Below are 108,525 nucleotides of genomic sequence, written 5' to 3' on the forward strand. Positions count from 1 at the left end.
AATCAGCATCTGGAGCCATGGCCTGGGTCACCTTCAGACCTTAACCCAATAGAAAACTGCTGGACAGTGGTAAAGAAGACAGTCGCAATCAACAGACCATCTTCTGTACATGATCAAGCAGGCAGATTGAGGAAATGACACCAGAGCACTGCAGACATCTTTTTGACTCTAAGCCCAGCCGGATCCAAGAGCTTTTGAAGAATAAAGGTCTTTATACTTTTAATAAAAATGATTGAAGATAATAAGATTGATTGTTGTATATAAATTTTATTACATAAAATGACAAATTATTCTTATTATCCTGATTGTCATTAGTTTAAAAAAATTAGAATGTTATTAAACTATTGAATTTTACTTTTGCCTCAGTAAAGTTTGCCACCACTGCACAGACTAGAAAGTCATAGGGTTGACCAGTTCATGAGCTTTTATTTTGCAGTATCAATTTTATAGATTTTCACATACGGCCTTATGTCCAAAATGTACTGTGAATGCATAAATTATGAATAATGGACATCAATAACGTCCAAGTTTATGGAACTTTGCTTTTTCCATAGCTCTGGTTTTTCAGCTTGTGACGTACTACTGCAAGTGTAGTGAAGAAGTTGCCTGTAAATAAAACCATGAAGCAAATCCCACACATAGAAACCTAGCAAAAAAGAGAGAAGAAACATTTATGGAATATTTACAAAAACTGAATTATAACAACTGTACATTAAACATGTAAAAATAATTTCTTTAATTCCTTTAAATAACTTTTTTGTACATTTTCTTTCCAACACAAGCTTACTAATTAACTCTAGAACAAAAAAAAACTGGCAACTCTAAGAGCTCGGATCTAAGTCTAACTTTATGTCATATCGAAACACAATATTTGAGTTTATCTTCATAAAGATTAATGGAATAATAGAGAAATATAATTAGAAAACATTGAAAGTGGATTACTGATATTTTATATTATGCTTTTTTTTATTGTCTTTTCGGGGGCGGGGGGACAGAATCAACCTCATGTTACAAGCTTTGTAGCTCATCCTACACATAAATAAAACAAGAAAGAGGCAATTAGGAGGACAAAGTGTAGTTTAAGATGACATTATGTTATCAGATGTATTTTCTTGCAGCAAGTGCTTCTCTAACTAAACATGTTTTATAAAGAAATATGTTTTTAGTAAGTTATACTGGCAGCAAATTTTAACTAATAAAAGAGTTAAGGTTTCATACTCACGATATGGTTTTAATTACGACGAATGTTAAGAATTATAAGAAACATTATATATAATGCTGGGAAAACTGCAGTTTTGCATTAGCTCACCTGCCACTCCTTACACTCAGGAAGTCGAGCCATTCTGAACAGAGAGATGCTATTGAAAAGCTGCCAGAACTAAAAAGCAGACCAAAGTAGAGATATTCTACATTTATTACTCTCTTAATGTAACAAATAGGCTATAAAAAAATCTTAGGAGAATTAGATTTTTTTATTTATTTAGATTTTTATATTTTTCTTTTAATGACATGTTCCTCAACACATTTATTTTTCTTTTGGCATTAGGTATACAGAGAAATGCACTTACATGACCAAAGAACAGAAAGGGTAGCAGAAAGGTCAGTCCTCGCCACATCCATGACTGAAATCCTTCTATAAAGTAGAACAATTTTTCACTCAGAGTAATCTCACTAAGCTAACAGTCATGTTCAAGAATATTTAATGATATCTATAAATTGAACACGGAATTAAAAAGAGAATTGATACTGTACTGTACATTTCTGGCTTAAATATTACCAACATCTCTTCTCACCCACTGTCAAATCCATGTTGTGTCTTTCCCCTAAAGCCTTCAGTCTATAAAGGCATCCACTTTGATAGTAGTACTGAAGGAATTGCAGAAAGCCTTTAAAGACAGCAAAGTAAATAACAGTAATCACAGTGAAGAGTGATAAAACACAAGTTAGTACAAATGTCATACTTTGATACATGCAGTAGGCGAGAAACTGGTTCCTGAACATCTGGTACAGCTCACCATCAGGCCTGAGAAAGAACACGACAGGATAATAAGCAGAATTACATTTCATTTGTCCTGTAGTTCTTGATCTTTAAAAAAAAATGTCATTAGTGTAGAAAATAAAAAAAGAAAGGTCTGATGTTCTAAGGTCCCCAAGGATCTGAGATCTCTTAGCATTTAGTTCATGATCAGTGGATAATCATAAATCAAATTAAACACTGCCCTGTGCTCGCCTTAGGACTTTGTACTACTTTAACTATAGCATAGAGGTAAAGTTAGTATAAGAATAATAATTTATAGTTCTCTATTGCATCTGGTTCCACTTCCTGTCAATAAACTAAATTTGGCAAAGCAACACTGTCCACTCTTCTGTGTGAATTACTCACCAAGTCAGCATGACCCCAGAGAGAAAGGTTGAGATGTAGTGATGGAACACCCACCAGCCCTTAATCCTAATGTGGAAAGCATGATCATTAGACTGGTCCTTTTTTGCTCAAATATGGGACACATTACAGTTTATACAATTTAAATATATTATATATTGCTCCCTGCCCCTAGCTAATGCATTTTTAAAAGAGATTTAAAACCCCTCTGATGTGAGCCCCTTACTAACCTGGATCCGTTGCTGATGAGGATGCTCTCACGAATAGTTAAAGTGCAGTAGTACCAAACCAAGACAAAGTTCACTAGTGCATCCACAAATCTACATAACATAAGTCAACAACACAGTGAAGCAGAAATTATTCCAAAATGATATATTAATCTCATTAGAAATTTGGAAATGCATTCATCTCTGATCCACTGTACACACAGTACATCATATATTATGATTAAAGCATCATATTCCTTAGCATTAGAATCATTATTGCCATCCTAAATCATTATGATGACAACAACAACAACAAAAAAAAATAATAATAATAATATAGAACCCTATCACTATAATGAAAAATATAACTAAGTGTGAATACTGCTAAATAATCACTTTCATCAGTGTTTTATAAACTGAGATTAGTTATAATGTAATTACAGATTGCAGTGTTATTAGGATAGTTTTTTATGTGAGGGTGTGTTTGGATCCATTCGTTCTGGTTTCCTATCCAGTGTCTCTAGGAAACATTTGAAAAGATTTTTGTGTTTTCTCAGCTCGAATTCGGCCAACATAGTTTTGTAGAGTAAAACTATTTGGTCAAACTAAACAAAAAGTTTTTCAACAGGGTTATTCACCTACATTGTGCTGCACCCACAATCGGCTAGTGTTTCTGTAATTAACATGAGAGTGCAACCGAATGTTACCGAATCCTCCCGAATGTACTGACACTCTATCAGCTGTGCTCAGAGCGGCTGGACTTTTGGGGGAGATTAGGTGACATGGTTGCACTCTCATGTTAATCATAGCAGCACTAGCCAATCATGGGTGCAACTGTACTGTATGTGTGTAAATACGCTGTTGACAAAACAATTATTTAAAATTCTTGTTCTGTTGGACCAAATTGTTTTTAATTACCAATGAAAAAGTAACTAATGCGAACAAACCCACAGGTTGGCCGGATCTAAGAATTAGATTTTTCTGACTTAAAACAGTAAGTTATATCAGTGACAATGATCTTAAGGCAATTATGTTGCCTTAATACAAGGATGAGTCAAAAATTAACCACTGTAGAATTTATTTTAATTAACTTGACAAATACAAAACTTTTAAACATAATCTCCTTGCCTATTAATACACTTTGTACTTCTGTCAACAACCTTTCATATTTCACTCACTCACACACCGTCTATACCGCTTTATCCTGTTTTCAGGGTCGCAGGGGGCCTGGAGCCTATCCAAGGAGGCTTAAGGCACGAGGCAGGGTACACCCTGGACAGGGTGCCAATCCATCAGGGTACAGACTCACACAATCATTCACACACTACTGGCAATTTGGGAGCGCCAATTACCCTAATCTGCAGGTCTTTGGACTGTGGGAGGAAACCGGAGTACCCGGAGGAACCCAACCAAGCACGAGGAGAACATGCAAACTCCATGCACACAGCAACGGGAAGCGAGCCTGGCCAGGAATCGAACCCAGACCCTGGAGGTGCAAGGCAACAGTGCTTACCACTACACCACTGTGCCTGGGCTTTCATATTTCATCATTGAAAAAGGTTTAATGCTGAGCTGCAAGCCACGGACGTACCGCTGTCTTCACTTCTTCATTAGAAGTGAATCTTGGTTCTTAAAGGGCTGCTTTCAGGGAATCAAACAGGTGAAAGTCCGATGGAGCAAAGGCAAGGCTACAGGGAAGATGCTTCAACACCTCAAAGTTTTTGCACGGTATTCAGTGTGGGCAGAAGTGTACCATGTACTGTATTGTCATGCAAGATCATAATGCACTTGGATAACAGTCCTCTGCATTTAATCTGCATTTCAGCTCTTTAATAAACATGTCAATGTAACAAGCACTGTTGATTGTTGACCCTGAAAATGTTCCAATGTTCTGGCTCTTGAGAATCCCAGAATGCACCAATTTTCCAGCTGAGGGTTTTCTTGCTAGGTTGACTTGATGGTTCACCTTCTTCATAGTATCGGTCCAAATTTTGTTTGCAGATATCCAAACATTTCTGTTTATGCCTATTTGTGAGTTGTTTCGGCACCAGGTACACCATCAGGCGACAGAAGAAAATATATATACAGTATATATATCAGTCCACACTGCTTTTCTTTTTCGTGCAAATTAGTGGGGCATCCATTTTTGCTCGCACCACAGATCCAAATAAACTGATGTAACACACCTGCACAGCAGTGACTGGGGAGACAGTAGCCTTGAAACTAAAGCGCTGATAAGTGCAGCCAACAGAAGTTTGAATATAATCCAAGTGTGGATAATTTTGACTGAACCTCAAATTTTATGTTTTCTTAAATTTTCTTCTTATTGTTCCTTTGTTCTGCTCCTAAAAGTGCTCACTTTTAGTTCTGGTTCTTTAAAGGCCCACTTCCATCTAAGAGTCCTGGTTATACAGTTTCATTATTCCTCTGCCAGGGCAGTTTCTTTTTCATTATTTTAGAAACCTACTCGGTGTCATTAAATCCTTACTCATACCCTTAACCTTAGAAAATAAACAGCACTCTTAAATCACTACTAAACTTTGATTTTATTGGCTCACTTACACGAAATCAGAAAACTCTAATCAAATTAATCATGATGAATAACACCTCTAATAGATACACTTTTAAATTGTAAGCAATTATGTTAAGTTTCTTTAAGAATGAATATGTTCAAAAAAGAAGATGTTTCTACCTGTAGGTGGCTAAAAACTGACAGATGAATCCTAGCAGGAACAGGATTACAGTCACATATAGCTTAAATTTCTCATATTCATCTTTGTAGGCACTCCTACAGTCAAATTACAAAGAATAAAAATCATTAAATAAATAGCAAAATGCAGTTGTTTTGTTTTTATACCAAATACAGTATGTATTTAGTGTTTATGACTGTAGATGACTATGTTAAAATGTAAAAAGTAAACAGAAATTCTACGATTGAATTTTAAATGTAAATCCTTTCATCTAAAGGCAAGATATATACAGTATGTATAAATAATTCACAAATTCTACTTGAAGGTACTGTACCACTAAGGACTGAGAAATCATGCTAAGAAACAGAATTTAGAAATAAAACGGCATCAAAACCTCAGACAATATTCCCCGCAAACACACACTGGGATATTTTGAAAGCAAATATGATTTGCCTATCAACGTATATATATTGTTGAATTGTTCTCATTACACTGTGTGCACTTGGAAAGCTGAGCTCATTTTCGATACAGCCAAGTAAGCTAACAGTGATGCTCTTTTTTTGGAATTAATTGATAATTGGTCAGGAATTGGGAAAATTGGGAAAAACATCAATTCTGTAGAACATTAATGGTTACTGTGGTTATAAAGCAAGTGTGCACGTTTGTAGTAATTAGTAATCTAGTAAACCACAGCCTTAACTGTTTAGCCACCACTGCTCTACATTTTTATGATTACAGAGTTGTACAAGGCTGAGGATGTTTGTATAAATGTATATAATCACTCTACTTACTTCAACTGCTTGCTTAGAAGATTGACGTTCACATTCCCAAGCACAAGACTGAGATATATCCTTAGGAAACACACACACAAAAAAGAAAAACACTAAATTCTGAGAAAAGATCATTAGCAAAATCTACAGAATATGGTCATAGCATTAGCCTGGAGTTCTGTGTTACCCATTTTTCTTAGGAAGGAAGGCCTCCATCTGAAGGAAAACAGCAGGCCATTCCCGAAGGTGTCTGTTAATTTCTTCCACACAGTTGGTTTCCTCTTCTGTTAATCCTTTACTGTATCTGTAATAGGATTTTAAATATACCTTGCAGTGTATATTAAGCAAAATTAGGAAAAATAGGTGAAAGAGCAGAAAACAGACAACAATGAGATGTTTAGCAATGACAGGTGATTATATGAAAAAGAAATTATAATATTCTGCTAAATTATAACAGAATTAGAAACACAGAACATAATAAATTCACTTCTCACGTCTTCAGAGACTGAGATATGTCCTTTAAGCGCTTCCTCTGGTGAGTTATAGAGGCAGCGAAGCTGTTCTGGAGCTTGGAGACTTCCTCCAGCTTCTGCAGATAAAGACGATGGGTCTCCTGAGAGCAAGAGAATGAAATGTTTTAATTAATAAAATAAGTATCTGAATGTTTTAAATCTAGATTCTCATTAAAAAGTTAAGGCAATTATTAAGTTCTTTAGATGAAACATGCATCATCAATTATTATTACAATGATTTAAACTGACACGTGCTCTGTGTGAAAAAACTTAAAATAGTATTGATTTATAAAGGGTTTCAGTTTCGGTTACATGCAGAAAAAAATAAGACTTTCATACTTCTTTTTTACTTTCAGACTGATTTTCACATTCATATATTGCTCAGTTTACCCATTTCTTATTTCTAAAACTTTGTTAACAGAAGAGCAAAGCATGCAGCCACCCTGATGGTTCATCGTGGCCTTTACCCCACTGGGTGGAGTTGTGTCAAAATCCAGGGCAGGATGTGCCAGGATGTGTAGATGTCACCATTACAGTAGACGTAACGGGTGGTTTCATGTTCATGGCTAATTTCTTGCTATAAGCAGTCTAAACACTCACATAGGGCTCAGAGACCACCAGGTCACCCCATGATTTTAAAAATAGACATGCAAAAAAAAAAAAACACACACCCCACAAACGTATAATTAAGTGAAGATGTTTATGTATTATGCAGTGACAGGCGTGGTGTAAAAATAATAGGTAACTAAGTCAAAAGGTGAGGAGGAATTGCAATCATAAAATGTTCATATCTGTCTGTTCATGTTTCTACTGCAGCTGGCTTGACCTGAATGTCACCTGTGTGCTTCACATGTTTAAAGTCCCACCCACATTTAAAAATAATCTCAGAAAAAAAACTCAAAAAAACTTTTTGTGCCAAAATTTCATCTTGGTTTCAATCTAAGCTGGATACAATCGACAAGTACAGTACAAACACTGTTTTTGTAGTACTACACCAATTCCAGTGACCACCTTAGGGCTATAATTTACCATAAGCTCCCAGGGAACATATTTTCAACACAAGTAGTAAGGTTTGCATTTACTTTTCTATACCTGTTTTAATAAGTTACACCAAAAGGAAACTGGTTCTCATAAAGACCATCCTAGGAAAGCAAGACTAAAACGCACTGCAGAGGAGATGCTGTTATGCTGCAGAGGAGAAGTACTGTATATTTAGAGTTACTAGCCTCAGAAATCATCAATTAACAGCACATCATTAGAGGCATTATAAAGGCTTTACAGAGCATGTGTAGCAGACACATCTCAATATCAACTTTTATATTGACAACTGAGATTATTGCATATTTTGGATACCTTTGCCATTGTTTTACAATGTAGAAATAAATATAAATGTAGTAAAATCATGTAATTGGAAGTTATGTTCAAACTTGATCAAAAGATTCTAAACACTAAAGTTAGTCATATTTATAAAATCTTACCTGGAGTTGTTGGAAATCCGTTTCCAGACTATTCCATTCTTTAAGGGTTTCTTTTAATTTGGAAGACATTTGAGGCTTCTTTCAAATGGCACAAAAATAAAGGAAAAGAACAACCAGGGTGGTATTTATGATTATTTTGGAAGAAGTGTTAATTTAAAATCATTTCTAAAAACTGAATTTCTCCACAGTCATTCTGGATAAACCAGCTTTAGTGAATGAAACAGATGTGTGTCTGGACTTTGTTTATGACTGGAAATGAACTTTGACTGTGACAAATCTGCTGACCTTTGGGACACTAATGTCTGGAATACACTAGATGTAATAGGTTTATTATGTTTCTGCTTTTAATTTATCATCAAAAGAACAGGGTTTGTGCTTAATTACAATCTCTGTCACCATCAATTACATATGATGTTTAGATAATAATTAATCATTCTCTTGGTTTAAACTCTCTGTGAACAGGCAAATAGTCTCAGTTGCACATTATGATCATCTATTATGCTGTAACTTGTGTAAACGAACAGCTATAAAATAAGTCACAAAGGTGAAGCCATCAGAACACCAGTTTCATAATGTCATATAGGTAGCATTCGCCAATTAGCCAGACTCCGCAGGCAAAACTCTACCTGGGAAGATTGAAGGTAGCCTTGGGCTCTTTGCCTACTGTGCCCTATGTGTGGTGGGCTGGGTTGCACTGGGTATACCAGTGCTTTTTGATCGTGGTCAGCATTTACTTTTTTCTGCGAGTTGTGTTGCATTGTTTTTTTGTGAGATAGGACAGGAAAAGCTACCCTTTGCTCCCAAAAGGCATTAATGACCCTTGGGTGTCCTTGATCCTGTCAGTTGTTTAATGGTACTGTACATAATTGACAATCAATGTTAATGTTCTGTGGTGTTAATTTTGTGGATGATATGATAAATTCATAATAACAGGATATTTCAAAATGTTGTTGCTTTTTGTTTTTTCATAACACAAATTGATAGAAATTGAGAATTCAAAAGGACTCCAAGCCCTGAACTGTTGAGAATTTTGAGTGTGGCTGTACATACAGCTACCTACAGCTTTCATGCTGAAAGTAAAAGAGTCATAAAAAGCAAGAGACCCTATTGTAGTAACATCCTACATTAAAAGCACTAAATCTAATTATATTTAATATAAATCAGCTTAACAAACCTATTATCAGTCAAATTAGAGTATGATAGCAAGCCTCCTTGTCGCTCTTGACTCAACAGATCCTTACACATCCTTACATTAGGACTGAATAATTAATGATTATGGGTTTAGTTCTGTTGGGGGGATTTCTCATGTTTTATTAGCTTTTTCTTGGGGTCAGAGCATAGGGTCAGCCAGATCGTGTAGGATCGTACAGCCATTATATGACACCCCCTGAAGCATACAGGGTTAAGGGCCCAACAGAGGCAAACTGATGATTGTTATTATACAGTAGGTAAAAATATATTTGTATCCTGCTTTTAAATTTTTTGCTTGTTTGCCTGTATTTCAAATGGCATTTCCCAGTGCATCATTCCTTCCTACAAGCCATGTAGGAAATGAGTTCATTCAATTGCTTTCTTTTTTTTTTTTGGTGAATTATCTGATTTAAATTTTTTTGTTATGTTTTTTGTTCATTATTACATTTTTCCCATTAAAGTTTTAAAAATTTAGGTAAAATATTATACACATCATCTGCAGAGTCATATTTATTCAAGAGGACACCTGACTTAACTGGAAGCCGTAAACCATACTGTAGAGTGCAACAAAATGTGCAACAGAAGAAATTAAATTGTGTAAATTAAAGCATTTTTATGGTTTAAATTGATGATAGTGATCCTGAGGAGCTCTTTTCTCACATACTTACGAATCCAGTGAAACATTTTTGCTTCTCATGGGTTTTCTGAACACAGGCTTCAGAGCAATCAAAATTACTATAAGCTATGCTAAGTACACATGCTGTATAAAAGCTTTAAGAGATTAATTTCTAGTACAAGTCAGAGAAGGAACTGTATGAACAGCTGGACATGGGGTAAGTACTATGAACATACAGTAATGCAGTCAGTAATCACTTGATCCTGGTCAGGGTCACCGTGGATTCAGAGCCTACGGCAGGAATATTAGGCGTGTGGCAAATGATCTTCATTACCAATTTTAATGAGGAACAAGCATTAGTGCTGAATAGTTTTTTAACCTTGTCTCATTTTAGATATTAAATAATATATTAAACCATTTTCTGAGTCTCATCCAGCATTATAAATCCCCATAACCTTGAGATTAACAAGAAAAGGCCATACAGAGTAAGAGCTACAAGAATCTTGGATACCCATAGTAGCCATTATAAAATTCAACACTCGGCCCATGTTAAGTAATTCTAAAAACTATTGCTTTGATGTATGTATAATAGCAAGTATGTATTTTTTAAATAGTTTCTACACAAAAAAACTACAAAAAGCAGTAAACAGTAATTAAAGAAACAAAGTCAATAACTGGTGTGATAATCTTTTGCTTAAAATATAGTCTCAGGTACAATTAGTGCAGTTTTATAAGAAAATTAGCTGCTTAATTTTACTAAACACCCTGCAAAATAGACCACGGTCCTTCTGAGGACTTTGTCAAACCTGTTTATTTTTCATAGATACAAAACCCAGAAGCTTTCTTTTTTCTTTTTATCTGTCTAAAAATGTATCTTTTATATAATATGTTGCTTTTTTCTGCCTCAAGTATATTTTCCTGTAAGTGATTTTGTGTGACAATGTTTGAGGCAATTATTTTGAAAGGTAAACTAGAGAGTGGCACGTTTCCTCCCACAGTCCAAAGATATGCAGGTTAGGCTAATTGACATTCACAAATTGCCTGTAGTGTGTGAGTGTGTGAGTGTGTGTATGCGTGTGTGACCTGTGATGGATTGGCACCCTGTCCAATGTGTACCCTGACTCCAGGTCCAGATGAGTGAGTGAGTGAACTAGAGTGTGTTGAAATAATATGCATTCAATTGCCTATTTTCATAAAAACTAATTATCAGGGAAACTGTGACCTCGCACCTCCAGGGTCGAGGGTTCGATTCCTGCCCCAGGTCTGTGTGTGTAGTTTTCATGTTCTTTCCATCCTTATAGGTTTCCCTCTATTTACTGTCCAGAGTGTATCACGCCTCGTGCCCTAAGTCTTCTGGGAAGGTTCCAGGCCCCTGTCCAAACCCTGTATAGAATAAAGCGGTTATAGGCCCCAGCCCTCTCTTGGGGTTCTGTATCTTAATGATGCTGGGCTCCACAGTAATTTTCTACAAAAACACGCAATAAAGGCTTCTTCTTCATAACATGTCAATGCAATGCTAAATTAACAGCTGGTTGATTATGGACAGACCACAAAGTACCATTAAAATTCTTAGTTGGGACTGAGTTTACAAGTAGACAAGCTGTGTCAGAAATAGAGCATTTTGCTGTATAAAACCCAAAATGGCCATGTTTTGAAACAATATTTTAAACACAGCCTAAGAGGAGTTTGTTCATGTTCACACTATAAGTGCCATGAATGTACTATGTCTAACTAAAGGTTACCCGTGGCTCTCCTAGGATGCAGATCCTGACGCCCACTTGCTACCATTACTTTTCGGTAGATATATTATCACCTTAGAATATGACATAAAGGTGATGATGACACTGCCTTCTGTCACCCCAGTGTTCCACCAAGGTTTCAGGAACTATGAGCCTACCCTGACATACCCGTTTTACATCCATACAAACAAACAGAATTTCGTTTTTATCTATACAAATAAAAGAACGGTTTTATCTGTATATTGGTCAGAACATGCTTATTCAGTTATATCTTTAAATATTTCACACATTGGAGAACACAAACCCAGTCTCAGAAAAACCTCTGTATGTCTGTATGTCTGTCCAGCCAGAATTTGTCACAGCCTCACGCAAACATGCCTAAACAGAATTGAATTAAACTTTGCCAGTCCTCCGATATTTACCTGAGGTTAAATCTGCACCACAAATAAAATCACAATGTTGAGTAGAAGGGAAATTATGAGCAGATTTGTGCCAGATCATAACAGTGTTCTGAGTATGCATTAAACTGTCTGTGGGTCTTAATTTGACCTCTGGACAAAATTAAATGAATACTTTGCAGTACTTAAATATCTGCCTGAAGTTTAACTTGCACTATAAGTGAAATCAACTATAAGTGAAAGCGATGTTATGAACAGTTATATGCCGGATTTAACAATCTACTTTAAAATAAGCTACTAATAAATTACGTTCTCAAAGTAAATAAACATCTGCACCAATAGATCTTAATTGAAAAAGATAAACTGAACAAAATTTAATACTTATCTGTTTTACTTTTTCGATTTCTTATCTGTGACTTATTCTCCGATAACTAAACAGGGAGTGCTTTGTAAGAAATTGAGCAGTAATTATTTAGTCAGGCAGACATGTATGTGGGATCAACCCTAAATAATATAACTGATTACATTAATGCTGATCGGCTCATTTTTTGTTTTAACCTCAACTACAGGTACTTCAGCGAGTTAGTACAGTATATAGATACTGGAGAGAGAGAGAGAGAGAGAGAGAGAGAGAGAGAGAGAATAAGAGGCTTAAAATCTGCGCTGCTGATTGGTTGATGCGTCGTAAAATGTTTCGACCAATCAGTGACACCCGTTTCGGTTCACGCACAACCAATCCGAATGCGCGTAGAATAAAACAACAGCGAAAGAGTGGCGGACCTGCGACACCCGGGCATTTATCGGAACATGACAGGTTTCTGCTGTGTATAGATCAGGAAAGTGTGAATGAATTAATGACAGAATAAAGTTAAAACAAAATAAAGTTTTTTTTGTTTCTTTGCTGAACAATTAGGTGCTATTTATATCGGCTGTGTTGTGTTCGGTGACAGCTCGAAGTGAGGCAGGGTACCGGCCGGTGTGTAGCCGAGGAGCTAGCGAGAAACCTGGAAGAAGTTTTTAGCTAAGCGAATCCCTTGTTTCGCTTCTGTCTGTTATATTATTTTGTTTCTGGTCATAGGTCATTGTAGGTATGAGTGCCGCGGTGTATGTTTTATCCACGGTCACGGGCTATGTGCTCACATCCGCCTTGCTGCTGAAATGTCCTTCACTGCTGCATCGCAGGAAGCGCGAGACATTCCGCAGCCGCCACATCTCACACCGCGGCGGTGAGTCTGTCATCATCATCATCATCATTATTATTATTATTATTGTACACTTCATTCGGCCTCTAATTAAGTTCGTATAAGACTATACAGTACACATACCCTGGTACTTTTAAGCACGACGACAAATGATCCATCATATCCGGATAAAACCGCCCTATTGTGTCGTAATACCATATGACGTGCACTAGTGACCCTAAGACCTGTGGTTCATTTCTCTGTCAGTAGAAAATCCCTCGCACTTTAAAAACTAACGTGTTATCACCTCGCAAGTTTCATCAGACCTTTAACCTGTTTGCATGCAGTTCCTATCTGATACTGTCTGCTCGCTTCACTTGAGTAATGACTGTATTGTTGTTGTTTTTGTCCCCGCCCACAGGTGCAGGTGAGAACCTGGAGAACACCATGGCAGCCTTCAGACAGTGCGTTTCCTCGCCGGTTACAATTCCCTGTTGCATGCATATTTAAGAAGACTTTTTAGTTATCTACAAATCTCCTGTTTTCTATCATAACTCCCTTTCCTGAGTAGCTGAGCCATGTGTCTCCATTTTTCCATTCCTCATGTATCCCTCCTCTTCCTCCTCCACAGTGCTGTAGAGCTTGGCACTGACATGCTGGAGCTAGACTGTCATTTGACCAAGGACGAGCAGGTGGTGGTGTTGCATGACTTCAACCTAAAGAGGTTGACCGGAGTTAGCTGTGACATTTCGGATGTTGCGTATGCTGTGAGTGGAAGAGATCAGTCTTGTATTTACACCTGGCTTAATGTCAATAGATTTCTGCTCATGGTTAAGACTGCAATATGATGTAAGTTTGTGTATGTGCTAATTTTTCTTTAGGATCTTCCACCTTACTTGTGCAAGCTTGGTGTGACTTTCAAGCGAGGTGAGTGATTGCTCTGGTCATCAGCAGCTGTTTTAATCCTCCTGTGGGCTCAGCTGAGTAAGATATGTAACAAGCCCACTTATTCTTTCAGACATGTGTGTTAGTGTAACCACCTTAGCGTGTGTTATTGTAAACATGCCTTTGTATTGTAGGTAGCACTGAACCATTGACCTCATAAGGATTTTTTTGTTGTACAAAATAAGTTGTTGTACAGCAGCCAGGATGATTACCAATTTTCATAAATAAATAAATAATGCAAATTATTACTGCAAAGCCCTTGTTGTAAATGCATCTCTACCCTTAGGATCAGTATTTTTTTGACCCCCAGGTCTTCTGATAATGTCTAAAGAGGTTAGAGAGATTTGTAGAATGCATAATATTTTAAGCTTCTTTGTGTTCTTAGCTTTTTGCATGTGGACTTCCTGCTTCAGTTTAGACCCAGAGATGCAGGAAGTAAAAAGTCCCCATATAGTTTTATGATACTGTAAAAATGTGTGCACCAAAATTTGTTAAAATTTTAAGCAAGCAAGATTTAGCTTTTAAGACATTATTAATACTATGTTAAGTCTTCGTCAGCAGCTTTAAGAGAAATGACTTTCCTTTGCATGGAATGAGAGGATTATTCTCATTGGCACTAATGCATCTTTAAGTCATGTTGATGTTTTGGAAAAATGGGTATTTAAAAAATCCTAGCTATTTCTCTCTGGGGAAAATTCTCCAAACAATCCGGCCTCTTTGGAAATCAGATTATTATTTATTTAATTTTTTTTACTTCTAGACACAGCAACACATTTGGTGCATACCCCAATCAACCATAACACCACTGCCAGGTGACCTGAACAGCTTTTATCACCAATTATATACCAGCAAACTAGTGACAGGATCATGAGCACCCAAAGCTCACCCATACCTGTGGAGACCAAATTCCAGCCCATTCCATCCGATCCCACAGAAAATGTGGCATTCTTGCCCAAACACCACATACATGGACTTGTCCACCACATACATGGACTTGTCCACCACATACATGGACTTGTCCACCACATACATGGACTTGTCCACCACATACATGGACTTGTCCACCACATACATGGACTTGTCCACCACATACATGGACTTGTCCACCACATACATGGACTTGTCCACCACACACATGGACTTGTCCACCACACACATGGACCGTCAAGCAAAAACCCAAGTCCACCGACCTGACCTCCAAACTTCTCATACTCCAATACGATTGAGCACCCCTAGAATGCACCAGACAAATTCAGATACAGTACATTGAGGCCACACACCAAAATCCACAGAATTTGCTGCAAATATACTGGTGCCAGACACTATACAGGAAACTCCCTTATAAACTTATCTATTTATCTATTTGCAGAACCATGACCCGAGGGCCAGAGCTCAAGGGAAACCCAAAACCTAGGTTTTAATGCTAATGGTTTTAATGTTATGGCTGATCGGTGTACATTTTGTCAGAAAACCTTGAGTGTCTATTTACAGGTTGTATGTTTTATGTATACTCATTTAAGTATTTTTTTTTATATTTACAGATGTATTGTTTTTTTTAGCTGTTGACCAGAGTAAATAGGAGTTTAAAAGAAATAATGAATTTGATGTCCTGCTATAATTTAAAGGGTATTTACATAAAAATCAGGGAAATAGTGTGGGAATTTTTAGGAACAATTTTTTAGGCCCCTTTAAAGGCCCAAATATAATTGAACACAACTGAAGAAACGTTATCACAAATATATTTATTTACATTTTAAATACTCCGTTGCAAATCCTTTTCAGTCAAAATAAAGAACTTGCAAATACTTTTGTCTAGCAATATCTGTGGAACTCAACTGGGTTTTTGGCTCTTATATTATATAGTCAAAATATCACCAACTCAGACATGTTCTGGTGCTTTATAGAATATATGATACAATGATCTTTACAAACCTGAACCGCATTCTAAGAAACAACCCCAAAGCATCAGTGATCTCCTTGGTAACCACAAGAATCAGCTAAACTGTGCAAACCTAAAACTGTGATCTTGGGTCTGTGTTTCTTCTTCATCCAGATGTGAGTTTTTTCTTTTTGTTTTCTTTTTTAGCTGCAAATGTAATAAAAGGTCATTTTAACTCCTCATTTATTTTTTCCATTACCGGTTTGTGCAGGTCAACAATCATTTGTCTCTTGTCTGCTTTTTTAAAAATATAACACAGTTTGGGCAGCCCCTTACTGAAACAGCATTCATGGGCAAATGTTTATCGTTTCCAGTATGAGTGTTTGTTTGCAGTTGATTTAAGTATTAATCAGAGTTGTCAATATTTCACAGACACATTTTTGATAAAAAGTACTATTTAAACAATAGAACTAATATATGGATTGTTTTTCCCCATGAGATAAACAGTTTACCATATTGTTTAAATATAACCCAAATTATTGTGTATGATCTGTGATCTCTCATTTTTTAAAAAGGGTGGGCCCAAAAATAATATCTTGTTTGTCAAATTCTTGTGCCATGTGTCTGTACAGAGTGCTTTATCGAAGGAGGTGACGATAAAGACATCCCTCTGCTGAGAGATGTATTTGAGGCTTTCCCAAAGACCCCTATTAACATTGACATCAAAGCCAATAATGACACCCTCATTAGGAAGGTCTGTACTTCCACAACCCACTCATACACTGATGAACAGCTATTTATAACAGGTACTGACTGGATGATTCTGTATTGTTCCTGAAGGTCTCTGAGCTGGTTGTTAAATATGATAGGGAGCAGCTGACTGTATGGGGTAACTCCAGTGACAAGATAATTCAGAAATGCTACAAAGAGGTAAGAGACATGACCAAAAGGATGACGTTTATTTTAAGCAGTTATATAAATAGAAAGTACATCCTGTTTTAATTGTGGTTTTATTTATTTATTCATTTATTTTCCAGCTTCTAAAAAAAAAAAAGCAAATTCTTAAAACAAACATAAAGTGTTTTTTCTTTTTTTTATCCTAAAAGCAAATCAGTTTCAGTAATATATAAAACCACAGCTATTTTAAGGTCCCAATGAAGTTGAGGACTGACCTTTGACTTGGCCATTCCAGCATCTTGTTGGTTAGTTTGGGTGCTTGGGATCGTTGCTGGACAGATTTTTCATTTGTTGCAAAAATATTTATAAAGCAGGGATCATCATTACCTCAATGACAGCAAGCTTCCCTGGTCCTTTTTCAGCAAAACAAAAACATTCACCCAAATTATCACCTCTCTACTATGGTGACCATGCTTAACATGTAAAATGGGTTTTTGTCAAACCGAGAACTGCACATGATGTCAAACATCTTTTTTAGAGGTTACCCCTAACTCCGTCCACGTGCAGATCCTGATGCTTTCATGCTACCATTACCTGCAAATATGGTGTGTGCTGCTGCTTCTCACACTGCTCCAGTGTTTCGTCAGCCCTTAATTCTGCCTGTCACACGCACTGTATTGAATTATGTGAGGACTGTTTGTTTTTTGCTTTTTTAAGCTTTAACCAAAAAACTATTTAAGTAACAATTTTAAAGGTCATATACTTCTATAAGCTTACCCTAATTTAAGTACAGTGAAACCTCGGATTGCGAGTAGCGTGGTTTTTGGGTGTTCCGCAAGACGAGCAAAGATTTTTTTTATCAATTTTGAATTTGGAAAACGAACAAGTCTTGGTTTCACGAGTACCAAGTATTATGTATCACGCATGCACTTCTTGTTTTGAAGACGAGCGCCACGTGATAATCGTCTCCCCTGCTGGGTCTTAGTGCACGTCTCTTATTAGTATAATCAACATCCATGCACGCGTGTATTGTTTACTATAACCCTGTGACCACGTGTGTGCGCGTAAAAAAAAAAAAAGAAAAAAAAAAATATATATATATATATATATTTTGTGTCTGTATGCGTGTATGTACATTGTGCGTAAAGCAAAAGTCTCATTAGAGTGGTTAAAGATCCATTTTCTCTCTCTGCTTAAGACTTAGCCTATATGTGTCTGCATGCGCTCTATTGGACAATGTGCCACACAGACACACAGACCCCTCCTTCTTTCGCCTTCATAGACACACAGACAAACACACACTCTTTCTCTCTGCTCTACACAGAAACACGGCCCTGTCACAATTCTTTTCGAAGGTAAAGTGCAGGTTAATTTGTTTTATTTTTACTTTACAGCAGTGATTCCGTTAGTGTGTCACTTAATCGAGTGTCATTAGAGAGATTTCTTGTTTATTTTTTCGATAAAACAGTGTTTCTTTTGTGTGTCTGAGAAAAGAGTGGGGGAAGAGTAACTGTGTAAGAGGAGTACAGAGAGAGGGGAGCTTACTTTGGATTCACACACACACACATCTGTCGGGATTTATTTTTACTTTTTCAAGGTAAAGTGTAAGTTTTGGAAGTAGAACGTCTGTTTTATGAAGCTTGATTTACTGTTCTTTTTGTCGTCACATGAGTTATTGGTTTGTTTATAGGTGGTAAGAACCAAGTAACTGTCCTATAGACCCTAAATAATACAGTGGTACTTCTGCATACAAATTTAATTTGTTTCGAAATTTTTAAGGCAAAATTTTGTATTGCGAAACACATTTTTAAAAAGAAAATAATGTAAATGTAGTTAATCGGTTCCAGGCACACAAACAATATTACCTATTTTCAACATTTTTCTTAATTCTTTATTAAAACAATTAAAACACCTATAAAAGACATATAAAATGAAGTAAAATATGAACTAAATAGACATTAAACCTTACTTAACTTTAATTTATGATTCTTTTTGTTGCCGGTTACTTTAAAAACGTAACTCATAAAGCCGGTGAGGCCGATACAGTACTTCCACATGCACACCCTTACACAGTACAGAACTTTGTGAAAGTCTCTGTGTTGTATAATACACATTTAGGTTTAGTATATTGAGTGTTGTTTGTCTTTCGTGTTAACACTAGCAGACGAGATAAAAGTTCTGTGTTTGTGTTATCTTGGTTAATTACTTAATACGAGCATTATAAACATACTTGGGACCATGGTGCCATGTTTTCACTAAATCTTGCACAAAAAACATATAAACTCACTTTGCTTGGCTTTCCAAAACAAGTTGTGATCAGCTACCGGAAGTGCGCGAAACCAGAAGTATGCACGCCCGCCTTGATTGCTTGTAAGCCGAAACTGCTTTGCGTACAAATTTCAGCCAAATTTTCGACGTAGAAAATTTTGATTTGTAAGTCGGAAATTTGCAAGCCAGCGTGGGGCGTTAATATGCTGAGGGTTCACTGAAAAATGAAAACATAAAATTGAAGGAGGTTGTACTTTCTATTTATTAGCACTGTACATTATGTTACAGTTAATATTTCATAATGTAGTAATATAGTTTAACAGCTTTAGATGATTAGTTTTTGTGTAATTAGAACCCTCAGATTCCACTGCTGTTCAGTTTACCCAGAGTGTTGATCCTCATGGGGCTTTTCTACACTGGCCTTCTGCCCTTTGTACCCCTAAAGGAGCAGTTCTTGGAGATTCCCATGCCTTCTATTCTTTTCAAGTAAGCAACATGTCAAGCATTTACACTATGTATTTTTAGTTATGTAATTTGTGTTGTGGAAAATGAATAGCTGTCCCGAAAAGGGGTGTCTCCTTTTACCTTTAGGAAAGCATGGGGTATAATGGACACATTAAGTTTAAGAAGATTTTTTTTACTCTGGAAATACCTTATAAACATATTGATGTAAAGAAGTAAACATACTTCATACAAGCATTTTTAACAACAATGTTTTTATTGGGGCTGCTTTATCTATTGGGATGCACAGCTTGGATTACTGTGTGCATAGTGATGGTTGTCGGCAACCATTCTGTAATCGATCATCAGTTTGATCAAAGCAATCAGTGATCAATTAATATTTATTTTTGCACACTTTTGCTTTTGCAGTGCTTTTGCATTGTACTTTGACTTTTTTACACAGCCAAGTTGTGAGCATTTGAGCACAGTTACTGTATCTGCATGATACACATACAGCTTCCTCTGACTTTTATGCATATGTCCGCTACACAGCAATGGGTTTTACCATTTTTACCCTGAAATTTGCCTGTGCCCTTAGAGGAAAAAAAAATTGATGAAATATCTTGGTCAGTCAGTCAGCTGTTTTTTTTTTTTGTTATTGCCACATGTTTTTGCTGAGTATAGACCTGACCAACCAAAGCAACCCCCAATCTTAACACAACCTCCAGAGGCTTGTACAGTGGGCACTACGCATGATGGGTGCATCTTCTAACGGTAATGTGCCCATCGCTCTGGAAAATCTGGACTCATCAGACCACATGACATTTTTTTCCCTATGCTCCAAAGTCTTGTCTTTATGCAAACTATGGTTCTGCATGCACTGTGTGTGTGGAAATGCTCTTACTTTCACTATTTAAACATAGTTATTAGTTCTATGCTGGGTTTTATAAGACAACTTATTTTTTTTTCCAACTGCATTTCTTTCATAAGGCTGACAGTTCAGCACTATCCTTCCAGGCTTTGATAAGGCATAATTTTTAACCCAATCCCAGTAATTTCAGTATTGTCCTTTTTTTTTTTCTTCGCTAGATAAAGATCAATCATTTGACCTTTCTGAAAACCTTAACTTGAGCACAGTATTTCCCTGAGGAGCAACTCACTGCATCAGCACTTAATAATTTTTTTATTTAAATCCAGAGTGTCACTTTTGGCCTGGGAGTGGTTGAAGGACACTGTTTTTTGTTACAACCGAAAAGTAATGAACTGCTTGTTATTTTTAATTTTTTTTGTCATGGACTATGGATCATGAAGATTAGGACTGCTGTTTATAGCCATGTTTCTCTTTAGACTTAGAGATGATAGGAAGATGACCCGGAGTGAACGCTGCATCACCTGGCTGGCAGACACGTATGTTTAAGTTTATCAAAATATTTACAGAGCCTGTCTGTTATGGGTTAATGACCTGAAATTTTTTTTAAGCTGATTTTATTTTTAGGTCTTTTTCTCTGTCTCAAACTATCTCTCTCTCTCTCTCTCTCTCTCTCTCTCTCTCTCTCTCTCTCTCTCTCTCTCTCTCTCTCCCACACACACACACACACACACACACACACAATTCATTGTTCTTATGCTTGGTTGTATTTCCTCAGCCTCCTCATGAGAAAAGCTCTGTTTGACCATCTAACAGCTCGTGGAATACAGGTGAGAATTCTGTGATGAAGAAGAAATTATAAACAACTACTTTATTTAAAGAGTTGCTATGCAGGTATGAACTTAATTGATATCATGTATTTATTGTGCATTTAAACTCAGGTCTATCTGTGGGTTCTGAATGATGAGGAAGATTTTAAACGTGCATTTGACCTCGGGGCCACTGGCGTGATGACAGACTTTCCCACTAAGCTCAAAGAGTTCATGGAGAATAACATCCCTTCTATATCCAAATGACTTGTAAAGGGAAAGTAACTGACTTTATTACAGTTTCGCTGTATTTCTTTCCATGTTTTTGTGCAGCTTGGACAGAATATCCTCCAGCATTGCATATGTGGAGTAACAGAAGAGGCTGATAGGAGTTTGCTAACCACATTTTAATAATAATACTCATGTTATAAGGCTGTAATAGATTCCTTTTTGAAAACAGTAGCACACATGTTATGAGTAGCACATCAAGATAACTATTCTAGTTTGTGAACACTTGCAAAGACAGTTTTAAATCTGCTATTACATGAATCTTTAGATATGGACATTTTTTTTTTGTTAAAGCTTAGAGAGAAATACTGTATATCACAAGTAGCATAACACATGATGATGCTCATCAAAGGCTTTGTTGTACTACTGATTTGAGTACAGCCTCATTGTCTGGCAGTAACAGAACATACCCAGTAGGCATCGATTTTATGAGGATACAATTTCCATTTAAATATGAAATTTGAATAGAGTGCTTATAAACATAAGCACTACACTGTATATTACATGTAGATAAACAAGCTTATATGAAGGTATGTAAGTTGCTTATACATGTGAATCTGAAACAAGAAAATAGTTTATAGTGTACAATTAAAAAAAAAAAGGTGCACAATTCTGGAGGCACAAAACTTTTAGCTATGCTTTACTTCTTTTGTGCTGCAAGTGGCCTAAGTGATAGGGATACACACTTCTAAACACGAGGCATATAGTTGACACAAGAGGGTACCAGCAGTGGGCCTCACATGCAGTTTATTACCCGGATGCAGTAAGGAAATGAATACAAACCACAAATGACCACTGAATAAATAGTCTGTCTAGTGTTTACACATTATGCTTTAGTCTATATGCATATTATCATATGCATACCTCTTATCATAATCATATGACTGAAGATATCTATCTCAAGCAATAACTTTATATAATAAATGTTTATCATCGCTGGCGTATAAAAGTATTTAATTAACTGAGTGATATAATTTAAGGACTTGCTGTAGATTAATCAGAGGAAAGACCCAAATACTGTAGCTTATAAAAATGCAGCCGAGTGGCCATACATTGCTGCCTGTTTTGCACAAAAACCACCTGTTTTACACAAATAATATGTACAGTAACACTACAACTTATACAAATAACTCACAATAATGATCATCTTAGGATGTGGCATTAGGCGCTATAATAAGTTATTCCAATCGACAGAGAATAAGGCATGTATATGTTTACAGTGGCAAACAAATATCACTCAGAGCTGTCTATAAAATGTAATCTATTAAATATATTCTGTACCAAGCTCACTACTTGTTTTTGTTTGTCCCCACAACTGCTCTTTTGACTGCCTTATTTTTGAAGAGGATATAGAGGATTCCTGTTTTTTTCTAAGTGCAAGGAAACAAGTCAAACTTTCTGTCTAGAGTAATCACGTGTGTAGTGCAGATAAAGGTAGAGGGACATTAAAAAATGATGGAACATTCCTTTAACTTATCAACAGGTAGTCATAATAATGCTGTCTGCCATTTTGGTTGTTCCCTCATAGCGTTGGTTAATTGCAATCATTTCTTTAGCTATGAAAAAGCCATACAAATTCATAAAATTAATGTGCATTCGTGGAATGAGTGCTGTCTCCGTTTAAAGTTTGTTCTTTATGTCTCTGCCTTGTGTGTAGTTTCTTAAAAGCATACCAAGCTCCAAAGCTGTCACACTTTAAGCGTGCAGCTTCTTGAGCATCATTAGGCTAAAATAGCTTGACTTGGATTGGTGTAAAGGCAAACAAAGCTAGAAGTTTACAGTGTGGTCATTCAACACAAGTCTCACTGCAGTCTTCTGTGATGCAGTTATAATTTGCTTGTAAACGATTATCAACAGCTCAACATTCCAAGTCAAATCATGTATTTAATGCTTATGCTTATTGATGAATGCTGTTTGGCCTAATGATTGTGAACAGGTTATGGGGCTGGGATTCTCTGGTTTATTTGTTCTTCAATTTTGTGTGTTGTTTAAATGTATTATTTAATAGCCATAGGTTTTATATAGATTTCGGTGCAATCTTATCCCATCAATCAGTTCATAGTAATGAATGTGATGAGATGACAGTGAAAATTACTTTATAAAAAGCTGTGTTGGAAGCAATAGCACAATCTTATGGATAATGGCCAGGTTAGTGTGTAACAGTTGAAGATTACTTATGAGCATTTAATTTCTATATATGTAAATTAGATATAGAAGCAAAAATGAACTCAATGCGGAATATATTTTAAACAGTTTATTTTTAAATGGTAGTTTTCTTCTTTTGTGGGCCTGCTGTTTATTCTTTTTTATTCTGTATTTGTGTGTGTATACTGTGATAATTTTCCAGTGACTATATTCATGTTTTTCTCCACAATACTGCCTTTATTATGTGTGTGTGTGTGTGTGTGTGTGTGTGTGTGTTTTAAGTCAGTATAAATTAGTTAATTGCAAATATTTTTGTTTTGTGTTGAAATAGGGCAGTTAATCTGCAACTTTGAGATTTTGTGCTGGAAGGCGCCATCTGCAGAATGAAGCAAGATCTGCTGCCTTTATCCTAAACACCACAAACCAGTGCTCGTTTTCTCTCTCTCTCTCTCTCTCTCTCTTCTTTTCTGGGGGATCATTTTACTACTGTAGATATCGAGTGCTGAGAAGAGTGTAATAGAATAACAATTGACTGCAGGGTAAATTATGTTATGAATATAGCATTAGAGTAGGTCATGCCTATTTATACCCCACTTTGTCTTTGTATTTTTGTATATTTGTAGACACTTATAAAACAAAAGCACCAAATAAAAAGAGCATTCAGTCTTACCCTTGGATCTGTATGAAATATTATTTGTATTAACAACAGTAACAAAACATCCCTTTTAATATTATATAATATAATACATAATATAATATAATATAGGATTCATATTATATGAGGGTAAGTCAAACATGATCCGCACTTGGTTATATTAAAACTTTTATTCAAATGAACAAATATGTACACATACAAATTTTCTTCGTCTACAGTTTCTCCATCGACAGTTGCCACTGGTCCACCTTTTAGAGAAGTTTGGTGTCCAGTCCAGTGTTGTGCTGCCTAAAGTTGGTGAAGCATCGGATGCAAAGTGTTGGAACACATCAGCAAGGTTTTGCTGACCATAGTTGGGAATTTTCCACCAAAAATACAATTAATCCATACAGCTCTCTGTTCAAGTCCTCTGTGCCAAGTAGCTGATGTAATGCTTTGTGCTGGTTTGTGCAGCCAACAATTGTGCAGTTCCCGTGCCTACCTCCAGCCAGTTCAGCTAGTCCATACTTAGGTAGAGGATGGGTTATTTAGTTGAGACCCAGGTGTTACATAGAAGCAGACCTGAAATCTGAATGGCCCGATTTCACACATGATTTCTGATGAAGGCCTACTAAAAACTCATTAAGTTGCTTAATTTCACAGTTTGTGGTCTGGTAATTTGTGGTACAGATGCCCATATATACAGATAACATTGTCACCACATATTAACACATCAAAACAAAATCATAGCATTCATTATCATTTATATACAGAGTAAACTGGTGAAAGGATCATGACCCACTCATGCCTGCAGGCACACATCCCAATGCTGTTGACCCTCAAACTCCTCAAATAGCAATCCAATTGATCACCCATGGATCCCAAAACAACGTAATGATCCACTAATAATATTTTGGTGCCAGCCACCCAGCACGCTGCCAGAGGTCTTGCTGAGCTACACCCAGAGGGGCCAGAGCTGCACATTTTTCAGTGCCTGTGCAGGTACAGTGATCAGCTATAACATTACAACACTATACATTATGCAATGTTATAGCTGATCACTGTACCTGCACAGGCACTGAAAAAGTGTCCAATTCTTAACATGTCCTGTTTTAGAGATTTAGAGTGACCCAAAAGTTTTTGTGATCATTTTGACCCCACAGAGTGAGATCTTGCATGGAGTCCCAAATCGAGGGAGATTATCAATGGTCTTGTATGTCTTTGTAATAATTGCTCCCACAGTTGATTTCTTCACATCAAGCTGCTTACCTATTGCAGATTCAGTCTTCCCAGCCTGGTGCAGATCTACAATTGTGTTTCTGGTGTCCTTTGACAGATAGTGGAGTTTGGAGTGTGACTGTTTGAGGTTGTGGACAGGTGTCTTTTATACTGTTAACAGATGCTATTAATACAGGTAACGAGTGGAGGACAGGGAAGCCTCTTAAAGAAGAAATTACAGGTCTATGAGATCCAGAAATCTTGCTCGTATGTAGGTGACCAAACACTTATTTTACAGTGGAATTTACCAATTAATTCATTAAAAATACTATAATGTGACTTTCTGGATTTTTTTTTTCTTTCTTATTTTGTCACTAATAGTTGAGGTATAATTATGATGAAAATTACAGGCCTCTCATCTTTTTAAGTAGGAGAACTTAGGTGGCACTGGTGGCTGACTAAATACTTTTTGCCCCACTGTATGTTAGTGATGTTGATTACTGTTATAATTATTTCAAATATCAAAACATCCAAGTATTGGGTATATGTTATGTGTCCTAATAAACTTGACATATATGTATCCTGCTGGCTAGTGTGTTCATTTAGGTCCTTGTTGTAAGTATTTTAGTCATGTGGAGGCTTTTTTTCCAGTAATTTGTCTCTTCTGAGGGAAAGGTTGACAGTCTCCATGGTTCTGTCTTACCTGTTAAATGAACTTAACTGCTAAGTAGGGATTAAAGTTGGGTGGAGCATACTCAGATATAATTTATGTAAAAAGTTTGTGTGTGTTGAAATTAAGCTTTCCTTCATTAGGATAAGATGTACTATATTTTGTTTATATTAGTTAGATGACAAAAGATTGCTGCCCAAAATCACAGTAACCTTCGATAGCTCCTTGCTACAGTAATTTGTCTGCTAACATGACTAAAAGTAAGCAGGTTAAATTGGGCTGCATGGAAACATTTGCATCACTCCACTGGTTTATTCATCAGATGATGTCCTATTGGATGTATGCTGTAGTTTGTCCTGTATCTTGACCTCATGCTGATGCCAAAACAACATGTTTCACCCTGACACATCAGGTCACACTGGACCGACAACTGTAACATTGACTCTGCCAGCACAGTTTAGCAATCAAATCACAGAGTCCTGCTTGCAGCCTTGGTTTCTTCTGCTGATCTCTAATAAATCTAATACACGGTAATCTTTCTTCTCTGCAAAATTGGATGATTTGGTACCCTGGGCTAGGAAAAGTACTGTACACCTATGGGTATAACCTCTTAGAAGAACACTAGAAGAAATACTATTGATTGATCAGGTTCCCAGTATTTGACGTACACACTCAAGTAAAAACTGTCTTGCAAATGATGTGCATATCCCATTGACCCAGTAGTGCACTGTCTTAAGACTAAATGACTGTTCTGCAGGAACTGCTATGTGGAAGTCTTCGTAAAAGTATGTATAGCAGACACTGCTGTGCACAGCAGCACTATGGATGGTGTAGCACCCACTTACATCAAAGCACTTATCACACACTGCACCATGTTTCCTCCAATCCTCCAGCACTGCACGAATGGTTCTACCATCTTTTGGGGATGAAGGAAGAAATGCATCTCTGCCCTGTCCTAATGTCTGTACAGGCAAGTCACTGTTTCTTGGGTATGTGGGTCTTCCAATGAAAAAAACAGCGTTTGCTTGATGAAACTTTTAGTTAGTGACCTAGTAAATCAGTGTAAGGATATAGCTAATGATGAAAGCGGAAAAGCACTTACGTAAGTAGCTCTAGGTAAGAGTGTCTGCAAAATCCCTAAATGTAAATGCAGATGTAATGGTGTCTCACTAGGTGCCTAATTTTTTCACAGCATTGGACTTTACTGTTGTGTTTGAGTCCCTGACATCCTTTCCTTATGTGCCCATACAGCGCTAGTACACAACCATTATCCAGGAGGACCCCATGTCTTGCACATTTTAGTGTTTTCCCAATTCCAAACCCACCTTTTATTAGTATCCTTTTCACTAAAATGTGGATGTCAGGGGTTCTCCAGGACCAGGAATGGAAATTCCACCCCACAACCATCACCCCACTCTACCCACCCAACTCTAGGAATTCCCTGATCAGGAGCAAATGGCTGAGCAGGAGCCAGCGCGCTATAACTTTCTCAGCTCAATTGCATTATGCCTCATCCGGCTCGGCTCACAAGTGTACCTCACCTGACCGCAGCTACTGGTGGTAACCCCATCTTCTGCACTGGACATCAATTGAGCACAGCGAGCACAGAGGCTGGATTCTTTCCGGGACGAGCCGATGCTGACAGAGCTGAAACCCACTTGTATTGTAGACTATGCAATGCAATATCCTGTAGTAGTTCTGCTCAATAAAGAAATATCTAAAAACATCACCAGAGAGCTTGTATTATTTTTCAGCCACAAGGGTTTACCTAAGGAGCTCCTCTTTTTATGGGTAAATTTTTTGTCAGATGTGTGTTGGCTGTTACAGATCAAGCAGATTCACACCTGTATATCATACACAAACTGAAATTCTGGTGGAGCACTTTAACCAAACGTTGAAGAGGATGCTGCGGCAAGTGGATGGAGGCAGCCTAGCACCAGCTGCTACCATACATCTTCTTTGGTGCCCAAAAAACACCACAAGCCTTAATTAATTATCAATTGGCCAGCAAAATATCTTCTTATTATTATTGCTAGATGTGGCTGCAACTTTGTTCGCGTGGAATTTGATTACACACTCATAAGCGTTGTCATCCTCGCTGGCGATTTCAACGCTCAAATCGGCCCTGAGAGGCAAACATTTGAGCACGTAATCGGCCCACACGGTTCGGCGGCGGCAACTAAGGACAACGGTATGCGCCTTATGACCGTCTGTGCAGCACACGGAATGGCGATCGGCAACACCTACTTTGCACATAAAAAGATCCACAAGGCAGCGCGCAAAACAAGACCGGGACCAGGCGCGTGATGATGCAACTCGCCAAGAAACAGAGGCGAGATACAGCGGCCTGGACTATCGAGTCAAACGAAGTTGACGAAGAGACAAACGCGAGTGGATAGACCGCAAGGGCGGCAGGCGCAGGAAGCAGCAAACCGAAACGACTCGCAGGCGCTATACCGCATAGTTCGAGAGCTCGCCGGCTCCGTTACGGGACGAGGGGTGCCGATTAAAGACCAAGACGGCAAGCCACTTCTTACGCAAGAAGCGCAGGACCGACGTTGGGTGGAGCACAACCACAGTCTTTGACCCTAGCATTCTTACCTCTGTGTCTGATCTACCTGTCAGCCTCGACCCCATTACTACAGCAGAAGCGGAACTGGCAATCCGTACCCTCAAGAATGGTAAAGCGGCCGGCATTGATGGGATTCCACCCGAACTCCTCAAGAACGGCGAACACACCATTGTCAATGCTCTGACGAACCTTTTTAACACATGCTGGTCGGCGGCAGCAGTACCCGAAGACTAGAAACGGGGCGTTATCGTCACCTTACCAAAGAAAGGCGATCTTTCCAAATGCGACAACTGGCGAGGTATCACCCTGCTGTCAGTGCCTGGCAAGGTACTTTCCATCATCCTTTTAAATTGCCTGCGACGAGCAGTGGATGAGCGCCTCTGCGAGCAGTAGCCGTTCCTGCATTGAGCAAATCTTTGTCCTCCGGCAGGTGATTGAACAGACGCTAGAATACCAGCAACGTCTTTCGCTAAATTTTGTGGACTGGAGCTCCCAGTGCTGTGTGCGGACAGAAGAGGAGACTTCTTCAACATAAAAACAGGGGTACGACAGGGTTGTGTTCTATCGCCAATGTTCTTTCTCCTGGTTATCGATTTCGTGTGCCGTCATTCAATCGACCAAGCAATGCTGGGTGTTGCCTGAGCCGATGCACAGCTTCTGGCCGATCGTTCTTATTGGTCCGACCAAAAACGCACTCAATAACCTTACTGCGATCCTGGAACAACAGTCGGCCAACGCCGGGCTTAGAATAAGCGACCAGAAGACCAAGGTTATGTGAGTTGGCTACGCACATGTGCGGGTCCCAGTCATCGTCAATGGCCATTGCGTGGAAGAAGTGATGGAATTCACATACCTCGGTAGTGTAATAAGCTCGAACGGGGACACGGTGCGCGATGTCACGTGTCGCATCGGCAAAGCGTCTGCCGCGTTTCAGCGTCTTCGCCCCATCTGGAACTCCCCATAGCTTTCTATGCAAGTTAAACTCCGTCTCCTTGACTCCATTGTAATGCCCACGGCGACGTACGCGAGTGAGACATGGAAGATGACGCCGGCTGTCGCCCAAAAGCTAGACGTTTTCCATCAGAGGGGCCTGCGATGCATACTGAGGATCAGTTATCTGGACCATATTACGAACGAAGAGGTTTATCGCCGAGCCAACACTCGACCCCTCTCGGCCAAGGACTAACTGTCGGCGAACCTTTGCGAACGACCTGAGAGTTGTCGACCTGACATGGGACGAAGTCGAAGCTGCGGCTGCCGATCGAACACAATGGAGAACACTTGTTGCCCTATGCACTGATCGGTGCGGGAGGCCTTAAGGTTTAGGTTAAGGGGGCATGCACAAACAGACAAAAATTCCAAACACCATCTTGATGTGTTTTATTACTCATCTTCTGTTCCCCAAAAATACTCACTCACTCACTCAATGTCTATACAGCTTAATCCTGCATATAGGGTCACGGGCATGGAGCCTATGCTGGGAGATTTAGGGCATGAGGCGGTGTACACCTTGGACAGGGTATTAATCCATCACAGAACACACACATATACAGTACACACTTACACGCCCATTCACACACGTCAGGCAATTTGGGAACGCCAATTAGCCTAATCTACATGTCTCTGGAAAGTGGATTTTTAAAAAATTAAAACAATTTTAATACTAAATTTAAGAGAACATGGTTGAGGGAACATCATGGCAGTAAGCTCTATGCTGTCAAAAACAGTTTACAATAACTGAGGGAATTCAAAATTGTATGAAGAGTTTTTTTTTTTTTTTTACCAGAAACCGTCAGTGTAACAATCTATTAACTGAACCGTAATGAAAGTTAGGTGATGCAAGAAGACAATGACCCAAAACTCAAGTTTTAAGTTCAAGTAGGCTTTATTATCATTACAACCATATACAGTTAGTACACAGTAAAACTAAACAACGTTCCTCCAGGACCAAGGTGCTACATGCAACATAAATTTACAAAATAAATTAACAGAAACACTAAACTAGCTAACCAAGAGGCCTAGTTAGCTGGCTAGCAGAGACAGGACAGAAAGACCTAACATAAATTACAACATACGGTGGTGTGAAAAACTATTTGCCCCCTTCCTGATTTCTTATTCTTTTGCATGTTTGTCACACTTAAACGTTTCTGCTCATCAAAAACCGTTAACTATTAGTCAAAGATAACATAATTGAACACAAAATGCAGTTTTTAAATAAAGGTTTACGTTATTAAGGGAGAAAAAAAAACTCCAAATCTACATGGCCCTGTGTGAAAAAGTGATTGCCCCCCTTGTTAAAAAATAACTTAACTGTGGTTATGACCCAGTAGCATAAGTCCCGTTACATCTGGCGTAAAAGTAACACAGCATTTCAGAAAAAGAACATCATACCAACAGTAAAATATAGTGGTGGTAGTGTGATGGTCTGGGGTTGTTTTGCTGCTTCAGGACCTGGAAGGCTTGCTGTGATAGATGGAACCATGAATTCTACTGTCTACCAAAAAATCCTGAAGGAGAATGTCCGGCCATCTGTTTGTCAACTCAAGCTGAAGCGATCTTGGGTGCTGCAGCAGGACAATGACCCAAAACACACCAGCAAATTCACCTCTGAATGGCTGAAGAAAAACAAAATGAAGACTTTGGAGTGGCCTAGTCAAAGTCCTGACCTGAATCCTATTGTTGTGGCATGACCTTAAAAAGGCGGTTCATGCTAGAAAACCCTCAAATAAAGCTAGCTGAATGACAACAATTCTGCAAAGATGAGTGGGCCAAAATTCCTCCAGAGCGCTGTAAAAGACTCGTTGCAAGTTATCGCAAACGCTTGATTGCAGTTATTGCTGCTAAGGGTGGCCCAAACAGTTATTAGGTTTAGGGGGCAATTACTTTTTCACACAGGGCCATGTAGGTTTGGATTTTTTTTCTCCCTAAATAATAAAAACCATCATTTAAAAACTATTTTGTGTTTACTTGTGTTACCTTTGACTAATAGTTAAATGTGTTTGATGATCAGAAACATTTTGTGTGACAAACATGCAAAAGAATAAGAAATCAGGAAGGGGGCAAATAGTTTTTCACACCACTGTAAATTAACAACAACAAAAAGAAAACTAACTAGCTAAGTATAACTACAGGTTTTATAGACAACATAAAGTGCATGTGCAAATGTGCAAACAAGAGCAACTTTAGGAAATAAACAAGACCTGCTCTGCTAAGATGATCTTTATTATGTTTAACACATAAAATTAAAAAGGGGCACTACCTGTAACTCATGACTATACAGTTATAGTAAATTGGCAAGAAAAATGGTGTTTACCTAAAAATATGTTGCAAAGACGTCAACATTTAAGTCAAAACTTTCCCCAGACATTGTTTGGATATTTAATCAAATCTGTAGAGGCTGTCCTCTTTGTTAGTAATAAAGAAATACTTGTTTACTATAAAATCAATCTGTCTGCATTTTAAAATAAATTCACCATTGTTTGGTGACTAGACAGCACAGTGGCATAGAACCACTACCGCTAACTAGAGGATTGGCTGTGTAATTGCAGTGTAACAGACACATGGACAAACGCTCGAAACGAGGTAGGCTCTGTGCGGACTTGACCCAGTAGCATAAGTCAGCCTGTCCAGCAGATACTGTATGTACTGGGCCGATCCAGTGTCCACTTATGTCTGCCGATGTGCATCAGACGCGTCACTGTGAGGCCGATATCGACTATACGTGTGTGCTGTCTGGTTTATTTGCTAAACTTTAACTCAGAGAAATAAACCCAGTGTTTTAACTGTAAATTCAGCTTTCAGGCTAATACACCAACACATTTGTGAAGAGCTGAATGCATGTTTTCTTAGATTCAAAGTTTAAAATGAATTACTGCCATTAGCTAAATAGCTATCAAAACGCAATTAGTAATGACGTCACAATTTGCTTTATTTATATAGGCGATTGTCTGGCAGTGCCGAGGAACTGATTGTTAACTGGACTGCAAGAGACAGAGTAAATCATGCACTGTTATAAAAAAGAAACGCGCTCAATTATTGGTGCATTATGACCTGATTGGGCTGCCATAAAAAAAAAAAGACAACGGCGATCCACGCGCTCGACTTCTTTTTTTTTGTTGTTTTGTTTTTTGCCTTTGGGTTAAAGTGTTTCTCCGCGCGCGTGGGTGGTTTTGCTTGAGGATGGTCACGTGTTCCCGCGTCATATTTTGACATACTTGACGCAATAAAAACGTCACACTTTTGCCCATGCATGCACGCGCAGGAAGGAGAGCATTCGTGGCCAAGCTGCGAAAAGTTATACGATGTGCATGAAAAGACTTAGGAGGAGTCAGGAACAAATTATGCGTGCATAGGTTGCCAGGACGACAGTGATCCGTCGTCTTGAAATAGAAAATGCAGAACATGATTAAACTTCCTCCAGATAACGCTTCATGAGCCAGGCCAGTGATGCGCGTTAGTTTTTATTTTTGCCTCTCGTTGACCAATCAGCGCAGTGTTGCTAGGCTGTCCCTGTTTCTGATAGGTGGATACAGTTGTCAGTCTGTGTAGGAGACGCGCAGGATGATTTCTGCTCAATTACATGAAACACCCCAAAACACGTCCGCACCAGGACGGAGGCAACACTGCAGAGCACGCGCTAATACACTGACACACGCTCAAACACACGGCTACTCCAAGACCCAGCCTGGCTTTCCTGTACAGTAAAGGACACGGTGCCTTTTAGGGTTCATTTCTACTTTTCAAAGGTAACATTTTACGCGTCGTGTATCCGTATGATTTGGGTGTGAAACTTTATGCAGGAATATTATACAAATCACGCAGGCTCTATCCACAGAACTGCAGACTTGCTCGCTTGTTGATCAGTTTGTGTTATGGAGCTACCTGAATGCAGGTGTGTCCGCGTTTTGACTAATCATTTCGCAGCGGTGATTATTTTAGGGGACACAATGTAATACGCGTGTTATACGGACTGTTCGCCTTTCAGTAACGCTTATATACCGTGTCATTTGTTCTTAAGTGAAAATAAAGTCGTTATTCTACTGCGTCATTTCAGTATACACCCCCCCCCCCCCCCACACACACACACACACACACACACACAGGGTCAGTCTCATCCCTCTGTTGTTTCTGCACTGATGATTTAGGAAGACACACACACATACACAGAGCAGTCAAACACTGTAAGTTTATAGAGCAGGGTGCAACACTGCAACATACACCCAGGGATGGAGTGCTGCATGTGTGTGTGTGTGTGAGAGAGAGAGAGAGACTATATTTTGTCTGGACTGGAGATTTCTACCATACAGAATGTTTCAACCCTATTGTATTCGTTCCTCGTTTCTGATTAAACCACAGGTAGACTGTCGCTCCAATAACGTCTTGTCTGATTTGTCTAAACAGCAATATTACTATTTGTATTAAGTATCAAGAACTACTGAAAGTATGTAAGAAACATTGAAATGCTGTGTGTCTTGTTTTTTTTTTTTATTGTTTTTAATGTTTTTATTTTAACACAGTGCAGAACTATTGCTGTTCTTCTGTTCTTCCAGTCTAGGATGTGGCGATAATTTCAAGCGACTCTAAACTCAAAAGTACTGTACTGTTAATGTTGCAAAAGTTGTAAAGCGGTTTGTATTTTCTGCAAAAGCTATCAGTTTAGATTAGTTATAACATTTGTAACTTTACTTAAATAATTAAAAAGTGTGAATCGATTCTAAATTGAAAACTGCCTCACTGATTAAATTAATTGACTAACAAAATATACTGTTTGGTTTATTTGGCATAGCTCTAGTTAAATCCAAACATCAATATCTTAAAGACAAGTAGGCCTTTAATTGAAGATATGAAAAAAGATCAGTATTAATTAGTGTGCTGCTATATCAAACACCTATATATTTAAGCAGTGTTACTCAAGAGGAAGTGCTGTTGTGCTGATTATTAGTGCGGCTGTGATGCAGTCATAGGCATGACCGAAGCAAAAAATGCCAAAAGCAAACAACGTTTTCATTCATTTCCACAAGATTGTTTATTATGAAAAGATTATGATATATTTATTTAACCAGTAAGAAATTATCCACACATTTGCAGTAGAATTAGTTTTAATTAACTTTTAGAAAAAAGAGAATTTTTTTTTTTTTTCGGCATAATCTTGCTTTTCAATGCACTTCAATGTCCGTCTGTCAACAAGCTTTTGTATTCCCATTAAAAAAAGCATAAATATTCTATCTAGCTTATGGTTGCCTTTTTTTTCTTGATGATTGAACTTGTTTCTTTTCCATACTCTGCCCTTGACTCCCAGGCTCATAGTGATAAATCCATGTCTTGTCACCAGTAATGATTTTTTTTTAAAGAAACTTTCACTTTTCACTCAATCCAGATATCCACTCAATTTGCAGATATCCAAACACTTCTGTTTGTGCTTTTCCGTTTGTTGTTTTGGCGCCAAGTACACACAGAGAACATAAAAACGATTATTGTAATTAACAGGGATGAAAGTAGTTTTTAATTCTTACTGGTACTATGTACTGTAGCTAAAAGGTAAGCGAAAGTAAACCATGGAGTGGTGTTCAGTCCTGTAAATCTCATACGTTTCTCTTTGTTTCCACCTGTTTCCACCTACGGGTTTTAGGGTTAAATTCCAAATAGTGTTAAATAAAATCTACTGTGCTATGTAGTGAGAACAACCCCTCATTCCACACACCAAGTAGTGCTCTTTTCTAAGAGTCAGACAGGGATTTCTAATTCAGCCTTGTGATAGAAGCTAGTTAGCTTTGTAGACCTAAGGCATAAATAAAACAATACAGATGCAATTAAGAATGACTTTCAAGTACTGCAGACAGTAAAGACATACTTTCATCCATGCTGCAACCGACAGGGGAATACAATGCTCTTACCTTCTATTATCACCACTCATGTAAGGCCTTTTGTCCAATCAGATTAGTCAGTGGGAACTAACTGTTGTATAAAGTGATTAATATACCCTCACCGGCCAATTTATTAGGTCCGCCTGTGTAACTGATCATTAACCAAAATATCTAATCAGCCAGTCACTTGGCAGCAACTCAGTACATTTAGGCATGTAGACATGGTTAAGATGATCTGCTGAAGTTTAAACCAAGTATCAGAATGAAGAAGAAAGGTGAATTAAGTGACTTTGCATGTCAAGCTGATAGAAAGGCAACAGTAACTCAAAATCTTATTACTGAGGTATGCCAAAGATCATCTCTGAACACGCATGTAGAACCTTGTTGCAGATGGGCTATGGCAGCAGAATACTACACTGGGTGCCACTCCTGTCAGCTGCGAGCAGGAAATTGAGGTTATGGGCTCACCATACAGTAATTGGATAATAGAAGATTGGATAAACATGGCTGTTCCAATAAGTCTCAATTTCTGTTGCTACATTCTGATGGTAGGGTCAGAATTTGGCATACACATGAAGGCATGGATCCCACCCTGCCTCATATCAACTGTTCAGGGTGGTGATGATGATGTAATACGGTTTTAGTTGTTTCTTAATGTGAACACCAAAAAATAAAAAATAAACAAACACAACATGGCTTACCTTGCAAATTTAAAGTTGAGGTTTTACCGAAATTTTATTAATGAAGTTAAAGGTTTAAGAAGATCTGAACTATAACAACATACTCTTGTGTTGTTTTGAAACATCACATAAATTAACAGCAACAAAAGCACAATGTTAGCACTCAACTTAATACAAGCATAACTGACCAGGAGAAAAATCGGGTCACAGCTGCATTCCTGCTATAAATAATGTTAACTTCAACCTAAGGTTTTCCGACAGTGGAAAGTTCCAGAAATATCAATGCTCTATGGCTTTAAGAAATCGTCAAAATATTAAAGTACACATTTAAATAATATCAGTAATATTTCCATATTTGGATTTATTTTAAAGTTCGAGCAGTGCTTAGTTACAAACAGTATGAGAAACTCTTCTGTAACCACTTCTTACAATTCAGTTTATAGTCATATTTATTTCTCAGTTGTTCCAACTAATTTTAAAGCTGGACATTGTTTAAAGTTAGGAATCACTAATATTAGAGCGTTAGAGTAAGTGTCATTAGAGTAAGCAAGCATATTGTATTGAGTGCATTGATAATGTCCTGACTGTTAAATTATTTTAATTTAATATAGCACTGCATAGAGTTGTTTCATTGCATCAGTTACAGCTTTGAATATATTTTTTCTTCTTCTCTTTAAACCTATTTGAGGAGAAAGTTATGCAATTCCTTGTGCATTTTTTTTAGCTAACAGTGAAACTCAGTAGGGTTTAGATCCTGAGGTGCCAGCCAATGCATTTTTACAGACCGTAATCTGTTTTTCTGTTTCTACACCAAATTGTTTTTGCATACCCAAGACTTACAGCCATGGCCAAAGGTTTGGAACATGACAAACAGTAATTTTAAAGTTTTTGGTAGATTTAAGCCTAATTTAAGACTGCTGTTTCAATGTTTTTAGATCTTTTTGTCAGATGTTACTATGGCATACTGAAATATAACTATTTCACAAGTGTCAAAGGCTTTTATTGACAATTACAAGTTTAGTATTGTATGGTATAGTATATATTACTATTGTATAGTATAGTATAGTATAGTATAGTATAGTATAGTGTAAGTATATATCCAATGATGTAAACATTAAAGCACTTTTTGTAAGTCGCTCTGGATAAGAGCGTCTGCCAAATGCCTAAATGTTTATGCAAAGAGTCAATATTTGTTATATGGACCCTAATAAGTTATAAGGTCTAATAATCTTCTGGACCTCATCCTGACTGATGGCAGCTCATTTCTGCATGATCAGTGCTTGGTGTTTTTTGGTTACTTTTTGTTGGGTTTTTGTTTGTCCACCCACCTCTTGAGGATTGACTTAGATTAAGTTCTTAATGGGATTAAGGTCTGGGGAGTTGCCAGGCCATGGACCCACAATAGGGCGGGCACAATAGGCAATTCTTAATTTGTTTTTTCTGGATGCCCCAAACAACCGGAAAGGGGATTCATTTAAGAAAATGACTTTACCCCAGTCCCCAGCAGTCCAATCTCTGTATCTTTTGCAGAATATTAGTCTGTCCCTAAAATTTCCTGGAGAGAGGTGGATTCTTTGCTTCCAGACTTAAAATGTTAGAACTCATGCTACAGTGCTATCATCAATCCTGTTTCATGCCAACAAAAAAAGCCTTAGACACTATAAAATGCTTGTAATTATACTTCTGTATACCATAGTAACATTTCACAAAAAGATCTAAAAACACCGAAGCAACAGACCTCGTTAACATTAATATTTGTGTCATTCTCAAAATATTTGGCCACCGCTGCATGCTTCAGCTTTTTCTTATGCTGCGTGAGGAAATTCGCACCAGTCAAGCACTGACAACATCATAGAGTGGGAAACCTTCCAGTTAATTGTTCCTTGTACTTCAGTCTCAACAGCACAGCCCTGTACCACTGACTCTGATGCTTGAAAAAAAGTCATTAAATACTCCTCCAGGACTCCAGAATAATGTTTTCCTTTAATTTTCAGTTTAAGCCTTTTTTTATTTGCTAATGACAAATATGGCTTTTTTTTTAAAGGTCAGCATCACACAGTTGTCTTTATAAGTGTTGGAGATGACACTAGTATTTGACCTAATTGGCAAAAAAAAAATATTGGACACCTTGGTATGGAATTGCTTGGCAATTTCATACATGGAGTAGAATTGTTTTAAAAAAAACTTACACTAGTGTTTTTTAAGGATGCCTTTTTGATTGGGTCAGTCTTAAATTACACACTTCACAATCCAAGGGAAGACAGTTTACTTCCCTTGTTATAAAGAATAAAATGCTATTGCTACACATGTTACATAATTACAGGTTTCTTTGACAGTTAGCATAAAAATCATGAAAGGGGGCCTCAGAGTGGCGCAGTGGTAAAGTGCTCGGTGGTCCCGTATTATCCGGAGAGTTCGTTTCCTAGGTAATGCTGTAACCTCTCACAGCTGGTGGTCTAGGCAGAGCTGATTGGCAGAGCTCTCTCAGACCGGAGGGATGAGAGGTACTTCGTGCTCCCACATTAATCACGGCTCCACAGCCAATCAGGGCGTCTGAGTTGGATGGCGTTGTGCTCCGAGTGTGTTACGCCGCCCCCAATGGTGCGTGAGCGAGCAGTTCGAAAAGAGGCGGTCAGCTGGCATCACATGGTTTGGAGTAAACTTCTAATAGTCTTCGGCCCTCCCGACTGAGTGGTAGTAGCAGCCTAATGTGGGAGCCCCCTAGTGACGGGGAGGAATTGGACACGACTAAATCAGGAAGAAAATCGGGGGGGGGGGATCATAAAAGATTAATTAAGGATGGGTTATAAGAATTTTGTCAATTTTTGTCATAATTTTGTCACACTGGCATAATGCCTTTTGTAGTCAAATGTGATCTGTCAGGTATCAAGTTCCACAGGTTAGGTTTGCATTATGGATAGTAGAGTGCACTAGGTGAAATGTATCTTATCTTCCTGCTCCTTAAAATAAAATTTTGAAAACTTAAAACCACTTTAATGAACACTATACAAGTTGTTTACTCTAGTTATGTTAGCATGCATGCACTTTTTGCTATAAACCGAGCTGCTGATAAATTTATTTTTACGGTAGCAGGGAAATCCTTGTGTCAGAATTAGGCTGATGGATCCCTCTTTTTTACTACTTTACACAAACAAACTCCCACTGGCCAAATCTCATCAACCCGACATTACAGTAATGAACTGAATACCAAAATGGAACTTATTGATTCAGAAATCTGAATATATCCATAACCTCATCTAGGTCAGGGTTAGCTCAGTGGTTAAGGCATTAGACTACTTATTGGAAGGTCCCAGGTTCGCATCACCAAATTGCCACTTTTGGGCCCTTAAGTAAGGCACTTAACTCTCAACTGCTCAGTTGTAAAAACAGGTAAAATATAAGTCGTTCTGGGTAAGGGCATCTGCCAAATGACATATAACTTAAATATAACCCAAATCACCCAAAGTGCCACTAAATAACTGATTAGATGTGACAGGTCAATTCATTTAATCGTGAACAATTTATTGGACAATTCATTTAAATCACTAATGACGCAGGATGAGAGTAACTACTTGTTCTAGGCAAATGAGAAATTAAATAGGCTTTATGTTAAAAAAAGAAAAGATTTATTAATCAAAAATTCAACAACATATTTAAACAGATATAGATTTTATAAGCGGTTTCAGAAAACTTCACAAATGTTGAATATGGGCCTCCGAGTGGCACATGGTAAAAAGCTCGCCCTATCAACCAGAGATCGCAAATTCTATTCCCGGGTGATGGCTTGACCTCTCGCAACCGGAGGTCTAGAGGGAGCTGATTGGCCGAGCTCTCTCAGAAGGGAGGGATGAGAGGTACTCCCACATTATTCACAGCTCTACAGCCAATCAGGGGCGTCTGTAAGCTCACGCAAGCGGAAGGAGCAGGTAGTGCTGTCCTCCAAGTGTGTTACGCCGCCCACAACAGTGCGTGAGCGAGCAGTTAAAAAAGATGTGGTTGGCTGGCGTCACAAGGTCCGGAAGAAACACGTGATAGTCTTTGGCCCTCTTGACTGAATGGTAGTAGTAGCTTGATGTGGGAGCCCCCTAGTGACGAGGAGGAATTGGATACAACTAAATTAGAGAGAAAATCTTGCGTTACGTTTTCCAGCAATTCAATAATTTTCTGCTGAAATTACTCTAGGCTTGTAGGAAGAGGGGGGATAAAGACGAGTCCTTTCACATCACACAGAAAAAAAATCACAAGGTGTCAAGTCAGGTGAATGTGGTGGCCAATTTAACCAGAAGAAAGGCAGTACAGATGGGTAGGCTTGTCTCAGTCTCCCTTACCCTCAGGACTTGAGCCCCCAAGGGTTGTGTTCGGAGTGAGGGGCGTTTCTAGGATTTTCTAAGTGGATGGGGACACAGGTCCATACACAGATGGATCAATAGCACACAGATGGATCAATAGCATACACAGATCAATAACCAGTCAGTGGAGACCATGGCAAATCAGATTTAATTAGCAATATATAAATGCTTAAAAAACAACAAACATGATTTTCAAAATCTTGAGCAATGCCCTGTGCCCTAATACGGGTGGTATTAAGTTAAATATGGCACTGCCACAAGAGCCTAAAAATAATTTAGTATTTTTGGGAAAAGATTTTTGTACATTTGTTCATAAAAACGTAAAGTAACCCTTATTCTTTTACTATTTATGTGGTGGTGAGCACTGCTGTTAAATCATCTCTATTCAGCAATCTGTCTTGGTCAGTCAAGCGAATATATTTCAGACAAACATTTTAAATTTTAAAAAACTTATATATACACACCAGGATGTGTTGTGGTTGAGTCGTGGTGTGCATCTCTCTCCTTCTCAAATCAAGCAGTGAGTGGCAGCACTCTCATCCAATGGTGTTTGGCATTGTCAAGTTGACAGTACATTTGTCAAATGATGTTGGGTGGCACCGGCGGACGACTACTGCTACCTACATTACCACCATCATCAAGTTTGCTGACAACACCATTGTGGTGGGCCTGATCCCTGATAACAATGAGAAGGCCTACCTGAACGAGATCAAAAATCTGGAGAACTGGTGCCAGAGGAACCTCCTACTGAACTTCAGCAAGACAAATGAGTTGATAGTAGACTTCTGTACAAAGCAGGTGAGGAACTACCGGACATCATCATCAATGAAAGCCCAGTGGAGAGAGTAGACAGCTTTAGATACCTCGGTGTTCACATCATGCTGGAACTATCATTCTGTCCTCAACACTGTGATGAAAAAGGTGTGCCAGCATCTTTGCCACCTCAGGCGCTCGAGAGACTTTAGACTTCTTAGGAACTTTTACTCCTGCACCATAGAGAGCATTCTGACAGGGGAACATCTTAACCTGGTTTGGGAACAGCACCATGACCAGCTCTAAATAGGGTGGTGTGATCAGCTAAGCGCATCATCTGTACCAGGCTTGCTGACCTGCACTCAATCTACAGAAAGTGGTGCTGGACCAAGGCTAGGAAGTTTGTGAAAGACCTCAGCCACCCCAACAATGGACCCTTCTCTCTGTTGCGGCCAGGAGAGCGCTACTGCTCCCTGAAGGTCAACACAGAGAGAACAAGGAGAACCTTTTTCCTGCAGGCTATACAGGTTCTCAAATCAGAACACACACACAATCTAAAGTACTTTTTTTTTGTAAAACTACTCATTAGGTTGCACATGGCTTACAAGTTGCACACCTCTGGGACTTTACACATTGTTCTGCTTGTGATTGAACATTGCTTATTATTTACACGAAATATAAAAAAAAATCCTACGGCTAAATGTTTTATGTTTGTATATTTTTTCTCTTATTTCAAATTTTACGCCCTTATTTGATTTCTTTTTTTTTTTTTTTCTTTTTTTTATGAATTTTTTTTATTTTTTTATGGCAAACGTTTGGTTGGGAATTCGACACCACACAAACATAATTAACATTCCACTATATAATCAACTGCTAAATAGAAATAGATTCTATTGTATTATCTTCCAAATAGTACAAAATAGTAGTTCAAGTAACCTAGTGGCCTGCAACTAAAACCATATTCAATTCAGTTTTATTTGTATGGTGCTTTTATTTTTTAATGCTTTGTCGCAAAGCAGCTGTACATAATCAAAAGAAATTATGGAAGCATATATGATGCTAATCAAAATGATTTAATAGTCCCTAATGAGCAAGTCGAGGGCATTGGCAAAGAGAAACTCCCTGAGATCTCAATAGGAAGAAACCTCGAAAGGAACTGAACTCAACAGGGAACCCATCTTCATTTGGATGATAAGAGATAGCAGGGATTGACCTGCAGTCCTACTTTATATGTGGGGCAACTGGAAGTTCAATATTAAAGTTGCTGTCTTTAAGTTAATATGGTGGACAGTTTTTGGAGGCTTAGGTAGACTGTAGAAAATTTCAGTCCTGAACTATAGTGCGACTGCATTTAGAAATCCTTCGAGAACAGTTGTCAGCCAAAGCCAGGACCATCTTCGTGGCAAAGAGGAACCATCCCCAGTCACCACACGCATCCCAAACAGACCACATGGGGTGCTCCTGCGACGAGCCCTACAACCAGAAGCTGGGCACCAGGACAAGTCAGACAAGTCCAGTGGTCAAAGGGAGTCTGGATCATTGGCAGCTCAGGACGAGTATGTGTAGCTCTACAGAGAGAGAGGGAGAGGGAAAGAAAGAAAAGAAGGGAGAGCAGAAGCGAAGGAGAGATAACAGTTAGGTCTGGTCACTGTCATGTATAAGGTGAATGTATATATAGCGTAGAGCGCAAGCAGGAACTCCGGCAGGATTAACTATGACAGCTTAAGTAAAAGGGAGAGTCAGAAGGAAACACAGACATGAGGGCTCCCTGAGACCATCAACAAACCTGAGTAATCAATGAGAGTGGGGAAGACAGCATCTAAACATACCAGTTACCATAATACTCTAGTCAGATCTGCTCTTTACCTAAGGCAAATCATTTTACAAAAATGCTTGGCTAAATAAATAGATTTTGGGGGTTTTGTAAGAATAGGCTTTGCCCCCAGCAGTAGTTTTCTTTGGATCGAAGTAGTTGTGGCTGATTGTAAGACACTAGCAGTTTACTAGCTTAGGTCAGAAACTGCGGCGCGAGGCCATTTAATGCTTTATACGTAAGGCCTTTTAAATGCTTTTTATATGTATATGCTTTAAAAGTAGTATCTTAAAATGTATTTAGATAGGGGAGATGTTCTTCTATCTTCTGGTTCTAGTAAGGACTCCTGCTGCTGCGTTCTGGATTAACTGAAGCTTGTTTATGCACATAGTTTAGCAACCAGACAGTAAGGCGTTACAATAGTCCAACATAGAGGTGATAAAAGCATGAACTAAATTTTCTGCATCGTTAGGTGACAATGACTAAATGACTAAAAATTCTGTCCTGCCAGGATTAAGCAGAAGGAAGTTAATTAACGTCCTTATGTCCTTTATACATTGCTAAACTTTATTAAGCTGTTTTTTTCTCATCTGGTTTTGCTGAGATGTAACTGTATGTCATTAACATAACAATAAAAACTAATACTGTGCTTATGAACCACATGTCTGACATCACCACAACCAAAGAACAACTAAGGAGATACTGAAACTACTAAAACTGGGTTTTAAGGAGTGTAAAATGCATTATTATTACTTGGAAGGATAGTGGTAATTCATCTTTGAGGAAGAAGTGTGTTCAGAAAACATCCTGAATGTGCATTATGGGAGATAATTTAAATGCTTAGTGAAATTAAATGGTAAAAATACAACAGTAGAAATCACTTATCAGTGAAGCTAATTTAAAAAAAGGCTTCAGTTTGGTAGGGAGCATGAAGAATAGACAATGGAGCATCGGAAAAAGGCCATGTCATCCAGATTTACCCGGTTCCAGAGTGATGGGTGCATAAGGGTTTGAAGAGAGGTGAATAAAGTCATGCACACTTTACACCTAGTGGCTACTAGGTATAAGAATTGAGAATTTTGGGATATGCTATAGAAGGTTTTTGCAACAGTCCAACTCGCGCAACATCAATATAAGAAATTGGAGAGAAATTCTGGAAGGAAATAAATCATTGCAGGTGCCGCCCTCTTGTTGGGTGCACCTTTCCAGATTGTCCCCCATCAGCTGAACTGAATTCAGAGCGTGCAGAAAGCTGAATAAAACTGTATTTATATGCATTTAATGAGAAGACTTTGTGCAGGATTTAGAAAGGATACTGAGGAAGTTTCACTTGCTTATCCATTTTCAAAAAGTATATTAAAGATTCATTCTACAATCCAAAGAGCATGAACAAAAAGCACTTAACTTCCAGATTCAAAAGGTAATCAATAATGTGGTCAACAGGACAGGCCGGGGTCAGGGCACAGGAAAAATATAGGAGTACCAGAACCACCGAACAAATCAACTGATTGGGACAACATGTAGCAAGGATCATACAGAAAATAGCAATGCTATTTACATAACAACAGCTCAACCGTTATACAAATTACCAGGCAATCAACAAATGATCACAGCCTACTGTCCATGGGCTTTATATCATTTACAGGCAGAAGTTCCTGTAGCAACTAAAGAAGCGAGCTAGAATTTTGAGAAGATTGGCATCTGGTGATTGGTTACATTACAGCGTTACTTTTTGATTAAAAGTAACTAGTAGGAGCACTTTTCCATTGCAGAAAATCTAAACTTTTGTGATTCCTTATGCATGTTGTTTTAGTCAAGACCTTTACAGTGCATCCGGAAAGTATTCACAGCGCATCACTTTTTCCACATTTTGTTACAGTATGTCACAGCCTTATTCTAGAATTGATTAATTGATTCATTTATTTTAGAATAAGGCTGTGATATAAGAAAATGCGAAAAAAGTGATGCGCTGTAAATACTTTCCAGATGCACTGTATACAGTAATTATTCTACCATCATCACTCAGTGAAGTTGGCCCATTATCTGGTAACTATTAATACCCCTATCTCACCTACACGGTTTTGCGCGGTGGCCATAAGTACGGTTCATCATGAATCACCGAGAGTTTTGGGCTGTGATTAGTTTTTAAAAAGAACTAAATAACTGGTACTTAAATGGCGGATCTAACGCGTTACATTTCTCGTTACATCAAAAAAGTAATCCAAGTTACTTTGTAGAAACCGCTGGGAACCCTGGGATCTAACGTGTTACTTTGTAACACGTTACACCCAATGCTGGTCTTAATATACAAGACACATCAAACAAGAACTTGTGATGAAATGGCTTATGAATAAATGTGTAAAACATATTGACATTTACAGAAGACCTTCAAGCACAGTACGGTGATAAGACTCTTGGCACACAGTAAAACATTTGACTAATGCAAACGTTTTAAAGACCGTAAATGACGATTCTGGCCAAGGAGGTTAGGACCCCACTGCAGTCGTTCTCGTGAACATCTGTTAACTGGAACCTCTGATTCTTGAAAATCACTAGACATCTTGTTGCTAACCTGCGGAAGACACGCATCTGTCTGTGGGAACTGCACATGCAATCATTATACAACACATTACAGAAACTTGGCTGGTAAACTTGGCTGGGAGTTATTGCCACATCCCCTGTATAGTCCAGCCATTTCCACATGTTTGGGTCATTTAAAGGAGTTCCTGGGAGGCCAGTGTTTTAGACTTAAAGCAGGCAGTCCAATCATGGCTGATACTGAGAACACTTTCTATTTTGATTGTGTCCAGACACTGGGATTGGTGTGCATTAATGTAGCAGGGGATTATATAGAGAAGCAGAAGCAGACCGTATACAGGACGATGTCACAACCTCTACTGTATGTCCTGTTCTCCTGGTCAGGTCAGAACTCTGTTAAAAATGTAAAGGACCACTAATGTATACTGTATGCTGTCAGAGTTGCTCGAATGGACATAACACAGAATAAACACTAATAGTAAATGTTAAGATTCTGCTGTTTTAATGTTGCAATAGCAACATTGTGTGAGCGTCAGTCATTTAGCCTTATTTCAAAATAAATTTGTCAAAGTAATTTTAGCTTTTAAAAACATTATCTGTATGTTGCTTAGATGATGTTGCAGCATAATTACAATAATATGACAGTATCATAAAACATTAAGCTTTCTGCTGGGAGATTTAACATTTTTGGACTTCATTATACAATATATACAGTATATACTGCTGTGTAAAATGAAATATTCTCCAAATGGTTATTACAGGTTGAATATATTATGTAGCATTTATACTTTGTGATGCATCTCATCTTGTTTTTGTAAATTCCTGTGATATTCCTGTGTAATACCTTTTAGAATCTGGATCTAATTTATTATTATTATTATTATTATTATTAATAATAATAATAATAATAATAATAATAATATTGTAATGGTTATTTGTACAAGTGAAACATTTTCACAAGACAGGCAGGTAAGTTTATTATTATTTGGTCATCACAACACAACCCAAAACAGCATTTAAACGGTGCCAAACTTATTAAGGTTAAACTTGCAGAACCTGTCATATGCAGAATTATACAACAATTAGTCCTGTCTGAGTAATCTGATATTTAAACTATATGTATTTCACCACATCACAAGTACTAATTGTCGGTCGCAGCATATGCAAAAGTAGGTCAGTATGGCCCGTAGCATTGAAAGGAGACCTCAAAAACAGTCATGGAAGTACTTTCAGCAAGAAAACACATCTGAAAACGTACCCTTAAACAACACTTGGTCTAAGTATAAGAGGTTCTGGATTGATTTTGAACCATCCATGTTGTTTTGTTCATGTAACACAAATCCCTCTCTAAGCCCTGGCCAAGGGCACTACTCAGTGTGCAGAACAAGGGATTGTACCCCCCTCCATTTAAGGGTGTTTGGGATTTGACCCTGGAACCCTGGAAGTTAGCTGATACTCTAAAGTGGAATAAGTGAAAATATAAAGTAAGTCTTCCCAGGACTGTCCACCACCTCCAGGGTTTATTTTTCCTCACCTTTTGGCTACATAGTAGGAGTAAGAATTTAACTTTCACCCTTGTTAATTATATCTAACTTATAACTTAATTATATGTAACTGTAGTGGATATTTAGTTCCACCAGTCAGAGGAATACTGTATATGCTGACAGGGCAAAATAATGGTTAAATAAATAACCAAATCATTATCTGTTGATAATAAATGATGATGGTGAACTGTTGTACTGAATATCAGCATGGCGGTGTTGCCGTCGGCATGAGGGCACAATGCCTGTACCAGCAAATTGTGTTAACAGTTAATACACATTAGACTTGTGAGCAATATGTCATCCTCCGAATAAGCTCTGTATGAGAGGCTCTTTTCACTGTCATTCCAGTGAAAAAAATATATAATCCAGAAGCTAGGTATGAATCAGCTGAAGCTGCTCTTTGCTAGCATTTAATCTGTTTTTACTTAGTCTTTTTTTTTTAAGAGAAATTCCCATCTGTTTATTTGTTTTGTTAATATGTTTTGTTGCTCTGCTCTGAAGCCAGACAATAGCTATTAAATATATGGCATCTTGTGTCCTCTAGTCCCCGAGTTTAATGATTATTAGACGAAGGGCTTTTCGAGGCTTTAGGGCTTGCCTCACTTGCTTTGCAATGATGGGTGGAACTTGCCGTTGTTCTTTCTAGCAGCTCTGGTTACATAAGGAAGGTTGTTGTGCTCAGGAGGAGTGTATACAAGGCAGACTGCACCACCCAGCACCACCGCATCAGCCACTTACACTGAGGTGTATTTCAGGGAAGACTGTCACTTGTGAATAAAACTAAATTTTGTTTTGTGTGTGTGTGTGTCTGGGGGAGATTGGAGTAAAGGGGCACATTATCAGCAGTTGTTCTGAGATGCTACAACAACATTGAAGTTCCTGTAAAGGGCCAGTTGTCTCTGCTTTATGAGGTTTAAATGTATTAAAATGAATTATATACTGATGAACCTTTACTAAACTACAAAGATAATATTAAGATTATTAAATTGCAAATGAATTGTCTTCAGATTTAAAGATTCATTAAGAAGCACTCTTGAAGAATTTATTAAAATGTTTTACAAATAGCTGAGTGTTTCGCACTCCGCCATGTTTGCATGCTCTTCCCGTGCTTTTTTTGTCATATTTATGATTATCAGGTCTGCTGAGGATTAGTGCAGCAGAAATAATCATCCATGGTATTTTCATTTTTTTGTTATATTCTTCCGTAATTTGGTGGGTCAGCATCAGCGGTACTACATTACCTACTGGCCTCCATACTCAGTTTAAATCTGCATCAAAACTAGCCACTGAAAAACCCCTAATTGTGACCACAATTTGAGAATATAGAAATTCTTTTTGTACAAATTTTACAACAAGCCAACAAGCTTCAACAATATTTAATTATAGGATGAAGTAAAAAATGTTGAATTAATTTGCACTGACTTTTTTTTTTTTGACCCAAACCCTTTCAACAGCAGAGTCTATTTATAACTAGGAATTGAAACTGGAAATTGAGATCACAAGTGAGAGAAGGAACTGAGGAGGCACATGCCGGATGGTTCAGTGACAGATTTTGGCCATATTCTAATGTCACTGCAGATTCAGGATCTTCGAGAGTCACTGAGCACATGGAACCCAAAATAAGATCCAGACTCGTTTCTCTTTCCGTGGTAATTGACACTGTAGTGTTGTCCACTAGTATTTTATAAATATGCATATTACTATGACCACTGATGGGTGAAATGAAAAACACCTACAATAATACCTGAAAGTGATTTTGAAGTGTTGCTGTGTTGGAAGCATAAAAATAGCCAACTGTCAGGATTCAAGCGACTTTAACACGACTAAATTATGATGGGTAGATGACTGGGTCAGAGCAACTCCAGATCTTGTGGGATGTTCCCAATCTGCAGTGGTCAGGACATACCAAAGGTGTGTGTTTATGCAAAAGTCTTGAGCCAACCCTCATTTCTTCATATCTTGCTTTTAAAGTGACAGACTTTCTTGTGTTTTTAATGTAGTCTTGAGGAGTAGTTCTCCAGGCTTTCTGAAGGACCTTTTTGGCTCACATTTTTGGCAAGTTTTTGGCATTCATTTTTAGTCCAGTCGCTGTACCAGGCAGGGTTCAGAGAAATGTTGTTGTTTTTTAAGGCACACAGTGACCTATGAATCATTCAAGCATACAAACCATCTAACTTAAGGCGTGTACCAGTGAGAAACGGGTGCAGATGATGATCAGGCTGGTGATTATACTGGTCACACAGAACCCTGGGTGGTTGGAACAGACAAGATAAGAAATGAGGTTGTTACAAAAACAAGCATAATAATAAATAATTTTTAAATTATTTTTAGGCACTTTGCAACCTGTTGCAGAAATGGGGGGTAGCTGTATGACGGAAATGAAGGGTGGTATTGTATATGCCCCCTTTTTTTCTCTCTTCATGTGCATTAGTGTTGTGAAATCACTTGCTGAAGGTTTTTTTTAATAAAAAACAAAAACAAAGCTCTGTATCTGAAATAAGATATGAAACTGTCTAATCGTCCAAAAGTGAAATCATGACATGTCATTGCTTCATACTGCTGTGATCACTAAAAGCCAGATCAGAGTCAGATTGTAGCAGTTGTACTTTTTCACCTCGTTCGAGTTGAGAGTGAATTTGAGTAGATTGATTGCAGAGGATTTAATAATCTGCCCCTCGTCATTAACCACACCACATTTCCCGTTTAATCTCATTCCTCGGTTCCACACTAGCGGATGTTTGTGTTGGCTAGGGACCTCTGGGGACAGTATTTAATTTTCCTTGGCCCCAGAAACATTATGAAATCAGTATGAATTTTCTCCCATTTAAAATTAATTTGTACTAAAAGGCTTGTCATTTTCTCTGTAACCACACGATGCTATTACTGTACCTTTCTCCTAGCAATTATGTGGTGTGCTTATTATACCAACAACAGCAACAACAAAACGGATTTTTCCGTCTGTCTGCCTGAGAGCATATCGAGAGCTAATATTTAAGTGATAATTAAGCAATATCAGCACAGCCATGATGATATCAAGCATAACACCACAACCGCGAGTGTGATATTGATTTTATACAACAGATCCACCATCACCATTTATCATCAACAGATTATGATTAATTAGTTTACGTATCCTTTTTCCACCTGGTGGAACTAACCAACCATGACTGGTGGAGCTGGAGACTGACAGTTAGTGTAATCAATAGGATTTAAAATAGTTTTTCTTGGGTACTACTGTATGTGGCCAGAAGGTGAGGAAAATAAACCTTGGAGGTGGTGGACAGTTCTGTAAATCTCTTAAGTTTTTTTTTCATATTTCCATTTATTTAGTTTTAGAATATCAGCTCTGTTAAATTCCAAGTTCTGGGGTTGAATATCAAGCATTAAAAGGAGAGCTAGCGCGCTACATTATGTAAGGTGTGCAGTCCACTTGTCCCACATGCCAAGTATTGCCTTTAAATCAAGAGTTAAAGAGGAATTTGGGATTTAGACCTGTCTTAGAAGTTACTTATCTTTGTAGCTCGCCTTACACATTGCTTTTTTTTCCAATCAGATCACTTTGTTGGAACTGACTGTTGTATAACCTGTAATAAAACACTGCCTCTCCTGAGCAAAGTGTACGTACGGCTCTAGACCAGCTAAGTCCACAGATAATGTAATATACAGTAGGGGATAATGCAGCTCGCACATGTGCCAGTAGGTTTGTTTGTGAATGCATCATTTTGTGCAGTTGCATGTGGGAGACTACTGTGTGTGTGCAAGTGCATGTACGCAAGCTCTCAGTGGACTCTCTATGCCCACGCCTTTCCTTCTTAACAATAGAGAGAACACAAGAGTTGCTTTTCCACTCAGAGCCCAAAGAAGCATTGATCCTAGCACCAATGTGCTCCCCTACTACAAAGAGCTCAGTTTTACATTTATATTTACAGTAACATATACTGTTGGGTACATATGTATTTGGACAGTGACACAAGTTTTTTATAGTTGTGCTTCTTTACACCACAGAAACGGTACACTTTCAGGTTTAATTTAAAGGGTTTAACAAAGGTATTGCATTAACTTTTTAGGAATTACAGACATTTTATAACAGAGTCTGCCCCTTTTCATCGTCTCAAAATTAAAGGGACAAACTAAAATAATCATAAAAAAAGAAATATATTTACACAAATGCAAAGGATTGCACAAATCCTTTGCAGTCAATGACGTCTGAAGTCTGAAACCCATAGACATTAGTAAATTCTAAGTTTCCAGCCTTGCCAGCTCTTTACATCTGGATTCAGGTGCTGCTCGTTTCTGGGCCTTCCTGCTTCCAGTTTTGTCTTCAGTAAGTGAAAAGCTCAAAGGATTGAGGTCATGTGGTTTACTTGGCCCTTTAACTTCCTAGCATTTTCCCTGCTCTTAGGTTGCTTGTGCAGTATGTTTTTGGGTCATTAACCATCATTTCTACTCCTAGTCGCATCATCAAAAACCCAAACACCATTGATCCACTTCCACCAGGTTTGACAGATGATGTGGTATGCTTTGGTTCATAAGTGCTTCCTTTCCTTCTCCATCCTCTTATCCTCCTGTTATACTAACACAAGATAATATTGGTTTCATCTGTCCAATATATTGGTTCATCTGTTTTCAAACCTGGGCAGGTGTTTTATCTTTATTGGTATGTTTTTTATTGTTGCCAGTGGTTAAAACATCTGTATACATTCTTGAGGGTTTCTCTTGATTTTAGACTTTAGACTAGCAATGTTGTTAGTCTTTTAGCTGATCCCGTCGAGGGGTTGCCACAGTGGACCGCACATCAACTTGGTAGAGGTTTTACGCCTGATGCCCTTCCTGATGCAGTATTCCCATTTTATCCGGGCTTGGCACCGGCACTGGATCCAGTGGCTGGGGATTGGCCAATAGGTGAGAATCCAACCCGGGCCTTCCACATATGGCAAGCAGGAAACCTACCACTAAGCCAACTGGCTAGATGTTGTAAAGGTTTTTCTTTTGCTGAGCCCAGCAGTGCATTCCTTCTTTTTTTAAATGTGCCAAATTGTTGATTTCAAGTTTTTGCTGTCTCTCCTAAATATCTGTTGTTGTTTATTCATTTTTTAGCCTAATGATGCATTTGAACTTCTTTGGATTGCATGTTGTGTTCCCTTGAACAGCTACGTACAGTAATAGAAATTCAACACATGGAATCAGCTGCAGGCTATTTATCTCCTTAAATTGTCACAAATTAATGCTTGTCTAATTACTCATGCATGTGCTGCAAAATGAAGGACCATCACGAAGGCTTTAATTCCTAAACTGTTAATACAATATTATTGTTAAACCTTTTATTAAATTCAATCTGAAAGTCTACAATTCAGTCACATTGTGATTGCTTGTTTTAAAACCATTATGGTGATTTACAGAGTCAGTATTTAAAAAATTGTCAGTGTCCAAATACTTCTAGTCCTGACTCTATTTACATGTATTTACTGCTCAGATGCTTTTATCTCTGCTGCACGTTTCCATTAGCTGATCAGAAAGCTCTCTCTGTTTCCACAGGATGACATAGTTGTTAACCACAGCTCATTGTAGCTGCTTCTCAAAACATATTGTTACAGTCTTATTACTGTACACTCGGACACTTTACCTTTATGGACAGGACCTCCTTTGCTACAGAACATTTTTGATACTGTATGTACAGTGGAACCTTGGATTACGAGCATAATTCATTCCGGAAGCGGGCTCGTATTCCAAAACACTTGTAAACCAAATCGAATTTTTTCCGAAAAGACAAAATGGAAACTTATATTATTCGTTCCATAGCCCAAAAAATAAATACATAAAAATAAATCCGACAGCTAAGTGTTTCCATTTGTGCATGCTGGCGCTGTGTATGTGTGCGTGCGTGTGTGTGTGCGTGTGTGTGAAGCTAAAGTAAGGAGCCCCTCTCCCCCTCTCCCCCTTCTCATCTTACACAGTTACCCTTCCTCTACTTTTTACACACCCCAAACACCAGCCACTGGATGCAGTGCTGGTCCCAAGCCCGGATAAAATGGGAGGGTTGCATCAGGAAGGGCATCTGGTGTAAAACCTGGGGCAAATTGTAGTGCGGACTGGGTATTCCGCTGTGGCGACCCTTTGCAGGGAGCAGCCGTAAAGACCAACAACAACTTTTTACACACACACGTTGCGCACACAACGGAAAAATAACCAAGAAATCTTTCTAATGACACTCGATCTCAAACACAAAATAAAATATGTTTTACACACACACACACGTGGTCACAGTGTTATAGTAAACAGTACACGTGTGCACGGATGTTGATTATACCAGTAAGAGACGAGCACTAAGACCCAGCAGGGGAGACGATTACCCACAATTCCGCAGCGCAAGAGAGAGAAAAAACTTTGACTTAGTTGTGACCACGTGACACTCGGCGCCAAAACAAGAAACGCATATGTGATACATGATACTCGTATACCAAGACTTGGTTGTTTTCTAAGTCAAAATTTATTAAAAATCATCTTGCGGAACAATTGAAAGCATTCCTTTGAGATTCTGGTCCATGTTAACATGATTGCATCACAAATCTGCTCTCTGATTCAGAGCTGGTGACTTTTTGAGACTATTTTTTTCTTGCCACGTGGCATATGCTGAGTATATGAGTTAGCGCATATAAGAAGGGTAAATCGTGACTATGAAGGGGAGGAAAAAGTCAGCCACGATAGTCAGATACGCTGTGGCATTAAAATAAATAGAGAATAAAATTATTGCTTTATTTAGAAGATTTAAGGAACCCCAGTATGTGCAAAGAAAACATTACCCACTCTGTTATACCATCAGACATCATTAACTGGTCCCGCAAGTCAGGTTGGGTCTGATGATTCATAGTAGAAACCCTGTCATCTGCACGTAGCTGCAGTAATTTAGATTCACTTGGTGTGCATGCTTTGTAAGAAGAGTGGTTTGTTTAAAACAAAGCATATGCTCTCCTCCACAGGTGTGTGTGCCCCACCCCACGCACCACCACGGCCCTCACGTGTGTGTTGCGCTGTTTTCCGTGTGAGCCGTCTTGGGCCGGCAGCCCCTTCGTGCACCGCGCACCAAGCCCGCCTATGCTCACCATGACGCGCTCCAAAACCTTCCAGGCTTACCTCCCTACATGCCACCGGACCTACAGCTGCATCCACTGCCGTGCACACCTCGCCAACCATGACGAGCTCATCTCCAAGGTGATCATAACTTCCTGTATGGAGTTCTCGGTTAGGAAAAAGAGGAAAGAATGCATGGCAAACTGTGATAGCAGGCAAGACTACGTTGTTTAGAGCAGAAGATGGAACAGCTTGTGGTCAGATGTGCAGTTGTTGCAGAGCTTGATGTTCACATTTTAACACTAACCAGTGACAGAATATGGTATGATAGAACAATTTGTTGTGAGACTCTTATAGGCTGTTTTATTGTTTTTCTTTAAGTCCTTTCAAGGAAGTCAAGGCAGAGCTTATCTTTTCAACTCTGTGTAAGTATATATGATAATATATGATTGAAGGGTTTATCCTTGGTCATACGCTCTTATATGCTTATTGTTCAGTGCATATATTTATTTGTCTCTCAATAGGGTGAATGTAGGTTGTGGTCCAGCAGAAGAGCGAGTGCTCCTCACCGGCTTACACGCAGTAGCAGACATCTACTGTGAGAACTGCAAAACCACGCTGGGATGGAAATATGTGAGTGTAATGACATATACAGCCTTGTTTACACCACTAAATACTCTCCAGGCAACACACTTACAGTATCTGTGGTCATAAATATCTGACCCATTCCTGTATTTGTATTCTGGTCTGTTCATAAGTCTCATAAGGCACAGGAGCGTATTTACTGCAGTCATGGACATGCATCAGCTGATCAGGGATCCCAAAATAGCTTATGACCTACTGCTATGCTATGCAAAGATTGGAAGTCTACACTTAAAGTTGATCCCTAAGGGGCTCGCACTCTTCACTTGGTGTCCATTTTCGCTTAGCAGCTGCACCACTTGCTGATATTTTTACATCCGTTGGTGGATCTGAGTTTCTGTTTAGGCTTGTCAAATAGGTTATTATCTGTCTTCAGAGTATGCACACACACACACACATTTAGGGAAATACAGGGAATAAATGATCAATTAAATAGTCAGCAATGTTGTTGCAGATATTATGACCAAAAATCGTCTACCTCAATATAACACCAAAGTGTGGTTTGTGAAAATCCCTTTCCAGATCCATTCCTGCCCTTTGCTCCTATGAGAACGTTTACTTCTATAGGAAGTTTTAAACTAGATTTTTGACTGTGACTGTAGGGATTTGTGTGCCCTTTCAGCCACAAGTGCATTATTGAGGTCAAGTCAGGTGCTGATGCTGGAATAAGGAGGCCTGGGGTGCAATCAATGTCCCAGTTTATTCCAAAGCCCTTGAGTGGGATTAAGGTCAGGGATGTTTTCAGGCCACTCGTGTTCTTCCAATTCAAATTTGATAAACCATGTCTTCATGGAGCTCAATTTCTGTAATGCTGAGACATGTTCGGGCCTCTTATGCAGTAAAGTGAAACTGTAATACCAAAGCATGCAAAGACTTTGCATACCACACACACCCTTGCCACAAAGTGGTAGACAGACAATTGTATAAAATATACAATTGTCTGTCTACCACTTTGTGGCAAGGGTGTGTGTGTGTGTATAAACACACAAAAAAACATTTACACATACCCAGATGTCTAGGAGGTTTTGTACTCCAGTCTTTACTCTGTTCTCTTTCTGTCCACTTCTGTACAGGAGCACGCCTTTGAGAGCAGCCAGAAGTACAAGGAGGGTAAGTTTATCATCGAGCTGGCCCACATGATAAAGGACAATGGCTGGGACTAAGGGCTGAGAGAGCCTTAATGGAGTATGGATGAAGCCAGTTCAGATGCTGGCTGTGCGGGTAAACAAGTGACGCTGGTTTCATGTCGCCTTCTCTCTTGTATTCGATTTAACATTTCTCCCACACACTCACACACACACACAAACACTCCAGGGTTGCCGGTGAAGAGTCAGCAGTTCTGAATAAGGCACAGAGGAGAGGCAAGCCTAGGAAGAGTGTACGTGTGTGTATGTGTGTGCATGTGTGTGGACATCCCAGCTGAATGAATGAACATGTGAATACATCCAACAACAGGTGTGTAGACATGTACACTCACCAAGATATATACACTGAGCTAGTTAATTGCATGTCCCACCTATCCGAGCCCAAGACAACCCAATGTGTTTGCATGCATCTGGGTTCTGCACCAAACTCGGCAGGGCCGTGGTATCACAGAGGTGAAGAGTTTATATAGGAGAGTGCTACGGTGATTATCCCAAATCCAGCTGAGTTTGGGTGCTGCCAGCTTTGGCCAACAATGACGAGTCCCTGAATGGGCCTCTGATGGAGACAGCCAATGAAAGAGGCCCATATGAGGGGTAAAACTAATCATATAGGGAAGCAGCGCTTTCTATTGAGCCCTCCCCGTCTCACTGTTTATAAGATACTAACATCTTATCTGGCTCAGGCCCTTCTTCTTCTTTGCCCTGACATACAAAGCTGAATGTTAACCAGTGTACATAACTGGACACATGGTGTTGTATTTGGATGGAAAAAAATCTGTATTCAGCGTTATCCATTAGCCGCCTGTGCTAGTCCTGCTTATGTGTGTGATTATATTTTAATAAGTACTGCTGGGCATGAGGACGAGGTTTTCAGAGCTTTCTCACATGATGTGAGAGTACAATACTGCCTCCTTCTAACAAGCATTTTATAACTGCATAATAACTCCACAGATTAAAGTCAGTTAATTGTGACACCTTGGCGGTGCCTCCACATCAACCAAAGAAGCTGTCCATCTATAAGTAGTTAATTAAACAGTAAGTGGGCTGTAGTGACACGAAGAGCTCTGGAAATTGCAATGACCAGCATTAACTCTCGCAGCGTGGCATAGGCATTCCCAAAAATGACTAACCATTTTCATTGGTCTCATGGTACCAATATGCAGTGAATGCAAATGCATTTAGTAAAATAAAATAAATTAGGGATGCACCGGTTGTGATATTTAAAATAACTATTCGGCTGATACTTGTATGTTGTTGTAACTTATTACCTATTTTGTGCCAGGGGAAACAAAGAACACCTTCTTTATTATATATATATACACCTGGTTTTAAAGTTTGAGCCTTTCATCACACTATATTTTAGTGAGCACAAATTTTATCATTTAAATTCATGAAACAGCCTGTAATATAACCTTCTTTCACAAGACAGATTGTCAAAAATGACTGAAAGCCTCTTTAGCCTCTTACTGACCTACTCAATGAGAAGAACTGTCAGTACTTCACAGAGGTGGGCAAAATACACTAATCATGTACTTGAGTGAAAGTAAAGATACTCTATGAAAAATAGGATGCCCTCCAATTCTAATTATACTTGAGTAAAATTTCAAAAGTATTTACCATCAAATTTACTTAAGTATTGAAAGTAATGAGCTTGTATTAGTGTACAATAGCCTCTCTCGCTCTGCTTTCTGAGTATGGATGTGCTGTTTTCATCGTCGTCTGCAACTGTCTCCACTTCGGCATTCAAACACCTGCTACATGATTGAGCATTTCACAGAGGGAAGGCAAATCATGCAATTTTGCATAATAACCAGCAGGTGGCGATATTACTTCTTCAAGTAATACACACCACTGTGGTTGTTTAACACGATGCCATGCAGAAATGTAGTGAAGTAGAAAGTTTATATATTTATCGTAGGAATTAGTGGAGTAAAAAAAAAAGTATCCGCTAATAAAGATACGCAAGTAAAGCACAGATACCATAAACATGTACTTAAGTACAGTAAAAAGTAAAACGAAGTAAAAGTACTTACTTCCACCTCTGGTACAGTACTTACATAGCCAAACAAAAACCTTTTTGTAAATCATAAAATACGTAAATGTAATCAAATGTGAATGTAAAAGCCATTAGACAAAAAATACAATTCTTGCCTGTAGAACCTTCTCTAGCTACGTCACAGAAAAATGTCTTACGAATGGCATATTGCGCAGTCGTGCCCTCGCTGACACTGTTATGGAAGATACCGGAGCTCCACCTGTGAGACCTTTCATGATGCTGCAGTTGGTTTTACATACTGTTGTTTGCGCCAGACTGCAGGTAACCAACCCAACATTTAGCCAGCGCAAAACTGATGCGACGAAACAGATAAATATTCATCACTAGATTCAGGTTTTGTTGTTGTTAGGGCAGTGCCAGGTGAATATCAGGCAGTACCCGTTTACAGCTGATAAATCGGTGCATCGCTAATTAAAATCTAAGGATGTGGAAATTAAATGCAAATTATTTTATTTCCTCTTCCAACAAAGGCAGATCACAAAATGACATGAGTCTGTATCTTAGTTATTTTATGCAGCTCTCGGGTGACAGCTTGAAGCATTTTGAGAAGTATCTAAGCACTCACTCACTCACTCACTCCTTATATACATTGGGTGAACATTTGGGTGGAGCTGGCCAAGATGTAACCACTAGTTAAATATGTTGTTGAACTATATCATAAAATTCCATACAGTATCACATATATTCCTGTCATTGTTGTGTATTTCCAGCATGCATTCTGTTCAACTCTATTAATCATGAACTCTCCAATGATTACCATAAAGCTCCAACATTTGCAGCTTTGTGACACCAGATGACCAAAATTTGTTGCTAGATCATGAAAGTCATGACCAATAATGCTGTAATGCTGCATGTGACAGTCTTTGTGTGCACAGATAAAGATCAGGGTTGAGGTTAAAAGTAGCTAAAGTGCCAGCTTTTGTCTCTGCATTATTTCTTTTTTTGTAAATGACAGATATTAATATATTTAACATGTACATTGACATGTATGTTAATGAAAGGCACCACTATTTAGGTTGGTCGGCGTGTTTTCAGACTGTAAATAAACATGTACGGTTTGTTATTTATGACTTTGAATTTCATAGTGTGCTTTCTGTCTGGAGCCCTAATATGGGTGTGCAATATTTGGCACTTTTTTTTTTAACTCCTTGAAAATGTTTCAAGCTTAGTTTCTTTTATAAAAATGGTTGAGACTGAACTAAATTAAAATAAAAGACATGGTCGATTGCCTTGTTCGTTGTGTTTGTGTGTTTTTATACTCCTTTTAACACATTGAGTGTGATCTATTTCTATCAGTGTATGGCATTCAATAAGGAAATATTACCAAATTTGTAATTATAGACTTATTTCAGCTTTTTTTTCGAATATAATAATACTACTGTCTGTGCTCCACTCCAGTGTGCTCTACTTTTGCGAGGTTCTTCAGGCTCTGGGCTGCGTTTTCCTGTTTACAGCTGCGCATGACTTGGGCTCTGAGCTGCACTGCAGATCCAGTCTCCTAGCAACTGGGTTTCTATCTTCTCAAGTTGCGGAGGTGGAGAGTGTGTGTGTGTGTGTGTGGAAAGAATTGGCGTTATTCATTGTCTGGGTTCAGTATTTATCCGGCACACACACACACACACACACACACACACACACAGAGCTCAGGAAGTGAGTCTGTCTGACGTCTGTGGGAAGGTGCGTGGGTGATGGATTTGCTCTTCATTTCATCGTGCCATTTGTACAGGGTGAGAGATGAATGCAGAGGGCTCTCAGTGTTCGATGAGGGATGGGAAGTCTTTATTTCTAGCCAGTCAGACACTGGGATGATTGTATCCGAATTTGTAATCTGTTATGAAAACAGTTTATCCTAGCAGTCATTACAGCTCTAAGTCTTCTAGCGTCTGATGCTACAAGCTTGGAACAGCTGTACTTGGCGACCGGCGAAGAACTTTTTCAAGGTTTGTCAGGGTATACCGCTTTAGTGTACGACTATTTTCAGCTCCCTCCAGAGGTTTTCAGTCAGACTGGGACACTCAAGGACAAGGACAGAAGCTAAACCACAGTCCTGTCTGTGTGTCACAAATCACTGTCCTGTTAGAAGGTGAACTTTCAAACTACTGTAACCCTAGCTCTAGATCCTGATCCTGAATGAGCAAACCAGAGGTAACAGTTATAACTAACCACTTAATCTTGAGATGAACCTTTTAGGTTTTGAGATGGATATAAATCATTATAATGTGAACGAGTATAATAAAACAGTAGTAAGTGTGTTCAGAGGATGTTTAGTATAAGCGTTATAGTGAATAGTAATCTTGGAATGAACATTAAAGGTTATAGTTTAAATCAGTTGGAGGAAGAGAGTTGAGCATAAAGAGTGTCCATGAAATTCATCCCCACATCAGGACAGTGCCACCATTGTGTTTCAGTGTAGGGATGGAACTGGTCACATGATAAGCCTGGTTTCTTTCAGATGCGGTGCTTAGCTTACAGGCTGAAGTGTTCCTTCCTTCCTGGTTTTATCTGATCATAGAATCTTGTTTTTCATGGCCTTTGAGAAGTGTTATTTGGCAAGTGAGCCATTGTGTTTCGTCCTTCTGTTGAAGAGTCATATCTATCTGCCCATTCGACTACAAAGGAGGTTTTTGGTCATGGGACACCTCTCTGACTGAAATGCTTCTCCCTATTTACTCAGTTTGGCTGGCTCCGGCTCCAAGAAAGCGTCTCGCTGGATCTGAATTTCTTCTATTTAAAAATGATAAGAGTTGTCCAGATTAATGTAATAAATAGCAATGAGCACAGTAATTATTCAGTTATAAAAGTTTTTAAAACTTTATAGTTACTATAAAAGTAACCTTTGGCATCAATATGAGTACATGACCCTGTGATTCAAACATATTATGTTTAAACATATTCAGGCGTTTCTAAATCAGTTTAGTGTGACACAGTGGCTAAGTGGTTGGCGTTGTTGCCTTGCACCTGCAGGGTTGGGGTTCGATTCCTGCCTCTGGTCTGTGTACATGGAGATTGAATGATGTTCTGTGCTTTGTGGGTATCCTCTGGAAACTCCGGTTTCATCCCATAATCCAAAGACATGTGGATTAGGCTAATTGGCGTTCCAAAATTGCCGTGTGTGCGCGTGATGGTTTGGTACTCCATCCAGGATATTCCCTGGGATCCTGTACACTGGATAAAGCGGTATAGACAATGAATGAATAAATCAGTTTCCATTGTGCTTTGGCGTACAGAAAGAAAAAGCACTGTAGAATGGATAGTCAAAGCGAGCTACCGGTGCATTGTTACACTGCAGGATAAATTAGCTGGAAAAGAGGCTAGTCTGCTGAAAAACAAAACCATTAGCACAAAGAGTGTTTCACGAGACTGCAGTCGATGCATATTAGGTTTTATGATGGGTAACAGCATCATACAGAAGAACTTTATAAATAAACTTGCTAAAGGTGATAAAACATGGCAGTAGGGATACAAGAAATATGGATAAGGGGCAGTGGAAGCTCAATGGTTTAAGCTCTGGGTTGCTTATCATAACAGTGGACATTCAGGCCCCAGCACTAGCAAGCTGTCACCTTGACCAAGGCTCTTAACCTTCTTTGCTCAAGTAGTTGTATCATGATTGACTGTGTGCTGTGATCCCAACAAGCTGAAAAAAAAAAAAAATAAATAAAAAATTTCATTATGTTGTAATATACACTGATTAGCCATAACAATACACCAACAAACTGGGGCCAGGAACATGGGTCCCCAAGGCTCACTCATGCCTGCGGGAATCCAAGGCCAGCCCATCCAGTACAAATCCCAGAAAATAGCCAATGCTGGCCATAATAGAAATATATCAGAACACCCAGTACATCACAGCCTGTCGCATATGGGGTTTAGCAGGCAAAGAGAGCAAGGTTGTTGTTCTGACCTCCAGATTCTCAAAATCTGACTCCAACCAAGCGTTCATGGGAATCACTGGACAAACAAGTCTGATCCATGGAGACCCAAATCAATTATGAGATTATTAGGCTTATTTCTAATCAAATCTTGAAATGCAAGTAAGAATAATTAGAAATAAGCATAACATTGATATATGTGGTTTGTTTTAAACCTAAAGAAATTATAGATAAATTTAACTATATTCAAGATTTATTCCAAAACATAGGTGGAAAAGAGAGGCTGCCTCTTCTGTAGTCACTTGTGTACTGTTCTACAATCAAGTCTAAGACCTTTTACCAAAAGGTGTTCTTTTTTTAACCATGTTTTTTATTCTTTTTGCTTAACAATTGCAGACATGATGTCTGAGTCTCACTGCGACCCAGGAGACCACCTATAACTAGACATGTCCGTCAAGTCAAATTCACACTGTATTTCTAAATCCTTTCCTTGGATGTTACGTTCCCTTTCCCAGAGTCCTCACCTCGCAGAGTCAATATTCCCATCATCTTTTACAAAACAAAAATGCAAAAAGTAGAAAAAGCATGCATTGTTCTCTTATCTGCCCGTGTAAACAGTGCAACTGATAGCCGTGCGCTCGGTAACATCAATTTGTTTTAAATATCTTCTTTAAGAGGATAGAAATGAATTTGTAGTAGCCCTTACACACCAAGTCTGTACCTTAAAACATTGCAAGTCCTGGTTTTCCTGTGGATGATGTTAGATGTTGTGTGATGCTTTAAAGAGGCAGCACAGCTCACACAGCCCTGCTTACAATTTTAAACCAGATGCTGAAAAGTAAAGAAGTGCAGCATAGTGAACAATACAGAGGTCTTTGAGTGACCCAAAGATTTATATAAAGAAAAAGAGAAGAAAAGTCGGATGTGGGTGAAATATTAAACATAACAGACGTGTATCTGCTGAAAACTGAAGTACTCATGTTGTCTACTGAGGATTAGACTTATGGAGCAAAAAAGCAACGCGAGTCATATCTAAGTAGGACTTAAATCCTTTGTTATGCTGACTGTCAATACAGTGTGGTCTGAGTGCTCGGGATATATGCCAAGTCAATACTGAATCAGGTTACATTAGGAATTTTGCTAAACCCAGCTTTTGTCTTAGCTTTTAGAGATTAGACTTTCCCCAGGACTCCTCTTCACTGCTTTGAACAAACTCAATACTGGTAGTCTTCACATCTCTCCAGTCAAATGATTTATAATCCAGAAGAGCACGGTTTTCCTTGTTTCTGGTTTCTCTCAAGGCTTTTTCGTGTCATCTCGGGAGTTTTTCCATCCCTGTCCTGCTGTCACAGGCTCACTCGTTATGGATCTAAATCTACAGGCAGAATTCTGGAAAGCTGCTTTCTGTCCATGTGCATTGTTAAAAATGCTATACAAATAAAAGTGCTCCACTTAAGGGAACCCACCAAGCACAGAGAGACGATGCAAACTCCACACACCTGAGACAGGAATTGAACCATCGACCCTGGAGGTGCAAGGTCACATAGCTAACCACTACGCCACAACAAGACTGCGGACATTTATTAAAGAAGTAAAATCATTACTTGCTAATCATACCAGGTGGACATGATTTTTTTTTTTTGTTACATTATTGTATATCTGTTATAAACTAGCAAATTGTACCGTAGGTACTATAGTATGGAATTGTGCCATTTTGTACACACTTATGAAATCCAACAATGCACTAGAGGAGGTTAAGTTGCAGATGAAATACACTACAGGGTGCAGTATTTTTGGGTAGAAGGCAAGATTATTATTATTATTTTTTTTTTTTATTATTATTATCCAGCGTGAAGTAGCTGTTGGTGCCCCCTGGTGGTGACTTAAAACACTTCAGAAGAAAAAAACTAAGAGAAAGCTGCAGCTTATGAACATTTTTTATAAACAGAAACATATGCTTCCAGTATGTGTGGTTGAGTTGATATTGTCATTGCTTTCTAAGAGGAGTCTGTGTTTGAATCTTGATCAATGATCCAAACATCAGGACCAAGCTGCCACTGCAAGGCCCTTTTTACCCCTCTCTGCTTGCTATCACAGCTAATACTGCACTAGGACCACAACTACCTAACAAGCTGCAACTGTACTGCAACACCTTTCTCAACACCACCAAGGATTGCCTAGTAATTATTTAATACCTGAACAATTCATTACATCATCTTTATCTCCAATATCTTCGAGGGTTGGAAGTGTTGTCCACATATAGGGATCCAGGGTCTATTCTGGGAATACTGGTGCACGGGCATAATCTCTGATTGTGATGAGTACCACTGCATCGTAAAACAACATTCACACACTCCTTCACACCTAGGAGCAATTTATATTTAAAATGTTTCTTTGGGAGACGAGAGGAAACGGGCATTGACATGCACAGAGACTGAACACAGACAGCAAAATGATAGTCACTCGGATATAATTAATTTACAGGAATACCAGACTTCAAAAACGCAAGGACAGATCAGGGGAATAAAACAAGAAGAACTTAAAAAATAGGCAAAGAGGATGAAGGCCAAACGACTGATCACTTTAACACATTACTATATTTATTGAAAGAAAAAAAAAAAAGAAAAGAAAAACACACTCAAGTTTTAGTACATCATACAAAGATACTGTCCAAAAAATTGTTACTAAGGATTCCTATACTGTCTGACTGGCTAAAGTGAGAGGCAGTTGGAAGGCTGGTAAGACTAGAGGGTGAGACGTGAAGACAATAGCGGCGGTGACAATAAACTCGTTCAATTAAATACCCAGTGTTCCAACTTTCCAAAAACAGCAAAAGCAGTGCAACAAGACATGGTGAAGGTGTTAAAGACATACGATAGAAACACATTTTGGGGCTTTCTGAAGCAAACACATTCTTACACGCATATACACACAGTCAGTCAGTCAGACGATGGTGTATTAGCACAATAGCTTTCTGTTACATGCACACATCTCAGCACCTGCGTCACTCCATGAGGGAGATGAGGTAATCACAGACAAACACATGAAACTTAAATATTGAAGCCAGGTTCGTTTTGGGCCTAATTGTAGGCTGTGCTCATAAAACAGTGGTGGTCTACAAGGCTATCTGGTCTAGATTGCTTTAGCGAGAGGGGGCTAGCACATCTTTATATTTTACCATTAGCCTCCTTTTTCAACGTTCACCGTGTCCTTTTTCTTTATGAGCGTCCTCCATGTGGAGGAAACTGTGCTGGAAGCTCCGACAAGAAGTTGTCCGACATCGTCACGCCGTAGAGTATTTCCGTAAGACATCACCAAAACCAGGCTACCGTTTGTCAAAGGCTACAGCCGTTAAAGGTTTATTGAGGGAATGTGAGCTTTGACCTTTTGGAAGGCACAGAGGTCTCTCCCCGCATGTGCTAATGCTCCTGTGTGTGGAGGCGGAAAAGGAAGTGGAAGTCAACATACAGACCGGTGGTATGTTGACACGTAAGTAAAAAAAAAAAAAAAAGAGGCTACCAGCGGCGCTACTAATGTTGTCTAAGGGCACCCGAGGAAAACAGTCACTTGAGGAGACTGAAGTTATGGATAAGAGTCCTAGGTAGCCCTGTCAAACAGCCTCGTTTTGCAGCAGAACGTCATGAAAACAGTCAATTCGTTTGCAGCCATGGACATGAAATTTGTGTGGCTGATGTCACAGCTCTCAGATCACTTATACACAGTTGGACAAAGGAGTTCATCTCATCCCCCATAAGCAAAATGTGATCTGTGGACTAAACATTTTAAAAGCCCAATCAGGCTACTTCTGAGAAAAAACTACTGTTCAGGAGGAATAAAAAAAAACTCATAATAATAAAAAAAAATATTAAAAACACATACATTTCGAGGAAGCAAGACAAGGAGAAGCTGAGTTTAGTTCGGTTTTCAGACAGTCGTTAGTGTTAGTGCGGAGGGAAGCCTCACTTGTGGGCCGGACACTCACTCTATCAGAGCTCAGAGCCCAGAGCAAGGCCACTCTAGGAAAGGGTTGGCAAGGGAAAATTCAGAGATGGCTCAGCAGCTTGTTGTGTGTGTGTGTGTGTGTGTGTGTGTGTGTGTGTGAGTATGTGTGTCCGTCCTCACAGCATGAGGAATGAGTTTCTGGAAGAGGTGGTGGAAGTCACACACTACTGCTGCTGCCTGGGAAGCGGCCGATCCGGAAGCTCGCGGCACAGTGTCAATAATTCCTGCTCGTCCTGCGTGACGCACGTCATCTTGGAATTGTGACTGAAAAAATTAAATTAAAAGGAGGTAGTGGACAGGGAATGAATCTTAAAAAAAAAAAAAAAAAAAAAGCTGACCGGCCAGTAATGGTGCAATATTTCCCTCTGCCCACTGGGTGGTGCTCCAAATACATTCCTGCTGCTGCTAAGGCTTCATCCTCCTCTTAAGGTGACATTGTTTCCTCGTTTGCACCTACTGTAAGTGTCCTTACTCCATGGGGAGGAGGAGGAGACGGAGGAGCAGGAGGGGGGTAAAGTCAAAGCACCTTTTTTATTTGGCTTTTCATTCAGTATTAAAAGATAAAAGGTCTGAATAGAGTGAAGAAGAGCGAAGGGGGAGGGACGCTGAGGAACAAGCGAGTGCCAGAGAGCAGGCACAAGCCCAGTCGGGGCTACTGCATTGGGGGGCACGCCTCATCCTGTTCCTGTGAAGAAAAAGGAAAGAATATAGACATTAACATGCGCCTACATGCTCGGTTACACAAGCTATTAATTAGGCACGCTTCACTATTCGCTGGTTGTAGTCATAACATTCACATGAGCTTGATTATTTCAGCTGATCGCCATCAGTCCTCCTTGTTTAACTGAGCAGTGGTTACCATAGCAACAAATAAGGAAGACATTTTCATTAACTGGGTTTAGGCAAATAAACTATCTGAGCAGTTCATCTGATATGCAAACATTACATTAATATTTATTTGATAAACATATTTAAATTAAATACAGGGAAAAACATCCATGCACCAAATATGTGAAAACTTTTTTGCTATTAGAATAGCTATTTTAAGAAGTCTACATCAATTATTTTACAATTAGCAGATAAAAACATGATCTACTTGCTCGTACTGTTAATTCCCAGCACTTCATGAAAAAGTTTCATCACTGCTCAATCCTACAACTTTTTTTTCTTTGTTACTCAAATGTTGAGAATTTCTTGAGGCCTTACCCTCCTGTTCCTCGCCCCACCCTTCCGCCACACCAGCCAACTCATAGTGCTTCTTCCTCAGCTCACCGAGACGCTCGCGCTCTTTCTGAAGCTGTGTTTCCAACTCCAACACACGCACCTGCAGGATAGTAAAGCTTAGACATGGTGTTCACTCACGCACACACACACAGGTTAAGATTTACAAAGAGATACCTGGGAGTCCATCTCTTTCCTCTTGATCTGTGTAAGTGTCATACTGCTGAAATCCATCGTGTCTGAAATGACAGAGAGAAGTCACAGACGTATCAGTACACAGAAGTACAAGTCTCAGATTTCAAACTTGAACAATACAAATAAACACGTTACCAAAGACAACAGATAGTGTGGTTAGATGCACAACCTGAAATGATGTTTTGTACACTAACTTGGATTTGAATCAGCAAGAATGCTCAGAAATAATAAGGAGTATACTGTAGCTTTAAATGTCCCACACTTATGACCGCTCTGTAAAGCTGAAGGAAAATTGGTAAGTGCAGCAAGTCTTGAATAAATTCATTGATTGTTAGTTTTAAAAGAAATGTGATTAATAGATCTAGATATGCTGCATTTCGTGACCTCGGGTTTATTATAAAAAAAGCTGATTCATAGGTAGACGATTCAATGATTCGATTCAAGAGCACTAATGCTTATTCGCCTCAAGCAGCTATATATCTTACAGACTCCTGTGTAACAAGTGTCATATCCTGTAAAAAGCGATTCTTTTTGCTCCACATTCCAGTCCAGCAAGTGGCAGTATTGTACCAACAGCCCATAAACTCAAAGGAAGAAGTCTTATTTATTAAAATAGTAATTCTTATCCTAGTCATTATATTAAGTATTACATAACTGCTTAATCCAATTTAAAAAAAATGTTTTATTAAAAAAACTAATAATAATAATTTATTTTTTCCCCATTTATTTACTTTTAGGACAAAATTAATCTTAGATTAAATGCTTATTTCTTTCATGGTTTGTATAAGACGCTTTATACCTCTGCAGCTATTTGTTTTAAGTATACTAATGTGTCTCCAGACTCCACCCCTGGCCTGAGCCTGCAATTGTTGGCCTCTTGTGCACCTCTTTCGCTTAATAAGCAAATTAGGAAATAATGTAATCTAGCGACATCCATTAGTCGTTTAAACAGACTTGAACTTCTTTCAATTGAAAACTGTTAGCAACACCGCGTGAGTATATGCACAAGATGCAGGGGGTTTATATCTTGTGCAAAAGCTGTAGTATGTTTTAAGTACGTGGACAATTTTAGACCATTTCCATTTGTTAGTTTTGGCATTTTTAGATCGATCAACAAAAAATGTATTAAAGTTCATAATTAAATCGCACAGCTTTATTATCAAATGTCTCGTTTGCTTCGGTGACTCTGTATAATTAAATGTGGAAAGGAAGCAAAGGGATTTGTGAGACCAAAAACACCTTACTCCACCTGTGTCAACAAGTGCCACACACACTCACCAGTTTCCTCAATCTGGGATTTCCCAGACTTGGTTGAAGCCACAACGCGTGCAGTTGCCTGAGTGACTCCTTTAGATGCCTGCTGCAAACGAGCGAGGTTGGGACTATCCTTGTCTGCCTTCACCTGTGAGAGTGGGTCAGTGATTGAGAAAGAGATCAATACCCTTGCTTTAAATCTATATTTCAGTCATATAATAATGTACAGAATTAGGTTGTACCTTAGAAGCAGCTACAAGCTGAGCTGTACTAGCTGCTATCTCATGTGAGCACACCATCAGCTCTTCAAACTTCCCTTTGCCTTGCACCACCAGATCAGCTGCATCACTGCGCACAAACACACACACACACACTTTTAGAAACCTGACAGTTATGAAATAAAATGCTTGTTGGGCAACTTCATACACACATTGCAGCAAACTTACACCATCACAGTGGCTCCCCAGCCCACAGCCTTGGACGCTGAGATCAGGCCTTCGGTCCAGCGCGAGTTCTTAGCATAGAACTCCTTTATTGTTGCTGCACCCTGAAGAGAGTAGTAAATTTAATTTAAAGTGCACAAAGACCCTAATATACTGTAGTTATAGTATTACATCAAGCAAAAAGCCACACTCACTCTGCCTCCTTCCACAATATCGCGCTGCAGGTCTTTAGAGGCCAGCACCAGCACTTTAATAGCCTGCATGAGGTCTGTGCAGGAGGCCAGAATCCTACAGGAAGTCACCATACATGTTTCAGTTCTCTGCTAAAGTGATTCAGTTTGTGTCAACTGTTTTTCAAATCAACCAAGATTGGCAAGTAAAAGCAACTTCACCCAAAAAAAAAAAAAAAAAAAAAAAAAAAGGATTTTCCCCAGAGAGGCGAAGACACAGGAATAAACACTAGAATATTAGTTAGATTATTGATTTATGTCACCGGGTGGTGTTTTACCTTTCATTCACTTCCATTTTGACACCGGAGTCGACTGCTCGGGACTTGTTCAGCATTTCCTGTTAAAGTGTGAATTCAGATAAAGAAAGTTTATTATTTTTTTATTTACTTAGCATTTCATTAAGCTGAAATATTTCACTGATATAAAGCTCACCTCTATCCTGGAGACAGCTGACTCCACGGCTGCCGAGGTGGCCGCCATCTCCTGCTCCACCAGATCTCCCAGCTCTCCCTGCTGCAGCTCCAAACCCCGCGGCCGCAACTTCTACTCTCACACACAGGGAGAAACGAGATAATCAAGAGAAAGCAGGAGGAGAGAGGCTATGACTAGCTTGGTCTCGGCATGGTTTTGTTAAAGTTCCGACCATGATAAAAAAAAGAAAAAAAAGAAAATGCCTCTTAACTTGAAATTCCTACTCTGTCTCAAAACCAAGCTTCTCTAAGTTAACCAAGTCGCCTTAAATCGACACAGCTATACATGGGATCAGTAGTGTACCCAGAAATGTGCAGAGGGCGAATAAATAAATAAATCACACTTTTATAACCTGTGACTTTCCACTGTAAGAATGTAAGGTGAATTTTAAGAACACCACACTGAATTAAGCAGAACTCTACCATATGACAGGCAAAGTTTCCAGAATAGAAAAACATTAATAAACGATCCTGAAATGATCAACTACATGACACATCTTGGATTCTCTGATCATTGGAGATGGCACTTTTGTACATCTTGAAAACGTAGCATGTCCTCTGGTTTGGCTCAGTTGGTGAGGGGTTTGGCAGGGAGATCGGGCATTACCTGTGCCGTGTCCAGCACACTGCCCAGAGCTGCTCTGAGTCCACTGCTGCCTGCTGTAGCCAGCGTGTCCTGCTCCTTCAGCTGAGCGATCAGAGTCAGAGCTTCGGTTCCACATGTCTTCACGCAGGATGTTAAAGCTGTTCATACACATGCACAAATACATAGAGGAAAGATTAAAGAATAGAAAAAGATAGAGAAATCAGAGTGCAAACAGACAGCAGTACAGACATGTTTGTATTTAGTACACACCCTATGCCCCAGATTACATCAGGGACGACTCATAATGGTGTTGGGGAAAGCTAGGTTTGGCACTGGACACCTCTAATTAATAATGATAAATCTTTCTAAAATGAGTCACATTACAATACAATACAGTGGGCAGGCTCCATTTTAAGTGTTTTAATGTTTACTGTGTAATACATGCACTGTTATGAGTGTGGGAAGCTTTTGTTTTTCTGCTAGTTTTTCCATAACACATGTCATTACTTCAAGTAATTTAAGGGCATGCTGGTGCCCTGTGGCATCCACTCACCGTCTGCTTGTTCCACTGACACCATGTGGGCAGTGGCACTGCCTTGTGCAATGGTATCACCGACCAGGTGAGCCAGCTGAGCCACGGCCCGCACAAGCTCGGACACATCTATCACACAAGACAAGAATATTATGATCAAATGATGTCACTGTCCAGAATTAGATGAGCAATTAATAAAAATAATACATTCATCAGTCATCTAGCTGTGTGTCAAAAACAGAAATGTATAATTTGTACACTTGAACATTAATCTTTATTTAATTCTAAACATTGTAAAAAAAATAAAAATAAAAATAAACTTTTGTTCAGGCTTTAAAACTTGACCTTCCAACCACATGAAACAGCAGGTCAAACATTTTCCCTGGAGACTGTTTACAACCCACCTGTGCGGTCAGATGCAAAGCTGTCTTTGGCGGACTGTAGTCTGTCCACACACTCTAAGGCAGTCTGGCACCTCAACACAAGATAATCTACATATAGCAAGAAGGAGATGGATTAAAAAAAAGAAAGTCAGCCATTGATGTAACTAAATGTGTTAACACTTTTCCTCTTCTCGATGATTCATTCCCAATATTGCAACTGCATACTGCCATGCCAATAAACACAAGAGAGAAAAAAGCGCCCGTCTGTCAACTCTCAGTCACGCACACACACACACACACACACACACACACACACACAATCACTCTCTCTGCTAGACAAGAGTTTTTTAGATTGTATATTTCTGAGCATAACTGTAAGCACTTGAGGAAGTGCCAGCAGTAAGGATAATATGAATGTTAATGCAAGGTTCAAATATTTTGATTTTGTGTCAAGGTCTGTGTGCTAACCAGCGGAGCTGCTGCAGCTCAAGTGTGCGGGGTCATCCAGCAGGGCCAGACTGTCCTGGACAACCCTCTCTGCCTCCTCCACTGCTGCCCTCAGAGCCGCCCAACGTACAGAAACAATCTCACTCTCCAGTGCTTGTTCACGACTCTCCTACACAGACGGTCAGAAAAGGACAAACTCAAACGTCTTGCCAATCTATGCTTCCTGTAAAACTAAAATGGTAAATGGACTCTGTGCAAAAGACTTGAGCCACCCTACATTTCTTTATATTACAATACATTAAATGATGATGTGGATTAAATTAATGGGAATAAATGTTTTACTGTGACAGGCTGCATTGTGCCTAAAGCACAAAAGTTAAAAAATTGGTTGTTTAAATAACCTAAGCAGCAATCTCATTTCCCCTCTCGTCTGTTCCAAACACTCAGCATTCAGCATCACCAGTATACTAATGACCGGCCTGATCATCTGTCATCATCTGCACCAGTTTCTCAATGCTTTTTAATGCTTTAACGATGCCACAGGTCACTGTGTGACAAAGAACAGCTGAAACTTGCCAGGTACAGGGACTGGACTTAAAATGAGAGGTAAAAAAAATAGTCACAAAAACATTGCTCAGAAAACCTGGAGAACTATTCCCCACTTCATTACATTAAACATACAAGAAAGTCTGACTCTTAAAGCAAAAAAAGAAGAAATGAGGGGTGTATCAAGACTTTTGCACAGGATTGTAAAGCTCAACACATAGCCAGTTTTTCACCTTCTCATTGAGCTGATTCTGTAGAGCTTCAGCAGCCTTTACGCCACTCTCCCTTTCGCTCGTCAGACTGCTCTGCACTCGCTCCAATTCTGCCCCCAGGCCTGCCAACTCCGTGTCCTTCTGTGACACAGTCTCCACAAGCCCTGCCTTCTCAGTCTCCAGAGCAGCCAGCTGCAGCGTGAGCTCCTCACTTGACTGAAGACGAGAGAAAAAAACAAAAAACATTTTAAACCTAGATTATGTTTTACCTCAATGGATACTATTAATAATAACCTATAACTTACTATTAAGTTAACTTAAAAGTTAAAGTCAAAGTTAAAGTTTAAACTTAAATTAAGGTCCTAAATGAAACATTACCTTCTGTATTTCCGAAACACTGGTAAATCCTATAAAATAAATGTGGGAACACTTGATCCCGGACTTGTTTGTTATGATACACACATACACCTGAGCTATAACTTGATCCTTGGGAATTTATTTGTCCCTTACAGACCAGACTACTGAAAAGCACTAAGGTAAGGAAAATCTTGTTCCACACACAATATCAAATTATCCAGAGGTTTGCTACAGGTTAGCTAAAAGGTGACAAAAAATGGATTGGCGAGTGTTACATCTGAACCTGGAGCTCATTTTGAGGAGCATTCAGCTGCCGTGCATTTCTCAGATTATTCAGTGGCAGCTGTCTCACTTGTCACTGCTTCACTCTTCTAGAGTGACAGCCACAACAAGGATGCTGTGATGACTAAGCTAAACTGCTCCCAAAAGCTTGCAGCAGAAATTTCAGCAGGCGTAATGACATGTTTAAGAAAACGTAAATGAGTGATGGAGAGGATGTGAAAAGAAGAGCAGGATCCCACCTTCTGGGAGGACGCCATGCTGGCTTTGAGGGTTTCTAGCTCTGTTCTGCTGGTAACTAGGTCAGCCTGGAGCACTTGGAGCTGCTCTGCTTGGGTTTTCTCCTACACACAGACAAACAGAGCCATGAGACATGAATGCAAGGATACTAGCAGACATGCAGGGATTCTGGGTTCCTGTGAGTGTATTCAGACATGCATCTATGTCCAACCTTTTGGACGACTGCCTCCTGAGCTGCCTTCAGTCGCTCCTCCATTTCCCTCCTCACAGTCTCCACCTCACCCTGGGCTGCCCGAACGACCGTCATTTGCCGAGTCACTTCTGCATTCTAAAACACAAACACAAGCAGCCAGTATAACTAGAACATTAAAATACTGAATGTTCTGATTTGTCCATTTTTTTTAATAAAACATGACTTCCTACCTTCCTCAGGAGGTCAGCATGGTTCTGAACCAGCTCAGTGTACTTCTCCTTTAACTTTGTGTAGCGCTGCTCATTCGCCTGGGCTTTTCCTGCAAGAATGCACACACACACACACAAAAAAATTAGAGACAGAGAGAGACTAACACACACAGGTCCAGTTAGTCCAGTCTTTACTAAAAGTGAAAGTCTGATCAGATCGCTCCAATTTCACCCATACTATATTCCATTTTGTTTTAATACATTCTAAAATAATACGTTGGGTGTTCAAGTCAAACCAGGACTTTTAATGACGCAAAATACACAGTAGTTATAAGACTAAAAACTCCTTTTATATCTCTATAGAATCCCTTGATACACAAATGCACTTATCCCATTGTGCTTGGATGTCATCAAAGCAGAAAGTTTACTTGGAGCCATGGTCAGACTGCCTGATTCCCATATGAAACCATATTGGCCTCACAGAAACTCCTTTAATAGCCCAAATATGTGGAAATGGCTTAGAGCAAGCAATAAGTCCCAGCCAAGTGACTTCCATGTGCAAGTGGCGTTTGCAAATGACTGTGTAAATTGACGGTGCCCACAGACAGACACGTCTATTCCACAAGTTGGCGACAAGTTATCAGTCAATTTTCAAGGATCAGGCAATCCACTTGCTGAATGTTGAACATCTAACTGCAGTGGAACATGACCATCTTTGAAACATTTGCACCATTTAGATGGTTTACTGCGGCTAAGAGTCTCATCACTGTACTTGAAGTCTTCTGTAAATGTCAATCACTTTTATGGCCTCGTTGATAAGAAATTTAATCACAAGGGCAGGTCTGAATTAAACGCCACTTAAACACCACATAAATTTTGTGTTATTACTGTCTGCTTCAATACAAAGTTCAATTAGGTTATTAAAGGTTACAGCGCGACAGTAAAGCCCCCCCAGCTGTAAAATGGATCTTCTTTTAGGTAAAAGTGCAGCTTTGTGTGTTTATGGCCAAAAAGAGTTTTGGGAAACTGTCGCTGGTGTAAAAGTGGTTGCTCTTCCCTCGGCCATGTGACCCAGGTTTTCTGCTGGTGGAATGGCAGGATGGTTTGTCTGCCTGTCCTTTTTAGTTATGCTTTAATTGCTGGACATGCTGGAGTCCCCGCTTACACTCTGACCACAATGTACACCCTTTTAAACCACTTTATGAAAAGAAGCCATCATGGCCAATAGTCAACTCTCTCTCTGTCTTCTGAGAGAGTACATACACTCCCTTGCCCTTACACCTTTTACAATATGATAATCCCGTAAAACACACTTACATCTGCTCAATTTTATTCTTTTACAGCTGTTTAATGTACAATTTACAATTGTACCTCTCATTGTTAGTCAGGGTGATGGTTTAATGGGTTCTCTTCTCAGGTCTGGTTCCTCTCAAGGTCAGCAAGGTTTTCACTGCGCCTTAGAAACCTAAATCTATATCCCGATTACTGTGAAGCCTGATTCTAATATATATGGAAACAGGTTGTGTGTCTTTTACATTTCAAATACAACGCGTTAGCTAAATCATGAATACTACTTAGCTAATTCCACAAGCTTATGTTTTACTGGAGAAAGCCTGACTAACTGAACACTTTCAGTTGTGTTCAATTCCTGTCACTAACATGATAACAATAGTTAATTCAACTCAGGCTTTCGGTAGATGGCTTTGCTTTCAATTTACAGGGCAATAACAATGGGCTCTGCTGTGCATTGTTAGGCACAAGCTTCAAACAAGCTCACACAGAGCCTTAAACCATGCTGTTAATAGGCTAAGAATAAAAACAAAACGTTACATTGCTTGATGTAGAAAAATGACTGTCACCAGACAGACACACACATTGTCCGTTTAAGAGCGCATTTTTTTCTTGTTTGCTTTAAGTGATACCACAATATATACTGTACTAATCAGAGTCAGTCGTAGAAAGTTTATGTAACTTGGAAAACAAAAAATCTCATGTTGTGGTGCCAAGACACTACATGAAAATATTAGAGTGAATTATAAAATGGTGGAAAAGCCAAGTGCTAGAAGATAAAACGTTTTAGTACTTGTCAGTCATTTCTTCTGGTCACGTAGGTTCTAGGGCTTACGGTTTTATGAAAGATACCTTTACAATTTCCTAGCAATTGATCAATGGGCTGCAACAATCAGGGTCACAGGGTTATTTTTTCCGGGGAATCACATGGAGAGGTCAGTGACCATTAACTTTTTGACGTTCTCAGACAGTGAGTGCATCACGAGTGTCACTTTGCAAAATGAAGCAGCAGAGTCTTACTTTCGAACTCAGTCAAGCTCCGCTGCTCCTTCTCCGTGTCCTCTTTGACCCTGCGTAGGTCGTCCAGCTCTGCCCTGAGGAACTCGCTCTCGCTCAGCGCCTGCTGCCTGAGGTGGCTCTGCTCGGCTAACTCCGCCTCTAGTTCATTCACACGCCCCCGCAGGGCCTGGCACAGACAGCCACTCTAAGGTAGTCAGAACAGAGCAATAATGAGCATAAACGCATTCCAAAGACACACAAAAAAACTCTCTTCCTTCTTGCTTTTTGGTCCTTTGACTTTTCTGTGATTAAACATGTTCCACACTCTTTTTCCACACATTACTTTTCTACCTTTCTGCATTTCGCTAACCTCAAGTCTGAATGACTCCAACTCTTCTTTCAGGGCTTGGAGCTCTGCAGTCAACTGCTCGATGATTCTGTCTCTGAGGAAATAGAAAAATATACTAGAACTCAGAGATGCAGCTTGTAATGAAGCCATGATTCGACCCACGCTCAGAATATTTGAAGAGAAACAATGATACAGTCTGTACACACGGAGGCGGTTTTCCCAGAGACAGACATAACCTGGCTCTAGCCCAAATATGGGATTCCCAAACTATGAGCCCACAATAACAGAAATGCCATGGCAAAATTACACATGCATTCTTAGCATTTTAACTTTTATTGTAAGGCACCATTTGAAAGCAGATTTATGAAATTATTTTTCTAAAATACTTTAGGTTATAACAATCAAACTTTTAGTTTGTGTGTCTGGCAATTACTAGACCAAATATTTTACACAGATTCTAAATAGCTGTTCCACATTTTACACACAGCACTGAAACTTGACTAGCTGTATTTGTTTAAGAAAAGCTGTCATCACTGCAGATTTGTCCTCTGAACTGTAGCTTATTTGTGTTTTTAATAAAATCTTTGGAAAATAGTAAGTAACATTATCTTATTTACCAGGATAAAGCAATTAATAAAGAGGCTATCATTGCATATATCAACTGGAGAAAGAAAAACAGTTTAAGTGATGCTTTTTAAGAATATAATAATAATAATAATAATAATAATAATAATAAAAGACTTCAATATCAAAAAATGTTACATGAAGTAAGGGGGCACATTCATTAAATTATATTACATCCATTTATTCTGGAATAAAAAAGGCAAACAGCCTTAAAATGTGGTGCTATGTTTTAATTGTTTGACGTAACCACCCCCTTAAAACAATAAAACTATGAAATATTGTCTTACTTATCGTCCTTGCGCATGCCATTCTGACTGTTAAAGTTGAAGGGATCGGTGGTAGCTGAGGTGCCAAAGAGGTCATCAAACCTGCTCTCCACTTCACTCTACATCAACAGATACAAACAGATATACACACAGCTCCATTAAGTCCATAATAACTGTCGGTTGTTCTTGACTTTGTGTAAAAATGGGGACCAAAATGGGACATGCACAATTGCCACTAGAAGACTTAAGGGTGGGCAAATCACTAGCAAATTAAAAAGCTTAAAAACTACTCTCTAATATATATATATAAAGAAAAAAATAAATAAATCGCTTATGTCAAACAGTGCACTTAGAAATGTTCCTACATTCACTATTAAACACTGCTATAATTTTTACAGTCCATGTTTTATGATGCAACTTCACCAAGCATTTAAGTAATCCCTGCTCACAGTCATTCATGTTTTGCCTGACCACATTTCTTTCCCTGAAGCTGATGGTTCAGCACTATCCTCCTATAGTTTTAATAATGCATTGGACAATTCTTAATCCAATTCCAGTAATTTTAGCAATATCCTTAGTTGTTTTCTTTGCTTGTTGCAGGTCAATAATTTGACCCTTTTAAAACACATTAACATCTTTTCCACAACCACAGGACATGCCTTCTGAAATGGGCGTTTAAAACACGAGATTTACTCACTGCCTCAGTTAGTTTAAAGTATTGTTTTTTTTTCTGAAATGTATTAATTACTGCAGTAAAGATCCAACTAAAGGCTCCTGATTTGACCTTTTTTTGTGCCTAACAAGACAGCAAGGTGCAGTACGTGTAATGCCCTGTCACAGCTCCAAGGCCCTGGGATTTATCCTGAGCTCAGATTTCTGTATGTTCTCTCCATTTTTGTACGGGTGTCTTCCTCTCTGGTCTTCTTCCGCTTTCTAAATATATGTAGGTAAGGAAAGTGCCATGATAAACTGCCCACAGGTGGAAATAAGCATGTTAATGTGTGTGCACTTGGTGAGCTGCAACGGGCTGCAATCCCAACCTTGTGCATTTCTCCTGTCTTGTGTCTAATGTTAATGGGATTCAGTTTCATTCCATGAGGAATCTAGTTCCTGAAAAACTATCCAAAATGGCCTTAATTTAGGCCTGATAATTTAGTTTCCCCATGAGTGTGTGCGAGTGTAAAGTACCGGCAGGGATGGAATATCCGTGTCCACGAGTTCATCTGTCTCCACCATGTGCTCGCTCTCAGGGGACGAGGCCTCAGCTGGGATCACCACCACCGGACTGATGTGCTCAGACAGAGCTGAAGCACGCAGGAAGTTTGGTGGATTCTGCAGAGAGTCGCAGACAAAAAAAGAGAAGTCGTCACCGGTTGGTTCTCACAGAGGGGGCAAAAACAGCTTCTGTGTCTGAGGATTATGAAATACCTTGCTACTAGATTTTAAAGATGGCCTTACCTCAGGAAGCTGTGGAATCTGAATCAGTCTTTTAAAATACTGCAGGTTACTGGAACGGTAGAACAGACTCTTCAGCCTGAAGAGGCGTGAGAGAGAGTAGGAGAGTTCATTTAAATGAAAGTGTTAGCCAAAGAAGTGTAGCTTTGTTCTGAATGAGAGGGACTCACTTTTTAAACTGCTCATGGAAGCGATCTCTGTGCCCCTGCAGTGTCTCTGCTGGAAGACCTGAACAGGAAGAGGAATCAGAATGCAACAGACAGAGACGGATGGTTTGCATGTAAAGCCTATTTATAAGAACGTAACCCTAAAGCAGGTAAATAAATATTAAACTGAATTCCACAGGAATAAGAAAAAAGGGGGCTTAATGAAACCGTGGTTAAGGTTAGTTTTATCTAGGAATTATCTAGTGATTAATTAGCATTAGATTAATTAACAATCAGAAGTTCTCACTTACAAGAATGGAGCTTGAAGAGTAGCTTGACTGTGTAGTCGTACAGATGACTGCTATCCAGAATGACTTGGATCAGAGGAGCGAGGCGACACTGACCCGCCGCCGTCACCGACACTGACCGCGACATATCCAACGAGCTGAACACTGATACAGACGCACAACACACACACACAGACATAATGCAATGTTTGCAAGGGAAATAAGTCTCATTTAAGCATACTTAAAACAGCAATGTTTATAGAAATGTGAATAAATAAAAGTATATACATGGTTATTTATTTCAGATATCTTTGGAGACATTTCATGTCCATAACTGCTCCAGTTCTTCAACCATATTACACTATTTATATTCATCACCATGTCTCTCTCGCTCTCCCTCTCTCGCTCTCCCCTGTATCTTTCCCTTTCATCTTTCCCTTTTCCTTACTGACTCCCTCCCTCTGATTCAGGTCCTACGAGACGCCATTTGCTTGCTGAACAGGAGGTGTGGCTTCCTGTCCCTGGAATTAGACACACACGCGCATGCACACACCACTGCATCAGGGCCAAAGCAGGCATACCTCAACCCTCTCGTCAAACAGTACACACAATCAGCAGCCCCAAATCCAGATACTACCCAACATACACACACAAGCTCTATACGTTTGACCTCTTTGCATCAATTAGACGGAGTCTGAACTGTGTAACTCACCAGCAAGGAACAGATTCAGCTCACACTCCAGGTAGTCAAACATCTCCACCGTCAACTGGAAGCTATAATTCAAAAAGAAGAAAGGACATGTTGAAAGGAATGTCATAATCTGACTCCCTCTCTGAGTGAGAAAAGCAGCTTTACAAAAGGCTGAGCTTTTCAGTTTCCATATCCTGAAGCTAAGAAGCGAGAACTCGACAGGTCAAAAACTAATAAATAAACTAAAATAAACAAATAAATAGCACCATTGTTACATTCAGTATACGCAACAAAACTCACAAGTTATTGACGTCGTTTTCGCCTGCCTCTTCGAGCTGCCTGTTTGACATCTGAAGGTTGCCAGGGAAACGAGGATTCTAGAGTAGTGGATGGGAATAGTGCGTGTAGGTATTCGGTTATACAGCACAAAACATTACTTCATTATAGATCACCCAGCAGGCCATCGCGTTTTGAAACACTACTACATCTTTTTTATCTTGAACAAATGTGGAAAACAATTAGACCTGTGTCACTCACTTTGATGTGAAACTCCATTTTGGTGATGAGTAGTTTGAGGTAGATGCTACAAAGCTTCCCATAACCTTCACTCAGGTGGCTCTGTGACATGCAAAGACCAGAGAGAAGAAGAAAAATAATTAAGTGGATTTGAGAAGAACAACAGCTCAACAGATAGCAACTTCCTCTGGATGGAATATAATAAAGGATGCAGTTCACAGGAAACATTATTCCTGACTCGAAACATTAATCACACCATCAGCAAATAGCCGGCAAAAACTAGGAAGGCGACTATAAGTGTCCCCATTTAAAAATGAGTGTTAAGCATGTTCCTTCCTCCCTATCCTTCCTGCAGGCTAGCTAAGCAAATTTGCCACTAATACTTCCTAACTGTAATAAGACACAGCAGAGCTACAGAGAAAAAAAAATGAAACACAACAGGCTGGGCAAAGCTAGGATCAGTATTAGGGTTGATGATCATGGCTGTCAGTAAGAAGAAGGTAGTGGAACATTGTGCTGAAGTGAAATGGATGATGTCGTCATTTGCTAATTAAAACTTTTGTTTGGTGCCGAGGAGGGGAAAGCTGACACATTCACACAGCTTAGTCACCGAGACGTCAGTCATCAGCTGCTAAACGACCCACAAACAACACTGACAGGGAATGCCATGTCTCACTCACACACTCACACACTCACACACACACACACACACACACACACACACACAAACTCTACCCAGCTCTGCTGAAGCCAAATCCAACACACACAAATCTAACTTCTGTGACTAGTAAGTGCCAAAATAATAAAACAAAAAATTAATAAAATCTAGAAATGATCAGCGTAATGCAAATTCCAGACATTTGTACAAGTCTGCTTGCATTTAATATGATTCAAAATGACAAAGAAAAATTCAAAGTCAAGTCATACTGTGATTAGGCACTTACCCACATCCGGCTCATGTCATTTAGGTCTCCCTTGTTCCGCACCGAGTCTTTAATGACCTAATAAATAAACAAACACACAAACAAATATAGGGTTAGACCAAACCTCTTTCACACAATCACTTTACGATACACCTTATGTGCCTACAGCTACGTTTACCTTACGATCCACATTACTCAACTTGCTAGTTTTTTTTTCCCCATAATAAGAGATTTGCATGTCAATGACGGTTTGCATGTATAATTAAAAGTGACTTTTATCTGACTCTAATGTGGTCTTCTGAAATGGCATGCACACGCATATTAATAAGTCTTTGCTTCGGTCATCTGGGTTAAAACATATAATATGCAAGAATATGCTTGGGATTTTGCCCTGAAAGACAGCAAGCAGTTAATCATCTGTTGAGGTCTAGAAAAATGAAAAAGACGGACACCTCGCTTTAGCTGTTTAGTAGAAATTGCTAGGACTGCTATGAAATACCTACGGCCAGTGCTGAATGATGACATCAACGTACGTCAGCATGTGCAGAGGCAAAAAGCTGCATGAATTCAGCACCGACCATACTCACTAAAGTCACATGACCATGCATCGGACATACTGTACATCTTATCTAGGGCCATGCATGAAAGTAACTTAGATCTGATATGGGAAAATAAATAAGTGTCACTTCAGGCTGATAATGTGAATGTAGCCTGTGAGATCCACTGGGTAGTTGAGTTCCCAATTTAAACCCTTACTGGGCCCTTTGGAAAATCTTTTGTGAACTTGCCAGTGGAACAGACCCTTTGTATAACAAATTACACAGAAGATGATTTTTTTTTTTTTTTTGAAGGCACAGAGAAACCAACAAGCAACCAACTCTTAGGATAGATAAAAGAATCTTGAACAAATCTTGATCAATAAGAAGAAAAAAATTAAACTGGTAAACCACTTAATTTGATATTTTAGACAGAACAAAAAAAAATATTTTTTTGTACACAAGACGTGCAAGCATTGGTAAATACTAGATTGGGAAGTTCCATCTTCCATTGCAATTTCTATTTGAATTATATTTTATCACATTTGTGCTCTGTTTTTATAGATTATTTGCAACTGATGTCACTGCTTGGCCTTAATCCACTTTACAGCAACATTCTGATTTCAGTCTGACCGCCGCCTTTTTTCCCCAATTCAGTCTTTTCCCTACCTTGGTCTCCATGAAAAAAAAAACCCCATTTAAATCAATAAATGCTGGCAAATTGTTTCATGTCCCAATGTTCCCATCAGAGACAAAAAAAAACTATTTGTACAAACTCCATGCTAAGTCTGATCCAGCTGGCAGATCCAGGTGGAAATGGTTATATTCGTCTGTTCAATAAATCTAACCTGAGGTACAGTGCTTAATATTGCTTTATCTGCTATGTGCTTTTAATAGGTTTCAAATGTTATATTAGAACGCACCAAAAATGTCAATGCAGTAGAAAGATGCCAGACCTATTCTTACATAGTAAAATGCAAAACAAAAGTAAATGCAAAACCCAAAGGTGGAAAATCACTCTACCTCTGGGGTGTAATTTATTGGTTCTTATGTTCCGCATCCACACTTGGTTTATGTAAAGTGACATTTTTTGATAAGGACATTGTGTTTTTATTATTAAGATCAATATTAAAATTACGGTAATCATTACTTAAATACCGCAAGTTTCAAAATTAAAAGCTAGACACAGCTAGATCATCAGCATGGCGGGATGGCAACATCCAATCACGTGAATGTAATCACATTGCACTCAGAGTGTACACTCTAAGACTGAAAATCAAAAGGTTTTGTGGAGCTTGGCGAGGTCATAATATACCGTGGCAGAGTGCTGCAGAGTTTAGAGTTTGGGCAGGCATTGGGAATGAGGATAGAGCTAGATGACCCAGTATTATGCAACCACAGCAGGTCCCCGACTTCAGTTCCGAGGGCATGTTTGTAAGTTGGATTAATTTTTAAGTCAGACGAAGTGAGTCTTGTACACCCTTGAAACAAATATACAAATATACTGCAGCTTCCTCTGTGCATGCATGGATTTTGTGTTTTTCAAAACAGTGACATTCTCATATTCTGTGCAAAACTCATACACTATGATCTGAGCATGACCAGGGATGGGTAAATACTCGCACAGGTACATTACAACACTACTCACATTTGGGTGGCCATCTCTTAGAAGTTTGTGGAAGACGTGGCAGAATTTCCAGCAGAGCACTGCGTTGCTGGAGATGGGAAGGCGGTTGATGGCAGCCCAGAAAGTTTGAGCACCCTTCTCGTGATGGGTGCCCAGGATGCAGGGTGGAAAACAGTTAAGAACAGCAACAAAAGTAGGACATCAAGACCTCACCCTCACCTTAGTGTGTTCTCGTGAGCCCTGGCAGGACCATGCCTAAATCTGACTCAAATAAACAAAGCTCTAAAGAGGTGAAATTGGGTTAGTTGGTATTCTAGGGAACGCATGTGCTAAGTGACTGACACTAGGCAATAAGATTACTTAACTATAATAAGTAGAACTATAAAATATTCTAACTAATATTTTAAAGTTAGACTTTAGTTCGTCATCATGGCGAATAATCATCATCATCATCATTTGTGAACACTAACCAGCAAGTTAACCTTTAAGGAAGGGACTAGTTGTGTCCCTGGCTTGGATTCACTTCTGGTTAACTAGCTGGTAGGAATACTAATTAAAAGGATATTTCTGGCATGCTTTTCTTTGACGGCGACCTCCTGTGTGTTAATCGCCTTGTTGATGCTCACAGCCTGTAGAAAAAGACAGAAACAGAACGTTAATTTCACACTAATGAATGAGAAAACACTAAGAAGATAACAAATAACATTGCTGTTTGTGCACTGGAGATATAACTAATTAAACTAACAAGGTAAACAGTGCACTGGTAGCAGTGTCTCAAATACAAATTAGGCAGAGTGTCTGAACAATGCATGACTGGTAGCAATGTCTCAAATACTTGCGCTTCCTAAAAACAGTTGTACAGCTTAGTAATACAATATGTTTCATCTTGGTCTAAGGAAGAAGAGGACACTGAGGTTGCAGGTCAACAAGCTACAGAGGGGCAACTACAGAGCCATCAGCCATCTGTTACCCCTTACACATTCTCATTCCTCCTTCTGCTGCTAAACGTCGTAGGTTTAATCTTTAGGACATACACCCTTTACTTTAATCCTATCAAAACGATTGTTTCATATTAACCATCATAGACCTTTAAAAAAACTTTCGCTTCTGTTTTATGGTGTTACTTTTGGATACGAAACTATGACCACACTGTGAGTGTGGGAGTCACCTCGCTCTTTACCACATCCAGTGCCTCACTAAGGAGAAATGAACGAGCAAAGCTGTACGCGAAACAAAGTTAACCACTCAGAGGCAAGCAAATTCTATTGAAGGAAGACGCTGATACATAATGAGCATGTGGACGCGTGTAATGCATTTAAATCAAGAAGTGCTGGAGATTTGTTTTTAGAACTAAAGTATTAATAACAGAACTGTAATAGTTTTGCTTTTAATTTTATTAATGTTTATTTCCTTCCTTACTTAGCTATGTTGACAGAGGCAGGATGCTAAGGATTTTCACTAAACTAAGAGACTCTGCTCTGTTTTCCGATCCTCTCCCTCAGCTCACGCTGCCAGACTCCTCTGGTAAAGGTGACAAGGCCAGGCTTTGTCTGGGCAAGATGGATTTGAGGGATAAGTGTCTCATTAAGTCACAGCTGGGCTCTGGGAATCAGGGCGGACGAGAGAGGATGGGAGGGATGATGAAAATGGCGTGTTGGCTCACACTCCAGAACAAACAGATCCTGCATATTCAAGCTGGTGTGCTCGCAGCTCCAGTGCTCTGCCATGGACTCACCTGGTCTCTACAGCTTCTTTGATTTATACTGGCTCTAAAAACAGACCCTAGTTATGTTCTAGTCAGACCAAAACAAATTTATACACTCTTCAAAAATGCAAGTCATCTGTAAAGGGTGGAGGAGGATGAATGCCCTATGAAGGATGATTAAGTCATTAAATTACCAGAAAAGCCTAAAAAAAAAAAAGCCGGAACAGCTTAAAAATCTTGTTAGTATCCAGGACCCATTATCTGCATCTGCCTCATACGCCCAGGCGCTTAAAATAGTATCTGAGGCAAAGGCAATATATATTTCCAGATAAGGCAAATTTATCTGGAAGGGAACAGGGACTGCCATGGGTGGAGGGATAATGAGTGGAACGGATTTGGATTCTTCTGCATCTCCAACAATGTTGTCCCATCTAATTTTTCACAAACACCTTACGGTTCATCCCTCCAGTGCCAATTACTGTGCAAATGATTCTAACTGCTACCAATGATTACAGCATGGTATGCTACGGCTAGCTTTGTGGAGCATTTCCCCTCCTGTCGTAGCAGCCAATTAAATCCTTAATGGCTACGACGCTGGAAGGAGCAAAAGGAAAGCATCTGTGAGTGATCTACAAACATCTGTGTTTAGAAACAAAGCCTCTTATATGAAAAAGCCAAAGCACACTATGAATCAAATCAGTGGCAATGAACGCAGACACTAAGCACTCGTGGATATCCGTCCTTGGATGACCCACATGTCTGAAAAGGAGACCGATATTAAAAGCTGTACAAGTTAAAATAGCTATTCTGCACATCTGCACCATTTTGATATAAAATGTAATCCTAACTGACATGGTTGATAATTATACATGTCAAGGACAAAGAATAGTAGCATTAAGCAACTTAATTTTAATGTGTGCACCACAATTTATATTGAGGAAACGACACTCGAAAAAAAATACATTACTTATACTGTATTAAGGAATTAACAAAGAGAAAATAAAGAAATTTCATTTCCGACCGGATTTAAAAATAAACCAAGGGAAGAATGTCAGCTTCAACTCCCAGCACTTTTAGACGAGTCCACTCTCGCATACCTCACATTTTTACTACATTTCCTACTATCCTTAACTTTTGTACTCTATGCTTAATGATGGTAAATTGAATAACAAAATAGAACTTGTACTGGTTACTCTAAGCATATGATTATTTATTTTATGTGAATCTTATTTATGAATTCATGTTCAAAAAAGTCCATGTCCAGACCTTATGAAATGTGAAATAACAGATGCCACTGCAAACAAAAAAGAAGTGAATTATCAGCTGTAGAGCTGTGACTATAATATAGACTATCGATAAAATCTTTTGGCATTGCGATTTTCAAATAAGTTTTGATTCAATGAAACCAATGTTTACTGTCTGATTTGTATCAAGTCAATTCATTGATTAGACCAACAAAAGCTACATTAAATTGTGTAACTGATTAAGTCCTACAACTCTACTGATAACCAGGTCAGAAATCCGGAAACTCACATACATCACTGCTGTGCATCACCAGATGCTTCTAATATCTCCTGTCAGTGTTCTGCCATGTTTAGTTTCCAGATCAGGTCCAAATGCTATTCAGTGAAATTTGGATAAGGTGACTGATTTACCCAGCCAAGAACACTAAACATCTTCCCCCTGAATTTGAAAACTGATCGAGTGCAACATAATAAGCTTCATAGCATGAATAAGTAAAGCTCCAAAGTCGGCTAATCTGGCCGGTTTCCAAGGCCTTTAAATGTTGTTTGCATGCTACTGAAAATACATCTTTACAGGTTTTTTACCATGGACCATATAAAACATAAGGCATGGTGCTCATAACAATCTTGAGCTATCAGGCTTCACAACTGCAGATCTCTCCGAAAGATCTCTCTCTGTATGAAGGAATGTAATCAGGTGACCAGCATAATATCCATACATCATTTTAGCTTTATAGAATGCACAGATTAGAACCGTCAAACAGTGTAACCGCATGACATGCATCCTGTTATCACACATTTCCACATTGCTTATCATCACGCTACGATAGGTCATGTCATGATGCATCATTACACCCCTACTAAGAGCCGTACACACATCTAGCAGTTGAGCTATGTGTTGTTTATATAGTATTTTTAGCTAACTATATGCTATCGGTTCTCAAGGGTACATCTGTGGTTTTCCTCTTGTGGTTATCCCACTAAGGTCATGATGGTATCTCGTTTCTTTTCTGGGTGTCCTACGCTAACAGTTTTTATTTCCTGTTGCACATTTACTTTGACAACAGGTACTACGTCTTTCATTTTTAAATCCAATTGCTGCCAAAAAGAGAAAAATTTTATCTACTGTAGGAGATTTTGAACTATCTAGTGCCTTCATCATATTTGTACTGCGAAGTAACTGAACAAAAAAAAACGGTTCAGGAAACCGTAAGCAGTCCTGAAATGAGGAAGTAATCAGGAAGTCTGAAAGATGTGACTTCATCTTTAGGAGCGGTACACAACTGCTGCACACACATGATAATGCAATAGCTCTTCCTAGCAATGGTTCGTTTTTTTAATGTATCATCATTAAATGTAATATGTTGGGTGGTTTTTTTTTTTTTTAAGTATCATAAATTTTTTATTAATGTGGGCATCTAGCTAAACGTGTCTCCTGAGATAATACATTAAATTGTTTAGTGTCAGAAAATGTAATGGATCAATTTGAGCTTTATATCTCAGCACTCCCACTCCTGCCCATTTCCTGTTGGCTAAAAAACACCTCTGTTTTCTGAGCCAAACCAAACAATTTCCTCTTCAGCTCCCGCATTCATTCCTGAACAAACACAGACATGGTGCAGATAATGAGTAATGAGTGAGGTGGCTGTCTGAGACTTCAAGTTTTGTGTATGACGTAAAAAAAATAAAAATAAAAAATAAACTAAAAATAGCCCTGCACTTCCTGAAGCTCCCCTCATTTAGGAACGTCAAATCTGGAGACCAGTTTTCAGCTAACACAAAACCCAGCACTATTAAATAACACTATTCAGTATGTCTAAACACACACACACACACTTTAGTGAGCTGCAATGTAGAACTGCCAGTCAGCTATTAGCCTCTTTTAGAGTTTATTTTAGACAGTACTCTCTCCTGCTACTGCTCCACCCTGCCTGAAAAGGTCACTTGACTGAAAGACAACTTTTGTGTTCCTAAGCTGCTCCGGACCACTTAATCACGCTTTTTAAAACTTGCAGCATTGACTCGCAAAGGACACCTAGTCGACACTGTGATGTTTCAGAAGTAGAAACAAGACAGGCAATTTACCAGACAGGTTACGTCAAATGCTCTAACTTGCATCACTGCTAGTAAGTTCGTATCAACCGGAAACATCTAGAACACCAAACTCAGGGCTCAAAGACCATAGGACCATCAGAGGCCACCATCAAACGTTTGCATGTATTAACCACAGAGGAAAAATAGACAGCACTCACAGTGTGGTTTGAACAAACAGACAACAGACATCTGAGGACTTGTCGGCAGACGTGTGTACACGTTATATGGCCTTGGGGAGAAAGTCAAAGGGACCAGAACAGGATAATGGTCCTGTAATGGAATAATGAACCATGTGGGTCAGTTTTATGAGCTTGCAAAGCAAAAGCGTCTCTCCGCACACAGGAGTGTGGGGTTATTTTTAAGACCAGCTCATTTGCTCATTGGCTGGATAAGCTTTTAAAGAATGAAAAACTCTACTAAGATGTTTGCATGTCATGTTTAGGGTTAGTTTCAATTTCCGATTATTCAATCCACATCCCCACAGATTCCCCTGATAGGTTCATCTAAAAGCAACAAGTTTTCCAAAGTTGGTTCGGAAAGCATTTTGAAAGCAGTCGAGATGTGGCAACAAATAGCAAACATTCCATTAAGGCTTGTGTGGCATGGAGGCCGGACAGAACCACCATTGCAGAGCCAGCTTATATTTTAGAGGTCTTATTTGATTGATGTGTGCCGCCTTAGATGAATTCTAATTGAATGAGCATGACTAACAAGTATAGTACAGTCCAGTTCTATCTGTATAAAAGCAATTCTGGTGGGAGAAGGTCAGGAAAATAATTGACAAGCACAAGGAGACGCCTTTTACTTATTGGCTTGAATGTTGATGATTTAGAAATCTGGTTCAAAAATCTGCTTTTGAGCAGACTCTCTTCCGAAATACAAGGAGAACAAAGAGCAAAACGTGTTCTGACTTACAAATCATTGGGTGCGTTTACACGGAACCTTAATACTCCACCAACAGTGGAATTAATTTCTTAATTATAATAATACTGCATGATGTAAACACCTCTAAGAGGACTGTTTAAATCGATCTGGCCAGATTGGAATGAATTTTAAACCAGAATGAGAGGAGTGGTGTAAACCTTTTATAAATCATTCAATAGATAAATATTAGGCATGTTAACAATTGATCTGATGGTTCCTCTTTTGGCAAATAAATATATTCATGTGCATGATTACAGGAGGAAATTTTTAATTCCAGTCCTGATCAGTAAGCTCTAAACTCTGTCTTTACTTTCGTCCACTGGATGAGAAAGGAGCACCAATTGGCTCACCTTGTACATAATAAAGCATCTAACCGATCACACACGAGGCTTAATTCTTTTAACCAATAAAAAACATAACAGGTGGTATTTATCAGAAAAGACAGGAAGCCTAACCTAACCTCAAAGACTGAGAAAAATCCTTCTTCTGTTATTTCCACAGCATATGAAACACTTCACAGTGAGGAGAACACACTTATTTTGATGAAATGCTTTAAGCATTTAAACACATCTTATCAGATTACACAATAGATTCCAAGTAAACCGTAGATGGAATCTCTAATAGGAATAATCTCAATCTGATTGAAGAATCGTTGTCTGTGGACTGTAAACATAGCTACTGATAACACATTTATAACCAAGAGATCAACTGGACCAGAACTTCCAGTATCAAGTAGCAATGCATTTCCACAAGACAAGGCAAAGGGTGATTGCTCAATGACAGTAGATGACGATGTATTCTCTGGCAGAGAGCTTACCATTACGATCATTTCGATGGGAAATTAAAGACAGTGAACATTAAAACTGTTTGGTTTGGAATACCTGTATTAAAGAAAGAGAGTTTTTTTTTTTAAACTGAAGAATAATAGCGTAATTGCTCTAGCAATTGTATTGACTACTATATGATTTACCTTAAATTATCCTCAGCAAAGGCCTAGGTGGATAGGATTAGTCTCTTCTAAATATGTTTATAATAGCATTATTACACATTATTACCATGATAATACTCACATCTGAGCAGTAATTAAGAGAAGTGAGGAAGTTTTTATGTTTCTTCTATGAACCCATATTCCTAGAGCATACCAATTATCATCTTAAAGTTATAACATGACATAATACAACACAATGAGTCAGAGCCCTCAAGTTTTTTCTATTGCGCCAGAGGCAAACTGCAAGTCACCAAAATATCAATTCAAATAATATTACCACCATTGGTATTTTGTTATAGAATTTCTCAGAAAATTAGGAGAAAAAAAAAACGGGGACAATTCCAAAACCCCAGAGTAGCACTAGAATTATATCCAAAAATCCCCAAGTAAATCTGATCACTTCTTGAGCTCAGGTCAGTCAGTTGTGGAACGTATGAATGTTTTCATACCACTGTGAAATAGTGCATGGCAGGAATACCTTTAAAAGCCAGGCAACATATAAGCGATGAGATGACAGCGAACGGAAGTCACAGTAAGGCCATGGAGCCGAGCCGAAGCGATCCTTTGTTCAGAAAAAACATGACCTAGCTCACAGGGTTTGCTGCTGTATTGTCAGTCAACAACCAAATTACTCACTTATCTTTAGAAACCGATCTATTCTGTTCAGGTTATAAATGATCCACTGCATAAACCACATATATTTGCTCAATTTACATTCAGCTAAATCCACTCACACGTATGTTTTTTCTAACACAGGCAAATGGAGCAAATGGGGCTCAGGATCGAACCAGGGACCACCTAGTCAAACTAGGGTTTGTTTCCAATGCTGTGCAGCAAAAGATCATATAGAAAGAGGAACTAGTTCTGTCCGCTGTTTTTTGCATCATCAAGCATCAAAAATTCACAGTGTTATTTCACCACACACTTTGAATATTGGTAAATTCTTCTAACCCAGCAGATTTAAGCTTGTTCAAAGTTTAGCTAGTAGTTTGGTGAAATACTGAAGTCGCCCAAGTCAATGTATTTAAAATACTCTGTATTTAAAATAGGCTAAGATTGTGCTAACATTGTATTATTCAGACAAGTTGCCTGTAGTCAAACTGAGTTAGAGTCAGAGGTATGCGTGGAAAGTACATGTGCCTCATTTAAAGAAAATAGTTGTTTAGCAAAACTTGATAGTGAATTATTTAAATGAAGAACACAAAATGTGTTCAGTGTTAAAGCTAATTCATGTCAATAAACTGACCTTAAATCGCAAACAAGTGGTGTTAGGGAGAAATATTTTCACTACCTACATATTCTGTTTTAAAGGGCCTGAATATATTACATCATAAAACAAACTGTTGAGAAGTTTTGTTTTTAATAACAAATGTGCTTACACTTTTTTGTTTTTATTCTGGAGAAATCCCCAAGCTAAAAGACGACACTAGTTACATTTACATGAACACCATTTCTTCAGTCAGACTAATATTCTGATTTAATGGTTTACATGGACGCTGACCTCATAAGAAGCGCGTTTAGATGATCAAAGCATTTAAATCAGAATATAGCTTCTTTGACGTGCTTAAAATGGTTCTGCGCACTGTGATGCATTTAAACAGCCAGAAATATAACAGAAGTAGTAGGATTTTTCTCCAATTCTGAGGTTAGATTAGGCTTCCGATCTTTTCTGATAAATCCACCCTTCTGCATTATGACTGATTACAAGAACTTAGACCTGGGTATGACTGGTTAGAAGCTTTAATATGTGTTAAGTAGTGAGCAAATCAGTGCCTCTCCCTCGGCAGCAGAGCCAGAGGATGAAAGTAAGGACAGGTCTGAGAGAGTAGTGCGGTCTCACAGGGTATCCTGATCAAGAGTAAAAGCTAAAATAAATTTATAAATGGTTTAGAGGCCCTCTCTCATCCCGATTAGGGTCAGTATAAATGCACTAATGATCATAACGTAGCACGCACAGACAAATAGTTTTATAATGTATGCATGTTACATTTTTAAACAAGTCAGGTTTAGCGATAAATTTTTTTATTTTTTTTTACTTTCTATATCAGCTTTAAGAGAAACAACTCGACCAGGTACAGAATGAGAGCATCTTCTAAACAGATATTCGAACAGCACAGAAGTGGCTTTCAGAAGGCCCAGGTCGACCAGGTCATGAACGACTCGATTACGGCGTTACCCCTTTATTTCAACTGAAATCCGAGTCTCTCAACAGTAGAAAGGGGTACTTGAGGTATCTGTCAGTGGGACAGTCCACTCCTTAGACTGACCAACAAGCCAACCTCTTTAAAAATCAGACATTTCTTTGCAAATTTTCACTTCTATGCATGCTTTAAGATGGGTCTGATCTCTCCTATAACACATTTCGGTGAATACATTTTATCACAAACTAATGGGTCTCTATTTACTTCTTGCATGTTTGTCTAATAGCAATAGAACTGCTTGAGGTTTGTAATTGATCATTCACAGGGCACAGACTAATCCAAGCCCGGAGACAAGCAGTGTTGTGTAAAGGAGTATAAAGGAAGCCAGTTAGGAAGTTTCATTAGTAGGCAGCTCAGACCTCTTAACAAAAACCCCGCTCGTTATTAAGGCTGCACTACAAACACCACTATACACACACAGACACACACACACACACACATATACAGAGTCACAAACACACTCACACATGCTTCACACACGTCCATATAGCATTTATAACGCCGGCCCACGTTTAGCCTGCTGGCTATTGCTCTTTAAAACACGCTCTGATGAGAAATGCCGACCCAAACGCTCACGCACGCAAACACACACGCAAACACAGAGTCACAAACATACACACACACGTAACAATGTAGCAACAACCCGACTGAGGTTTTAAAAAAAACAACGGCGCGCGCGCCAGCAGCGGTTAAACTACAGGCACAAAAGCTAAACATACTTGTTTGCTACAATGTAACAACCAAATGAAACAACATCCCTCTCCCCATGAAACACCAAGATCCCGAGGAAATACGAGGCGAGAACTTACCATTTTACTCAAGTCCATAGTTGAAGGGATAAGAGAGAGATAGAGAGATAGGGGCGCGTTGTGGAAGCAGAGCAGTTACAAGTCTGAGTCTACCAGCTAACGGGAGGGAGAGAGAGAGAGAGAGAGAGAGAAACACTATGGGAGGGTAGGAAGGAAACGACAGAGGAAAAGAGGAGAAGGGAATGGAGGCTAGAGGAGGAGAGGAAAGAGGCGGAAGGCTCCGTTAACTCAACATGTGCCCCGGTTCGCTACAATATCACCTCCCTCCACATTTCCGGTACAAAGAACCGACTGCAGAAAAGAGAACCCACAGAGGCGACATTTATCCTACAGCCCCACGGTGTCAGCCCCCGAGCCCAGGAGCCTGCATGCACCAGAAGAGAGAGAAAAAAACAAAAAACCGAGTGACTGAGCAGGCTAAATGATATCAGCCCTACAATTATACGAACTACAGTTATTCTCTTTATTATACACTACATCCGATACCGCGCGTGCATTATCTACAGCTCTCGGAAACACACGCAAATAAACAACTAATATTCTTCACGACGCCGATAAAAACATTACACCGTCGCCTCAATGTCTTAAACTTTTGCAAACGATTGTTTACGTCAGTGTCAGTGAACGCTGCCCTCGTGTGGCTGCTATCCGCCTTAGCCGTGTCTTTAACATGATCACGTTAAGATTTTAGCCAACCGAGAATTTACTACCAACCGACTGATTGTAACCTCCGATTCAATTCAATTCAATTCAATTCAATTCTATTTGTATAGCGCTTTTAGCAATTTTCATTGCCGCAAAGCAGCTTTACACAGTCAAAAGAATTTTTTAAGTTTACAGCTCCGAGTATGTACGAATTTAATGTTTAAATCTGAGTGATCTAATTAGTAAGGGAATTCAAAATTTCTTAAAACATCCATAAACAAAAAATTAGTGCAACTGAAAAAAGTGTTTACTAGATACCTAATGTCTGAAAAGACCTTGAAGAGGAATGTGGAAATTATTGTTTTATTTTAGCATTTAGATTATTCATTTCTTTAACTGTATCCCATACACAGCTGGAGACTATCATGCGAACTCTGAGCAAGACCTCACACAAAATGATACACCAGTTCATCACAGGGCACCATGAACACACACCCACATATTACTCCTTGCGTATGCAATCCAGCCACCGGCGTGTTAGAAACTGGAGATCCAAAAGGAAACCTACACAGACACAGGCGAACGTAAAAAAAAATTTAAAAAAAATCCACACAGACAGTATCCCGGGTTTTGGGATCGAACCGGCGACCCAGAAGCAGCAAGACCAAGAAACATAGTGCTACCCATGCTCTGATTATAAAAATGTAAAAAGACTTGTGCCTACTTGACTTCCCAGGAGTTAGTTAAATTTACACCAATTTATTTAGCTAATCATTAAAAAAAAAAATCACCATAAACTCTATGTGAAAATGTAAAAGACGCTGCTCTTGCAATGAATAATAATAATTAAATGCTGTTTGTACAGCACTAGAGACAATGAGGTAGAGAAGAGCCTTCGCCAAAACAAGCCATGCTATTCACTGGATTGTCACTCACTCACTGGTACAGTGCACAAACAAATCTTCTTTCCTTCCCCCAAGGATGATCAAGCAGCAAAAAACAAGAGTGTGGTGTTGGTTTATACCAAGGAGTTGATGAATGCTCAAATCTGATTGGTCAGAAACAATTGATGAATTGACACTCAAACAATTGATGAATTGACATTTCTAGTACAGTGGATAATCCAGTTGATCTGTTAAAAATCATACATGGATTTAAAATTATTTGTTTTGGATTGCTTAGAAGCTTCCTATGTATGTAATAGTAAGCAAATCAGTGCCTCCGCCTTATTAAGAAACCTAGTGGATGGATGAAAGTAAAGTTGCTTGTTTACACAGTTTACTTCTCAGGAATGAAGGCAAATTTTCCCCTCATGGAAAAACTTAATGTTACCACCCTGTGGGGCAAACGTGCAAAGAAAGTATATATTTATTCTGACAAGATCATGTGTTTACATGGCTAATATTTATCCAAGGCAAGTATTATCAATGGTTTACATGCCCCCTCTCATTCTGATTGGGCCAAAACGAGTCAGACTGTTCCGACTGAGGTGTTTCCATGATGTACTTTATTACGACTGGCCTATTATTCCCATTATTAGTAAAATATTAGGTTCCATGTAAACGCAGCTAATGATTACGTTGATAACGTTGTGTGCATAGACACAGTTTATGATAAAATTGTATGAAACAAGCAAGGCCTAAGAAAGTCAGGTTTAACAATTAATTCATTACATCATATGTTTACTTGTCTTTAGCAGCTGAAGGAAAACAATTTGACCAAGTACAGAATGAGAACATCTTTAAACAGCACAGAAGTGGCTTTCAGAAGGACCAGGTCATGCAGGTTGTGACTCGGTACTGTTTTAATCCTTTATTTAAACTCAAATGTACATCTCTCAACAGCATAAAGGGGTATTTTAAGACTTCTAGGTATCTGTCTGTGGGACAGTCCACCCCTCAGACTGACCAAAAATCCAGCCTCTTTAAAAATGCCTTCTTAGCAAGGTGATGATGTCATCACGGTGACATCATAGTGCTTGATGCTAAACAATACGTTGCCGTTTGATGATTTCCAGTCCTTTAGGAAGGCTTTGTACTAGGTGTTGGAGCATGGTTGTGGAGAATTGCTCACTCTGCCACAAGAGCTTCAGTAAAATCAGGTACTGATGTGGGGTCAGCAGGCCTGGGATGCAGTCAGCATTTTAGTTCATCCCAATGGTATTTATTGCATGGTTGATTCAATGGTTGAAGTCAGTTTGGAGGAGGCTACTTAGTTTGAAGGAAGAGAAAATCCACATCATATGAATACATGCTATACAATTGTGTGCAACGTTGTGGCAATTCTGTGGAGGTTCCTATATGGGTGTGGTGTCCACAAACCTTCAGCCATATAGTGTCTAAAAGTGTATTTTTAAAACTTAGTGCCTGTTTGAGCTTAGAGGACCGTCTTGTCTTATCCATGAAATGCCAGCTAGGTTGGCAGGTTTTCAAGCCAGCGTACTCGTGCATTGTTTAAAAGGTATGACCTTAAACTCATTAAACTAGTGGAAACAAGTCAGCTACAATGAGCGATGCAACCAAATTCATTACTCCAAAATCAACAGATAATGTATGGTAAGGGGATAATAATACAAATCAGAATACTAAGTTTGCTACTGTTTATATAAGAATACTGTTGCTGCAACATAATGCTGGCAGAAGAAAGAAAGATCACATTCAAAAACATCCTTGGTAACTGCATCGACAGTGTTGCAGTCATTTCATCAGTCCTGAATATAAATATCTCTGACACATACAAGCATATTACTACCTGTCCAAAAACACGTTCAGTTAGAACTAATGCCTTGAGTGATATACGTAGAAAAGTTTAAGGAAATCTGATTTAAAACATGCTTAGTGTTTATGGAGAAAGGAGAGAGAGGGATTGTATAATAATTAAAAAAAAATCAAAATGTTACTTCAAATACAAATATAAAGACATGAACATATAAAGGAGTAAATATACAGACACAAATTGTGTCAATGTATTACACACCAGTCAGTCTCTTGTTGGAATGAAACCCTTCAATCATGTCAGCCCCCTGTGATTAAGGCTGGATATCACTGAACCACACACACACAAAAAAAAAACCTTAACCATGGACATTTTATTCACTGGAAGCAAAGTTTATTTATACTCTGAAATGCTCTTATTTAAAGATGGCATGACACCACTTTTTCTTTTTCAATAACAACACCTTCAGGTGGTACAGTTATTTATCTGCTACTTTAAAAAAAAAAAAAAAACTACACCTGAAAGTCCATTCATTTTTTATGTAAAGGGCAGCTTGGAGCCTATCTCGGGGAACTTGAGGCGCAGGGCAGAGTACATCCTGAATCGGGTAGATATATATATATATATATATACACACACACACTCACCTAAAGGATTATTAGGAACACCATACTAATACAGTGTTTGACCCCCTTTCGCCTTCAGAACTGCTTTAATTCTACGTGGCATTGATTCAACAAGATGCTGAAAGCATTCTTTAGAAATGTTGGCCCATATTGATAGGACAGCATCTTGCAGTTGATGGAGATTTGTGGGATGCACATCCAGGGCACGAAGCTCCCATTCCACCACATCCCAAAGATGCTCTATTGGGTTAAGATCTGGTGGCTATGGGGACCATTTTAGTACAGTGAACTCATTGTCATGTTCAAGAAACCAATTTGAAATGATTCGAGCTTTGTGACAGTGCATTATCCTGCTGGAAGTAGCCATCAGACGATGGGTACATGGTGGTCATAAAGGGATGGACATGGTCAGAAACAATGCTCGGGTAGCCCGTGGCATTTAAACGATGCCCAATTGGCACTAAGGGGCCTAAAGTAGCTCAGTGCCAGGGGTAGCTCAGTGGTTAAGGCATTGGACTACGGTTCGGAAGATCCCAGGTTCAAACCCCACAACCACCAAGTTGCCACTGTTGGGCCCTTGAGCAAGGCCCTTAACCCTCAACTGCTCAGATGTATAATGAGATAAAAATGTAAGTCGCTCTGGATAAGAGCGTCTGCCAAATGCCTAAATGTAAATGTAAATGTAAAGTGTGCCAAGAAAACATCCCCCACACCATTACACCACCACCAGCCTGCACAGTGGTAACAAGGTATGATGGATCCATGTTCTCATTCTGTTTACGCCAAATTCTGACTCTACCATTTGAATGTCTCAACAGAAATAGAGACTCATCAGACCAGGCAACATTTTTCCAGTCTTCAACCGTCCAATTTTGGTGAGCTCATGCAAATTGTAGCCTCTTTTTCTTATTTGTAGTGGAGATGAGTGGTACCCGGTGGAGTCTTCTGCTGTTGTAGCCCATCCGCTTCAAGGTTGTGCATGTTGTGGCTTCACAAATGCTTTGCTGCATACCTCGGTTGTAACGAGTGGTTATTTCAGTCAAAGTTTCTCTTCTATCAGCTTGAATCAGGCGGCCCATTCTCCTCTGACCTCTAGCGTCAACAAGGCATTTTCGCCCACAGGACTGCCACATACTGGATGTTTTTCCCTTTTCACACCGTTCTTTGTAAACCCTAGAAATTGGTTGTGCGTGAAAATCCCAGTAACTGAGCAGACTATGAAATACTCAGACTGACCCGTCTGGCACCAACAACGATGCCACGCTCAAAATTGCTTAAATCACCTTTCTTTCCCATTCTGACATTCAGTTTGGAGTTCAGGAGATTGTCTTGACCAGGAACACACCCCTAAATGCATTGAAGCAACTGCCATGTGATTGGTTGATTAGATAATCCCAAGTCTGGATAAATGCAGAGGGTTGTGTCTGGAAGGGCATCCTTCGTAAAACGTTTGCCAAATCAATGATGCGAATCAAAAATTTTATTTCCATACCGGATCGTTCGCGGCCCGGGTTAGTAACAACCGCCACCGGTGCTGTTGACCTACAGGGTGCCGGGGAAAATTGGTCTACTGTTGGTCGAAAAAGGAGGGGAGGAAGGCGTGTTCGAAAGCAGAGAGAGAAAAGGAAAGGCAAGAAGTTTAGGAGTCACAGTAGGGACTTTTAATGTTGGGACTATGACAGGGAAGGAAAGAGAGTTGGTTGATATGATGCAGAGAAGGAAGGTGGATATACTGTGCGTTCAAGAGACCACGTGAAAAAGTAGCCAGGCTAGAAGCTTAGGATCAGGGTTCAAATTGTTTTACAATGGTGCGGATAGGAAAACAAATGGAGTAGGAGTTATCCTGAAAGAGGAGTTTGTAAGGAACGTTCTAGAGGTGAAGAGAGTATCAGATCGGGTGATGAGTCTGAAGCTGGAAATTGAGGGTGTGATGTTCAATGTTGTTAGTGGTTATGCACCACAGGTAAGATGTGAGTAAGAAGAGAAGGAGACATTCTGGAGTGAGTTAGATAAAGTGATGCAGAGCATCCCCAGAGGGGAGAGAGTGGTGATTGGTGCAGACTTCAATTGACATGTTGGGAAAAAGAACAGAGGTGATGAAAATGTGATAGGCCGGTTTGGTTTTCAGGACAGGAATGTAGAAGGACAGATAGTGGTGGACTTTGCAAAGAGGATGAAAATGGCAGTAGCAAATACTTTCTTTCAGAAGATCAGAGGACAAAGTGGTGGAAGTTGAGAAAGGAAGAATGTTGTGTAGTCTTCAGGGAGGAGTTGAGACAGGCTATGGGTGGTCAGGAGGTGCTTTCAGTTGACTGGACAACTACAGCCAATGTGAACAGGGAGACAGGTAGAGGGGTACTTGGTGTATCATCAGGTAAGGGAAAAGTGGAGAAGGAGACTTGGTGGTGGAATAAGGAAGTCAGCAAGAGTGAAAGGAAAGGTGCACAGGACAGTGGTGAGGCCAGCAATGCTGTACGGCTTAGAGACAGTGGCACTGAAGAAAAGACAGGAGGCAGAGTTGGAGGTAGCAGAGCTGAAGATGTTGAGGTTCTCTTTGGGAGTGACAAGGATGGATAGGATCGAGAATAGGTTCATCAGAGTGCCAACCCATGTTAGATGTTTTGGAGATAAAGTCAGAGAGGCCAGATTGAGGTGGTTTGGACATGTTCAGAGGAGAGATTGTGAATATATTGGTAGAAGGATGCTGAGGTTGGAACTGCCAGGCAGGAGATCTAGAGGAAGACCAAAGAGGTGATTTATGGATGCAGTGAGAGAGGACATGAAGTTAGCTGGTGTAAGAGAAGAGGATGCAGAGGATAGGGTTAGATAGAGGCAGATGATTCGCTGTGGCGAGCTCTGAAAGGGAACAGCCGAAAGACGAAGAAAATTAATGAGAAATTGAACAGTTGTTTCTAATAATCCTTTAGGTGAGTATATATACATATACATATATATATATACATATACATATACATATACATATATATATATATATATATATATACACACACACACTTATTTCATTTTTATATTTAAGCAAGACATTCCTCTGCGGGTGTGTATACTAATGTACAATATTATCATTTTCTTCAGTAACGGACAACTATTCTTTTCTAATCTGCAAAGATCTCCTAAAATATTTTTTTCACTGCTGTTTTTTTAAGGTGCGCTTGCTAAAACAATGCAATTAAATTATGTTTGAGAGAATATATTACACAGACATTACTGTTATCAATTCTACAGTGCCTGAGATGCCTCATACGGGTGTGGTGAGACAATGAACCCAGTTTTCTGCCACTCATGGATAGGATCTTTTAATCCACTGTCTATGTAGTGAGGCCACAGGTCAGGACCTGCATGTTTTGCTGTCTCGGGACTTTGTGTGCATTCTTTCTCCCTTTTGCTCCCTCATTCTTATTCTCTCTCTCTCTCTCTCTCTCTCTCTCTCTCTCTCTTTTTTTCTCTCCCACAATTATTGATCTAGCACAATGAGAAAATGACTACAGGAACACAGGAAATAGTGGCAGGGTTCAGAAAGACCACGTAACAATGGATAGTGCAGTACCCAAAGCAGTGGAAGAACGAATAGCGGAAAATAGTTTTTGGTTGATAAGAATGGCTGAATAGGTGATGAGGTGTGGTGATGGGGCAACAACATACGCTTTTTACTGTACTTAAAATAAGAATGAGAAAACTAGAGAGAGATAAAGGGAAATAGCACACTGGAGCTTTTTAACCATGAGGCCTAAAGGTTATCATGGTCACATAAAACTATTGGTGTATATACTGTATACTGCAATGCCCCTTTTTTTTCATTTTCATATTTCATAGGCCACTTTCTCCTTTGATTATGGCACTCATTTACAGTGCATGACAGTTAAAACATTAAATACACCAATAGTTTGACAGATGTTTGCGAAAAATCTAATAACTTAAAAATATTTAAATATTTCCTAAAATCAATCAAAAATTATTCACAGTACAAAAATTCTGAAATTTTATGTCCATTTATGCAAACAATGCTAGGTCAGTGTATAGCAATATGCAAAAATGTAGATTTCACATCAGCAATGCGCCATTAAGTGCGATCATGAACATTATGGCGAAGCTACAGTACAAACACGGCATGACTACAGCAGAAGCTGCAATGCATTTACATTACGTACAGTATCTGATGACAGAGCGTAAGCGTTTTCAGTGCAGTCCATATAACTTTTGCATAGCAACTAAGGTTGCTGTGGTATGATTAAAATGAGTCCCAAGATAGGACGACTGAAGGAAGGAACTTGATTTTGATGTTAGCATCAGTAATTTGATATAATTATCCAGCCATAACAATCTTACTCTCTGTACAATTTGTTCCTAAGTGTTTGGCCCTACAGGAGAAAAAAAAAAGCTCTGGAGGCCAAGAACTTTAAACAGGGATAGAAGAGGAACGTGGGAACATAGACTCTAAGGATAAGCTAAAATAATAAGGCCACACTGAGACATAAGTGCACTCATATTGAAATAGAGTGGCCTAAATTAGCCTGGCAGGCTTTACATGGGACTTTTTGCCCAACTCTATTTTATAAGATTTTAGGCCACAAGACACATTCTGTTAGGAGAAGGGTGGCACCACACAGTTCGATCGACTTACAAACCATTTGTGTTTGCACAACAGTTAAATATAGCCATACTGCATCCTTGAAGAATTAATGAGCTGAGAAGTTCAGCTGGATGAAGCTCACATTTATACTTAGAAGCCACAACACAGGGCTGTTGTCCGGAGGTTTTCCTTACAAGCTCGACCTTAAGTAGATTGCTGACTAGCCCATGAGGCCTTGCATACTCGTGTCATTACAGAGCACTTTGGAAACACCTTCTCATTTGAGTAAAACTACACAGCAGGGTCTCAGTAATGTAGACACACAGAAGGCGAAGGCAAGGCGAGCCGAGGGACCAGATCATAACTGACAGTGGGCTTCATTTATCAAGCGCAATACAAAAGGATTTGTGTACAATCACAAGAAAAAAACTAATGAAAAGAAATTTGGAGTTTGTGAAAATCCCACCAAATTGGAGGAAAAACAACTTGGAATTTACTTTGTGTTTAAATGTACACAAAAGAAAAGAAATCCTAATGGAAACATCAACTTCATCTACTTTAAGGGTAGATACTTTATTTTTTAAGGGTGCACTGGGACGATACTGTCAAGTTTAAACTGCTTATTTTATTACATTTTCAGCATTTACATTTACGACTACCACCACGAGACACTCTATAATTAGGAAAAATTGACAAATACAACAAATAATTTAACTCTGACAAAAATGTCACTCTTATATACATACAGTCTATTACTTAAAGATTGATAAATAAGGCTAGTGTTATCATTTCTACTGAGGTTGGATCACTAGACCTCAAAATATAAATTTGCTGATATTAAATCCTGACTACATACTGCACCTTTAAAAATACTTGAACACATTCACAAAGAATGACTAAAGCACAAGTTCAAGTAAATGCACAGGATCCTGACTCATTTGTGAAACTTTGTAGTTTGTCATAGTGTGAACGAGTGACCCTAAACGTAACATGCATCACATGAGCCCAGCAACACTAATCCATGCCACCGTCCCATTTATACACTGCCTGAGGGAGTATGTTTCTGTAGGTTAGAGTTGGTGCATCAAAAGAAGCACAAACAAGTTCTGTCATATAACTCGATATACCAATATATGCCAATATATATTCAATAAACACAAACAAACGTGTGCGTGCATACACGCATGTACATACAAAACGACATGGAAAAACACAGAAGTGAAATAGAAGAACAAGGCATTCAGCTACAGTGTTTAAATCCCACCACAAGCCCACCAGTAAAGCTATGCAATGCAGCATGGTTTATGAAACGCGTGACCTACTTTCTAGCTGTCTTTGGATAGGGAGGGGGAAAATGGAGAACCTTCACAGCAGCAGCAGGAAGCACAACGGGAAAGCATTTATTTTGACCCCACACTCTGGAATGCACTACAAGGTTTGGTTTTTGTGATATGATAGCCACCATTCCCAACAAGTCACGCCCCTCACATATTTTAGAAGGTGATGATTCCTAGGACACTGCTCCGTGATTGTGTGCCTCACTTCCTCTCCATTGCTTCTTGGCTGTGTGACACTAACCATAAGCCCTAGGTATCTGAGATTTGATTTTACTGTTGAACCTGATAAAGCAGGGATAAGCAAATCTGGTTTATGTGCCCCTGAGGCCAGAATAGTATGGTTTAAACTCTTTATGCTAGTTGGTTTATGGGTTGAATAACGTGTGTTGGAGCTGGAAATTCACCTCTGTACTCTAACCCTGAGTCACACCTCAGTCTAAGTGTATCTCCAGTGCATTACTACCAGCAAACGTGGCACGAGTATTACACCATTGATTTGCTTGCTTGTTATTAACCCCCCACCCAGCTGTTACTTTTGATTAGCCTGCATGTTTCAAGGCCAAGGCGATGTGATTGCAAAAGCCAATAAATACAGTTTACTGGAAGATCCATTTAAAAGCCTAGACAAATGTAATTACCAAGTTTAAACATGGACATGATAGTCAATAGCACACCGACAGTGCAGCTTAACATGACCATACACATAGATTAACTTTCAGATTAGCTTTTTATGTCTCTTTAAATCTTGTAAAGCTTTTGGTTATCTGTGTCAAACAAACTAGGAGTGACAGACAGTGACAGAAGTCAGCGAGTGTGTTCGGGTGACCTCATCCTCAAGGCTTCCACACTCAGCAGTCAGGATGGATCTACATCTATAGATTTACAGTGATTTAAGTGTGATAAGGTGCAATTACAGGCTTTAGGTGGTGTTTACGAGTTGTGTGTTGATGCTGGTGGTGACCTTAAACAATGCCTGGAAATAGGCAACACAAACAGAACATTTGTGCCAGACAGCTTCTGAAATAACAGTTAGAATCATCCTTGAATCAACGCCTTGATTAATGCACTTCCTGTCCTGGGCTTCCTGCGCGGGTTCTCATGGAAACCATGAATGCTTTTTCAATTAAAAAACAAATCAAGCTCATATTTGGGGGGAAAAAACAAACATATCTCTCTCTCTCTCTCTCTCTCTCTCTCTCACTTTCTCTCTGTATTACCTGGCTGCGCTCAAAGTTCTCCCTCTCCACCTCCAGGCTGTTGGCTCCTCCAGCTCTGCGGCTCAGCACTTTGGGGAGCGGGTTCGGGACCTGCTGCATGGAGCTCTTCATCCGGTCCATTTCCAAACACCAACTAGTACTAACAGATTACTGGGTATTAATACACACGCAGCCGGACCAGAATAAGCGCAAACTTTCCATCCACGGTCTCACGTCTGAGCATTTCACTCCAATGAACGTGTGAGTACTAAATAAACAAGCCCTAGAGTCTGAGTAAACACTACACAGCGCAGGAATGAGCGGATTCAACGCCAACCCGAGAGCACACGAAGCAGCAGGAGGAGTCCTCTAAAGGCGGCCTATGATTGGAGGAAAATAGATTTGTCCCACCCACTGAGGGCCGATTCTTGTATTTGATTGGTCGGCGTGGGATCTGCTGTCCCTATTTTTCAAAGAACAAGTGCTCCAGTGTGGGAATTATAGATGGATGCGGCTTATATTTTACGTCAAAAATCAAACAAAATGAATGCATAATAATTTATAGGGGGGAGTAATTGAAAGTTTATTTTGTTAAAATAATTTGGACAACTTCCTCCAAAATATTTAAAGCTTACTGGAATACTGGAAAGACTGAAAGTTTTTGATTCAATTCATTCATTCATTTATCTTTTCCACCTCTATCCTGAACAGAGTCGCAGGGGCCTGGAGCCTATCCCAGGATACACACTGGTCGATGCAAATCCATCACAGAACACACACACTATTTTATTGGGAATTTGTGATCAGCATGTCTTTGAATTTTAGGATTAAACCAGATTACCCTGAGGAAACCTACAAAGCATGAGAAGAACATGCAAACTCCAGACACGCAGCCCTGAGGTGGGAATCAAACCCACAACCCTGGAGGTGTGAAGCCACAGTACTAACCACCATGCCCCCTGGGAGTTTTTTTATTTTATTTTATTTTTTAAATATACGAAATTCCGTTCTTGTATTTGATGAAGAAACAATCAGTAACAAACTATGCAAAAAGGAAACATAAAGCAACACCAAACTCATTTTAATCAAACTGGAATTCACATAAGACAGCAATTCACAAAGACAGACTGTTGTGATCATATAATTTGCATACATTTTCATAACTTGCCTAAATTTACCCAAATTAATCTTTGGCAATACTTCTGGTTTCATTAAAATACCACAAGTGATATACATTTTTTAAAGTGACCTTTATATGTCTGCTTCATAATAATTTAATAATTTTACATTCCTACTAAGCAGTTAATATGTCTTATAGTGTCCTAAAGGTGGGTGTCATCATGCACTGTAATCTTTATAAAAATTCAAATTACAGAAAGTGAGCTGAAAATATCTATTAAATGTCAATTACTAAAAAGCCTCACACCTCCAGGTTTGAGGGTTCGGTTCTTACCTTTAGTCTGGGTACAGTATGTGGACTTCTCCCTGTGTTTCATCCAGGTGCTCCAGTTTCCTCCCACAGTCCAAAGATATGCAGAGGAGGCTAAGTGGCATGAATGAGTGTGTGAGTGTGTATGCATGTGTGCCCAGTGATAAACTGGAACCTTTTCCAGGGTGTTCCCTACTTCATGTCTGATGTCTCCTGGAATAGGCTCCAGGTTTATCTTGAATGACATCATAATGTATCAGTTGTCACATAAATGCAATGCTTTGATTTGAACATGTATAATGGTAAATGTATAATTTTTCCCGTCCGTTGCCTTTTTTGAGTTTTGAAAACCTGATTCTGTGGCTAAAATGGACACAAAACTGTGTGTGTCTTACTGCTTGTGTGCAAGTCCTGGCTGTAGGCTGTCTTGTGAAGCTGGCATTTATATCCCATGGGCTGAATATCTCACCTTGTGTTTAACACAGAACAGCATTGTAACTGTCACAAAGTGTGTACTGAGTATATGCAGATGCGTTCATGTGTGCGTAGGTGTGTCATGGGTGTTCTACTAAAAATTAAACTAGGATCAGAGTAGAGTCAGAGTAGCCTTACTGGAAAGTTAGGTGGCACCAAAACACCAGAAAATAAAATATTTGGCCATGTGGGGAAAATGAGTGTAGAATGTTCTAATTTGCTCAGGCTATGTGCATGCAACTGGCTGGCTTAAAAAATCCAAGGCAGTTTTATGCAAACTTTACACTTTTGTTTTGTTGACTGAGCAGCTGAGCTACTGGCGTCCAGCTGGAAATGCCCAGACTATTGATGTGTCATTTAGAACGAGTCGGCTCACTGAGTCAGCTTTTTCAGCTCTTGTAAATGTAGCCAGTTTATAGATGTTATTTGTTTTCAGGGTTCAAGCCTGAGCATTAGTTATTATCTATGCCGTTAGGAAGGTGGGTGGTTTATGCTGAAATTGCACTAGGTGTGTGTTTCTATGTGTGTGTTGAACCTTGCAGTCACATCCACCTCCCAGTATTTCTTGCCTACCACCACCCTGACCAAGATCAAGAGTTTAAGTCCAAGATCAAGAGTTTTAAGGACCAAGCTCTGGATAGCCAGGCTTGGTGCCACTGGCTTCTGATAGGTAGGACACAGGAATAGAGACAAGTTGATCATTAACAGAACACAAATAGAAAGGGGGCCCAAGTGGTGCAGAGGCAACAAGCTTGCCCTGTCATCTGGTGATTGTATGTTCGAATCTCCGGCGATGCTGCAGCTTCCTTGCAGCCAGGGAGCCAAGAGAAAGCTGATAGGCCAAGCTGTACAGGAAGAGATGGTTGGCATTTTAGAGCTCTCGTATGCTAGCCAATCATGGGCATCTGAAGAATTTGAAGAATCCGGAGAAAACAAATTGATCAAAAACTAAGAAAGAAATAGAAAGGGTTGGAAGTTTTTATTTATTTATTTGTTAATTTTAGCTTAGTTACTTACAGTATTGTCAATTTATAAAACAAATCATTGTTCTTGTGGTGTTCAATAATGTAAATTAATTCCTTAATTAAATTTATTCCAAAACATCAATCAAATTGCTAAACTCCCAGAATATAGCTAAATGTTGTTAATGTTGTTAAGAATTAGTACATGCTCCTCTGGCAAACTTCACAATGCTTCAACATATTTCTGCTGACCATTTTTACATGTTAAATATTTTGAAATTCATCCGCTCTCTTACATGCATGACATTTTTTCCTCTATTTCTAATATCTGCCATGGCTCATGCTTGCAGCTGGAGGCAGCACACTACAGAAAACTATTTAATTCAATTCAATTCAATTCAATTCAATTCAATTCAATTCAATTTTATTTGTATAGCGCTTTTAACGATTTACATCATCACAAAGCAGCTTTACACAATCAAAAGAACTAAGTTTGTATGAAATGTGAATGTGTATGAATCAAAATGATATGATTGTCCCTGATTGTCCCTGATGAGCAAGCCTAGGATGACGGCGACAGTGGCAAGGAAAAACTCCCTGAGATGGTAATAGGAAGAAACCTTGAGAGGAACCAGACTCAACAGGGAACCCATCCTCATCTGGGTGAAAACAGATAGCAGGGATTGATGTGCATAATAATATGCGAGACTGGAAGTTCAGTATAAGAGGAGATGTGTAAGATTAAAGTCCAGTTTGTTCCTGGAGGCTCAGGTAGACTGTGAAAAATTTCAGTCCTGAACTATTGATTGACTGAAGTCACAGGTCCTCAGAGAACAGCTGTCTGCATCAGTCGAGGACAGGACCACCTTCATGGAAAAGTGGAACCAACCCCAGTCACCACACGCATTCCAGGCAGACCACACGGGGGCATCCATGTGATAAGATCTCCAACCAGAAGCAGG

At 39.2% G+C, this 108,525-nt stretch overlaps 4 protein-coding genes across 5 annotated transcripts; 2 read left to right on the forward strand and 2 right to left on the reverse strand.

The window, feature by feature from the left end:
• Nucleotides 1-247: 247 nt before the first annotated feature.
• tmem120ab (transmembrane protein 120Ab) lies at nucleotides 248-8,252 on the reverse strand. Its single transcript, XM_053507605.1, has 12 exons — nucleotides 8,037-8,252; nucleotides 6,541-6,659; nucleotides 6,234-6,350; nucleotides 6,068-6,127; nucleotides 5,279-5,374; nucleotides 2,611-2,700; nucleotides 2,384-2,449; nucleotides 1,962-2,023; nucleotides 1,794-1,886; nucleotides 1,569-1,633; nucleotides 1,310-1,378; nucleotides 248-646 (listed from the first exon to the last, which is right to left on the reverse strand). Exons 1-12 carry the CDS (start codon nucleotides 8,103-8,105, stop codon nucleotides 530-532), a joined length of 1,023 nt encoding a protein of 340 aa, XP_053363580.1. The 5' UTR covers nucleotides 8,106-8,252; the 3' UTR covers nucleotides 248-529.
• Nucleotides 8,253-12,744: 4,492 nt separating this feature from the next.
• gdpd1 (glycerophosphodiester phosphodiesterase domain containing 1) lies at nucleotides 12,745-24,370 on the forward strand. The gene is made up of 10 exons (XM_053507450.1): nucleotides 12,745-13,206; nucleotides 13,583-13,625; nucleotides 13,793-13,928; nucleotides 14,043-14,088; nucleotides 16,618-16,739; nucleotides 16,826-16,915; nucleotides 19,503-19,636; nucleotides 20,939-20,998; nucleotides 21,238-21,289; nucleotides 21,401-24,370. Exons 1-10 carry the CDS (start codon nucleotides 13,071-13,073, stop codon nucleotides 21,533-21,535), a joined length of 954 nt encoding a protein of 317 aa, XP_053363425.1. The 5' UTR covers nucleotides 12,745-13,070; the 3' UTR covers nucleotides 21,536-24,370.
• Nucleotides 24,371-33,399: 9,029 nt separating this feature from the next.
• ypel2b (yippee-like 2b) lies at nucleotides 33,400-58,190 on the forward strand. The gene is made up of 5 exons (XM_053506653.1): nucleotides 33,400-33,540; nucleotides 54,313-54,544; nucleotides 54,785-54,828; nucleotides 54,928-55,036; nucleotides 56,119-58,190. Exons 2-5 carry the CDS (start codon nucleotides 54,428-54,430, stop codon nucleotides 56,206-56,208), a joined length of 360 nt encoding a protein of 119 aa, XP_053362628.1. The 5' UTR covers nucleotides 33,400-33,540; nucleotides 54,313-54,427; the 3' UTR covers nucleotides 56,209-58,190.
• A 6,326-nt stretch (nucleotides 58,191-64,516) lies between these two features.
• On the reverse strand, nucleotides 64,517-104,992 carry hip1 (huntingtin interacting protein 1). Of its 2 annotated transcripts, none has more exons than XM_053507123.1 (31): nucleotides 104,720-104,992; nucleotides 84,192-84,255; nucleotides 83,648-83,790; nucleotides 81,485-81,541; nucleotides 80,562-80,642; nucleotides 80,325-80,401; nucleotides 80,046-80,107; nucleotides 79,358-79,498; nucleotides 79,071-79,128; nucleotides 78,904-78,979; nucleotides 78,634-78,777; nucleotides 77,467-77,564; nucleotides 76,577-76,649; nucleotides 76,228-76,411; nucleotides 73,939-74,027; nucleotides 73,727-73,843; nucleotides 73,518-73,619; nucleotides 72,661-72,855; nucleotides 71,903-72,050; nucleotides 71,456-71,542; nucleotides 71,073-71,180; nucleotides 70,541-70,677; nucleotides 69,896-70,006; nucleotides 69,742-69,800; nucleotides 69,428-69,521; nucleotides 69,237-69,337; nucleotides 69,033-69,138; nucleotides 68,815-68,938; nucleotides 67,519-67,580; nucleotides 67,327-67,444; nucleotides 64,517-66,805 (listed from the first exon to the last, which is right to left on the reverse strand). In XM_053507123.1, exons 1-31 carry the CDS (start codon nucleotides 104,837-104,839, stop codon nucleotides 66,795-66,797), a joined length of 3,147 nt encoding a protein of 1,048 aa, XP_053363098.1. In that variant the 5' UTR covers nucleotides 104,840-104,992; the 3' UTR covers nucleotides 64,517-66,794. The 2 variants fall into 2 exon arrangements, with proteins under 2 accessions (XP_053363098.1, XP_053363099.1); XM_053507124.1 differs by lacking the exon at nucleotides 104,720-104,992 and adding an exon at nucleotides 93,592-93,886 and having other exon boundaries at nucleotides 64,518-66,805.
• Nucleotides 104,993-108,525: the final 3,533 nt, after the last annotated feature.

This window comes from Clarias gariepinus, chromosome 11 (genome assembly GCF_024256425.1).
Source record: "Clarias gariepinus isolate MV-2021 ecotype Netherlands chromosome 11, CGAR_prim_01v2, whole genome shotgun sequence".
NCBI lineage: Eukaryota > Metazoa > Chordata > Actinopteri > Siluriformes > Clariidae > Clarias > Clarias gariepinus.

What these genes read in the sequence shown, in the direction of transcription:
- tmem120ab (XM_053507605.1), bottom strand. Translation starts at nt 8,105, where the DNA reads ATGTCTTCCAAATTAAAAGAAACCCTTAAAGAATGGAATAGTCTGGAA. An exon ending in CTTCTAAGCAAGCAGTTGAA is followed by an intron (nt 5,375 to 6,067) that starts GTAAGTAGAGTG and finishes ATTTGACTGTAG; the next exon opens with GAGTGCCTACAAAGATGAAT. An exon ending in CTGAGTGTAAGGAGTGGCAG is followed by an intron (nt 647 to 1,309) that starts GTGAGCTAATGC and finishes CTTTTTTGCTAG; the next exon opens with GTTTCTATGTGTGGGATTTG.
- gdpd1 (XM_053507450.1), top strand. Translation starts at nt 13,071, where the DNA reads ATGAGTGCCGCGGTGTATGTTTTATCCACGGTCACGGGCTATGTGCTC. An exon ending in ACCATGGCAGCCTTCAGACA is followed by an intron (nt 13,626 to 13,792) that starts GTGCGTTTCCTC and finishes CCTCCTCCACAG; the next exon opens with TGCTGTAGAGCTTGGCACTG. An exon ending in TAACAGCTCGTGGAATACAG is followed by an intron (nt 21,290 to 21,400) that starts GTGAGAATTCTG and finishes ATTTAAACTCAG; the next exon opens with GTCTATCTGTGGGTTCTGAA.
- ypel2b (XM_053506653.1), top strand. Translation starts at nt 54,428, where the DNA reads ATGCTCACCATGACGCGCTCCAAAACCTTCCAGGCTTACCTCCCTACA. An exon ending in ATGACGAGCTCATCTCCAAG is followed by an intron (nt 54,545 to 54,784) that starts GTGATCATAACT and finishes TTTTTCTTTAAG; the next exon opens with TCCTTTCAAGGAAGTCAAGG. An exon ending in CCACGCTGGGATGGAAATAT is followed by an intron (nt 55,037 to 56,118) that starts GTGAGTGTAATG and finishes ACTTCTGTACAG; the next exon opens with GAGCACGCCTTTGAGAGCAG.
- hip1 (XM_053507123.1), bottom strand. Translation starts at nt 104,839, where the DNA reads ATGGACCGGATGAAGAGCTCCATGCAGCAGGTCCCGAACCCGCTCCCC. An exon ending in CAGCTGTCTCCAGGATAGAG is followed by an intron (nt 69,801 to 69,895) that starts GTGAGCTTTATA and finishes ACACTTTAACAG; the next exon opens with GAAATGCTGAACAAGTCCCG. An exon ending in AGCTTGTAGCTGCTTCTAAG is followed by an intron (nt 68,939 to 69,032) that starts GTACAACCTAAT and finishes CCACTCTCACAG; the next exon opens with GTGAAGGCAGACAAGGATAG.